Source organism: Mirounga leonina, unplaced genomic scaffold (assembly GCF_011800145.1).
Source record: "Mirounga leonina isolate KUSES-001 unplaced genomic scaffold, KU_Mleo_1.0 Mir_153, whole genome shotgun sequence".
NCBI classification, from domain to species: Eukaryota; Metazoa; Chordata; class Mammalia; order Carnivora; family Phocidae; genus Mirounga; species Mirounga leonina.
The window spans coordinates 11,018,977-11,163,155 of NW_023270387.1; the positions used below are offsets into that span (position 1 = coordinate 11,018,977).

The window sequence follows — 144,179 nt, forward strand, 5'->3', positions numbered from 1 at the left end:
ATTAATTTCAAAGTGAAAAATTGTAACTTTACAGTACGTAAAATCAATAGACACTGGTTTACCCCAGTGATTAGGTTAATATCAGCAGTTATAAGATCTTTTTTCATGAATGTTGTACCAAGAAGGACACATCACTTTTGGGGTATTCTTGACAAAAATGCATGACCTCAATCTAATTATGAGAAAATATTGGATAGAACAAAATTGAGGGACATTCTACAAAATAACTAATACTCTTGGAAAATGTCATGATTGGACTTGGTGGTGAAGATGGTGAAGTAGGAGGATCCTGAGCTCACCTCCTCCCACAGACACAGACACAAAAACTACAGGTATTAAAACGAATTCTGAAAATGACCTGAGGACTAGCAGAAAAGATCTTCCACAGCTAGTCAGAGAAAGAAGACCACATCTAAAAGGGTAGGAGGGGCAGAGCCATGGTTGGAAACCAAATCCCCAGTGTGACTAACCACAAATGGGAGAGATATCACAAGAACAGAAGAGAAGGGGATCAGAACCCGTACTGAGCATCCCCTGGCCCTGGAGACACCACTGGGAAGATGAATCTCCACAACATCTGGCTTTGAAATACAGTGGGACTTACCTACAGAAGCTTTAAAAATCAATGAGCCTTCATTCTTGGAGCTTCAGAAATTAGTGGGACTTAACTCTGGGAGAGCAAGAGCATGACAGGAAATGGAGTCCCCACCCTTAAAGAGCCAGCATGTGAAAAAAACTCCATGTGAGACATAACACAGAAGCAGCAGTTTAAAAAGTGTTTGGGGTATACAGGAAGGAGATTTACTGACTAATTTTAGGACATGTGCAAGAGGAACAGGGATCTGTAGGTGATTTCTCCAGGAACAAAAGAGCTGACAGGTGATTTTCTTGCCTTCTCCTAGGATGCTGGATGCTTGTGGGGAGCCAATGCTAACACTCTCCATCTACTTTGCTATCACCGTGTGCCCACTCCTAGGGTTCACTTGTGGACTGGCTTGCCTAATCCCCTCACCTTAGCAGGTACCCCTCCAAAGTGGCTGCTACCCCGTCATACCCAGCAGGCAGTCCTATCTGAGACTAGCACCCCTCAAAAGTGACTCCTGCCCTGGGGAGAGATGGAGATAATCCCACACACCAGCATGTTTTCAGTTCCTGCAGCCTTTCCTCTGAGCTGGCTGTGTGGGGAGCAAGCCCTGCCTTTCAGTGCACAGAAAACCATGCTGAGGGTTGGCTGCACCCACTAGCAAGCCCAAGGCAGCTACAGCCAGCCATCTCAGCAGCACTGGGAGTAAACCATGCCCAGTACACCCACCGCAGGTGAAATGGGTCATTGCAGCCAGTTGGGCTGAGTGTCAGCCTTACTCACTAGCATGCTCACAGCATTTAGGGTAAGCCACAACAAAAGAATGCATGCAGCCCGCAAGGAGCACCTGATTCTGCTTACAAAAGGGGATTGGCTATAGGGCAACATAGGACCTCTTCTACCAAGGCAACTACTTTCAAAACCAGGAGACACACCTGAGCTATCTAATACATAGAAACAAACACAGAGATTTAGACAAAATGAGGAGACAAAGAATGTGCCCAGGATGAAAGGACAAGACAAAAATCACAGAAAAAGAGCTAAATGAAATACAGATAAGCAATATGCCTGATAAAGAGTTCAAAGTAATGGTCACAGAGATACCACTGGACTTGACAAAATAGTGGATGACTCAAGTAAGAGCTTCAATAAAGAGATAGGTAAAAAACAGTTAAAGTTGAAGAATACAATGACTGAAATGAAAAATACTCTAGAGGAAATCAACAGCAGATGAGAGGATGCAGAACAGATAAGCAATTTGGAAAACAGTGGAACGGAAAGCAATCAAGCTGGATACCAAAAAGAAAAAATAATAAAGGAGAATAGGTTAATGGACCTCTGTGACATCATTAAGTATACTAACATTTACATTATAGGAATCCCAGAAGGAAAAGAGAGAGAACAGAAGAGAAAATTCATTTGAAGAGACAAGAGCTGAAGATTTCCTTCATCTGGGGAAGGGAACAGACATCCAGGTCCAAAACAGATGAACCCCCAACAAGATGAACCCAATGAGGTCCACACCAAAATATATAATAATTAAAATGACAAAAAGTAGTGATCAAGAGAAAATCTTAAAAGCAGCAAGAAAAAAAACAATTATACACAGGGAACCTCCATTAACCTATCAGCTAATTTTTCATAAGAAACTCTACAGGCCAGAAAAAAAGTGGCATGATATATTCCAAGTGCTGGGAGGAAAAAAACCTACAACCAAGATACCTATCAAGGTTATCATTTGAAATTGAAGGAGACATAAAGAATTTCCCAGACAGAGGTGACCAGCTGGCTCAGTCAGTAGAGCATGTGACTCTGGTCTCAAGGTTGTAAGTTCAAGTCCCACATTGGGTGTAGAGATTACTTAAAGATATCTTAAAAAAATAGAAATAGAATTTCCCAGACAAACAAACATTAAAAGAGTTCATCACCACTAAACATGCCTTATAAGAAATGTTAGAGGGAGTGTTTCAAGGGAAAGGAAAAGGCCACAGCTAGAAGTAAGGAAATTATGATAGAAAAAAGTTTCATAGGTAAAAGCAAACACGTAGTAAAGATAGATTAGTCACTAATAAAGCCAGTATAAAGGTTAAAAGAAAAAAGTAGTGAAATTAATTATATCTATAAAAATTAGTCAAGGGATACACAAAATAAAAAGATGTAAAATATGACATACATGAAACATGGGGGGGGAATAAAAATGTAGTGCTTTCATAAGGTATTTGAACTTAAATGACCATCAATTTAAGATAGACTGCTAAACACAAAGATATTAATATGAACCCCATGGTAACCACAAAACAAAAACCTATACTAGAGACACACAGACACACACACACACACACACACACAAAGAAAGAAAAAAGAAAAAGGAATTCGAGCACTAACACTAAAAACCATCAAACCACAGGGAAGATGGCTAGAAAGGAAGAATGAAACAGGAGAACAACAAAAATAAGCAGAAAACAATTAACAAAATGGCAACAAGTACATACCTAAAAATAAGTACTCTAAATGTAAATAAACTAAATGCTCCAATCAAAGGATATGGGATGATTGAATGGATTTAAAAAAAAACCAAAAAAACAAAAACATGACCCATTTATATGCTTCTACAAGAGACTCACCTCAGACCTGAAGACACATACAAAGTGAAAGTGAAGAGATGGAAAAAGATAATTTGTGCAAATCAAAGCAGGAAAAAAAAAAAAGCCAGGGTAGCAATACTTATATCAGACAATATAGACTTTAAAACAAAGATTGTGATTCAACACTCTTGCACAATTCACAGCACTCACCATAGCACATACCCTCCCAGTGTCTGCATGGAGCACTGGGTGTTATACGCAAACAATGAATCATGGAACACTACATCAAAAACTAATGATGTAATGTATGGTGATTAACATAATAATAATAATAAAAAACCCAAAGACCGTAACAAGACACAAAGAGGGCCTTACATAATGATATAATAAAGGAATCACTCCAACAAGAGGATATAACAATTCTAAATACCAATGCACCTAACACTAGAGCACCTATCTACATAAAGCAAATTTTAACAGACCTAAAAGAAGACATTGACAGTAATACGATAATAGTAGGGAAACTTAACACCCCACTTACATCAATGGATAGGTCATTCAGACAGATAATCAATAAGAAAACAATGGCTTTGAATTGCACATTAGACCAGATAGACTTAACAGATATATTCAGAACATTTCCATCCAAAAATAGCAGAATACAAATTCTTTGCAAGTGCACATGGAACATTCTCCAGGAGAGATCATATGTTAGGTCAAAAATGAGTCTCACTAAATTTAGGAAGATTAAAATTACATCAAGCATTTTCTTCTGGCCACAATATAAAACTAGAAATCAACTACAAAAACAACAACAAACAACAACAAAACAAAACTGGAAACAAGCAAATAAACAAACATGGAGGCAAACAACATGTTACTAAACAACTGATGGGTCAACAAAAAATCAAAGAGGATATTTTAAAAAAATGAAGACAGGTGGAAATGATAACAGTTCAAAATCTTTGAAACGCAACAGCAGCAGTTCTAAGAGGGAAGTTGAGAGCAATACAGGCCTATTACCAGAAAAATCTTAAGTAAACAAACAAACCTTCCAACTTCAGGAACTAGAAAAAGCAGAGCAAACAAAATCCAAAGTAAGTAGAATAAAGAAAATAATAAAGATTAAAGCAGAAGTAAATTAAATAGACACAAAAAAATTAGAAAATACCAATGAAACCAAGAGCTGCTTCTTTGAAAAGATAAACACAATTGATAAACACTTAGCCAGATTCATCAAGGAAAAAAAAGATACACGACACAAAGAAAATAAAAAATAGAAGAAGAGAAATAACAATGAATACCACATAAATACAAAGGATTATAAGAATACTATGAAAAATTATATACCAACAAATTGGAAACCTAGGGATACGGATGAATTTTGAGAAATGTAATCTTCCAAGACTGATTCAAGAAGAAATAGAAAATCTGAACTGAAAGATATCTAGTAACAAAATTGAATCAGTAATCAAAGACTCCCAAGAAACGGAAGTCCAGGACCAGATATCTTCACAGATGAATTCTACCAAACATTTAAAGAACTATTCTCTTGAATTATTCAAAAAAAAAAATAAAAGAGGAAGGAAAACTTCTAAATTCATTCTATAAGACCAGTATTACCCTGATACCATAGCCAAAGATCCTACCAAAAAAAGAAAACTACAGCCCGGTATTGCTGATGGACATAAATACAAAAATCCTCAAAAAATATTAGCAAATCAAATTGAACAATACATGAAAAGTATTAATCATGATAAAGTGGGATTTATTCCAGGGATGCAAGGATGGTTCAATATCTGCAAATCAATCAATATACACCACATTAACAGGAGGAAGGATAAGCCATGTGATCATCTCAATATGCAGAAAAGCACTTGACAGTATTCAACATCCATTCATGATAAAAGCTTTCAACAGAGTGGGTTTGGAGAGAACTCACCTCAACATACTAAAGGCCAAATATGAAAAACCCACAACTAACATCATATTCAATGGTGAAAAACTGAAAGCTTTTCTTCTAAGATGAGGACAAAGACAAGGATGTCCACTTTTGTCACTTTCATTCAACATAGTACTGGAAGTGTGAGCTTCAGCAATCAAACAAGAAAAAGAAATAAAGGTATCTAAATTGGTAAGGAAGAGGTAAACCGTCACTATTTGCAGATGATATATTATACATAGACTCCATCAAAAATGATTAAAATAAATGAATTCAGTAAAGTTATAATTTTGAGTTTCTTTTTGTATATGATGTAAGTAAGTGGTCCAGTTTCATTCTTTTGCATTAGTCGTCCATACAGCTACATCATTTATTGAATGTATTTATTGAAGAGATAGTCATTCCCTTATTGCATCTATTGCATATTCTTATCTTCATTGTCATAGATTAATTGATCATATAAGTGTGGGTTTATTACTGGGCTTTCTGTCCTGTTCTATTGATCTATGTGTCTGTTGTGCCAATACCATATTGTTTTTGACCACTAAAGTTTTGTAGTATATCTTGAAATCCAGGATTGTGATATATCCAGCTTTATTCCTCTCTCTCTAGATTGCTTTGGCTGTTAAGGGTCTTTTGGTAAATTTCAGGATTATTTGTTTTAGTGCTTAGAAAAATACTACTGGTATTTTGATAAGGATTCCCTTGAATCCAGTAGATTCCTTTGAATAGTATGGACATTTTAACAATATTAATTCTTCTAATCCATGAGAATTACTCTTAAAAGGAAACATATGCAGTAATCTCTTGGACATTGGCCTCAGCAACATTTTTATGGCTATATCTCCCCAGGCCAGAAAATGAAAGCAGAAATAAACTATTGGTACTACACCAAAATAAAGAGCTTTTGCATGGCAAAGGAAACAATAAAATGAAAAGGTAACCTACTGGATGGGAGGAGTTACTTGCAAATGATATATCTGAAAATGGATTAATATCCAAAATATATAAAGAACTTATATATAGCTCACCACCAAAAAAAAAAAAATAAATAATAATAAAAGAATGGGCAGAGGACCTGAGTAGACATTTTCCCGAAGACAACATACAGATGGCCAAAAGGAACATAAAAAATGCTCAACATTACTAATCATCAGGGAAATGCAAATGAAAATACAATGAAATATCACCTGACACCAGTTAGAATGGTTGTATCAAAAAGACAAGTAGTAACAAATGTTGGAGAGGATGCGGAGAAAAGAGAACACTTGTGCACCGTTAGTGGGAATGTAAATTGGTGTTATCTCTGTGGAAAAGACTATAAGGAGGTTCCTCAAAAAATTAAAAATAGAAATACTATTTAATCCAGTAATTCCACTGCTGGGTATTTACCCCACAAAATGAAAACACTAATTCAAAAACACATAGGGACCCTTATGTTTATTACAGCACTATTTATAATAGCCAGGATATGGAGGCAACCAGAGTGTCCATCAATAGATGAATGGATAAAGAACATGTGATGTGTTTATACACACACACACACACACACACACACTGGAATATTACTCAGCCATAAAAAGAAATGAGTTCTTGCCATTTGCATCAATGTGGATAAACATAGAGTGTACTACACTAAGTGAAATAAGTCAGAGAGACAAATAGGATTTCACTTACATGTGGAGTCTGAAAACCAAACCAAAACCAAACCAAACCAACCAACAAACCTTCAGAGAAACAGACTCATAAATACTGAGAACAAGCTGGTGGTTGCCAGAGGGGAATGGGTATGGGGAGACAGGTGAAATAAGTAAAGGAGATTAAGAAGTACACACTTATAGGTGTGAAGTATATAAGTCAAATAAAAAGTACAGCATAGGGAATATAGGCAATAATATTGTAATAACGTTGTATGGTTACTACACCTATTGTGGTGAGCACTGAGTAATGTACAGAATTGTTGAATCACTATGTTGTACACCTGAAACTAATATAACAGTGTATGTCAACTACAATTTAAAAAAAGATTCATGATCGTGAAAAACAGTGTAAAACTTTCAGAGTTTGGAAGAGATTAAGGAGATGATAATTAAATTCAATGTGGGATCACGGCTTGGGTTCTGGAACAGAAAAGGGACATTAGTGGAAAAAATGGTGAAATTCAAATAAAATCTGTAGTTTAGGTAATAGCCACTAATGTACCAATGTTAATTTCTTAATTTTGTACATTGTAAAATAATTATACAAGATGTTACTATGTGAATCTGGCTGAAGCATGTGTAAGAACACTCTATACTATTTTTGAAACTTTTCTATACTTATAAAATTATTTCAAATTAAAAAATTTAGGGGTGCTTGGATGGCTCAGTCAGTTAAGCATCTGCCTTTGGCTCAGGTTATGATCCTGGGGTCCGGGGATCGAGCCCCACATTGGGCTCCCTGCTCAGCGGGGAGTCTGCTTTGCCCTCTGCCCCTCACCCCGGCTCATGGCACTCTCTCTTTCTCTCGCAAATAAATTTGTTATAAAAATTTTTAAACTTTCTCAAATGGTGGAAATATTATATTTCTCCATGAAATGTTTCATTTTCCCTATATTGTCTACCAAATAATTTAGCAAGTAATTTATCATGTCCACACAGATTGGTGTTACCACTTCTATTGTTTCATGTTGCCATCTATACATGGTAGAGTTCTAGGCTCTTCATCTTGCTTGGTATGTTTTTCATCTATGAATGTTACACTGTTTTTATTTTTTTAAAGATTATTTATTTTAGAGAGAGAGGGAGAAAGAACATGGGAGGGATGGGGAAAGGGGAAGAAGGAGAGAGAGAATCTCAAGCGGACTTGGGGCTGAGTGTGGAGCCTGATGTGGGGCTTGACCCCACCACCCCGATATCATGACCTGAGCTGAAATCAAGAGTCGGATGCTTAACCGACAGAACCACCCAGGTGCCCTGGCTTTTTTTTTTTTTTTTAAACATGTCTTTGTATACCTTATTTTCTGGGGGTAAATCTACTTTTCATGCTCCAAATTTTCAAAATTAGCGAAAATTTTCTATCCACTGTACATTTCTGTTCACATGTTGTTAAGAACCAGTGTTCCTAGAGTGAGGTAGCAAGATGGAATACTAATGGGATGCTGGTTCCTTCATTTGATTCAACACCGGGTATGCCACAGAAGGAAGATGGTATATTCAGATATTAGTAAAAACTGTAAGAAATCCCTAGGAAGTCCAAGATAATTGGATTCTGATGTCCCTGATGGAGATTAGGGTTTAGGAAGAGGAAGCAAAGCCAGGGCAGGAGAAAGCTGGTAGTCAGGAACAGGGAAAAGATCGAGGCAAGCATTCTGGGTCCTTTTAATTTTCTTGCAATGTCCTGGTTAGAACACTGATTGCTACCTTGTGACTGTAGGGGAGAGAAGCAGGAGCACCAAGTTTCCATGCCCACCTGGAGGCACTGTAGTAGCATCCGGCACCGCTGGAGAAACCTGAGGGCAGGGAGGAGAAACCTGCAGGTGCAAATAAGGGAGTTAGTCCTCAGCTTTAACTCATATCCTATTGCTACCCATGGGGATGCTCCTGTCATTTTATTCGACAGTAATTTATTGTGTGGGATTTCTCCATGCCTTAGAACATGTTTAATATTCTCAACCCCTTGCCCAAAATGCTTTAGCGACAATGTCATTACAGCGGCCCCTGTATTCCCTTCACACATTTCCAAATACCATTTTTGGTTGAGAAGCTGTGGTTTAGAGGATTAGGTCCCAAGAGGATGACAGCTTTTGGGAAAAGCTGTGCTTTGGTGGAGGCATAGAAAAGTCACTTGAGATCAGTGTCACATTATGTGTGCGTGCCAAACTGGAAATTGTTGAGGAAAAATCAAAATAGGCTCTTAGCCCTAAAGAACCCTTCTAAAAATCTCTGTAAACTCACTACACCAAGGGCACAAGTTAGGGCTTGGCGTTTGGCTTATTCTCCTAGGGAGACATGACTGTTGACAGTAACAGATAATCCCAGGGAAATGTGGCATTACAGGAAAAATAATGAGACATCTGAAGGTACACCCACTATGTAAGAAAGGGAAAAAGTAATGGACCACATCGAGCAAGAATTAGCATTATCATATCATTAGAGAGAGAACAAGTGGAGATACTGATTGACTGGAAAGCAGAAAACAAGTAGTCATAAAAAAAGAACCAGTTGAAGCTTCTCAGTCTGAAATAAATAATGCCTGAAATAAATGATAGTCTGGTGCAAGAGTAGAATGCATAAAGAAGGCCAATTAAGAAACTGAAAGATCAGGTTAAGGAACTCTCCCAGAGATCATCAAGGAACAAAGAGTTGAAAGAATATGGAAAGACAAGTTAAAAGATATGGAGCAAAGGAATAAATAGGTCAACATCTGTAAGAATCCCAGGAAGGCAAGGTAAAATCCAAGTAAACCAGCAGACACTACATTACTTTCAAGTACATGTGAAAATAAAAAAATAGGCCACGTACTGGGTCACAAGGAAAACCTCAACAACTGTTAAATTCATTATTTAAATGTAAATCACAGTGAAATCACAAGATTTTGACAGTGAATTATAATGAGGTTCCCTTTATCAAATGATGTAGAATGTCACCAAGTTATACTGAGAGGGAAATTTATAACTGTAAATATAGCTATCAAATAGCAGTAAGAATTAAGACCAAATGAGCTAAATGTCCATGCCAGGAATAGTAAAGGAATAGTATAGTAAACTTGAAGTAAGGAAATCGTAAGTAAAATAGCAGATGTTAACAGGAGCTAAAACAAGGAAGTAATAACAGAATAAAAAGCTAATTCTTAGAACAAAACTAAAAAGTGTGCAACTTCCCAATAAATGTGATCAATAGAAAGGGAATATACAAATAATTTGAGGAATAAAAAAGGGTTTACTATAGCTGATACAAAGACTTTTGAAATCATGAGGATACTAAAATAACTATATCAATACATTTGCAAAGTGTGACACAGAAACTATTTTCAAAATATATGACAATAAAATTGATGGGAGAAGAAAAAAACTCAAAAAAGGTAATTATTCTATGCATAGTACCTTCCTTCGAAAGAATATGGCATAGTGGTGGGGCAGGGAGAGTAACTCCGACAGGAGAGAAAGCTGACAAAGATCCTCAGCCAGGTGACCAAGGCAACATCGAGAGTGACAAATCATACTGATAAGATGTACCCTTGATATACAGTGATAAAAATGACACTTCACCTCTGTAGTCTTCTCCAAACCCATAACTTCAACCTAACCATGAGAAAAATACCAGATAAATCCCAGTTGCTGAACATTTTATGTAAAATACCTGATCAGTACTCTTCAAAATCAAGTCATCAAAAACAAGTGAAGTCTGAAAAACTATTATAGCCAAAAGGAATTTAAAAAGACATGTCAGCTAAATGTAACGCAGGATCTTGGAACAGAAAAAGGGACATTAGATTAAAAACTAAAGAAATCTGAATATAGTTCTTAGTTAATAACCATGTATCAATATTGGCTCATTAATTATAACAATATACCATAGCAAGTGTGTTATCATAGTAACATATACTACCTATATATGTTTATACCATAATATAAATGTTTCATGATAATATGTTAATAATACAAGAATGCAAAAGTATTTGGGAACTCTACTATCTTCCCTATTTTTCTGTAAATCAAAAACTGTTCTAAAAAATTAAATTTATTAGGGGTGCCTGGGTGGCTCAGTCCATTAAGTGTCTGCCTTCAGCTTGGGTTATGATTTCAGGGTCCTGGGATTGAATCCCACATCAGGCTCCCTGCTCCACAGAGAGCCTGCTTCTTCCTCTCCTTCTGTCCCTCCCCCTGCTCATGCTCTCTTTCTCTCTCTCTCTCCCAAATAAAATCTTTAAAAAATTAAATTTATTAAAAAATTTAAAGTGTAATTATTAAAGAATATAAATTCATAATAAAAACCTCTCCAACCTGTACGACAAAGCACAAGTTTTACCTGATTTCTACTCTTTTTACCTATTTATATAAACTATTTAGAAATTAAAAAAAAAAGGCTGAGGGGTGCCTGGGTGGCTCAGTCGTTAAGCGTCTGCCTTCAGCGCAGGTCATGATCCCAGGGTCCTGGGATCGGGCCCCGCATCGGGCTCCCTGCTTGGCGGGAAGCCTGCTTCTCCTTCTCCCACTCCACCTGCTTGTGTTCCTGCTCTTGCTATCTCTTGTATTCCTGCTCTTGCTATCTCTCGCTCTGTCAAATAAATAAAATCTTTAAAAAAAAAAAAGGCTGAAAATTCCTCACACTATTTTGTGAGGAAAGTAAAGAAAGGAAAAATTAATTTTACCACAGGACAGAGCTGAATAATCCTAAATAGATGACTACTCAATTGAATTACCTAATATATGGGGGAAGAAAACCATCATGGCTTCATTTTGTCCCAGGAAGACAATGATGGACATCCATTGCATTTTGCCATGAGGGACCCAACTCAGAACTCCAGGGTTCATACGGAGCTTATTTTAAGCTGAAGACATTTGAGATTCAGTAGATGTGAATAGAAGCCTTCTTGGAACATCCCTTATCTGACGAAGAGCAGCAACTTCTGGGAAAGGAGGCTACCATAAATGCTGCTCTGGGAGTTTCATGGCCATGAAAATGACCAGTGGCATCTGCATAAACCAACTTTATCATAAACTTTCTTGTTCTTCTAAAAAACAGGTTGTCTTTCCTAAAGAAACCTATTTGTTCTTCCCCAAGAGCCTTTTCTCCCTCCTCCCTTTTCCCTAGTAAATTAGATGGATAAGCCTCCAACTTTAAACATTTAATAAGACAGCTACTTTTTTGTTGGCTCCCATATGCACTTATATAAGCCTTTTTCTCTTCATGCTACTCTGGCTTTTGTCAGTGTAATTCATAGGACTCCTGTGACTAAGCAGGAGGGAATAGAGGAACAGTTTTTCCTCCCTGACAACCACATTAACATTTAGATGAAGGAAATGTGATCCTTTCACTTGATGCTGAAAAATGTCAATAAAATGCAGGACTCATTTATAATTAAAAAATAAAACAATGTAAAAAGCTCTCAGTAAACTAGAAATAGAAACTTGATTAGTATAATAGAGGATATTTATTAAAATCCTACATCCAATACATTACGCTTACCTGTAAAATTTTAGAAGAATTTATACTAGTTAGGAAGAAATTAAAATTGTTTGTCACCACAACTTTTACTCAACATTTTACTGGAGTGTAGCAAAAGAAAGAAGACCTAAAAAGGAAAAAAAAAAAATGACAGAAGAGACAAAATGAGAAAATTGTCTATTTCATGATAACATAAAAGTCCACATAGATAAATCCACAAGTTATTAGAAGTAATAAGAAAGTTTGGTCAAATTGTTTGCTATAAGATTATGAGTTGAGTTTTGTCTCCCCAAAATTGACATTCACCTGGAATCTCAGATGGTGACCTTGTTTGGAAATAGGGTCTTTGCAGAGGTAGTTCATTAAGGATCTCAAGGTGAGATCATTCTCAGTTTAGGTGATGCCCCAAATTCAATGACTGATGTCTTCAAAAAAGACAAGAGGAAACAGAAAGGAGATCCTGTGAAGATGGAAGTAGAGATTGGAGTTAAGTTGCCACAAGCCAAGGAATGCCTGGGGTCACTAGAAGATAAGAGAGGCAAGCAAGGATTCTTCCCTAAAGTCTTCAGAGGGAACATGGCCTTTCTGACACCTTGACTTCAGACTCCTGGCTTCCAAAACTATGAGAGACTAAATTTAGGTTGTTTTAGCCACATTTTGTGGTACTTTGTTATGGTAGCCCTAGGAAATTAATCCACGTATAAAAATCAGTTGTATTCTTAAGCAGTAACAACGACCAATTGAAAATATATTAGTAAAAACTGTATTGAAAGTAACACATAAAATTAACACAAAATATAAAAGATTCTTAGGGACAACATTATAAAATGTTAAAGGACATAAAAGAAGGCAGGAATACATGGAATAGTATGTCATGTTTATCAGTAGGAAGGTTTAGAAAGATTGTAATTCTCCCCCAAATTCTATTAGACCTCTATAAGCTGATTCTAATTATTATATAGAAGAGCAACAAGGACAAAAATAAGTAACCAAATCTGCAGAAAAAGATAATAATAAAGGGCCTACCCTTTATTTTATATCAATTATAATAATATATATATTATTATATAATGATATATAATAAATATATCAATTTATTAAAAAGCAATTATAATTAAGACAGTGTGGCATTTGCACAGCTATAAACAAATTGACCACCATGATAGAATAAAAAGCCCATAAACCAACTTACCAAGAAAGTTTGATAAATAAGGTGTCATTGCAAATTGGTAGAAAGGATGCACAATTCATGAATGATTGCTCATACTGGGGGGAAAATACCATAAGATTCCTACACCACATTATGCAAATTCCAGGTAGGTTCATTACTAAATTGTGAAAAGTCAAACTTTAAAAATTTTAGGAGAGAAGGTAAAAGAACATATTTGTGACCTTGTAATATGAAATGACTTCTTAAAGACAAAAAAGAAAAAAACCCCACTAAAACAAACACAAACTAATGAATATTAATGTTTATATTAAAAAAATTTTTATTGTGCTTTGTTTTTAAATTTTTTTTTCTTACAAATTAAAGTTTTGTGGCAACCCTGTGGCAAGCAAGTTTATTAGTGCTGTTGTTTCAACAGCATTTGTTCACATTGTATCTCCTAGGTCACATTTTGGTAATTCTCCAATATTTTAAATGTTTTCATTATTACTATATTTGTTGTGATGATCTAAGATCAGTGATCTTTTTTAAGTTGTTGACATGTCTGGCATTCTTTTTTTCTATTTTTTATTGAAGTACAGTTAACATACAATGTTATATTAACTTCAAGTGTACAACATAGGGATTCAACAGTTCTATACATTACACTGTGCTCACCATGATAAGTGTAGTTACCATCTGTCACCATACAGCGTTATTACAACATTATTGACTATGGTGACTATGCTGTACTTATTCCCATGACTTATTTATAACTGGAAGTTTGCCACTTAATCCCCTTCACCTATTTCACCCATTCCCACAGTACCCTTCCCTTTGGGAACAAGTAGATTGTTCCATAAATTAGTCTCTGTTTTATGTTGTTTATTTTCCTTTTTATATTCCACATGTAAGTGAAACCACAGGGTGTCTTTCTCTGACTTATTTTACTTAGCATAATACCTTCATAGGCCCATCCAATGTTGTTGCAAATAGCAAGATCTCATTCTTTTTTATGACTAACATTCCATTGTGTGTATATGTAAATACAGGTATCTATCTACACACACACATATACAGTTTTTTTCTTATAACTGACATAGTTTCATACCATTGTGTTTGGAAAAGATGCTTGATAGGATTTCAATCTTCTTAAATTTATTGAAACTTGCTCTGTGGCCTGACTTGTGATCTATTCTGAAAAATGTTCCATGTGCACTTGAAAAAATTGTGTATTCTGCTCCTTTTGGATGAAATGTTCTGTATCTATCTGCTAAGTGATCTGGTCTGATGTGCTATTTAAAGCCACTGTTTTCTTACTGATTTTCTGTGTGTGTGATCTTTCCATTGATGTAAGTACTGTGTTAAATTTACTTACTAGTACTGTATCACTGTCAATTTCTCCCTTTATGTCTGCTAATATTTATGTATTTACGTGCTTCTATTTTGGGTACTCTGGTATTTACAATTGTTATATCTTGTTGGACTGATTCCTTTATAATTATGTAATGCCCTTTGATTTTGTTATAGCCTTTGTTTTAAAATTTATTTTGTCTAAGTATTGCAATTCCAGCTTTTTTCCCCCCACTTATATTTACATGGAATGTGTTTTCCATACCTTCACTTTGTTTGTCTGTGTCTTTAGGTGTGAAGTGAGTCTCTTGTAGGCAGCATATAGATGGGTCTTGTTTTTTTTTTTTTATCCATTCAGCTACCCTATTTCTTTAAATCTGAGCATTTAAACCATTTACATTTAAAGTAATTACTGATAGGTAATGTGATGACTTCCATTTTCTTAATTGTTTTCTGGTGGTTTATGTAGTTTTTTTCCTTTCTTGCTCTCTTCCTTCATGGTTTGATGGCTTTCTTCAATGCTATACTTGGATTCCCTTCTCTTTATCATGTATCTGTTATAGATTTTTGGTTCGTGGTTACCATGAAGTTGATACATAATATCCTAAATATATAGCAGTGTATATTAAATTCATGGTTGATTAATTTGTACACATTATAAAAACTACATTTTTACTCTCCGTGTTATATATATGATGTTGTATTTTATTTTATTTTATTTTTTATTTTTTTATTTTTAAAGATTTTATTTATTTGACAGAGAGAGAGATAGTGAGAGCAGGAACACAAGCAGGGGGAGTGGGAGAGTGAGAAGCAGGCTTCCTGCTGAGCAGGGAGCCCGATGTGGGACTCGATCCCAGGACCCTGGGATCATGACCTGAGCCGAAGGCAGATGCTTAACGACTGAGCCACCCAGGCGCCCATGATGTTGTATTTTATATATTTTTATTTTGTGAGTTCCTTAATTAGGTTTACTTTGCTACTTTGGTCTTTTAATCTGCTTTATGAGTGATTGATTTACTACCTTTATTGTAGGTTTACTTTAGCTCATGAGAGTGTTTTTCATAATTTTCTTACTTCTAGATCTGGCCTTTTATATTTTTAAGGCTAGCTTACTGGTGATGAACCTCTTTAACCTTTGTTTGTCTGGCAAATGTTTTTTTATCTCCTTCCATTCTGAACAATAATCTTGCCAGTTAGAGTATTCTTGATTGTAGGTTTTTTCTTTTTCAGCAGTATGAATAGATCACGGCACTTTCTTCTGGTATACAAAAAAAATTTTTTTTAAAGGTTTTATTTATTCATTTGAGAGAGAGAGAGAGAGAAAGAGTGCATGTGTGAGAGCACACAAGCAGGGAGAGCAGCCGAGGGAGAGGGAGAAACAGACTCCCCACTGAGCAGGGAGCCCGATGTGGGGCTCAATCCTAGGAACCGGAGATCATGACCCGAGCTGAAGGCAGATGCTCAACCAAAGAGCCACCCAGGCACCCTGGCATACAAAATTTCTGTTGAAAAATCAGCTCATAGCCTTACGGAGTTTCCCTAGTATATAACAATTTATTTTTCTCCTGTTGCTAAGATTCTCTCTTTATCTTTGAAATTTTAAATGTTAATGTGTGTTGGTGTGGACCTCCTAGGGTTCATCTTCTTTGGAGCTCTATGCTTCTTGGACCCAGATGTCTGTTTCTTTGCCAGGTGAGGGAAGTTGTCAGCTATTATTTCTTCAAGTAAGTTTTCTGCCCTTTCCTTGGTCTCTTCTTCTTGTGGGACCTTAAAATGCAAATGTTAGTATAGCTGATGTTGTCTCAGAGATCCCTTAACCTGTCATCAAATTTTTTTATCCTTTTTTCTTTTTGTTGTTCAGCTTGGGTGCTTTCCATTACCTTGTCTGGACCACTGATCTGCTCTTCCGCATCCTCTAATCTGCTAATGATTCCCTCTAGCATATTTTTCATTTATTTATTCAAATTTGATTTAATATTTTCTCTCTTTGTTGAAGTTCCCACTGAGTTCGTCCACTCTTGTCCTTATGACCATTACTTTGGATTGTTTTTCTGGTAGGTTGCTTGTCTCCATTTTGTTTAGTTCTTCTTCTGAGGTTTTGTCTTGTTCTTTCATTTGGAACATATTCCTCTGTCCCCTTTTTTTAAATTCCTGTGGTCCCCCTCCCCCCACCATGAGTTGGACAAAACAACTGCTTCTTCTAGATTTGAAGAAATGGCCTTATGCAAGAATATCCCCTGCATAGACTGTGTGTACCTGGTGGCTTGGCTGGCTGGCTGGGATTATAGACAGCACAGGTTGGGAGACCTGGGACATTCTACACTGGGGCTGCCATGGTCAGATGGCTGGAGCTAACATGGGTATGGCCTGGAAGGCCCAGGGGTCTCTGCACAGGAGGCACCTTTGTGGGATAGCTGAAGTGAAGCAGGCAGGGGCTGGGTAAGTCCTGGGATACTCCATGTAAGGGGCACACTGGCAGGGCAGCTGGAGCTAAAGCAAGTATGGACTGGGTGGCCCCAGTGTGCTCAACTCGGGGGGTGCCTGACAGAATGCCTGGAGCTCAAGTCAGCATGGACCAGGTGGTCCAGGGCCACTCTGTGTAGGTAGCCCCCTGGTGCGACAGCTGCAGCAGAGGTGTGTGGGGGCCAGAAGGTCTTGGGGAGCTCTGCACATGGGGGACTCTGGTGGGACAACTGTAGCTGAAGCATATACAGGCCTGGGGTGTTCCAAGGTGCTCTGCACCTGCGTTGCACTGGTGACATAGCTGGGGCTGTGGTGGCACTGTGCAGGGTGTCCTGGGGCATGTAGTGCTGGGGCTGCCTTCTGGGGTCTCCTTGGGGGATGGCTGAGGCTCGTGTGGGCTAGGGTCTTGGGGCTGGCTGAGATGGCAGACTTCCATCTGTACTGTCAAGGTGGAAGAGAAATGTAAGCAATGGCACTTGCCTGCCCCTCCAACCGTGAAGAGCATTCCAGCAGTTCCTCTGCAGCGGAATTAGAGGCTGGTTCCTTTATATTCTACTTGCTGTTTTTAGTTGTGGCTTTTTTTTTTTTTCTGGGTCCCAGGGCATCTGGGGCTGGTGTGGACTAGGGGCTGGGACTCACTGAAGGGACAGACCAGCTAGGGGCAGGCCTGCTTCTACGTGTGCTATTAAAGTGGAGCGGGAATGTAAACAGTGGTGCTCACCAGCACTTCCTACCCTTCCCCCACTGGGTGGAGAGTTTATTCTTTTATATTCTAGTTGCACATTTAAACCACAGCTTTTTTTCTGTACTCCAGGGCAGGGGAATCTGCTCCCGGTCCCTCAGTACTATCCCTCTCCACCACAGCTTGCAGCATCAGGGGGTGGGGTTCCATTGTTATCATGTCTTTCTCTCTCCTGCTTGTTCTCTATGTGGTCCCTCTATCCTTTGTTATGCAGAAGCTGTTCAGTCAGCCCTCAGTTCTTCTTCAGGAATAATTGCTCTATGTGTAAGTGTAGATTAAGTGTGTTCATGGAGGAGGTAAATTCAGGGTCTTGCGATGTTGCCATCTTGGACCCGATTAAAATTTTTAATTTCAATGCAACAAAAGATAATCTAAAACAAAGTAAAAATGCAAGGCATAAACTATATGTCCACTCAGTAAGGTCAAAGAATTTTTCCCAAAGCTCATTAAGAATGTTTTCCAAAGCAAAGAAGTAGACAATGGAACAGAGAAACAGCGAAAAGACATGAATAGTCAATTCATATAAGATGATACTTGAATGGTTAATATATGTGAAAAGATGCTCAACATTATTAGTTACCAAGTAAGTGAAAACTGAAATACAGTGACGGAGATATCACACTTACCATATATATCAAACCTAGAATTATAAAAATTATAATTTGACAAATATTTGACATAAAGGAGCATTTGTACACTGCTGATATAAGTGACAATTTTAGGAGAACAATTTGGGAACTTCTAGTAAAATTTCATATGTGCATAACCTTTGACCCCGTATTTATATCTATTGGTTAGTATTTCAGAGCAAAATCTCTCAATTTGCTAGGTTAAATGAAGATATCCTATGCTCTGCAAATAAGGACAGTTTGTGTCTTGTCAAGCTCTTATATTTTAAAATTTTTCTCACCTTTATGTTCTGGCCTGGGATGGCAGTGGTCATCCTTATCATTTCCATATCTTAAAAGAACTATTTCTAAATTTCCACTGTTAAGTAAAATGACTGCTGCAGAATTTTTGGCAGATAGTTTTTTGAAAAGATAAATGCTCTTTTCTATTTCTAGTTTTTTGAGAGTTTTTATCATAGATAGCTATTATAAAGAAACATAAATAACCTTATCAAATACTTCTGTGCATCTATGAAAATAAGCACTATTTTTTTTTTTAATAAAGAGCCTAAGATGAACCACATTTGGTCCCAAGGTCAAAATTACTTCACCTTATAAGGGAAATTTATCTTTTTTTTTTAAACCTGAATTATAAAAGTGAACTCTCATTAAGTAATGCAGTTACTATTAAATTCAATAGGAAAATATTTTAAATATTTTTAGCATCAAAATAACACACATTTTTACTATAATGATACCAAATACCATTAAAATAGACACAATTCCTTCAATAGTTAAAATTCATTTTGGGAATATAACCTGCCAAGGCATTTTTTCTATATTATATAGTAGTTTTTATCTTTTCTCATTAAGGAATTTTCTTTTTAAACTATTACACATCTTACCCTTAGGAATATGCTCACAAAGAGGTGTTATACATGATTCTCAATGTTTGTGCAATTCAAACTTTAAGGGGAAAAACGAAAATACAAGAAGAACTTGGTAGAAACAACAAGGCAAATTATACCACACTCGCTGCAAACATTGACAAATAAGGGGCACTGGGTCTGAGATTGTGAGTTCTGTAAACCAGCACATGCACCCTGAGAGGAAAGGCACAAATAGCACACCTGGAAAGGTGACTGCATAGAACTCACCTGTTGGCAAGGTGCCCTAAATTGAAAATAACCCTTGTAAAACCAACATGAGGCCACATACAGGGTTTTATTTAATATCCCTAATCAAGTTGGATTCTGATAACCTGAACAGTTACTTAACACAAGTAGAGGTATTTTATTTATCTCTATACTGATAGATTTGGCTAATGTTTCACTTAGGATTTCCATATGTATGTTAATAAGTTAAATAAGCCAGTAATTTTCTTTTATTGTACTGTCTTTATCAGCTTTGGTACAAGGTTTCATAGGATAAATTGCAGGCTTTTCCTCTGTTTTCTGAAACAACTTGTATAAGATAGGATAATCTCTTACATAAAAGTCTGATAACTGTCACTTGCAAAACCATCTATGTCTAGTGCTTGCTTAGAAGAAAATCTTTAATTATCATTTTTATTTTTGGATACTGGTTGGTCAGAAATACAGATGGCCCCTGAGACTTGCAAGTAGTATGTGATATGGGGGCTATCTTGTGGGGCAGGGCTTAACCTGTGGGGTCTGTGCTAACTCTGGACAATTAGTGATAGAACTGAATTGTTAGACACCTAGCTGGTATTGGAGAATAAATTGGTATGTGGGTAAATGACATACTTGGTGTCAGAATAAAACCATACACTCATTATTGCTTTTTGGTTCTCTAATTTATTGATTTTTTTTTCTGACTTGCTTATTGGGACTGTCTCCTCTGGTTTCTTAAGTTCAAGAGTTATCTAATTAAAACTTTTCCTTTTAAATGTATTCAAGGTAAATGTCTTTCTAAGTTTTGTTTAGATGTGTGTTACAAATTCTGACATATATCAATTTTGTTGTCATCTAAACTAAACTGTATTAACATCATACTTAACAGAGCAAGACAGAATGCATTCTAAGAGCAGGACGTCTAGGATATCTGTTCTTACTAACATTATACTTGAGATTTAGGAGCAAGGCTGAGAGAGATTCCGTTCAAGACACGCAAGGCCTGCTGAAGCTGTGGAAAGGGTAGGAAAGCTGAGCCATGTTACTTGGAGGCAGTCCAAGCCTTCATCATTGCAGTGGCCTGTCCAAATAAGGGGGCTGGTGAGACAGGGGAAGACTGAGAGAAATGCCTCCAAAGCACTTCAGGCTGCACTGATCTAGTGCACTGCAGTGCTCTCCAAAGGCTAGAGACAAGGCCCCTGGGTGTAGAGGATTCTACGAAGGTGCAATACTCCGAGAGTGAGACTAGAGAGCAAATAGAAATCCCCAGAGAGTCAAAGAAGCTAGCATCATGAACTAGAAACTTGGTGGCTGGTTTCTGAAGCATGAAGGGATCTGTGGAGTCTTGTGCATGATCAGATCCAAGCTCTATTGGAGAGAAAGCTCTGACCCTACCCTCAAAATTCTAAAGCCAGTGATGAACTGACAAGGTAAAGCTGTAACACAGCCCAGACACAGCTTAATATAGACTAAATTGACCCAATCCTGCATTCTGGTAACTTGACAGAAGGAGCATGCTCTTTTTAGGGACGGGGTAAATATTATTTACTTTGAAATCTACTATTTATTTATACAAAATATCTGACACAGAGTCAAAAATTACAAATCATATAAGGAAGACTCAAAGTCTGTTTGTTGGAATCAGTAGACAGATATTTTAACATAACCATGACAAAGATGTTAAAATCTAGTGGAAAAATTGGACAACATGAGTAGATATGGGAATATCAGCAGAGAGATAAAAATTACTAAAGATAACCAATTATTTTGATGGAACTTAGATGAAAATGTTAAAAATGAAAAAAATTGCAGACATGAAAATTTTATTGGAATTATAGCAGACTGGACTCAGAAGAATGACAGCAAACTTGAAGACAAGCCAATAGCAATTACACAAAATAAAAAAACAAAATAAGAAAGCAAAAAACTCCAAGGGAATATCTAAGATCTGTGAGGCAATATCGACTGGTCTAGTATACAAGTAACTAGAGGCCTAAAAAAAGAAGAGATAATGGGGCAGTAACTATATCTGGAGAAATAATGACTGAGAATTTTCCAAAACACAGATCTAAGAAGCTCGATGAACCCCAATGACAAAACAAAGACTTCTTCAACCAGGCATATCAGAATCAAACTGTTGAGAAGTGAAGATGAGAAATCTTTTAATAGCCCAAGAAAAAGACACACAACATAGAAAGCGTGTTAGGGTTCTCCTAAGAAATGCAACCTAAAATATATATGTATATATTATGTATTGTGGAATTTGTAGCAGAAATAGAAATAAAACTATATGATCACAGGGGCATAAAGGTAGTAGGGAGTAAATGGAATTACACTGCTGAATAGTTCCTACATTAATCATGAAGCAGTATATTGTTAGAAAATAGACTGTGATAAATTAAAGATTCACTTTATAAGCTCTAGAGCAGGGTGAGCAATTTATTTTTCAATAAAGAGCCAGATGGTATATATTCAAGGCTTTGCAGGCCTGAGTGTCTCTCTCACAAGTATTCGATTCTGCTGTTGTACTACAATGTGGACACAACCATGGACCATATGTAGGCATATGCTGGGCTGTGTTCCAATAAAATTTTATTTGAAAAAACAAGCTGTGGGCCATTTCTTGGCTTACAGACCATAGTTGCTATAGTTGAGTGACCACTGATAATAAAACAAAGAGGTATTACTAAAAATTCAATGAGCCATGCAAGGATTTGTGAACAAATGTTCATAGCAGCCTTATTCACAGTAAGTCCAAATTGGAGGAAACCTGAATGTCTGTTAACTGGAGGATGTGGCATATCTATGTAATGAAATAGTATTCAGCAATAAGAAGGAATGAACTACTTATATATACTAGGGTCTGGATGAACCTCAAAGCTACTATGCTCAGTGAAAGAAGGCAGACACAGGAGACTACTGTACTGCATGATTCCACTTGCAATACGAAAAAAATTTGAAATGTCTAGAAAAGGCAAAGCTATAGAGACGGAAACTACTGTAGTGGTTGCTGGGCTGGGGATGAGGATGAGATGGGAACGGTGATTAACAGCAAATGGGCATGAAAGGTCATCTTGGGGTGATGAGAACCTTCTAAAACTGATTTATGGTAATTGTTGTACACAGCCAGAAAAAAAAGTAGGTTGAAATGGAGGAGGTCTGAGGGCAGGAAGGCAGCTAGGAGGAAATAATTATAAGATTGCAAAAGAGGGACAGATCCAGGGGCCTTTTCTGACTGCACACTGCACAGTCTTTTGCCTTTGGGATAATGTTTACCAACCATTTTCCATGTTTTAAACATACTCCTCAGGGTTATGACACTCCTCTCAGTTACAACAAATCACTAAGGCAGGGTGTCTGGGGGTGGTGGGTGGATATATGCAGTTTGAAAGAGGGTTCAACTGTATACTTGGAATGGGTAGATTATATAATATGTGAAATATGCCACAATAAAGTAATATTTTAATAAGTCAATAAAGACTTCTGTTTCTACAGAATGTAGCAAGCGGCAAAAACCACACTATTCTTCTAACAATCAGGAAAAAAGCCAGATAATATACAATAGTGTAACTTCCCTGAGTAGAGAGCTCAAGTAGCAAGATATTCAAGTGATCTGAAGAACAAATAATCCAATTAAAAAATAGGCAGATGAGCAGCACCTGGGTGGCTCAATCGGTTGAGCATCCCACTCTTGGTTTTGGCTCAGTTCATGGTCTCATGGGTCATGAGATCCACCCCGCATCTGGCTACGCACTCAGCGGGGAGTCTGCTTGAGGATTCTCTCCCTCTGCCCCTCCCCCTACTCACGTGCACACACTCTCTCTCTAAAATAAATTAATCTTTATAAAAAGGGGACAGATGACTTGAATAGAAGACATAACAGTTGGCCAACAGATACTTGAAAAGATGCTCAACATCACTAATCAGCAGGGAAAGTCTATCAAAACCACAATGAAATATCACCTGATACCTGTCAGAATGGCTAGAATCAAAAAGACAAAAAATAAGTGTTGGAGAGGATGTGGAAAAAAAGGAGTCCTCATACTGTTGGTGGGAATAAAAACTTGCATAGCCACTGTGGAGAACAGTATGGAAGTTCTTCAAAACATTAAAAATAGAAATACCAGGGTGCTTAGGTAGCTCAGTTGGTTAAGCAGCAGACTCTTGATTTTGGCTCAGGTCATAATCTCAGGGTCCTAGGATTGAGCCCTGTGTCGGGCTCTGTGCTCAGCAGGGAGTCTGCTTGAGAATTTGCTCTCCCTCTCCTTCTGCCCCTCCCCCTGCTGTCTCTCTAAAATAAATAAATCTTAAAAAAATAGAAATACCATATGATCTAGTAACTGCACTACTGGGTATTTAGCCAAAGAAAACAAAATCACTAATTCAAAAAGATATATGCACCCCTATGATTATTGTAGTATTATTTACAATAGCCAAGTCGTGCAAGCAACCGAAGTGTCCATAAATAGACAAATGGATATGGAAGATGTGAAATCCCCAGAGAGTCAAAGAAGCTAGCATCATGAACTAGAAATTTGGTGGCTGGTTTCTGAAGCATGAAGGGATCTGTGGAGTCTTGTGCATGATCAGATCCAAGCTCTATTGGAGAGAAAGCTCTGACCCTACCCTCAAAATTCTAAAGCCAGTGATGAACTGACAAGGTAAAGCTGTAACAAAGCCCAGACACAGCTCAATATAGACTAAATTGACCCAATCCTGCATTCTGGTAACTTGACAGAAGGAGCATGCTCTTTTTAGGGAAGGGGTATATATTATTATTATTATTATTTTTTAAGGTTTTATTTATTTATTCGTGAGAGACAGAGCGAGAGAGAAAGGCAGAGGGAGAAGCAGGCTCCCAAGGAGCAGTGAGCCCGATGTGGGACTCGATCCCAGGACCCTGAGATTATGACCTGAGCCGAAGGCAGACGTTTAACCATCTGAGCCACCCAGGCGCCCCGGGGGTAAATATTATTTACTTCAAAATCTACTATTTGTTTATACAAAATCCAGATAATTATGTGAAATCTCTTGAATTTTTTATATTCTTAAAAATCTGGAGCACATAAAACAAGACTGTGAGATGCAAATTTGCAACCTCTGTGTAGGACTTCCCACAGCGCCTTGCACATTTTTAAGGGTTCTCATTAAATATTGGTTAGATAAATGGATTTTTGATAAAAGGATTTTCCATAAAGCATAAATACCAGTATTTACTGATTTTATAAGTTTCAAATTTATAAAAGTGGTTGGAGAAAGGATTTTAAAACTAACTTTCTTGTTTGGTATTTAACAATTTAAGATTAGAGATGCAAAGGAATCAAACATTACAAATGTATTATGTAGGCTGAACGAACCCCCAGGCAGAATTGTTCAAGAAGTGGTAGTCTTTTTGGTCAGCATACACTACTTTTATTTTTTCAGTAAGCTCAACAATCTTGTTATACAGGCAGTAAACCATCTAATTTTCCTCTTGATTCCTCTTCGGATGCCACTTTTTTTTTTTTCCTGACCGAGAAGACAGCTTTAAAAACATTTTACCCTTTGCTGCTTGTACTCCATATTGTATTCTCTTTTCTTTTTAGGACTGCCTTTACCCTGCTTTCTCCCCCACCTGCCTCTAGAAATCTTTCTTTCTTTTTTTTTTTTAAAAGATTTTCTTTATTTATTTGAGAGAGAGAATGAGAGACAGCATGAGAGGGAAGAGGGTCAGAGGGAGAAGCAGACCCCCCGCTGAGCAGGGAGCCTGATGCGGGACTCGATCCCGGGACTCCAGGATCATGACCTGAGCCGAAGGCAGTCACCCAACCAACTGAGCCACCCAGGCACCCCTCTAGAAAGCTTTCTTAAACACGGATGGCATCTACATTTGTGGGCTAGAAAGGAGCTCACCACAAAGTCTGAGTTCTAGTTAACCAAGAGACACAGACATACCTGGAAGGAGGGCATGCAAGGCAGAGAAAGAAGCAGGTACAAAGCATAAAGGTAGCAAAATCAAGTTATGTTTGGGGATGACTGTGGTACAGGGTGGCTAAGGAACATGTGAGGAGGCAGGAGATGAAGGTGGAAAGTTGGTGTTCACTATATAATCTGCACTTAGTACGGCCCCCAAGACTTCATCCCGGAACATTTCCAGACTGAAATGCCTCCTTCCCACAGAGACAAAGACATACCCAAAGCCCTTTGTGAGCTTTGGATGAAAGAGATTTAAGTTTAAATACATTCTCAGCAACATATGAGCTACTTGACCTTAGGAAAGTTATTTAAAAAGCTTTGGACCCCAGTTTCCTCATCTGTAAGATGGGAATCAAGTATGTTTATCTCAAAGAGGTATTGTGAGGACTTAATTACATGAAAGTGTTTTTAACATACTTAACACAGTACTCTGCATCTAAAAAGTTCTCAGTAAAAGGTAACTAGTAGTAATGACAGTTGTGTTCCAAAATACAAAATTACTTTCAGTTCTCTGAATGTACTACACTCATCCTCAACTGCATATTTTTATAGATGTTGTGACCTCCACCTGGAAGCTCTCTAAAGCCCTTCTCGGACTTTCCTCCCTCTACCTCTGATTGCTTTTTTATTTTAAATTTTAATTCCAGCATAGTTAGCATACAGTGTTAGATTTACCTCGGATTGCTTTTGATGGTTCTCTGCTTCAGCACAGAGACTGTTTAATCCAGCGTTCCCTTGGGGGATCCATAGATAAGAACTAAAGTGTGACCTTAGCTGGAAAAAAAGATTAAATTTTATTTTCACTAATATCTCACTAAAATTCAGCATTAAAATTTTTTTGAATAGATAATAGTGCCATAGTATTAGTGATATCTAACATTCAAATGATCAGAAATCACAACTATTTCGTATCATATCACAGTTGTTGCAGATATCATGAACCATTTACTCTTGTTACTACGTTGAAATTGTAGTTATTAGACCTAACAGTAGATATTTTTATGTAATGTGGTAAATAGAAGGGCATATAGGTCTACGTCAGATTTTGAAATACTTTGAAAACTGTAATTCGATATAAATGGTTTCCTTTGAAGTCCTACATATTTTAATTCATGCATTTAATAACATTTAATAACAGAAAAGGTTCAGAGATCATGAAAGGGTTCTATGGCACACACACACAAGAAGAAAGATTAAGAACCTCTGTCCTAGCACTTACTATAATATACTGTCCACTAATTTAGATAAATATACTGTTTTCAGTTAGAAATTAGTGTAGAGTCTCAAATTCACATTCTGAGCAAAACTTCTTAGTCTCATTTAATGCCATCATCTTCCTCCATCAAAAAGGAAGAAAGCACACAATTACTTACTTTTAGTTGTAGACAGTGTCCAATCAGCTCACTGAGCATGGGTTTTCTTTAAATTAGGGTCTTCTGGGGCTCCTGGGTGGCTCGGTGTCCAACTCTTGGTTTCAGCTCAGGTCATCAGCTCAGGGTCATGAGATCTAGCCCCACCTCAGCTCTGCTCAGCAGGGAGTCTGCTTGGAATCCTCTCTCTCCCTCCACCTCTGCCCCTTCTCCCACTCTCTCCCCCTCAAAATAAATAAATAAATTTAACAACAACAACAAAAAAAAAAACCCAGGATTTTCTTCTCTGGTTCAAGGGTCTTGCCTCCCTAAAACAGTTTTATATCCTTTACCATAAACCCCAGAGGACTTCAACTTCAGCCTAGGATGTATTTAGCCACAGGAACATTATTACTCCCACAGAAACAAGAAAAATCCAGATGATCTACAAAATGCTAACTGTTGCTTAATTTACCAGAAACTGGGGCCACAGACCAAACATCTAACTTAAAATCTAATGAAAGACTATTTCCAAGGACAAAAGGGACACAAACCTTGACTTTTGAGGGAACAATGAGTAACAAGAATTTAGTTACATTTAAAAAAAAAATCAATTGCTAAAGGCTGAGTGCGGGCTGAGTGTGTGAGTACAGAACTCTTAGGAGTGAAGACAGAGGGAACATTTGTACTTACTGACTGCTCTTCTCCTTGGATCTCCACAAAGCACTCACGAGAAAGACTGGTGTCCGTGCAGAAGACTGGACAAAGCCTCCTCAGTGGGGCAGGCCTGGAGGAGAGAGAAGCTCCTTGATGGGAAAGATGCAAAGCCTCTCCTGCATCCTCCCCCACTAAGAACTAAGGCCTTATGCCACTGGGAAAGGAACATGAACCCTAGCCTTTCTAGAGCACATAGGAAGGCAGACTGTAGCTGGGGAAATGGAGGAGAGATAAAACTGTGTGCTCCTGGGGGTGGGGGTAGGGCAGGAAACTGACCTGGACCCAGACCATTAGAGATTTCCTAATGCTGCAGGGAGGGAGGCAGGATCACTGAGAAATCCACTACACAACACCCCCCCCCCACCCCCCATCCAACCTAGGGACACAAAGTGTGCCTAAAACTGAGGCTGAGTCAGAACACCAGAGAATCCCACTCCTTCTCCAGCAGGGTAGAAAGCACCAAGTGCAAAGCAACAGCAGTCAACCACAAGAGAAGGAGCAAGGGCTTGAAGACTCATTGTAAGACATAGGGAAGGGACAACACTAAGAATGAAATAAAAAACATGGAGAAAAACCCTTTCTTGAAAGGATACCCACCCTAAATACCAGTAAGTCCAGAGAATTTTGAAGCTGATGGTGAACCCAAGGTCACCATAGCAACAACAAAAACCCAAACCCAGCTCAACTCCTGACTAAACTAAGTGAATCCCCCCTCCCCATCACATGCACTAATGGCCTAGAAGAAAGGGTATAACTTTTCTGTGCATAAATACTATTTATTTCAGTGTATACTGTTCTCAACTTTATGTTTGGCAATAAATAAAAAAATTATGAAACACACAAAATGAATAAGGAAAAATAATCCATGGTAAAGAGCAAGGCAAATAATAGAATCAGTCTTAGAGATGACCCAGATATTGAAACTATCAGACAGGGTCTGATATCTATGTCTCTGGTAGCTGTGATGGTTAATTTTTTTTTAAAGATATTATTTATTTATTTAACAAAGATAGCACAAGTAGGCAGAGTGGCAGGCAGAGGGAAAGGGGGAAGCAGGCCCTCTGCTGAGCAGGGAGCCCGATGCGGGGCTCGATCCCAGGACCCTGGGATCATGACCTGAGCCGAAGGCAGCCGCTTAACCAACCAAGCCACCCAGGCGCCCCTGTGATGGTTAATTTTAAGTGTCAACTTGACTGGGCTTAAAAATGCCCAAATAGCTGGTAAAATATTATTTGAGGGAATATCTAGGAGGGTCTTTCCAGAAGAGATTAATGATTACAAGTAGACTGAGTAAAGATCACCCTCACCCTCACCCCTCACCAGTGTAGATAGGTATCATCCTATCCATGGGGGCCAGAGAGAATACAAAGGTGAAGGTAGGGTGAATTTGGTCTCACTACTTAAAATGAGACACCTATTTTTTCTTGCCCCCAGATGTGTTTCCAGTCCTCAAGCCTTTGGACTCAGACATACACATACATACACATGAATATATATATATTTCTCCCAAGACTCAAGAAAATAAACAATCCAATTAGGGAGTGGGCAAAAGTTTATTCATTTCACCAAAGATAGCAAATGAACATATAAAAAGATGCTTAACATCACTGGACATTGGGGAAATAAAAATTAAATGAGTTATAATTAATAATAAAAATTAAAGTTATAATGAGATACTATGACACATCCATTAGAAGGTCTTAAAAAAACCAAAAACTACAGAATTCAGCAGTCACAGCATATAAAAATCAGTGTACAGAAATCTATTGCATTTCTATACATTAATAATGAAGCAGCAGAAAAAGAAATCAAGGAATTGATCCCATTTACAATTGCACCAAAACCAATGGGATACTTAGGAATAAACCTAACCAAAGAGTTGAAAGATCTGTACTCTGAAAACTATAGAACACTTATGAAAGAAATTGAAGAGGACACAAGAAATGGAAAAGCATTCCATGCTCATGGATTGGAAGAACAAGCATTGTTAAAATGTCTATACTACCCAGAGCAATCTATACACTTAATGCAATTCCAATCAAAATACCACCAGCATTTTTCACAGAGCTAGAACAATCCTAAAATTTGTATGGAACCACAAAGGACCCTGAATAGCCTAAGCAATCCTGAAAAGGAAACAAAACTGGAGGTATCATGATTCCTGATTTCAAGCTATAGTACAAAGCTGTCATCACCAAGACAGCACGGTACTGGCACAAAAACAGACATATAGATCAATGGAACAGAATAGAAAACCCAGAAAAGGACCCTCAACTCTATAGTCAATCCTTGACAAAGCAGAAGAGAATATTCAATGGAAAAAAGACAGTCTCTTCAACAAACGGTATTGGGAAGACTGGGCAGCGACATGCAAAAGAATGAAACTGGGCCACTTTCTTACACCATACACAAAAATAAATTTAAAATGAATGAAAGGCCTACATGTGTGACAGGAAATTATCAAAAACCTACAGGAGAACACAGGCAGCAACCTCTTTGACCTTGGCCACAGCAGCTTCTTACTAGACACTGGAGGCAAGGGAAACAAAAGCAAAAATGAACTATTGGGACTTCATCAAGATAAAAAGCTTCTGCACAGCAAACTAAAAGACAGCCCACAGAATGGGAGAAGATATTTGCAAATGACATATCTGATAAAGGGTTAGCATCCAAAATCTATAAAGAACTTCTCAAACTCGACACCCAAAAAACAAATAATCCAGTTAAGAAATGAGCAGAAGACATGAATAGAAACTTTTCCAAAGAAGACATCCAGATGTCTAACAGACACATGAAAAAATGCTCAACATTATCAGGGAAATACAAATCAAAACCACAATGAGATACCACTTCACACTGGTCAGAATGGCTAAAATTAACAATACAAGAAACAACAAGTGTTGGCGAGGATGCGGAGAAAGGGATCCCTCTTGCCCTGTTGGTGGGGATGTAAACTGGTGCAGCCACTCTGGAAAACAGTATGGAGGTTCCTCAAAAAGTTAAAAATAGAGCTACCCTACAATCCAGCAACTGCATTACTAGGTATTTACCCAAAGGATACAAAAACACAGATTTGAAGGGGTACATACACCCCAATGTTTATAGCAACATTATCAACAATAGCCAAACTATGGAGAAAGCACAAATGTCCATCGACTGATGAAGGATAAAGAAGATGCAAAAATGGTGCAGACTCTGTGGAAAAGAGGTTGGCAGTTTATATGTTAATATAATATTATAATGTTAATAATGTTAAAAGTAGACAGACTTATCATATTAATCAGCATGACCCCCACCACCCAAGAGAAATGAAAACTTATGTTCACACAAAAACCCATTCATGAATGTTTACAGAGGTTTTATTCAAAACTGCCAAAACTTGGAAATAACCCAAATGTTCTTAAACTGTGTAAACAAACCAGGATACACCCATAAAATGAAAAACTACCCAGTGAAAAGGAACCCACTACTGATAAACACACAACATGTACTGACCACAAAGGAACATGAGATGATGTCTTGGGTGATGGAACTATTCTACATCTAATTGTGGTAATGGTCACATTGTCAAAACTCAGAACTATATACGAAAAATGCTGAATTTTATTATCTATAAATTATACCTCAATAAACTGACTTAAAAAAAAAAAAAACCTGGACAGAGTGTCATTTTTCACATTTGCTGCCAGACTGTTCTGTAAACCACGAAGAAAAGGAGCTCCTTGAAGGTATAGATCCCTTAAAGGGACATACATATTAGTTTGTACACACTTAAACACATGGCATCGTATATTATCTTAGATACCCATTTTCCAATAAAAACAAAGTTTTATTATAGATATGTAAAATAGGTTTGCCATACCTTTCCCACTTTCTTTACAATAATGCTATTATCTTGGTACAATACAGAATATAACACCTATTTAAGATAAATTCAAAACATGTTGGTGATTCTTGAAAATATTTTCTCATCCAGTTACATGCTAAATAACTGGAAATGCTGATTCCCCCCACCCCAAAGCCCTTCAATTATAATGTTGGGGTTGTAAGCCTATTGCATCTTGATGATCTGTTAACAAAAAGGTATATCCTAAACGCATTCCAAGTTTAAAATAGTATGAGCATAGTTGATGATTTTAACCCCATTGGTAACCACACTTTACTGAGGGTTCTATCAGTACTCAATTTATCAGTTTTAGAAATGAAAGGGTGTGAAAAGTCTGAACATCTCAAAGCATGCAAAGAGACATGTAACTTTTAACATATTCTGACAACTTATCTGAATCCCACATAGTTAACATTTAGTGTGGTAGGACAGGACGTGGAGAGCCAGAACAGACTGCTAGACTCTGTGTAGGTGGGGGATAATTTGACAAGTTAAAAATAATTTAAAATCTGGAGTCAGAAAGGCAGAGTGTGTAGGTGGCAAACATGGAGATAAAGTCAGGGTCAGAGTCCAGGGACTCAAAGGAGAGCTGAGAATATCGAAGTTAGAGGCTTCCCCTTGGAACTGCTCCCTCCTACATAGCTTGACTCTAAATAAAGCTACCATTTATCCTAAGGAGACAATGCCTGAGGGCCTTTACCTGCACTAAAACCTGTGCCTTCATGACAAACTTCTGTGCAGGTATTATTATTCTCATTTTACTAGAGAAGAGATGGAGCTAGTCATAGGGTCAGGAAGTGAAAGTATCTCTTCTGATTCCAAGGTCTCTCTTTGTTCTATACTGTCCAGCATCTTAGGAAAAACCACCTAGCGCTTGGTTTTATTTGGCCCTCCTGCACATTTTCCAGATTTCCAAAGACTCATTCCCCATCTTCAAACAACCATGCCATTCTTCCCAGTGGCCCTACCTCCTTCGTTATGATTTGTGGCCTGCTGTAGACCTCAGAATTGGCCCCTTCTCATTAAGACCCTGACAGTTTCCTACACTTTGGTTCTTTTGAAACAAACACCTGTTCTCCCCAGTAAGGGGTTCATTCCTCTTTACAAGATCATCTCCTGATACACAGGGCATCTTCAGCTTTACAACATTCCTTTCTCGCCTGGAATCTGTGTCAGCGTTTGCTTTATAGTGAAAGTCCCACAGCTCCACAATTACCCTGCATTTGAGGATGGGGAAAATTCCCCCCCTAAAAATAATTCAATTGATGATGATCGAGATTTAAAATGTATACTCTCACATCAGTTCTGATTTGTTTTCAAATATTATCTATGGACTCTCAATCCAAAGAGAGTTTCCCACCCACCCCCAGATATGGCAACATGGTGTAACTGAAATTCACTGGACTGGTGGGTGAGAGAGCTGTCCTAAATTCATTGTTTAATCAGCTATGTAGTGTTTATAAAACCATAAAACCAATTTGACCTTGAGTTTCTTGATCTTAAAAATCAGTCACGTGATGTGATGAGCACTGGGTGTTATATGCAACTAATGAATCATTGAACACTACATCAGAAACTAATGATGTACTATATGTTGGCTAATTGGAATTAAATAAAAAAAATCAGGTGTAGTTTTTTTTTTTTTTTTAATTTTATTTTATTTTTATTTCAGAGAGAGAATGAGAGAGAGCACATGAGAGGGGGGAGGGGCAGAGGGAGAAGCAGACTCCCTGCCGAGCAGGGAGCCCGATGCGGGACTCGATCCTGGGACTCCAGGATCATGACCTGAGCCGAAGGCAGTCGCTTAACCAACTGAGCCACCCAGGCGCCCAAATCAGGTGTAGTTTTGACAAATAATTTTTAAAGAGGTCCTAGAGACCCTACTCTCACTCTAGATTGCTACTGTATGCAAGTTATAAACTCACAGTAACTGGAATTTCAGCTCATCGTGGAGAGCTCTCTTAGCGTATTCATGTTTTTCTGATATTTATAGTCTTTATGTGAGCTAAATTTTTTTTTTGTCATGATGGACAAAATTACCAAAGGAAAAACAAGCACCATCCCTCATTCATAATATACATACTTATATATAAAACACACCTAAAACACATCCCTACACATATCACACACCCATCCCATAGTGTAAACCCTGAGAAGGTTTTTTTTGTTTTTATTTTTGTTAATACAAGTGCCTGATTTAAGCTTTGATTGCTGAGACACCCACTTCAAAGATGGCTATCTCTAATATACACATTGCCAGCCACTCAACTAGATAAAGAACCAGGCCACCTTCCCCCACCAAGGCTTCTTTGTTTGAGATCTTTGTTGATTTCAATAACTGCTTGTTTGGGCCACTTGTTTTTTCTCTTCCCACACTGTAAATTCCCATTCCTACGTTTTAAATTCACCATTAAAGAATGAGTCTGTGAAACCCTAGGCCCCTACCCTCACCCCCAATAAAAGCAGAACCTCAGGTCCCATCTCTCCCCACTTCCCATGACCTGTGTGGCCCTGTATAATGTATACAGGTGTTCTGTATAATGTCCAGATTCTGTAAATAATAAGCCTTTACTTTTCAAGGTTTCTTTTTTTTTTTTTAATTTTTTTATTCTTATGTTAATCCCCTTACAACACTTGTGTTTTAAAGGACACCACTTAAAAAAATGAAACAACCACCCACAAAATGGGAGAAAATATTTGCCCCCATATATCTAATTAGGTACTTGTATCTAGACTATATAAAGAACTTTTACAACTCAATAATAAAAAGACAAATAACCCAATTTAAAATAGGACAGAAGAGATAAATAGACATTTCACCAAAGAGGATGTACAGAAGGCCAATCAGCACATAAAAAGATGTTCATTAGTCATTAGGGAAATGCAAATCAAAATCACAATGGGATACTATTTCATATCCACTAGACTAGCTATAAAGAAAAAGACAATAGCAAGTGTTGTCGAGGATGTGGAGAAATTGGATCCTCATACGTTGCTGGTAGAAATACCAAATGGTGCAATTGCTTTGGAAAACTGTCTTGCAACTCCTCAAAATGTTAAACATTGAGTTGCCATATGTCCAGAAATTCCACTCCTAGGGTATATACCCAAGAGAAAAGAAAGCATAGGTCTACACAAAAACATGTACATAAATGTTCATGGCAACAGTATTAGTAAGACCTCCAAAGGAGAAACAACCTCAATGTCCATCAACTGGTGGAAATATGTGGTCTATGTGTGTGGCGGTGGATTATAGCTCAGCAATATTAAAGAATAAAATTCATGTTGCCATTTGAATAAAACCTCAAAGACATTATGCTAAGTGAAAGAAAAAGACATAAAAGAGCATATATTGAATGATTACACCTATACAAAACATCCAGGAAAGGCCTAGAGACTGAAAGCAGATTAACAGTTGCCTGGGGTTGGAAGCCGGAATGAGAAAGATGGCAGAGGGACATGAGGGATCTTTTGGGGACAATGGAAATGTTCTAAAATTGATTTTTTTGTGATGGTTTCATAACTTGTACATTCATTACGAGTAGTGAACTGCATAATTAAACTGGTGAATTTTATGGTATGTATATTCTAACTCAACAAAGTTGTTAAAACAACAACAAAAAATTGTATCTGTGGGATATATACTCTAATAGTGGAATGCATGACATGTCGGGAACAAATTGAGGGAAAATCCATTCACTCTGCTTGAGGTGAGAGGACACTACCTATGGAATATGGAATGAAAACCATTCTTGGTTTCATCTATCCTACCCTCTTCTGTGGAATTCCTCCTGTTTCTGAGGACCATTCTCTTCTGCTAATATCCTTCACTGCCCTCCTTTGCCATTTGTCAATCTCTCTCTTACATTGTGAAAGAGTTTAGTATGGAGTTCCCGACCTTCCTCCCCATTCTCATTCTGTGAATTTTTAATATCTTCAAGGATGACACATCTAAGTCCTCATAGTTTCTTATCTGTCTTCAATCCAGTGGCCTTCCTCTTTATACCACTACACAAATCAGATCCATGGGCACATGTTACAACTTGTCATTAGCCATAATTTCTCTACCACTTCACTACTCCACTTAGTGAACACAACCCTCCTCTTCTTGCAACCCACTCACTTTTTTACTCTTACTAATCCAACAAGTTATTAGATGGTTTAGACCAGGGGTCGTCAGGTAACTTTTTCTGTCAAAGGCCAGAGAGTAAGAATTTTAGACTTGTGGATTAGAGGACCCCTGTCACAATTAACTCAACTCTGTTCCCTACTCTGTTGTTGTAGGTAAAAACGCAGCTATAGGCAATAAGTAAGCAAACGGGCATGGTGGTCTTCCCAGAAAAACTATTACAAAACAGGCCATGGACTAGATTTGGTCCATGGGACGTAGTTGGTGCTTTTCTCCCCTTAGCTTAGACACCAGGAAATTATTTTACTTTTCTGAGTCTCCCTTTTTCCATGTATGTAATGGGAATAATGCTTCCTACCTCTCCAAGTTTATAACTGTTCAGTGAGAAGATGAACAAAAAGTTCAATTGCAGTTGATGTCATGTAGTACTGACAAAATTCACGTGTTTTTTTTTTTTTAAAGATTTTATTTATTTATTTTGACAGAGAGAGAGAGAGAGCGAGAGAGGGAACACAAGCAGGGGGGAATGGAAGAGGGAGAAGCAGGCTTCCTGCGGAGCAGAGAGCCCGATGTGGGGCTCGATCCCAGGACCCTGGGATCATGACCTGAGCCGAAGGCAGACGCTTAACAACTGAGCCACCCAGGCACCCCAAAATTCACGTTTTTTAAAAAGGGTTTCTAGGGTTGCCTGAGTGGCTCAGTTGGTTAAGTGTCTGTCTTCAGCTCAGGTCATGATCTCAGGGTCCTGGGATCGAGCTCTATGTAGGGCTTCCTGCTCAGCAGGGAGGCTGCTTCTCCCTCTGCTTCTCTCCCCCCTGCCCCCACACCCTGCTAGTGCTGTCGCTCAAATAAATAAAATCTTTATGAAAATAATAAAAGGAGTTCTAATAAATACCTTCTCTCAGTGGAGTTCAGAATGAGTTTAGAAATTAGAAAAGAGTAGGCAAATGGAGAACCGCCTCTCAAAATTCACTGTTATGTGTAAGAAAGCAGAAATTGGAGAATGTGGAATGTCTATAGGCCAGTGGTGTTTCTAATACTGAATCCCAAAATCAGAGCAACTTACCTGACCTGCCTACGCAGCACTAGACCAAGCAGGCCTTCATGAACAGGAAGAAGCAGAGAAGATTGGGTGCCCTCTTAAAAATTATTAATGTTCTTCCAAATGGATGGAAATATCAGGAATGGGTTCCTAATGTTCTGCCTAGAACAAATGTTTGTTTTCTTCCGCCACTGTCCCCAGACTGGATAGTTAGATTCATGAAGTCAGAGCAACCTCTCCCACGAGGGGGCTGGCAACACACTCACACATTCTCATGGTTTCTGCCAATAGCCTTTCCCCGAGTTTAGCTCAAAGAGCTCCATAAACATATTCCAAAAGGAAAGAAGAATAAACCTAACCTCCAGGGGCGTATAGATATTGCTATAAAAAATCCCACTAGGAAATTAAAATTCTTCGGCGGTCTTTTATCCTAAAAAAGACAAGCAAACAGTGCATTTTCCCTATGGTTGAAATTTAGATTAACAAAAATGTCTAAAGTTACTTACAAATTAGACAGCTTTAACTACCCCCCCCACAACACACACAATCATTGAGTAAAATTAATAGGAAAATGTGCTTTGTAGTACATAACCCCCTTCCCCCCAAAATGCAGCCTCACTCTTCCCACCATCAGGCAAAATAACTTTGAGCAGCACAAGTCAGGACTGTGTTACTTCAACCAAAGATCAGCTCTCCATCATGTTTATTTCCTCTCATATTGGTCTCAAGGACTGTGGAGCCAAACCCTCCTTCCTGGGGGCTGCAGGCCCACACAGGTCAGGGGCCTGGGGCTCTAGCCTCACCTCAGTTGCTGAACCATGAGCTCAGACCAGTTTCGTGGCCCCCATCTAGGTCCCCGGCTCTTTGTTATAAGGGGGTGGTGGTGTCTGCCCTGACTAGTTCAACAACTGTTACAAAACCAAAGTGAGTTAATTATATATTTTAGGGGCACGAAGCACTTGTCTGTTTATTATGCAATTATCTATGTGGTCATGGTAATTACGTGAGTAGCTCACAGCACACATTTGTCATCAAGGATCTATGGAGCCAAATGTTTTCATTTTATTCCACATAGGAGAGAAGACTCCAGGATTTAGTTGAAGAATCCTGGACCTACTGTTATCATTGAGAGAAACATGCCTCCTAAGGGGTGGGGAAGGACAGTCTGGCAGGACCTATTCACAGGTCTCTCTTCCTCCCCAACCCCCCCCCCCCGCCAGTAAATTCCTTTAGAGATGATCTATCATGTCTCTGTGCCAATCTCCATCATGCCATGATCACAGTTCTGATATGCATAGTTATATGAATATGTGCCTGGAGGAATTGGCACAGATGAACACACACAAGTATGATATGTACACACATATATCATGTATATGAAAAACATGCATGCATATCTATATACATATTAATATCCAGATATCACTATAACTAGATCATCTAGATCTTTTTTTTTTTTAAAGATTTTATTTATTTGAGAGAGAGAGAATGAGAGAGATCACATGAGAGTAGGGAGGGTCAGAGGGAGAAGCAGACTCCCCGCAGAGCAGGGAGCCTGATGTGGGACTCGATCCAGGGACTCCAGGATCATGACCTGAGCCGAAGGCAGTCGCTTAACCGACTGAGCCACCCAGGCGCCCTCATCTAGATCTTCTTATACCTTTCTCCACACTTCTATATCTGTAGATATCCGCATGCCAAGCAAAGCAAATTTAGCATGGCCAGTGGAATATGATGGTAATAGGCCACTGAGTAGTGGCTGGACTGTCACCACATACCACCTTTAGTTGCAGTGATACTCATGTCCACAGAGTTTGCTCTTTTGGATTCTTCCCATCCTGCTACAGATGCAAGCTGCAATGGGATTTAGGCCTGTGACTCTCCACTTAGGGCCTGAGATTTAGGTTGTTGTTGGAGTGCTTAATGTATGCAGTTGTTTAGAGTAAGGGAAAGAATTTACCAAGAAAGCACGACAAATTTTGATAGACACTAGCCAAATCAAGTCTCGGTTGTCCAGGAACTATAGATAAGGGCTTCTGTTTTCCCTCTTCCCAGTTTTTCAAATACTACTCTCGCTACTGTGGAAGTGACCAATTCCACATGACAGCGAAACAAAGGCATGAGTGAAGGAAATGCATTCGGTATAAAAATATGTAAGGCCTCAGCCACAGGTGACAATGGGCTGTGACTGGATCTATTCTAATCTAAGACCGAAGAACTCCCTCCTGGCTCCTTTCTTCTGGCTCTTGTGGAGTGAGCAGGTGCGGGTCACGGAGGGGAGGGAGGCCTGTGACGCCAGCCAGCACACCATGGCCACAAATGGCATTTCAGCTTTGGATCCCTGAAGCTTATAGGGCAATTCCAATGCTGAAATAAAGACTGCTTGAACCCAAGCAACTCTGCATGGTTGTAACTCCTCTGAGAGAATAGGATAGAGAAGATGCTCATCCATACGTGTGGTACCCTCCAACGTTTATTTTCAGGTTTAATGGCAGAGACAGGAGAGAGAACCACAGACTGGTCAGTCTGTGCTTTTCAAATGGTGTGTTGCAACCCTTTAGGGAATAGTAAAATAATTTTATTTGGGCATGGAAAGTACTTTAAAAATGGAATAGAACAGACTGGGGTAACATAAAACAACTAAAAAATATCACAGTACATTGCATGCAGTTAGGATAAGTATTGTCTTACCAGACTTGTGCTTGTGTATATGCTCTGGAATGAGATTTGATAGGATTTTCTTACTGTGAGTCCCAAGCAAAAAAGTCTGAGAAACATTGCCATAATTTAGCTGCATTCCTTTGGGATTCTAGGTTTAAAAAACAAACTAAAATTCCAGCCATTCAACAATGGCCTTTTCTAAAGAATATGTCTTTGTCCCTCATGGCAATGTTTCTCAACTACTTCAACATGAGGAGATAAAAAACCTGGAGGTAGAAACAAGCTGCCTAAAAACCAAATAGGAGATTTAAAATGAAGCTTGACAAGGCAGGCAAGATCAGGGAGAGAAAGCACCAGGTAATACGTGTGTTTGTGTAACCCAGAGAAACTTAGACACTAGGATGCGTTGGAGGGGACCAGAAAAAAGTGTTTCTTAGGCTAAACAGTTGCTAAAACTTTGTTATACCCACTGAGTACTTGGTGAGAAAAAAGGCTCAGAGCTCTGATGTAACTCTAAACAGAAGAATTAACCTAAGAGTCAGGAGCCAGGAGTCCTTCAACCAGTTTGGTTCCTGGCTTCAGGAAGGACCATTGCATCTGATTTCTAGTAGAACATAAAATGGAACTTTCTCAAAATCCTGGAGATAGCAGCTATATAGAACATAAATAACCCTGTTCTGGAAAGTTCTGAGCAAAGTATGCAGAGCAATGTCATGTTTTTCTTTCTTTCGTTTTAAGATTTATTTATTTGAGAGAGTTAGAACACAAGCAGGGAGGAGAGGCAGAGGGAGAGGGAGAATCAGATCCCCGCCCACCCTTGCTAAGCAGGGAGCCAGATGGGCTCAATCCTAGGTCCCTGAGATCATGACCTGAGCCGAAGGTAGAGGCTTAACTGACTGAGCCACCCAGGTGCCCCAGCAGTGTTATGTTTATTTGAGTTAATGTGTGATTATTTCTCCTGTCCTCTATAGGATACTCATTTTGTTTCCAAATGCCATAGCTCGTAAATTACTGCTGATGTTACTATTTTTCTTAGTTGTCTGGGTCATTTACTTGGCTGCAAAAAAAAACAAAAAAACAAAAAAATGACACACACACACACAAAGGTAGGAATTGTTTCCTTTTTCAAAATTTCCAGGATGGTCATAGTGACTGTGGAAGCTCACCTTGATTATCAAGGCAGGAGCTAAAATTTAAAAACATGTCATCTTAGAAACTGATGTAAACAAGTATCTCTCTTTAGCATTAGTCCCTTTGACAATATATATGTGATTTTTCAGTGGCTGTCAACTCGGTAGTATTTGGCACTACTAACCATCTTGCCTAAAAATTCTTTCTGGAGGGAGAGGAAAGAAGGCGGAGGAGTAGGGGACCCTATGCCAACTGGTCCCCGGAATGGAGCTGGATATCTACCAGACCACTCTGAGCACCCACGAAACCAGCCTGAGATGTAAGAAGATCTGGATCTCTACAAACAGAATATCACAGGCAGTTGGTTCGGAGGTACAAAGCGGGGAGCTGTGATTCCGCGGGCAGATATCGGAGGATAAATGGCAGCGGGAGAGTGCCTGGACGTGGGGATCCTACACCGCTGGTGAGTGACAGCCTCGTGCGCTGCGGACGGGCACAGACTTGCAGACCAGTAGTGGCGGGGAAAGGACTCTAGGGCAGCCCCCCGGGGCGGGATCCCGGAGGGGCAGGGTCATGCAGGTGAACTGGGAGCAGCTGGCGGTTTTAGAAGCACAAAGGGTAGAGACGAGCCCCGACCTGGAGGCAGGACTGGGAGCACTGCAGAGGGGCGCATGACCCAGGACGCTGCAGTTTATAGCAGCACGGACAGAAACAGAGACAGTGTGGCCTGGAGAGCTCACTGAAGAACAGACTGCGGTCTCTCTGCTCTGAGGCAGAAGGTTGGAAACGGTCTCTTCTGCTCTGACTCGTGGAAGAGACGTGGAAAGCCACCAGGGAAAGCTACCAGAGAACAAAAGCCCCGGAAACTGATTCCCGCTGAGCCCATCCCCCACCACAGGGGGGCAGGGCAACTCCGCCCAAACAGGGTTGCCCGAGTAACACCGCGGCAGGCCCCTCCCGCAGAAGACAGACTGGAAAAACAAGAGGCCAGCAACCCTAAGGTCCCAAGAAAACAGGTGCATCTTGCTTGGGTTCTGGCCAATAATTTGGACTCTATACATTCCCTCAAACATCCATCAACAGAATGACTAGGAGGAGGAGCCCCCAAAATAGAAAAGACTCAGAGATCATGACTTATGCTGCAGATTTACAAATGGATGCAGATATAATCAAGATGTCGGAGATGGAATTCAGGCTAGCAACTGTGAAGACAATAGCTAGAATGGAGAAATCAATTAATGGCAACATAGAGTCTCTAAAGGCAGAAATGAAAGCTGAATTGGCAGAACTTAAAAATGCTATCAATGAGATCCAATCCAATCTAGATAATCTAACAGCTAGGGTAAGTGAGGCAGAAGAACGAATAAACAACCTGGGAGACAATATAATAGGTAAAAGGGAAAAGAGGAGGCCAGGGAAAAATAACTCAGAATCCATGAAAATAGAATCAGAGAAATAAGTGACACCATGAAGTGTTCCAATGTCAGAATAATTGGAATCCCGAAGGGAGTGGAGAGAGAGAGAGGACTAGAAGATGTATTTGAGCAAATCATAGCTGAGAACTTCCCTAATCTGGGGAATGAAACAAACATTCGCGTCCTAGAGGCAGAGAGGACCCCTCCCAAGATCAAGGAAAACAGGCCAACACCCAGCATGTATTAGTAAAACTCGCAAATCTTAGAACCAAGGAAACCATCTTAAGGGCAGTTAGGGGGAAGAGATTCCTTACGTACAGAGGGAGGAACATCAGAATAATGTCAGACCTATCCACAGGGACCTGGCAAGCCAGAAAGGCCTGGCAAGACATATTCAGGGTATTAAATGAGAAGAACATGCAGCCAAGAATACTTTATCTGGCAAGTCTGTCATTTAGAATGGATGGAGAGATGCAGAGCTTCCACGACCAGCAGAAACTGAAAGAATATGTGACCACTAAGCCAGCCCTGCAAGAAATATCAAGGGGGGTTCTATAAAAGGAGAAAAACCCCAAGAATGATATACAACGGAAATTTACAGGGACAATCTGTAAAAACAATGTCTTCCCAGGCAACATGACAATTAATTCATATCTTTCAATAATCACTCTCAACGTGAATGGCCTAAATACTCCCATAAAATGGCACAGGATTGCAGATTGGATAAAAAGACAGGACCCATCCATATGCTGCCTACAAGAGACTCATTTTGAACCTAAAGATACATCCAGACTGAAAGTGAAGGGATGGAGATCCATCTTCCATGCCAGCAGACCTCAAAAGAAAGCTGGGGTAGAAATTCTTATATCAGACAAATTAGATTTTAAACTAAAGTCTGTAATTAGAGACATAGAGGGACACTATATCATTCTTAAAGGGTCTATCCAACAAGAAGATCTAACAATTGTAAATATCTATGCCCCCAACATGGGAGCAGCCATCTACATAAGCCAACTGTTAACCAAAATAGTCATATTGATAACAATACATTAATTGTAGGAGACCTCAATACTCCACTCTCAGCAATGGACAGATCATCTAAGCAAAAAATCAACAATGAAACAAGAGCTTTGAATGACACACTGGACCAGATGGACCTCAAAGATATATACAGAACATTCCACCCTAAAACAACAGAATACTCATTCTTCTCGAGCGCACATTGAACTTTCTCCAGAACAGACCACATACTGGGTCACAAATCAAGTCTCAACCGATACCAAAAGATTGAGATTATTCCCTGTATATTATCAGACCACAATGCTTTAAAACTGGAACTCAATCACAAGAAAAAATTTGGCAGAAATTCAAACACTTGGAAGCTAAAGACCACTCTGCTCAAGAATGTTTGGGTCAACCAGGAAATCAAAGAAGAACTTAAGCAATTCATGGAAATCAATGAGAATGAAAACACATCGGTCCAAAACCTATGAGATACTGCAAAGGCAGTCCTAAGGGGAAACACATAGCCATCCAAGCCTCACTCAAAAAAATAGAAAAATCCTGAATTCACAAACTAACTCTACACCTTAAAGAACTAGAGAAAAAGCAAAAAACGATGCCTAAGCCACGCATTAGAAGAGAAATAATTAAAATTAGAGCAGAGATCAATGAATTAGAAACCAGAAACATAGTAGATCAGATCAACAAAATTAGAAGTTGGTTCTTTGAAAGAATTAATAAGATCGATAAACCACTGGCCAGACATATCCAAAAGAAAAGAGAAAGGACCCAAATTAATAAAATTATGAATGAAAGGGAAGAGATCACGACCAACACCAAGGAAATAGAAACAATTATTAGAAATTATTATCAACAACTATATGCCAATAAACTGAGCAATCTGGATGAAATGGAGGCCTTCCTGGAAACCTATAAGCTGCCAAGACTGAAACAGGAAGAAATTGACAACCTGAATAGGCCAATAACCAGTAACAAGATTGAAGCAGTGATCAAAAACCTCCCAAAAAACAAGAGTCCAGGGCCTGATGGATTCCCTGGGGAATTCTACCAAACATTCAGACGACATAATACCTATTATACTGAAGCTGTTTCACAAAATAGAAACAGAAGGAAAACTTCCAAACTCATTCTATGAGGCCAGCATTACCTTAATCCCCAAACCAGGCAAAGACCCCATCAAAAAGGAGAATTTCAGATCGATATCTCTGATGAATATGGATTCCAAAATCCTCAACAAAATCCTAGCTACTAGGATCCAGCAATACATTAAAAGGATCATCCACCATGACCAAGTGGGATTTATCCCCAGGATGCAAGGATGGTTCAACATTCGCAAATCAATCAATGTGACAGAACACATTAATAAGAGGAGGGAGAAGAACCATATGGTCCTCTCCATTGATGCAGAAAAAGCATTTGACAAAATACAACATCCTTTCCTGATTAAAACTCTCCAGAGTATAGGGATAGAGGGAACATTCCTCAAGTTCATAAAATCCATCTATGAAAAACCCACAGCGAATATCATCCTCAATGGGGAAAAGCTGAGAGCCTTTCCCTTAAGATCAGGAACACATCAAGGATGCCCACTCTTGCCACTATTGTTCAACATAGTACTAGAAGTCCTAGCAACAGCAATCAGACAACAAAAAGAAATAAAAAGTACTCAAATTGGCAAAGAAGAAGTCAAACTCTCTCTTTTCGCAGACGACATGATACTTTATGTGGAAAACCCAAAAGACTCCACCCCCAAATTACTAGAACTCATCCAGCAATTCAGTAATGTGGCAAGATACAAAATCAATGCACAGAAATCAGTTGCTTTCTTATACACTAACAACGCAACTGTTCAAAGAGAAATTAAAGAAACGATTCCATTTACAATAGCACCAAAAACCATCAGATACCTCAGAATAAACCTAACCAAAGAGGTAAAGGATCTATACTCTAGGAACTACAGAACACTCATGAAAGAAATTGAAGAAGACACAAAAAGATGGAAAAACATTCCATGCTCATCGATCGGAAGAATAAACATTGTTAAAATGTCTATGCTACCCGGGGCAATCTATACCTTCAATGCCATCCCAATCAAAATTCCAATGACATTTTTCAAAGTGCTGGGACAAACAATCCTAAAATTTGTATGGAATCAGAAGAGACCCTGAATTGCCAAGGAAATGTTGAGAAAGAAAAACAAAGCTGGGGGCATCATGTTGCCTGATTTCAAGCTATATTACAAAGCTGTGATCACCAAGACAGCATGGTACTGGCACAAAAACAGACATATAGACCAATGGAACAGAATAGAGAACCCAGATATGGACACTCAACTCTATGGTCAAATAATCTCTGATAAAGCAGGAAAAAACATGCAATGGAAAAAAGACAGTCTCTTCAATAAATGGTGCTGGGAAAATTGGACAGCCACATGCAGAAGAATGAAACTCAACCATTCTCTAACGCCATTCACAAAGATAAACTCAAAGTGGATCAAAGACCTCAATGTGAGACAGGAATCCATCAAAATCCTAGAGAAGAACATAGGCAGTAACCTCTTTGACATTGCCCACAGCAACTTCTTTCAAGATACATCTCCAAAAGCTAGTGAAACAAAAGCAAAAATGAACTTTTGGGACTTCATCAAGATAAAAAGCTTCTGCACAGCAAAGGAAACAGTCAACAAAACAAAGAGGCAACCCACAGAATGGGAGAAGATATTTGCAAATGACACTACAGATAAAGGGCTGGTATCCAAGATCTATAAAGAACTTCTCAAACTCAACACCCAAAAAACAAATAATCAAGTCAAAAAGTGGGCAGAAGATATGAAAAGACACTTCTCTGAAGAGGACATACAAATGGCTAACAGACCCATGAAAAAATGTTCATCATCATTAGCCATCAGGGAAATTCAAATCAAAACCACATTGAGATAGCACCTTACACCAGTTAGAATGGCAAAAATGGACAGGGAAAGAAACAACAAATGTTGGAGAGGTTGTGGAGAAAGGGGAACCCTCTTACACTGTTGGTGGGAATGCAAGTTCTTCAAAAATTTAAAAATAGAGCTACCCTATGACCCAGCAATTGCACTCCTGGGTATTTATCCCAAAGAAACAGATGTAGTGAAAAGGAGGGCCATATGCTCCCCAATGTTCATAGCAGCAATGTTTGCAATAGCCAAACTGTGGAAAGAGCCGAGATGCCCTTCAACAGATGAATGGATAAAGAAGATGTAATCTATATATACAATGGGATATTACTCAGCCATCAGAAAGAATGAATACCCAACTTTTACATCAATGTGGATGGGACTGGAGGAGATTATGCTAAGTGAAATAAGTCAAGCAGAGAAAGTCAATTATCATATGGTTTCACTTATTTGTGGAACATAAGGAATAGCATGGAGGACATTAGGAGAAGGAAGGGAAAGATGACAGGAGGGAAATCAGAGGGAGAGATGAATCATGAGAGACTATGGACTCTGAGAAACAGGGTTTTAGAGGGGACGGTAGTGGGGGGGATGGGTTAGCCCGGTGATGGGTATTAAGGAGGGCACGTATTGCGTGGACCACTGGGTGTTATACGAAAACAATGGATCGTGGATCACTACATGATAAACTAATGATGTATTGTATGGTGACTAACATAACATAATTTAAAAAAAAAATTCTTTCTGACATTGGCCTCTGAGACTCCAATCCATTGAAATCTGTTTCACCCTCTACCTTCTTCATAGGAGTCTTATTTGTTTTGCATAGTTTAGCCAGTTGATTTTTTAAAATTTTCCCTTTCTGCAGTCTCTCTTAACTGATCTTGCTTACACTTTCTCTTTCTCCCAACTGTGTAGTACAAAATTGATCTTTCAAAATTTCTGCTTTCATCATCTTTTTCTCCCAGTCCAAAATCTTTCACCAGTTGCTTTCACAGATGACAGCACCAGTGAGATCAAACTCCTTAGTTTAGCCATTCAAGACACTTCTAAATTTGAACACAACTTCTTTTAAAGGGGTATCTCTGACATTTTCTAATACAAACTTCCAGGTCTAAACAAAAAGGACAATAAAGGGTGTCTGGTTGGCTCAGCTGGTAGAGCATGCAATTCTTGATCTCAGGGTTTTAAACTCAAGTCCCATGTTGGGTATAGAGATTACTTTAAAAAAGAAAAGAAAAAGGACCATAAGTCTAGGACATTGAGACAAAGATGTGAACAGGTTAATAATAGAGCTCTCAGACCAGAGTGAGTTCTCTCTATAATAAATAACTGTGCTCTCTAGATTTTTCCCTCCAATCTTCTTCTCTTTCACACTTACACTTTTTAATTCACATGCTCAGGTCCCATCATCTACTACTAGCATTAGTGTTTCTTAAAGTGAGTTCTGGACATTCTATGAACCAGAACAATACCTATGTCTGTGCATTGTGCAAAATGCAGATTCCTGGGCCCTGCTCCTGAACTACTGAAAAGTAATCTCTGGGCTTGAGTTTAAGATTACAAAGTATTAACAAGCTCCCCTGCTATTATGCCTGCTAAAGTTTGAGAATCTCTGATGTAGCCTAAGAGCTGAAAACTCTTCTGTGCCCCGCTCTTGAGTATGTGCTGCTCATCAGTTATCTTCACTTCAGACTTCCACTAGAGTTGTAACCAAAGAAATGCACACTGAATTTATCATCTCTCTCTTACCACCCTTCTTGGCACAAACAAAATCAAATGAAAACAAATTCCCTGCTCTTTCTCCCATTTCTCCCATGTTGCCACAGCTCATTAGTCAACACAACCAAAACTCTCTCCACAAACAATCTGCCACTAAGCCTCATAAATTCTACCTCCTAAATATTTCTCAAATCGATCCTTTTTTTCTCCATCTCTATTGTCTTGATTTAGTTCAGTCCTTTGTCATTTCTCATCCCTGGTGTTGAAATAGTCTACTAATTAATTTCCCTGCCTCCAGTCTAAGCCTTCTCTCATCATTCATTCAAAAACATTTGTTGAATATAGATTGTGTGTCTGGCGCTGGACTAGGTATTAAGGATACAGAAATATAGGATGTCATCTTTGTGTTCAAGACTCTGAGATATTTCTAAAATGAAAATTGGATATGTTACCCTAACCACCTTCAGTGGCTCTTCATGTAGCATGGTAGGGTCCAAACTCCTTGGCACGGTGTTTCAGGTCCAGTTAATTAAAGGAATCAGAAACCCACTTAAGCTGGCCCAAGACATTCTTACAACAGCTGTTTCCTCTGGCTTCTCTTCCTCCAGGTTTTCACATAACTAACTCCCTTCTTCAAGTTTTTGTTCAAATGTCATCTTCTTTATTTAACACTAGAAACAGCCCCACTCTCATGTCTTACCATTTCCCTTACTCCATTTGCTTTCTTTGCAAGAATACTTTCCACTTTCTAAAGTATTGCATAATTTCTGTATTTATTATGTTCATTGACTGTCATCCATCTTCACCTACTAAAAGGTGACCTGCATAAGAGCAAGGATTGTTATCTGTATTTATTTGTTGGTATATCTCAAGTGCCTAGAACAGTGTCTGGCACATAGTAGGTGCTTAATAAATAACTGTCAGCTAACATAAGGCTGTCCAATGATCTAGGTAGGAAGTAATGGTGATTTAAAATAAGGTACTAACAATGAGGATGGAGAAAAGTCAGTTTGAGCTAGAATTGACAGAAATAGTGATTAACTGTGGTGATAAAGAGGTGGAGTTATAAGCAGGAATTATTTCAGGGATGTACAGATGCATTGCTGATGCATGCCATTCATTGAAGTATAGAACAGTAGGATAAATGGTTTTGGAAGAAAAAGATAAATTTAGATATGAACAGTCTATGTTTGAGGTGTTTTTAGGTTATCCAAATGGAGATGTTGCTTCAATAGACTGTTGAAGCCAAGAAAGACCTGGTTTTAAAAAATTGATTTAGGAAGACTCAGAATATAAATGGCAGTTCAAGTCACTGGAGTCTGTGACGGTTCCTTGGGTGAGCTATAGAGTGAGAAGAAAAAGTTGTTAATGATGTTGCCTGAAGGGACCAAAAAAGCACTGGTTAAAGAAGTGAGTGGTAGGAGAGAGTGAGCACAGGGATTGAAGAGAACTCATGAGAAGCTTAATTGGGTGGGGTTGGGGAATAAGTAGAAGTTAGGGTAGCAGTTAAAGGAAATAGGAGGCTCAAAAATATTTTTTTCCCCATATGAGAGATACTTGACTATAGTTAAATTCTTATGGAAAGAAACTAACAGAAACATCTAGGCAGTAGGAAAGAAAAGGTGTGGCTACATTTAAGCTGGGCAGAGTAACAGGAAGTTGGATTGCCATTTGACTACTCTTATGTATCTCTAAAGCTGAGAAGGTTAAGGAGCAAAGAGATCTAAGTCTCAAAGGAGTTGTCTCCATGGACATTGAGGTCTACCTGGAGGATGTCAGAGATTTTAATAATGGAAAAGACTATAAGCTAGATTCTTCAAAATCTTCAGTCAATGAGTAGAAGGCTTAGAAAGTCAGAGAAGAGGAGAATTATGTAGTAATAGGTGATATTTGGTCAGATAGATCATGGTGAACAAAAAAGCTTAGAGTCTTCTGAGAAAGACCCTACATATTAGGGTCAATAATACGAAACACATATTTGAAATATATATATATATATATATATATATACATATATATATATATACACACACACATATATATGCTTATATACATATATATGGTTATATATTCATTATATGTATTGTTTATATATAAATATATGTTTATATATTCATTATATATGTCCATTATTCATTACATATATATTTATCTCTAACATTTATTTGAAAAATGTTATTAAAAGATTGAGGCAATGAACTAAGAGTGAAATTGAGCGTTGACTGCTGACTCTAGCCCTGCTACTACTATTTTAAAGAGACTTTCCTCTTTATATGTCTAACTTTAAGGATTTGGCACAAAAATTCTTTGCTCTAGCTCATCTTTATGACTCATATGTTGTGTGGTTCCATTACATAATATTTTTGAAATGACAAAATCATAGGAATGGAGAACAGATAAATGGTTGGCAGGGGCTAAAGGGGTTAAGAAGGAATGGAGTGGGAGGAAAGTAAGAGTGGTAAGAAAGGAAATGTGAAGGAGATTTGTGGTGGTGGAAATGTTCTGTGTCTTGACTATATATATCAATGTCAGTATGCTGGTTGTGAGGGGATGATGACGTGAAGATATACCATGCAAGTATTAACCAAAATAATGCTAGTATGGATTTATAAATATCAGATGTAGATTTTAGAAAAAGAAAAGTCACCAGAAGTGAATAGGATCATTATACAATGATAAAAGGGTCAATTCACCCTATATTCTTAACTATAAATTTGTGTACAGCTGTCATGAGAGTTTCAAAATATATCAAAAGCACATATGAATGAAAAATGAAAGGACAAATCCAAAATTGGTAATAGCCAGTGACTTCTACAATGCTCTTAGTACTATAGTAGGTTGACTGGTATCCTCCAAAAAATATAGGTCTACCTAAAACCACTGAATGTAAGCTAGTTAGTAAAATACTCTTTGCAGATGTAATTAAGGATCTCAAGAGGAGATCATCCTGGATTAGGGTGGGCCCTAAGTTTTTTGTTATGTTTTATTTTTTAAAGATTTATTTATTTGAGAGATAGGAAACACATGTGAGAGAGAGCATGAGTAGTGGGGAGGGGCAGAGGGAGAGGGAGAAGCAGACTCCCCACTGAACAGGGAGCCCAATACAGGGCTCAATCCCAGGACACTGAGATCATGACCTGAGCCAGAGGCAGATGCTTAACCAACTGAGCCACCCAGGCACCCCTAGAGTGGACACTAAATTAATGACAAGTGCCCTTTTAAGAGAAGGGGAGACAACATACAGAGGGGATGATGATGTGAAGATAATGGCAAAGATTTAAATGACACATCTATACAAGTCAAGAATACCAAGGATTGCTAGCAGCCACTAGAAGTTAGAGAAGCATTGAATAGATTCTCCCTCAGAGCCTCCAGAGGAATCAACTGTTGACTCCTTGATTTGAGACTGTTGGCCTCCATAACTGTGAGAGAATAATGTTGTTTTAAGCCACCAAATTTGTGGTAATTTGTTATGGCAGGCAAGGAAACTAATAGTAAGCAAAAATATAAAAGAACTAAAGAATATAATCAATTAACTTGACCTGATTGACATTTAAAAATAGTTCACTCAACAACAGAATATACAGTTCTTTTCAATGCACATGAAACATTCACCAAGATAAAACATATTTTGAGTCGTAAGACAAACCTTAAATTTTAAAATAATTGAAATCAGGGCGCCTGGGTGGCTCAGTTGGTTAAGCGACTGCCTTCGGCTCAGGTCATGATCCTGGAGTCCTGGGATCGAGTCCCGCATCAGGCTCCCTGCTCGGCAGGGAGTCTGCTTCTCCCTCTGACCCTCCTCCCTCTCATGCTGTCTCTCATTCTCGCTCTCAAATAAATAAAAAATCTTTAAAAAATAAAAATTAAAAAAAATGAATAAAATAATTGAAATCATACAAAGTAAGCTCTTTGACCATAATGAAATTAATCTGGAAATACATAACAGAATAACTGGTAAATCTCCAAGCATTTGGAAATTAAATATCACACTTCTATGGATCAAAGCAACAGTCTCAAGGGATATTAGAAAACACTTTGAACTGAACAAAAATGGCAATATAACTTAATTTACAGAGGTAAAGCAGTGCTTAGAGTAAAATTTATAACATTAAGTGGTTATTCTAGAAAAGAAAAAAGGTATCAGTTCAAAACCTAATATTCCATCTTAAAAATCTAGAGAAAGCAAGAAGGAAATAAATAGTACAGTAGAAATTATTAAAATAGGAAAGAGAAACACAGTAGAGAAAAATCAATAGAACTAAAACTAGTTCTTTAAAATGATCAATAAAATTGATAAAATGTGAGCCTAACTTAAAAGGAAATAAAAAGACATAAATAACCAATATCAGGAGCGAAAGAAGGGATATTACTGAAGAAATCATGGACTTTAAATATGAGGGAAGAAGTTTGGGAAGATGGCAGAATAGGAGGATCCGGAGCTCACTTCGTCACATGGACACACCAAGATAACAGCCACATTAGTGCAACTAATGCTGAAAATGAACCAAAAGACCAGCAGAACAAAATTTTTGCAGTTAATTGTAGAGAGGAGGCCATATCCAAAAAGGTAGGAGGGGTGGAGACCAAACCCTGGTTGAAAACCAAACCCCCTGCTGGACTAACCACAAATGGGAGGGATACCACAAGTGTGGAGGAGAAGATCAGAGCCCACAACAGGTACTCCAGACATGGGATACCTACACTGGGAAGATGAGTCCCCATAACATTTTCACTTTGAAAACTAGTGGGGCTTAGCTTTGGGAATTTTTACCATCAGTAGGGCTTAATTCTGCATACTTTATTTTTTTGAAGATTTATTTATTTGACAGAGAGACACAGTGAAAGAGGGAACACAAGCAGGGGGAGTGGGAGAGGGAGAAGGAGACTCCCCGCTGAGCAGGGAGCCCGATGTGGGGCTCAATCCCAGGACCCTGGGATCATGACCTGAGCCAAAGGCAGATGCTTAACAACTGAGCCACCTAGGCATCCCCTGCATACTTTAAAACTCAGTAGGCTTAACTCTGGGAAAGGGTGATAGGAAATGGAGTCCCCACCCTTAAAGAGCCAGGATAATAAATAACCTGGCTGAGACACAGCATAGAAACAGCAGTTTAAAAAGCACCGGGGGTATATAAGATTTATTTACTAATATCAGAACAGGTTCTGGGGTGGGGCGGCAGAGATCTTTAGGAGACTTCTTCAAGAACAAAAGTGTTGGTGGGTGCTATTTCTCTCCTCTCCCATCCCCCAAGCCGACGTAGCAAGAATCAGAGCAAATACTTTCCACCTATTTTACTAGCACCATGGGCTCCATTTTCATGTTCTCTTGCAGATCCACTCCATCCAACCTGCCCCACTCTGCAGGCATTCCCTACAAAGTTCCTTCTCCTACACACCTTGCAAACAGTTCCAGCAGGGACCAGCAGCACTCTAAAGTGACTCCTGACCTGGGGAGAGGGGAATATAACCACACACATTAATGTGCCCATAGACCCAGCAGCTGAATCTCATACCTGGCAGCACAGAGAGAGTGCTCTGTCAATCAGTGCAATTGCAGCCATGCCAGAGGGACTAGGAGCAGGCATCTAGTCTGACTGCTGGCCCTGCCCACTGATAAAAGCCTCACTGGGGACAATGTAGGAAGAACACCCTGCAGGTTGGGGTGACTGCAGCCCCAGCAGATGGACTTAGAGTAGGCATCAGTTTGACTGCCACCCCTGCCCACCAAAGAAAGCTTCTCAAGGGGCAGAATAGGGAAAGTACCCTGCAATTCAGTGTGACTGCTGCCTTGGAAGACAGGCTGAGAGCAGGATCTTGTCTGACTGTAGACACCACCCAACTGTAAGTCCATGGAAGCCCCAGACAGGACTCTTAATAGCACAGGGACCAAACACTGCCCAGTGCATCCACAAAAGGCAAGTGGGCCATTGATGCCAACTGGACTGAAGACAAACCAGCTCAGCTGTAACAGTAGTGTGCATCCTACTCACATAGGAGATGCTCTTCAAGTGCCTGGTTCTGCTGAACAGGGGGCTTGTGTTATGGGGCACCACAGGACCTCTCTTTTTTTTATATATGTACAAGTATATTTTATTAGTTCTCTTCACGCAATATAGTCTGGTTGATACAACCATTTACTGAAATAATACTGTTCTCAACATAGTAGGCAAGTAGCATTCTTAGAATCATCTTTACTACATATATACTTAAACACATCTCTACCTATGCTTCTCTATTGCAGGCATTCTTAAACACTTTTCCACATGCATTGCAGATTTTGCAAAACTTCCATTAAATGATGTAATACTGTTCTCAACATAGCATGGAAGATGGAAGTATCATCTTTATTATAAGTGTTCTTAAACATATCTACATGCACTGCAGAATAGTAGTCATTTTTAGTCATTGAAATGACACTGTTCTCAACATGGCAAACAAGCATCAGCAGGACCTCAGCAGGTAAGAATGGATCAGCAATCTGGAAGACAGTAATAGAAAGCAACCAATCTGAACAGCAAAAAAGAAAAATGAATAAAAAATGAGAATAGGTTAAGGGAACACAGAACATAAGCATCATAACATCCTTACTATAGGAATCTCAGAAGGGAAAGAGAGAAGAGGGCAGAGAATGTATTTAAGGAAATAGCTGAAAACTTCCCTAATCTGGGGAAGGAAACAGACATCCAGATCCAGAAGCACAGACAACCCCAAACAAAACCCAAGGAGGCTGACACCAAAATAAAAAAAAATAATTGAAATGGCAAAAAGTAGTAATAAAAAGGGAATTTTAAAAGCAACAAGGTATAACAGTTACATATAAGGGAAATCCCATAAGGTTATTAGCTGATTTTGCAACAGAAACTTTAAAGCACTGAAAGGAAAAAAAATCTGCAACCAAGAATACTCCACCCAGAAAGATCATCATTCAGAATAGGAGAGATAAAGAATTTCCAGACAAAGTTAAAGGATTCATCACTAAACCAAACTTACAAGAAACATTAAAGGGAATTCTGTGAGTGGAAAGAAAAGACCATAATCAGGACTAAGAAAATTATGAAAAAAACTCACAGGTAAATGCAAACATATAATAAAAGTAGTAGATTAATCAGTTGTAAAACCAGTATGGAGTAAAAGCACAAAGCAGTAAAAACAATTATATTTACAAACATCAGTCAAGAGATTCATAAAAGAATATAAATTTTGACATCATATACATAAAACATGGAGGCAGGGAGAAAAGTTTAGTGCTTTTAGAATGAGTTCAAACTTATGAGACCATCTATTTAATATAGACTGATAGATGCATAAGATATTTTATATATGAACCTAAAGGTAACCATAAATCAAAATCCTATAATAGACACCCCAAAAATAAAGAAAAAGGAATCCAAGCATAACACTAAAGAAAGCTATCAGACCACAGGAGAATAGGGAAAGAGAAGAAAGGACAGAGAAGAACTACAAAAATGGTTATAAAACAAGAAAATGGCAATATGTATATACCTATCAATTGCTTTAAACATAAATGGCCTAAATGCTCCAATCAAAGGACATAGTGTGACCAAATGGATAACATTATTTACAATAGCCAAGATATGGAAGCTGCCCAAGTATTTTTTGGCTGATGGAGAAAGAGGTGGTATATATATTTAGGATGGAATATTACTCATGCATCAAAGGAATGAAATCTTGTCATTTGCAACAACATGGATGGACCTAGAGATATTATGCTATGTAAAATAAATCAGAAAAAGACAAATACCATATGATTTCACTTATATTTGGAATCTAAAAAACACAACAAAGGAACAAACAAAAACCAAACAGACTCATAAACAAAGTGATGGTTGCCTGTGAGGTGTGGTGGCAAGGAAACAGGCTAAATAGGAGAAGGAGATTAAGAGGCACAAACTCCCAGTTATAAAATAAGTCACGAGGATGAAAAGTACAGCATAGGGAATATCCTCAATTATATTTTAATAACTTTATATTGTTACAGATGGTAACTATACTTATCGTGGGAAGCATTTTGAAATGTATATAATTGTTGAATCACTATGTTGTATACTTCAGAAATTAACATAATATTGTATGTCAACTATACTTCAATTTCTAAAAACCCAGAACTTTCTTTTTTTAAAGGATTTTATTTATTTATTTGAGAGAGAGAGAGAGAATGAGCAGGGGCAGAGGCAGAGGGAGAGGGAGAAGCAGGGTCCCCACTGAGCCGGGAGCCCAGCACGGGGCTCAGTCTCAGGACCCTAGGATCATGACTGGAGCTGAAGGCAGATACTTAACCAACTGAGCCACATAGGCACCCCAAAACTCAGAACTTTCTTAATCCATTAAACAACATGCTCAGCAAATACACGGCAAACATCACAGTCAGTGGTTAAAAATTGAGTGTTTTCATAATAAGGCAAAGATGTCTACTTTTACCACTCCTATTCAACATCATACCAGAAGGGCTAGCCATTGCATGGAGAAAGAAAAAGAAATCAAGCACATGTAGGTCAGACATGAGATAAAACCCATCCTATTTGCAGAGGACAGGATTATCTATGTAGAGGATCCAAAGGAACCTACCAAATACTCTGAGAATATGAAATTTTATCGATTATAGTATATAGAAGGTCAACACACAAAATTCAGTTGCATTTCCATATATAGTATTTTTATCAAAGAAAATTTAGAAATGAAGGTAAAATAAATAATACCATCTACAAGAGGTTAAAAAATAAAATCCTGAGATAAAATTCTAAAAGACTAGATAAAATATAGTCTGAAAACTACAGAATGCTGATAAAAATTATAGATTTACATAAATGAAGAGACAAATCATATTTATGGATTGGAAGACTTCCATATAGTTAATATTTTAATTGTCTCCTAACTAATCTATAGACTTAAAACAATTTGAAACAAAATCCCCACAGGAAGCTTTGCTGATCTAGATAAACAGATTCCAAAATTTACATAGAAAAGTAAAGGAACTAGAAAACATAAAATAATTTTTAAAAAGAAGCAAATTGGAGGTCATACAAAATTTCAAGGCTTACTACAATAGTGCAGTATAGAATTAATGGAAGGATAAACACAAATATGAGAAGAAGAGAATAGAAAGTTCAGAAATGTAACCATATAAATATGGCTAATTGATATTTTTGCAAATGCAGAAGGGAGATTCAATGGAAAAATGATAGTTTTACAAGAAATGGTTAGAACAATCTGCCATCCATACAGTAAGAAAATGAATATCAATCTAAGCCTTATACCTTATATAAAAATTAACTTAAATGGATCATAGAGCTACATGTAAAATTTAAAACCAACAGAATTAAAAAAAAAAAAAAAAAACAGAAACAAACAGAATATCTTAATGACCTGTGCTTAGTCAGAGTTCTTAGATAGGATACTGAAAGCATAATCCATAAATTAAAAAAAAATATTAACTTGAACTTCATGAAGGTTAACACATTTTCCTTTGTGAAAGAGTGTTGAGAAAATGAAAAGACAAACTACAGACTAGGAGAAAATATTTGCCAATCACCCATTTAACCAATCACTTGTAACTAATATATAAGGAACTCTCAAAATTCAACAGTAAGAATGCAAACAATAAAAAATTGGGCAAAAAATTTGAACACATCCTTTGCCAAAGAGGATATATGGATGGAAAATAAAGGAATAAAAAAGATAATCAATATTATTTACCATTAAGGAAACACCAAATAAAACTCTGATGGGCTATCCCTATTAGAATGGCCAAAAAAACCCAAAATAAAACAAAACAAAAAACCACCAAACTCCCCCAAAAAACAAAAAACCCCCCAAAACTAAAGAAAATCCTGCAATATCAACTTCTTGTGAGAATGTGGAACTACTGAAACTTTCACTGCTAGTGAGAATGCCAAAAACTATACCCTGTCTGCAAAGAGTTTGGCAGGTCCTTATACAGTTAAATATACACTTTACCATATACTCTAGTAAATCTCATTCTTATATATGAATTGTAGAGCAGAGTCTCTCACTGTGGAATTATTGATGTTTTAGGCCAATAAATCTTTGCTTTGGTGGGGGGACTATCCTGTCCATTGTAAGATAATGTACTTTGACTCCTATCCGTTAAATGCCTAGCAATTCTTCCCTCCACAACACCAATCTTGCTTTAGTTGTGACAATCAAAAATGTTCTCCAGGCATTGCCAAAGTTTCCCTGAAGAACAAAATTAGCCCTGATTGTGAATCACTGCCATAGAGCAATGAGGACTTACATTCACACAAAACCTGTACATGAATGTTTATAGTAGCTGCATTCATAATTACCCCAAGCTGGATACAAGCAAATATTCTTCAATGAGTGAATGGGTTAAAAAAAAAAAAAAAACACCAAAAAAATGGTACATTCATACAATGGAGTACTGTCCAGCAATAAAAATAAATAAGTATTGAGACATACAACAATATGGACAAATCTCATGTGCATTATGCTGATGGAAAGATGCCAGTCTCAAAAGGTTACATACTGTATGATTCCATTTAAACTATAGTTATAGAGAATAGATCAGTGGTTGCCAAAGGTCAGAGGAGGAGGGACTGTAAATACAAAGAGCCAGTTTATCAGGATGATGGAACTGATCTGAATTGTGATTGTGCTTACACAAACCTAGACCCCATGTTAAAACTCATAGTCCTGTACAGATGCGCTTGGGTGGCTCAGTCGTTAAGCGTCTGCCTTCGGCTCAGGTCATGATCCCAGGGTCCTGGGATTGGGCCCCCCATTGGGCTCCTTGCTTGGCAGGGAGCCTGCTTCTCCCTCTCTCTCTGCCCCTTCCCCTGCTTATGCTCTCTGTCTGTCAAATGAATAAGTAAAATCTTAAAAAAAACAAAACCTCATAGAATTGTACACTAAGTAGTTAGTTTTATTGTATTTTAGTTAAAACAAGGGGCGCCTGGGTGGCTCAGTTGGTTAAGCGACTGCCTTTGGCTCAGGTCATGATCCTGGAGTCCCGGGATCGAGTCCCGCATCGGGCTCCCTGCTCGGCGGGGAGTCTGCTTCTCCCTCTGACCCTCCCCCCTCTCATTCCCTATCTCATTCTCTCTCTCTCAAATAAATAAATAAAATCTTAAAAAAAAACAAATACAGCATATATATCCCAGGTCTGTCCACACCAGCTTCTGCCTTATGTAAATTTGGTAAATCTAGTTAGGGTCAGGTTAGAAATGAAAATGAGAATATTGGAAACATGATAAAGGCATAGAGTCTGTACTTGGTCACTCAATATCATGTATTTCAATGACTCTTGCCTCTGACACTTCCTTTATTATTCCAACATCTTATACAAAATACCAAGGTATGCTTGAAATAAAAAGAGAAATTTTAGCCCCATTTCCAAAGAGATAATAGTTGGGGGGAATTAGGTTTTCATATTGGATTAAAAGTTAAAAAGGGGGAGAGGGTCCTATGGCAGCATAGGAAGACTGTGAACTCACCCCCTCCCACAGACACACTAAATTTATACCTACATATAGAGCCATTCCTCCTGAGGAACTGTATCAAACAGCTTTTGCACAACAAAGGATAGAGAGGCCACGTAGAGAACAGCAGGAGAGATGAAGACGGTTAGGTTGGTAACCTCTCTACCAACACTGAAAACTGGAGTTTGGAGGGATATCACTGAGGCCCCCATGCACAGATTCACCTGTCTTGGAGCCCAGAAAAAAAAAAAAATCCTTGTGGTTTAAAGGGCAAGTAGAGTATAAATGAAGAAAACCCTACAGTGTCCCTACAGTGCCCACCAAATATTGCTGGAACTCTCTGGGGTTGGTGGTAATGACAAACTCCATTGTTTACATTTCCTTTCCACCACAATAGCACAGGCAGAAGCAGAGTCCAGGTGTGCTAGTAGGCCTTCCACCTCCGAGAGCTCCAGGATTCTAGCCTACACCAGCTCCAGATTACTCCCTCGAGGCAGGGTCCCCACCTGCACTTGTCCCAGTGATAGCTGTCCTAGCAAGCATACACCAGCGCAGTGCACACTGAGAAAACCTCAGCCTGTGCCCTCTACAGCTCCAACCATATTGCCAATGTGGCCTGGGTACAAGGTACTCCAGTACACACCTGGCCCATGCCAGCTTCAGCTCCAGCCATCCCAGCAGGGACCCCAGGTGGAGTGCCCCAGCCAACTCTGGGCCATGCTTGCTTCACCTATGGCCATCCTGCCAAGGAACCTCCTGTACAGAACACCTCGGGACCACCCAGGCTGTGCTGATTTTAGCTCCAGCCATCCCACTATGGTGGCACCTGGGCACAGTGCCCCAGGACCCCCTGCTTGTGCCTGCTTCACCTCCAGCTGTTCCACCAAGGCAGCCCTGGCATGGAGTGCCCTGAGATCCACAGCTCATGCCTGCTACAGCTCCAGCCAAAGCCACCACGCCAGTCTACAAAGGAGACTACCACAGAAAAGCACAATTTTTCAAGACTGCAAGAGGTAGCTATTTCACATAATTCATAAAAGGAAAAAAGCATATAAAATTGAAATAAGGAGAAATAGGAATATACTCCAAATGAAAGAGCAAGACAAAAACTTCAGAAATGAACTTAACAAAATGAATATAAGTAATCTACCTGATAAAGAATTCAGTTATAGGGGTGCCTGGGTGGCTCAGTTGGTTAAGCAACTGCCTTCGGTTCAGGTCATGATCCTGGAGTGCTGGGATTGAGTCCCCCGCATCAGGCTCCCTGCTCGGCAGGGAATCTGCTTCATCCTCTGACCCTCCCTCCTCTCATGCTCTCTCTCTCTTTCTCTGTCTCTCTCAAATAAATAAAAATCTTTATTAAAAAAAATAAATTCAGTTATAATTATAAAGATGTTCACCAGACCTGAGCAAACAGTGGATGAACTACTGAGAACTTCAAAAGAAAATATTTTTTTAAAAAAAATAAGAACACAATAACTGAAATGAAAATTACACTAGAGAGAATAAACAAACCCATTAGAGGATGCAGAAATGACCAATTTGGAAGAAAGGGTAGTAGAAAGCACATATGCTGAACAGCAAAAAGAAAAAAAAAATTTTTTTTAAAGATTTTATTTATTTGACAGAGACTCAATGAGAGAGGGAACACAAGCAGGGGGAGTGGAAGAGGGAGAAGCAGGCTTCCTGCTGAGCAGGGAGCCCAATGCAGGGCTCGATCCCAGGACCCTGGGATCATGACCTGAGCTGAAGGCGGATGCTTAACAACTGAGCCACCCAGGCACCCCAAAGAAAAAATGGAGATAGGTTAAAAGATGTCTAGGGCAACATCAAGCGTACTAACATAGGCATTGTTCAGATTCCACAAGGAGAAAAGAGAAACGGGGCAGAAAATTATCTGAAAAAATTTTTTTGAAGAAATAATAGCTGAAAAGTGCCCTAACCTGGGGAAGGAAACATTCATATTTAGGAATCACAGAAAGCCCCAAATAAGATGAACCCAAGGAGGGCCACACCAAGACACATAATAATTAAAATGTCAACAATTCATGAGAAAGAGAACCTTTTTTTCCTTAAAGATTTTATTAATTTATTTGAGAGAGAGAGAGAGAAAGAGAGAGAGAACAAGCAGGAGGAACAGCAGAAGGAGAGTGAGAAGCAGGCTCCCTGCTAAGCATGGAGCCCAATGCAGGGCTCCATCCCAGGATGCTGAGATCATGACCTGAGCCGAAGGCAGATGCTTAACCAAGGAAGCCATCAAGCACCCTGAGAAAGAGAATTTTAAAAGCAGTAAGAGAAAACCAAGGAAAACCCTCATAAGGGTATCTGATGATTTTTCAGGAGAAATACTGCAGGCCAGGAAGGAGTGGCATGATATATTGAACATGCCAAAAGGAAAAAAAGCCATTAACCAAGAACACTGTACCCAGTAAGGTTGTAATTCAGAACTGAAGAAGAGAAAGTTTCTCAATCAAAAAAGGATTTCATCACCACTAAACTGGCCTTATAAGAAATTTTAAAGGAATTTATTTATGCAGAAAATAAAAGGCCATATTTAGAAGAAATTATAAAAGGAAAAATTTTCACTGATAAATGGTAACACACCATAAAGATAGTAGGTTGATCACTTATAAAATTTGAATGAAGGTTAAAAGACAAAAATGGTAATTCAGTTATATCTAAAAAATTAAGGGATTCACAAAATGAAAAAGATGTAAAATACAATATCATATACATAAAACATGGTGGGTGGGAGTAAAATTTAGTGCTTTTGGAATGTTTAAACTTAAGCAACCATCAACTTAATATAGACTGCTATATAGTTAGAATGTTATGTATGAACCTCGTGGTAACCATAAGCCAAAAACATGTGATACACCAAAAAATTAAAATTAAAAAATGATCAAAGCACAATAATAATAAAAATCATCAATTATAAAGGAAGAGAGCAGGAGAAGAAAGAAAGAATAGCCTTGGGAGGATGGTGGAGTGGGAGGATGCTGAGTTCACCTCATCACACAGATACACTGCCATAATGGCCATATCAATGCAACTAACTCAGAAAACCACCCAGAAGACTAGCAGAACAGTCAGCCCACAGTTAATTGTAGAGAGGCGGCCACATCAAAAAGGGTAGAAGGGGTGGAGATATCTGTGATCTGTGTGATTTATCATAAATGGGAGGGACACCACAAGCATGGAAAAATGAGAGAATAAGACCCCACACTAGGCACCCAGGCACAGGGCCCCACACCAGGAAGACAAATCCCCATAACATTTGGTTCTGAAAACCAGTGGTGCTTAACTTTGTGCATTTTTACAATCAGCAGGGTTTAACTCTGGGTACTTTTAAGAATCAACAGGCTTAGCTCTGGGAGAGCTGGAGGGCAATAGGGAACTGATTCCCTGCCCTTAAAGAGCCAGTGGAACAAATACCCTCACTGAAATAGAGCATAAAAGCAGCAGTTTGCAAATCACCTGGGGTGTACAAGAAGGAGATTTACTCATCTCAGGACTTGTCTCTTTCCCTTCCTCCCTTCCCTCCCTCCCTTCCCCCATCCCTCCCTTTCTCTTTCTCGTTCTTTCTTAAAAAAAAAAAAAAAAGCTGGTGGGTGCCATTTATCCACCACTACCCTCAGCCTAGATAGCCAAGCACTTGCAGGAACCAGAGCAAACACTCTCCACCTATCTTACTAGCACTGCACACCCCATCACCTGCATATTCTCCTAGGAATCTGTACCTGTCAAACCTGCCCCACTCTGCAGGCATTCCTCCGAAGTGCCTCCTGCCCCTACATACTGTATAAGAAGTCTTGGCAGACCAGCACCACTCTAAAGTGACTCCTGCGCTGAGGAGAGAAGATAACCATGTACACCAAAGTGCCCTCAGTCCCAGCAGCCAAAATTTATAGCTGGCAGCACAGAGAGAGTGCCCTTCCAATCAGTGCAACTGCAGCCATGTCAGAGGAATTGGGGGCAGGCATCTGTTCTGATTGCTGGTCCTGCCTACCAGTGAAAGAGTCACAGGGGACAAGGCAGGGAGGATGCTTTGCACTTCACTGCAACTGCAGCACTGGCAGATGAGCTGAAGACAGGCATCTTGTTTGACTGCTGATACCACTCAACTACAAGCCCAAAGCAGCCCCAGACTGGCCTCTGAACAGCACGGGGACCACACCCTTCCTGGTGTAGCCACAAAAGGCAAAGTGGGCCATTGCAGTCAACTGATCTGAAGGCAAACATGGATGAGCTACGATAGTAGGAAGAACACAACCCCCATGGGAGACACCACTCAAGTGCCTGGCTCTGGTGAACAGGGGGCATTGTACTACAGGATACTAAATGACCTCTTCTTCGTAAAGTCACTACTCTCAAGATCAAGAGATATGGCTGATTTTCCTAATACGTAGAAACAAACACAGAGAGAGGGAGACAGAAGATGAGGAGACAAAGGACTTTGTTCCAAATGAAAAGAGGACAAAACCACAACAAAAGAGCTAAATGAGCTATATGAAACAGAGATAAGCAAAAGAAGAAGAAAGAAAGAGGAAAATAAACAAAGATAAGCAATATGCCTGATAAAGAATTCAAAATAATGGTTATAAAGATACTGGGTGTGAGAAGAGAGTGGAGGATCTTGGTGAGACCATCAACAAAGAGATAGAAAATATATAAAGAACCAGTTAGAGATGAAGAACTCAATAACTGAAAAAAACATACTAGAGGGAATCAATAGCAGATTAGAGGAGGCAGAACATATCTGTGATCTGAACGATAGGGAACGTAAAACAACCAAGCCAAACACCAAAAAGAACAAAAAATAATAATCGCACCAAAAATAATTTAATAACTAGGAATAAACTTAACCAAAAGACCTTAACTCAAAACTATAAAACATGGGTGAAAGAAATTAAAGATGACAAACAAATGGAAAGATATTCCATACACATGGATTGGAAGAGCTAATATTGTTAGAATGTCCCTACTACCCAAAGCAATCTACAGATTTAATGTAATCCCTATTAAATTCCAACAACATCTATCACAGAACTAAAAATAATCCTAAAATTTGTATGAAACCACAAAAGACCTCAAATAACCAAAGCAATCTTGAGAAAGAAGAACTAAGCTGGAGGTATCAGAATCCCAGATTTTGAGATAAACTACAAATTTATAGTAATAAAAAATGTTATGGTACTGGTACAAAATAAACACAGATTAATGAAAAAGGATGAAGAGCCCAGAAATAAACCCACATTTATATGGTCAATTAATCTACAACAAAGAAGGCAAGAATATTCAATAGGGGAAAGACGGTCTTTTCAACAAATGGTGGTGGGAAAACTGGACAGCTATATGTGAAAGAATGAAAACAGACCACTCTTACACCATACAAAAATAAACTCAAAATGCATTAAAGACCTAAATGTGAAATTTAAAGCCATAAAACCCTAGAAGAAAGCATACAGAATAATTTCTCTGACATCAGCCAAAAAAAATTTTCTAGATATGTTTCCTCAGACAAGGGAAACAAAAGCAAAATTAAACTATTGGGACTACACAAGATTAAAAAGGTTTTGCACAGTGAAGGAAACCATCAACAAAAGGACAAGGCAATCTACTGGGAGGCAGAAAATATTTCCAAATGATATATCTAATAAGGGGTTAATATCTAAAATATATAAAGAACCTTTACAACCAACTCAACACCAAAAAAAAAACACAAAAAACAAAAAACCCAAATAACCCAATTTAAAAATGGGCAGAAGACCTGAATGGATGTTTTTCCAAAGACATCCACATGGTCAACAGACACATGAAAAGATGCTCAAAAATCACTCATCATCAGGCAAATGCAAATCAAAACCACGAGATATCACCTCATGCCTGTCAGAATGTCTGGAATAAAAAAACCACAAGAAATAAGTGTTGGTGAGGATGTGGAGAATAAAGAACACTTATGTGCTGTTGGGGGTGGGTGGGTGGGATGCAACTGCCACTATGCAACTGCCACTGGGAGTATGGGAGATAGCATGGAGTTTCCTCAAAAATTAAAAATAGAAATACCGTATAACTCAGTAATTTTACTCCTGGGTATTTACTCAGTGAAAATGAAAAACACTGATTCAAAAAGATATATTCAACCTTATGTTTATTGCACCCCTATCATTTATAATAGCCAAGATAAGGAAGCAACACAAGTGTCCATGGATAGGTGAATTAAGATGTGATACACACACACTACTCAGCCATAAAAAGAATGAGATATTGCCGTTTGCAACAACATGGATGGATCTAGAGTGTTATAATGCTAAGTGGCATAAGACAGAAAGACAAATATGATTTCACTCATATGTAAAATTTAAGGAAAAAAAGACAAAAAAAAAATACAGAGAATAAACTGGTGGTTGTCAGAAGAAAGGTGGGTGGCAGGATGAGTGAGATAAAGGGGATTGAGAGTATACTTATCTTGATGAGCACTGAGAAATGTACAGTATTGTTGAATCATATTATACATCTGAAACTAATATAACACTGTATGTTAATTATACTTCAGTAAAAAAGAACAGAATTTTAAAAACCAAGAAAACAATAAAATGGCAATAATACATACCTAAGAGTAATTATTTTAAGTGTAAATGGACTAAATTCTCTCATCAAAAGACACAGCATGACTAAATGGATAAAAACAAGTCCCATCTATATGCTGCCTACAAGAGAGTCACTTCAGACCTAAAGGCACATACAGACTAAAAGTGAAGGGTTGGAAAAAGACATTTCATGCAAATTAAAGCAAAAAAAACACAAAAACCCAAAAACCAAAAGAACAAAAAAACCCTGAGGGAGCAATACTTCTATCAGAAAATAATAGATTTAAAAAAAAGACTAAGTGATGAATCATTAAATTCTACTCCTGAAACCAATATTACACTATATGTTAACTAAGATTTAAATAAAAACTTGGAACATGAAAAAAAAAAAAAAGACTATAACAAGAGACAAGGGTATTACACAATGATAAAGGAAACAATCCCACAAGAGAATAAAACAATTTATAAATGTCCATGCACCGAATTTTAGAGCACCTAAATACATAAATACACACACTGGAATATTACTCAGGCATCAAAAAGAATGAAATCTTTTCCATTTGCAATGATGTGGATGGAGCTAGAGCATATTACGCTAAACAAAATAAGTCAGAAAGACAAATACCATATGACTTCACTCATATATGGAATTTAAGAAACAAAATAACGAACATGGGGTGGGGGAAGAGAGGCAAACCAAAAAACAGACTCAACTACAGCGAACAAACTATTACCAAAGGGAAGATGGGTATTAGGGAGGACACTTGTGATGATCACTGGGTGTTGTATATAAGTGATGATTCACTAAATTTTACACAAGAATCCAATGTTACATTGCATGCTAACTAACTGGAATTTAAATAAAAATTTGAAGAAAAAAGTTAAAATAGTTTATCACTAGTAAACCAGCCTTAAAAGAAATATTAGAGGAACTTTTGTAAATGGAAAAGAAGAGGCCATAAGTAGAAGAAAGAAATTATAAAAGGAAAGCAATTCACTGGTAGAAACAAACATTAAGTAGTAGATTAATCACTTATAAAGCTAGTATAAAGATTAAAAGACAAAGATAGTAAAATCAATTAGATCTAAGAAATTACATAAAGGGACTCAAAATAAAAAGATGTAAAATATGCCAGCATATGCATAAAACATGGAGGAAGGAGTAAAACTAAAGATTTTTTAGAATGTGTTCAAATTTAAGTGACCATTAACTTAATATGAACTGCTGTATACTTTGGATGTTATAAATAAACGTCATGGTAACTACAAACCAAAACCTAGGATATGCAAAAAATAAAGAGAAAGAAGCCAAGCATGACAGTATAAAAGGTCATCAATCACTAGGGAAGGGAGTGAGAGAAGAAAGGAAAAAAGAAGAATTATAAGAACAAATGGAAAACAATGAACAGCATGGCAATAAGTACAAAAATTACTTTAAATGTAAATAGACTAAATGCTTTAGTCAAAAGACATAGGGTAATGGAATGGATAGAAAAATATCAGACCCAACTATATGCAGCCTACAAGAGACTTACTTCAGACACCAGCTCTGAAATCACCACCAGGGACTTACAGGAGAAAAAGGAAGTTATGGAGGAGGCAAAGAATGGAAGAGATGCACCTGCTAAAGGGAACACTAATGAGGAAAATGGGGAACAGGAAGGCAACAATGAGATAAGTGAAGAAGAGAAAGAAGGGGGTGAGGAAGACGATGGAGATGAAGATGGGGAGGCTGAGGCAGCTAGGGGCAAAAGGGAGCTGAAGATGATGATGATGCTGCTGACACCAAGAAGCAGAAGACCGAGGAGGATAACTAGACAGCAAAAAAGAAAAAGTTAAACTTAACAACAACTTAACAACAAAAGGCCACCGTGACCTGTTCACCCTCCACTTCCTGTCTCAGAATCTAAATGTGGTCACCTTCTAGTAGAGTCCTGTCCTGCTACCCCACGTGGGCAGGGCCAACCACAGATGACACACGCTCTCCAACACCCAACGAGAACCACAATTTGCAACAGGGGAGAAAAAAAGAACCCAAACTTCTAAGGCCCTGCTTTTTTTCTTCAAAGGACTTTAAAAAGGAAAATGTGTATTTTTGTTTACATTTTATATTTTTGTACATATTGTTAGGGGTCAGCCATTTTTAATGATCTTGGATAACCAAACAGTTCTGTGTCCTACTTGTGGTGTGACCATGTTCATTATAATCTCAAAGGAGAGAAAAAAAAAAAACATGTAAAAATAGGAAAAAACAGCAACAAAAGTCTTATTCTGAGCATTCTAGGAAATTTTTTTGTGTTTGTACTTAGCTCTACTATAAGTAGTCAGTTTGTATGAGATGGTAAAAAAGGCCAAAGATAAAAAGTTTCTTTTTTTTTTTGTCGTCTATGGGAAGTTACTATTAATTAATTAATTAATTAATTTTTGGCCTGTTTGATGTATGTGTGAAACAATGTTATCTAACAGTAAACTGGAATTTGTTTTGTGGAGTTGTTCTAACAACAACAACATGGAGTAGCAATAGTAAGGGAACAGATTTTAACAGTAACAAGACACAAGAAGGGGCATTATATAATGGCAAAAGGATCAATCAACAAAGAGGATAAAACAATTCTAAGTATCTATGCACCCAACACTGGAGCATGTAAATACATAAAGCAAATACTAAGACATAAAGGAAGAAATGGACAGTAATACAATGATAGTAGGGGACTTTACACAGATATCAATGGAAAGATCATCCATACAGAAAAATTAATGAAGAAACTGTGTCTTTGAATGACAGATTAGACCAGATGGATTTAACAGACATACACAGAACATTCCATCCCCAAATGGCAAAATACACCTCCATTTGAAGTGCACATGCAACGTTCTCCAGGATAGATGTTAGGCAAAACAAAGTCTCAATATATGTAAGAAGGTTGAAATGATAACTAGCATTTTTTCCAACCACAATGGTATGAAACTAGAAACCAATCACAAGAAAAAAAAACTGGCAAACACAAACAGGTGGAGGCTGAACAACATGCTACTAAACAACCATTGGGTCAATGAAATCCAAGAGGAAATAAAATACATGAAAACATATAAAAATGAAAACACAGTGCTTCAAAATCTTTGGTACAAAGCAAAAGCAGTTCGGAGAGGGACATTTACAGCAATACAGACCTACCTCAAGAAATAAAAAAATTCAAATAAACCATCTAACCTTACATCTAAAGGAACTAGAAAAAGAAGAACAAAGCCCAAAGTTAGTAAAAGGAAGGAAATAAAAGATCAGAGTGGAAATAGAGTCTAAAAAAATCAATAGGAAAGATCAATGAAACCAAGGGATGGACTGTTGAAAAGAGAAACAAGATTGATAAAATTTTAGCCATTAAGAAAAAAAAAAAGATAGGACCCAAATAAAATCAGAAATGAAAGAGAAGTAACAACAAACACCACAGACATGCAAAGGATTAGAAGAGACTACTTGAGAAATCATATGCCAACAAAGTAGACAAGGTAGGAGAAATGGCTAAATTCCTCAAAACATGCAATCCTCCAAACCTGAGCCAGAAAGAAATACAAAAATCTAAAATCAATTATTAGTAATGAAATGGTGCCAATAATCAAAAACTCATATTGATTCCAGGACCAGATGAGTTCACAGATAAATTCTACCAAACATTTAAAAAAGAGTTAATATCTATTTTTCTCAAAGTATTCCAAAAAAATAGAAGAGAAAGGAAATCTTCCAAATACATTCTACAAGACCAGCATTTCCCTGATACTCAAACCAGACAAACACAATATAAAAAAAGAAAACTACAGGCCAGTATCTCTGATGAACAAGATACAAAAAATTCTCAACAAAATATTAGCAAACTGCATTCAACAATCACTATAAGGATCATTCACAGCTATCAAGTGGGATTCATTCTGGGGATGCAAGTGTGGTTCAATATCCACAGGTCAATCAACATGATACACCACATTAACAAAATGAAGGATAAAAATCTCATGATGATCTCAATAGATTCAGTAAAAGCATTTGATATAATTCAATATCCATTCATGATAAAAATTCTCAACAACAAAATGGGTTTAGAGAGAATATACCTCAACATAATAATGGCCATATATGACAAACCCCCAACTAACATCCTACTTAATGGTGAAAAACAGATGAGGAAGAGAACAAGGATGTCAACTTTTGGCACTTTCACTCAACACAGTAATAGAAGTTCTAGCCACAGCAAGCAGACAGGGAAAAGAAGTAGCAGGCATCCAAATTGGAATAGCAGAAGTAAAACTCATTATTTCCAGATGACATGATACTGTACATACAAAACCCTAAAGACTCGGTCAAATAAACTACTGGAAGTGATAAATGAATTCAGTGAAGTTGTGGGATACAAAATTAATATACAGAAATATGTTGCATTTCTATATACTACTAACAAAGTACCAGAAACAAATTATGAATCCCATTTATAAGTGCATGAAAAAGAATAAAATTATAGATACAAACTTAACCAAGGAGATGAAAGACCTACACTCTGCAAGCTATAAAACATTGATGGGAGAAATTAAAGAGGACACTAATGAAAAGATATTCCATGCTAAGGAATTGGAAAAATATTGTTAAAATATCTATACCACCCAAAGCAATCTATACTTTCAATGGAATCCCTATCAAAATATCAATAGCATTTTTTCACAGGACTAGATGAAATGATATTAAATTTGTATGGATCCACAAAAACCCTGAGTAGCCAAAGCAATCTTGAGCAAGAAGAATGAAGCCAGAGGTATCCCAACCCCAGACTTCAAGATATACTACATAGCTATAATAATCAAAACACTATAGTACTGAAAGAAAAATAGACCCATAGATCAATGGAACAGAATGAGACAGAAATAAACCCACACTTCTATGGTCAATTAATCTACAAAAATGGAGGCAAGGATATACACAAGGAGACAACAATCTCCAGTAAGTGGTGCAGGGGAACCTGGGCAGCTACATATTAGAGAAATGAAACTGGACCACTTTCTTACACCATACACAAAAATAAACTCAAAATGGATTAAGGACCTAAATGTGAAACCTAAAACCATAAAACTCCTAGAAGAAATCATAGGCAGTAATCTCTGACAGCAGCTTTAGCAACATTTTTCTGGCTATGTCTCCTCAGGCAAGGGCAAGAAAAGCAAAAATAAACTATCGGGACTACAACAACATAAAAAGCTTTTGTACAGCAAAGGAAACCATCAACAAAATGAAAAGGCAAGCTACTGAATGGGAGAGGATATTTGTAAATGATATATGCAATAAGGAGTTAACATCCAATATAGGTAAAATCATACAACTTCAACAACTCTCCCCGAACTAATCCAAATAAAAATGGGCAGACAATCTGAATAGACATTTTTCCAAAGAAGACATACAGATGGCCAACAGACACATGAAAAGATGTTCGACATCACTCATCATCAGGCAAATGCAAATCAAAACCACAATGAAATATCACCTTGCACTTGTCAAAATGGCTAGTACCAAAAGACAATGTGTTGGTGAGGATGTGGAGAAAAGGGAACTCTTGTGTATTCTTGGTGGAAAGGTAAATTGATGTAGCCACTATGGAAAACAGTATGGAGGCTCCTCAAAAAATTAAAAATGGAAATAGTATATGATTTAGCAATTCCACTACTGGGTTTTTACCCAAAGAAAACCCAGTTACACCCAAATACCCAGTGATTACCCAAAACATTTATTCAAAAATATATATGCACCCCAATGCTTAGTGTATTATTTACAATAACCAAGATATGGAAGCAACTTAAGTGTCCATCAATAAATTAATGAATAAAGATGTGTGTGTGTGTGTGTGTGTATACACACACAGTAGAATATCACTCAGACATTTTGAATGAAGTCTTGCCAGTCATTAAAACATGGAAGGACCTATAAGTTATTATGCTTAGTAAAATAAGCCAGACAAAGACAAATACCGTATGATTTTACTTATATATAGAATATAAAAAAACAAGTGAACAAACAAAACAAAAATACCCCAGAAATAGACACAAAATACAGAAAACTCGTGGTTTCCGGAGGGAGGAGTGTGAGGGATGAACAAAATGGGTGAAGGAGATTAAGACATACAAACTTCCAGTTATAAAATAAGTCATGAGGATGAATTGTTGAATCACTATGTTGTACAACTGAAATGTATAGTTCAACTATAATAAAAAGAAAAATCACTTATGAAATACTAAGGGATATTTGTACTAACCTTAAGAAATTATGTATTTGGATAAAATGACAGTTTGTGTTTATGTTTTTTATAAAAAATTGAGTATTCATCTCTTATAACTCATTCTGAAGTATTTGTAGATTAAAAATATGATTTTCTTTGAAATAATCCAGTAAGAGGTATATTGACAGGAAGTGGATAGCAATATAGATGAAATAGGATTGGTCATCATATGCCGACAAAATGGACAAAGTAGAAGAAATTGCTAAATTCCTCAAAACATACAATCCTCCAAACCTGAGTCAGAAAGAAATACAAAAATCTAAAATCAATTACTTATGAAATGGAATCAATAATTAAAAACTCATATTGATTCCAAGACCAGATGAGTTCACAGATAAATTCTACCAAACACTTAAAAAAGAGTTAAAACCTATTCTTCTCAAACTATCCCAAAAAAACAGAAGAGAAAGGAAAGCTTCTAAATACATTCAACAAGACTATCATTTCCCTGCTACCCAAACCAGGCAAACACACTACAAAAAAACAAAAACTACATGAACAAGATGCAAAAATTATCAAAATATCAACAAACTGCTTTCAACAATACAATAAAAGGATCATTCATGGTGATCAGGTGGAATTGATTCTGGGGACGCTGAAAGAGGTTTCTGAAGCTGAGTGATGGGTACATTGCAGAACGAAGTGGTGTTTACACTTCTCTCTGCTTCTGTATTTTTTTTTTTTTAAGATTTTATTTATTTATTTGACAGAGAGAGACACAGTGAGAGAAGGAATACAAGCAGGAGAAGTGGGAGAGGGAGAAGAAGGCTTCCCGCTGAGCAGGGAGCCTGATGCGGGGCTCCATCCCAGGACCTGGAATCATGACCTGAGCCAAAGGCAGACGCTTAACGACTGAGCCACCCAGGCGCCCCTCCGTATGCTTTTAATATCTGTAATAAAAAGTGAAAATATCTTAATGACAATATATTGCTAATGCACTTAATGGCACTAAATTGTACACTTAAAATAGTTGTAATGGTAAATTTTATGTCATGTATATTTTAACACAATAAAAAAAATGGGCCAAAGGAAAAACATTTTTAAAGATGATCTGGTGATTTGTTATTTATAAGGCTTATCTGGAATTAAATAGATGTATTCTATTATTTTGTTTCAACACGAATGTCTCATGTGTAAAGAACCCTGCTTTAACAATGAGGAAATGGAGCTTTGTCTAATGTATTATTACACAGGTAGTAAATGGTGATAGAATCAAGACTAAGTGTTTTTACTGGAGCATGTAATCATTATTGTGATCGTGTTGAAGGAAAAATCCTTATTTTCTTGGAATATCTGATGTCTTAAGTGGCCTATTCGGAATCCTTGGCAATCTCACTTACTAAGCTGGATTTCAGGTATGGCCATTGGCTAGTGGAAGAGATCCCAACTCTTCATCTTCAGAGTTTTTCCCCTCAGGCATTTAGGACCCAGTGTTAGGAAATGAGTCCTAAAGGCAAGAATTTTAACAGACTCAAGGACAATCATGTTAGCCCTGAGTAATCAGATGAACACTCTGCTCTGGAAGTTCCATGTTACAAATAAGTTACCATTCTTCTTGGAAAACACTAGCAAAAAGATATATGCACCCCTATGTTTATTGTAGTGTTATTTACAATAGCCAAGATATGGAGGCAACGCAACTGTCATCAATAGAAGGATAAGGAAGATGTGGGGTGTGGGTGTGTGTGCATGTATGTATATATGCACCGTAAGCAATGGTGTGTGTATATTATATAATGGAATATTACTCCATAACGCCATAATGCCATTTGCAATGGCTTGGATGAGCCTAGAAGGGATAATGCTAAATTAAATAAATCAGACAGAGACACATACCATATGGTTTCATTCATATGTGGAATTTAAGAAACAAAACAAACGAAGAGAGATAAAAGAGAAAAAATATGGACTTTTCAATATGGAGAATAAACTTGTGGTTGCCAGAGGGGAGATGGGTGAGGGGATGAGTGAAATAAAAAAAGATTAAGAGTAAACTAATGGTGATGAGCACTGAGTAATGTACAGAAATGTTAATTATGTTGCACACTTGAAACTAATATAACACTGTATGTTAAATATAGTTCAATTTAAAAAATAAGTTATAATCTTCAAAATCATCCGGAATGTCTTCATCACCTATTAGCCTAGACTTTTTTAAAGATTTTATTTATTTATTTATTTGAGGCATGGGGGAGGGGGAACACAGCAGGCAGAGGGAGAGGGAGAAGCAGGCTCCCCACTGAGCAAGGAGCCTGATGTGGGTCTCGATCCCAGAGCCCTGGGATCATGACCTGAGCTGAAGGTAGACACTTAACTGCCTGAGCCACCCAGGTGCCCCCAGACTTTTTTTTTTTTTTTAAAGATTTTATTTGAGAGAGAGAGAGAGCATGAGCAGGGGAGAGGGGCAGAGAGACAGAGGGAGAAGCAGGCTTCCCGCTGAGCAGGAAGCCCCATGCAGGGCTTGATCCCAGGACGCTGGGATCATGACTTGAGCCGAAGGCAGTCCTTTAACCGGCTGAGCCCCCAGGCGCCCCTAGCCTAGACTCTTTTTTAATTTGGTTATTACCTGGATCTTTCTAATGTAAGAACTTTAGGATATTTCTTATTACAAAAAGATCAGGGAGCAGCACTGCTTAGTTATAATCAGTGACAGCCTATGTCAGAAGCAAGGAAACTAAGATGGATGGCTGTCTTTATTAAGTTTGCTCCTCAGAGCTTCTCTGAGACCTTCAAATCTCAAAATATTTAGGTTAGGCTCTTTTTTGGACTCTAGTCACTTTCTTTACTCAAAAAATTGTTCTTAAAGGAAGGTCAGTGGTTCTGGACTTATGAACATGATTTACAGAAATATAGTGAAAATAACATTTTTCTGAAAAGAAAAATCCCCATGCCAAAGATAGATTTTCTTATCAAAAAAAAAAATATTTTTTCTCCTATCTGGTAGTCTCCTTCCAGTCTTTTGAGAATCAAATGTCATCAGCCCTGTATAGCCATTCTTTAAAGAAAAAAAAAAGCTATATTGATATATAATTTACCTACCACATAATTCACCCATTTAAAGTCTATAATTCAATGGTCTCTGGTACATTATTAATTATAAACATTGTGGGTATAGATAACATAAAACTTTTCTATTTTAACCACTGAAATGTACAAAGCAATGGCATTAATTATGTTTATAGTATTATGCAACCATCACCACTCTTTTTCCAAACCTTTTTCATCACTCCACATGGAAACACCATATTCATATATATTCATATATACAGATATATTCATGTATATTCAGCGTATATAGTTCATATATACTGAACTATAACTTCTATTCCATCCCCCACCCCCACGAAGCCATTCTTAACTGTCCCAGGCCAAATTCGCTACAGTATTTTAGGTACCCATGAAATTTTGCTTATGTATCTTTCACGTTATTTACTTTTTGTAGTAAGTTTACATGTTTGCTCCTTTCACTAGATTGGCTTTCCTGGGGATATAATCATATCAGCTGCAAATGATAATTGTGTGTCTTCCTTTCATAATTAATAATAATTAAAATTATTAAGATCAGTAAGAGGGCAGAGAGTATCTTTATCATAATAACCAGTAGAGTAGACCTTTCTATCCGCTTGGCTGAATCTAGGTATACAAAGGAATAAAAAGTCCAATCATAGAAATATTAAAATAAAATTAAATATTTAGAAATGAAAGTGTAGAGAAGAGTCTAAGATTAGAGGCAATAGAAATATGTCAAGAGGAATTCTTCAGGGCTTTAACTGCAAATATTAAATACTTCTAAAATGTCAAGCAATTAATCAAATATTTTCTGCAAAATTGAGAGACTGAATGTTAAGATGTTTGTTATATAAAGAACTGTCAACTCAGAAATTGACCTTGAACATTGACATCGAAATTAAAAAACGGACAAAGGAAATAGACCATTCAGAAGAAATATATTAGTAAAAAAAGTATTTGAGGGGAAATGCAGTTGAAATACTATTTTAAATTACTTTTATTTTAGTACAGTGTAAGTCTCCATTTTCATCTGTCAAATTTGCAAACATTTTTTAATAACATTTTATAATTTAACCAAAAATATTTAAATTGATGACAGACATCCAAGTACAACCTCAGTGAGCATGCAACCATTCATCAATCAGAAAATGGATTTTGTGGGCGCCTGGGTGGCTCAGTTGGTTAAGCCACTGCCTTCGGCTCAGGTCATGATCCTGGAGTCCCTGGATCGAGTCCCGCATCGGGCTCCCTCCTCGGCGGGGAGTCTGCTTCTCCCTCTGACCCTCCCCCCTCTCATGTGCTTTCTTTCTCTCATTCTCTCTCTCTCAAATAAATAAATAAAATCTTTAAAAAAAAAAAGAAAATGGATTTTGTGTGAATCTTTCTTTCAGGCAACTAATTAATAGCATATCATATAGGAGGTGTTACAGGATTTTTTTGGCATAACTAAATATCTTATTCCAGAAAAGTCTTTGATAACAATTATGAGAGGAAGTAGTATACCTGGACTTCAAGACTATGTGTGAATATTAAACAGCAATCAATTTCATTTATTTCTTAAATTCTACATGAGTGGAATTATGGTGTTTGTCATTCTCTGACTTCTTTCACTTAGCATTATACCCTCTAGGTCCACCTATGTTGTTGTAAATGGCAAGATCTCTTTTTCGTGGTGAAGTAATATCCCATTATATATATGTGTACAAACACACACACACATATATCCATAGATGAATGGATAAAGGTTATATACATACCACATCTTCTTTAGCCATTCATCTATGGATGGATACCTGAGTTACTTCCATATCTTAGCTATTGTAAAAAATGCTGCAACAAATAGAGGGATGCATATATCTTTTTGAATTATTGTTTTCATTTTCTTTTGTTAAAACCCAAAAATGGAAATACTGGACCATAGGGTAATTCTATTTTTAATTTTTTGCGGAAACTTGAACCTTCTTACACTGTTGGTGGGAATGCAAATTGGTGCAGCCAGTGTGGAAAACAGTATGGAGTTTCCTCAAAAAGTTAAAAATAGAACTACCCTATGATCCAGCAATTGCACTACTAGGTATTTACCCACAAAATACTGAGTCAAAGGGATACATGCATCTGATGTTTAAGGCAGCATTATCAGTAATAGCCAAATAATGGAAAGAGTCCATTTTGTTTTCCACAGTGGCTGTACCAATTTGCATCCCCACCAACAGTGATTGTGATTTTCATTTTAGCCATTCTGACAGGCGTAAGGGGTTATGTGGAATTTAAGAAACAAAGACAATGAAAAAAAGAGACAAAAACAAAAACAAAAAACCTTATGCTTAAATATAGAGAACTGGTGGTTTCCAGGAGGGAAGTAGGTAGGAGGATAGGTAAAACAGATAGAAGGGATTAAGAGTACACTTATTTTGATAAGCACAGAGAAATGTATAGAATTATTGAATCATTATATTGTACACCTGAAACTAACATATAACACTGTATGTTACATTTCAATAAAAATAATAAAGGCATTTTCAGTTAAAAAAAAAAAGCAGTCAACTTAAAAAGTAAAACAAAACAAAACAAAACAACCAAGCCGATTAACAAACAGGGGTAGGTTTCCAAGTCTGGCTTCACCCATGTCATTTTAGGCGATGGCTAAATGTACCTCTATGGGGCTTGGGAGACTCCTGAACAGATTTTATTTTATTTTTATTTTATTATTATTTTTTATTGTTACGTTAATCCCCATACATTACATCATTAGTTTTAGATGAAGTGTTCCATGATTCATTGTTTGTGCATAACACCCAGTGCTCCATGCAGAACGTGCCCTCCTCAATACCCATCACCAGGCTAACCCATCCTCCCACCCCCCTCCCCTCTAGAACCCTCAGTTTGTTTTTCAGAGTCCATCGTCTCTCATGGTTCGTCTACCCCTCCGATTTCTCCTGCTTCATTCTTCCCCTCCTGCTATCTCCTGAACAGATTTTAAATTGGTGATGACATTCTCTCCAGTTACCTTGTTGTCCAGGTGAATACAATGACATTGTCAGCTAAACCTATTTCATTTGATTAAATATGTTTCTGTATTATTAAGAGCGCTATATGTAACTCTTATTCTTTGTGTGTTGAGAAGCTGGAATGGTGTCTTGAACTAATATGTAGACCATGACCTGATGAACGAGGGGGCACAAGCCCACACACGTGGGGTCAGTGGGTAGTTCCCTCAGCACCCAAACTCCCACTTCAGGGAAATGAGACCCATAGGATCCTTTTGATTTAGTTTAGTTTCAATAAACATCACAAAATAATATATATTTTTTTATATAATTAATTTTAAGCCAATGACTTGCCCCCAAAAATCATCTGTTGGCAGCAGTGGGAGTCACATTTCATGGAAATTGATTCTTAGGATTCCAAATAATAATTTATACTGAAAACAAGCCATATTATTTGCTGATAATATATCCATAATATCCAAGTCTGGCTTCACCCATGTCATTTTAGGCGATGGCTAAATTACCTCTATGAGGCTTGGGAGACTCCTGAACAGATTTTATTTTATTTTATTATTTTTTTTTATTATAGTTTAATAATTTATACTGAAAACAAGCCATATTATTTGCTGATAATATATCCCTTGTCCCTCAATACTTCAGTTGTTTAGTTTGAGAAGCTCTACTCCCCTGAAGCAATAGAACATATTCAGAAAGTTCTTACGCCTTAAAGTACCACTGGATCCAGCAGTTTCACTAACAGAGACTGAGCTGAGAATAAAAGGAATCATGGACAAACTAGACCAGCTGATCCCACCCAGACCTTTCACCAACATGAGCCCCCCCACCAATGCTGCACCCAGCACAGCTGCCCTCTCCCCCCCCAGCCCAGACACCTACTGCAGGGGGTTCAGCTAGACATCCTGCTGGAGGGGAGGGATCACTTGGGATGCAGGAACGAATATGGCGGGGATCTCCTGAGGGTCAGGACAGCCCCGACGGCAGGTGCTTCAGGAAAGGTGACAAACTTCAACAGTGGCAGCTACCTTGTCAGCATCACTTTGTCCTGGGAAGGCTGGGTCTGTCTCTCCTGCTCATCCACCCCAGTGAAGGAATATAAGAGTTCTCTGGTGGGCAAGGAACCAAGACTATGACAGGGTGATATTCACAGGCCAGTTTGACAATAATACCTCCTGGGTCCTCTCTGAGTGTGGTCTGACCCTAAACTCAAGTGCTGAACTTTGCAAATACCTGGACTATTGAGACCAAGAAGCCTTCTACTGCATGAGGCCTCCATATGTTCCCCGCAAGGCCCTGACCCACAGGACCACCAGCAATGGAAGCATTTCCTATCTTAGGAAAGAAGAACGAAGTCTTTTCCACAGGCAAACAGGCCTTCACATACAATAATCGATACAAAGAGGGAGGCTTAGGTTTAAACCAACTCTGCCTAGAAACTTTTCCTAATCAAGTCTCTTAGGTCAATGAAGGTTGATTGGGTTATAAATTCATCCATTGCTCAGAGTCAGGTCAGCAGCTAGGGCCCCATAGAGGTCACCTCTACACTGTGGTTTTAAGGAGTATAACCAGTGATGCATTTTACATATGCTTATAGTTCTCCATGGTTTGTGGTATTTCTAGAGTTGGTAACTTTTTAGAGACCAGTATTTTCTATAACATATTCCATGGAACACCAATCTTACAGGATATTAATACATACTATGTATAAAAAAAAAAAAAAAAGGAGGGGCTGAATGGTATCATTCTTTAGTTACTTGACCCTGTACATTAACTAAATCACCAAACCCTATGAATTGTACCTCCCGTATAGCTTTCAATCTACTCTCCACACTGCACCCAGACTAATGTTTCCAAAATCTAGATGACTTTTACTTTTCCTTGCTTAAAACACTTTATATGATCTCATTGCTCTAAGGATGAAATCCAGACTCATTAATGTTTACAAGGACTTGCCCAGCTCAGAAGCCTGTTGTCTCACCCTTATGCTGCCTTGCTCTGTCAGGCAAACTCAACTTTTATTTCACAAACAGACCATGCTGTCTCTCAACTCTGGCACTTTACAAGCCTTGGTTTAAATGTCATTTCTTCCATGTTAGGGTAAAGTGCTAGTCCCATATTCTTCCAGTACATTCTGTTTTTTCCCCCCAATGATAACACTCATTATACTACTAAATTTCAAACATTTTTTAATCTTCTGAGCTCTGTGAGGCAAAAACTATTTTTTTCAACATTTCCTTATTCAACTTATCAATAGTTAAGACTTTCTACATTCCAGGCATAGTTCTAGCTGTTTGGAATTCAACATTCTAGTGGGATAAAAAGACAACAAACAGGTATGTAACAAAGTTACCAGAATAAAGAATTTTAATATAATGGTGAATGCTATTTTTTCTTTTTCTCTCTTTTTCTTTTTCTTTTTTTTTTTTTTAGAGAGAGGGAGGAAGAGAGTATGTGCATGTAGGGGTAGGAGGGAGGGCCCTAGGGAGGGAGAAAGAGAATCTTAAGCAGACTCCACACTCAGCATGGAGCCTGACACGGGGCTCAACCTCACCACCCTGAGATCATGAACTGATCTGAAATTGAGAGTCAGACACTTAACTGACTGAGTCACCCAGGCACCCCTGATGATTGCTATTTTAAAAGAGGCCAGGTAAGGTCTGTCTGGAATACCAACCTGAGAATGGGACATTTGAATAGCACCTTGTATGAAGTGAGGAAGTGAGCCAAGTGAATTTTCGGGGAAATACCATTCCTAAGAGAGGGTATATGAACTGAGGCAAGAGCATGCTGGAATGTTCCAGGAACTGTGAAGGGAACCAGTGAGGCTGACATGCAATGAATGAGGGAGAGAGAAGGTCAGAGGAATAGGCATTGTTTAGGGGCCATCTATATATGATAGGAAGCCATTGAGGGCCACCATTTTGTCTCCTAGCCTAGTGTGATGTCTACCACCTGGAAGATTCTCAACTGTTGAATGGAAAAATAAGTGAAATACAATCTGGGAAAATAAACAGGTTTATTTACAGCGCCTTTTCATTCACTGTAGTATCCATCCCTTCAAGTGGGGATAGAATGCAGAACTTCACAATTATTTGACCATGGAACGGTTATTTAATGGATCATTTTAAGAGATTTTGGTTCCATAGTTTGGTAATTGCTGCTATAGAGAGGCCTTGTTTTTGTGATGTGGGTTCAGAAAAGCAAGTAGGATAACATAGTATCCTGGAAAGTCAAATTCAAATCCATTTATACATTATGATGATACAAGGGCAGGGCACAGGGCAAAACTGACCTTACATCTGTGTAAGATTTCCCTTTCACCCCTATGTCACCTTAACTTCTTTGTTTTCCTGATCAAGGTATGGAATAATCCCTTTATCCTATGGCTCAGACAGAAGAGGCTGGACTTTTAAAAAAAATATATTTTACTAATAACTAAAGGAGACCTAATCATGGAGACATAGAGGCCTTACCATTTTGAAGGCCATGTTTTAACTCTATGGGAAGAGTACCCAGGCTGATTCCATTTTTTCCCTGTTGGCCACATATGGCTCCCTCTTGAGATGGTCATCATTGCAGCCTGGATTTGGGGACCTCTCCTTACACACTTTCCTGACTCTTCATAGAAAATCCTAAATTCCTGGGCTGGCACACTGCATGTATGTTGGGTCCAATTATGCTTCTAAAGTGGGCTATATTTATGACGATAATATGCCTGACCCTGTTTTACTTTCTAATAGACACATTTGCTTCTGGATTCCCTGCTTTATTCAAACTGTCCAGTTTTTTCTCCCACTGCATGTAAGTAGAGATATAAGTTTCCTCACAGGTGATTTAGTGTGTACACAAGAAATGGTTGGCTTCATAGTTAATTCCATATCCAGGAACTCTTGCAGATCATTCTATCATTAAATTCTAAGCCCCATTCTGAGGCCCAAGTTAGGTTCTATGACCTCATTCCTTCCCACAGTCCAAGGACTGAGCCTGTTTCTTTTTCATTTGTTAACATAGTAAACACATTTTCTCACTAGTATTCTCTCTCTCAAGCCTGGCTACCTCCTCAATTAGATGCTACCTCCTCAAATACTTCCTCAAAGTTAAAAATTTTTTTTTTAATTTTAAGGGTTTTATTGATAATCATGGTGGGAAAATAAACCAGCGGTTGCCATATAGGAAGACTTCATACAGGAAACACAGTTGATAAATCTTTCAGTTTCTATCATGGTCTATTACAGATCCCCTTCTGAAATGTAATACATACACACACACACACATGCTTAATACTAAGACCAGACACGTTGAAATGAATGCCTTTCTATACCATGATTACCTATTTTTAATGTCCCAACGTTTGGCTTTGATATTCAAATTTACAAGGCAGCCAGGTATTGGTCTTTTTTGTCAACTTCAACCTTACCTGGGATAGATATGGGAGAATGTTTCAAATTTCAGAAGTTCAAGTTCCCCACTGAGACAAATTTTAACCTTGTGCCAAAGAGAGGTCTGATAAGATCCTCAATAAAAACACTATTATGCTCATTTCACATATGTGGAAATTTAAGCACAGACATACTAAATAGCTTGGCCAAAGTAAGTTACACCGAGCAAGTGGCAGAGTTGGAACTGGAATCCCAATCTACTTTATTCTCAAGTAAAGGGGATATAGCACTGTCCCCATGACTCCACCACTCCACCTAGCTGTCACTGTCCAGACATCTTGGTCCCTGACTTCGGCAGTCCTCTGGTGCCCTCAATGAGAGGAGTATTATTCTCACTTGAGGGGAAAAAAAAAAAAAATCAATCCTTTCTCTGGCTCTGGAAGCCCTTCCTTTCCCTAGATGGATTTTATGTTGATGGAATGAATTCAGTTGACCAGATATAGTCACCATCTTAATTGGTAAGACCCATATCTTGAGGTGAAGCTCACAGTGCTAGACAATTAAAACATTATAATGAATAAATGACCTAAGTCCTACTCACAAGGATGATAAAGTACAGAAAATAGCCTCTGCGGGTCTTGTGAAGGTAGAGTTCATGAAGAGGAGGCTGGAGAAGTGAACGCTCATAGGAGGTTGTAAGCCAGAGAAGGAGCTTGGTCCTAATACTGTAGGTTGATAATGGAAAGTCATGGAAGTATTTTGTCTAGGGGGAATAAAATGGGCAGCACAGAGAATGTTTTTAGGTGGGATAAACTAAAGGAGCAGGAATATAGTAATTTAGGGCAAGGGTCTCAAAGTAATATCCTTGGATCAGCAGCCTCAGCTTCACTTGAAAGTTTGTTAGAAATCCAAATTCTTGGACCTCAGCCCAGAACTATTTTTTTCCAGCTTTTTTGAGGTATAATTGACCAATAAAATTATACACATTAAGGTATACAGTATATTTTGATATATATATACATTGTAAAATGGGTACCATAATCAAGCTGAATAATATATCCATCTCCTCACATAGTCAGCATTTTTGTGTTTTTTAATTTTTTTTTTTATTTTTAAGTAATCTCTACACCTAACATGGGGCTCAAACTTACAATCCTGAGATCAAGAGTTGCATGCTCTACCAACTGAGCCAGCCAGGTGCCCCTGAGTGTTGTAAGAACACTTAAGATCTGCTTTCTCAGCCAATTTCAAGCCTACAGTACATTAGCTAGAGTTACCAGGCTGTACATTAGATCCCAGAGCTTAGTCATCTTATAACTGTAAGTTTATATCCCTTAACCAACATCTCCCCATTTTCCCCTCCCCTAAACTCCTGATAACCACCATTCTATGAATGCAGAACCCTAGGTGGGGTTTGATCTCATGACCCTGAGATCACCACCTGAGCCAACACTTAACCGACTGTGCCACTCAGGTGTCCCCACCATTCTGTTTCCATGAGTTTGACTTGTTTACATTTCACATATAAGTGAAATCATGCAGTATTTGTCTTTCTGTATCTGGCTCATCTAAATCTGTATCTGGCTTGTTTCCACTTAGCATAATGTCCTCCAGGCTCATCCACGTTATTGCAAATGACAGGATTTCTTTTTTCTTTTTTTTTTTTTTAAGGCTGAATAATATTTCATTGTACATATAAACCATATTTTCTTTATTCATTCATCTATCAATGGACATTTAGGTTGTTTCCATATCATGGCTATTGTGAATTAATGATGCTTTGAATATGGGGGGGCTAGAGATAGCTCTTCAAGTGCCCCAGAACTATTGAATCAGACACTCTGGGGATGAAGTTCAGCAATCTCAGTTGTAATAAGCTCTCCAGATAATTCTGATGTACACTCAAGTTTGAGAAGTACTGGCCTAGGAAAATGTTGATGAAGGCCTGAATTACCACAGGCGGTAAAGACAGAAAGGCTGGCTTGCAGTAGAAAATCATTTAGAAGATAAAAACTAAAGACATGTTGGATTAGTTGCAAATGTCTCTTTCTGGATCTTTGGATCCCTGCTATTACCAGGAGAACAGTTTTCCAGAATCTTGACCCATTTACTTTCTCAGAATATCTTAAATATATCAAGGTAAAGAAGAAAAAAACATTTGCAGAGAGTTAAGAGTGGCTTAATCTCTCTCTCCATCCCTTGTTAGCACCTCATGCCCCACCTCACATCCCCCTGCTAGTGATTTTTACTTTAATATCTGAGCAGATATCAGGCTAATTTATCTTCCCATTTTCTGTTGAAATGATGAAGAACTTTACCTCCATTGAGATTTTACCATGTAACAGTAAGTCTATTGTGCTGTTGCTTGCTGTGTTCACAATTTATCCATCTAAAAGATATTCTTACTTTGAGAAATTCACATTAACCACTTTCATCTTTCATTTCTTGGGGCAAAGAGTACCAGTCATCTTGGGTTTTACAGGAAGGACTTTATTCTTAGAAATTATTTTCATATCAATTTTAACCAATTTTCACCTTGAATCAGATCTAAAAGTCTAAGTAACTCTTAATTTCAGCTGCCTACTCTCAAAATGTACAGGTTATTTTTATTTAAACTTAAGATTTATTCCTGAAAATCCAATGATTGAGTAATGTGAAAATGTCTCAGATAAGCTACTGAGTTAGAAAGTTTCTTTGGTGGTTTCTCAGATATGTTTCAGCCAAACCATCTTGATTAAAGTTCTACAAACTAGCAATTTCTGTGGATATTTTCAACTTTATCACAGGAAATTCAGTGGTCAATACAAAGCCATCTCACTCATAAAAGCGATGTTTCTGCTATACTGGAATTAAAGTGAATTTCAGAAAAAGCAAATGACTTTCATTATAACAATCAATGGTGTATCCATTTACCTATTGCCCCTTTCTCATGTATTCAGCAAATGTTTACTGAGGACCTACTGTATGCAAAGAACTTTGCAAAATCCTGTGGAGAACATATAAATCAATCATGAACCCACTGAAAGCCCACAGTCTATGGAAAAGACAGCCCTTCTCTCTACCATGGCAGCCATCATCCATGCCCAAATTTTACACCGAAGAAAGTTCTTAGACTCAAGACAACTTGAGTCCTCTTAACACTTCTATGGTTTCCCTATTTCCTGGACCACAATTTCTAGAAGATAATGCCAGATTATTATTTTTTGAGCCATTTATAAACCTGATATAACAATATGCATGAATTTAAGTTCCTAAACTTATATCACAAGTCCCAACAATGCAGGTAGATGACAAAAAAGATATAGTTGCTTAAGTAGAAAAACATATAAATGACCTGATTCTTGACAGAGGAAAGATAAGTATATTAGGATCCTGAGCTCATCTCATCCCATGGACACAATGAGGCAACAACTATATGTACTGCAACTGACTCCAAAAACCATCTGAAGACTGGCAGAAGAGATCTTCCACAGCTAGTTGTAGAGAGATCACATCAGAAAGGGTAGGAGGGGTGCAGATGCAGTTGGAAACCAAACCCCTGGCATAACTGACCACAAATGGGAAGGACGTCACAAGCACAGAGGAACAAAAGAATCAGACTCCATACTGGGCATCCCTGGTCTTGGAGACCTGCACTGGGAAGACCAGTCCCTGTAGTATCAGGCTTTGAAAATCAGCAGGATTTAACTCCAGGAGAGCCAGAGGGCAATAGGAAATGGAATCCCATCCCTTAAAGAGCTAGCCACTAGATAACTCAGCCAGAGACATAGTACAGAGCAGCAGTTTGAGAAGTGTCTGGGATATATGTGCAAGAGATTTATTATTAATTTCAGGATGTGTGCTGGGGTGGGGCAGGAGCTTTCTATAGGAATGAAAGTGCTGGTAGGTGCCATTTTTCTTACCCTCCCCCAGCCTACAGAGCCAAATGCTCACCAGAGCCAGCATTCCCCTGCAGACCTGTCTCACCCAATCCACTTGCCCCAGGAGGCACCCCTCCAAAGCACCTTGTTACAGTCAGTGGGCAGCCCCTCATGCACTGAAGAGGGTGGACACTAAGCCCACACACTAGCATCCCACAGTTCCTGCAGCTGGGCCTATCAGTTGCCTGTGTAGAGAATGAGCCCTGCTCTTTGATGCTCCCACAGCTGTCACAGTGGCTAAAAGCAGACAGGTGGGCTGAGGGCTGGTCCCACTCACCAGTGGGTCTGTAGCTGAGTCTTCTAGCAGCATAAGGAGCACACCTGGCCCACCAGTGCTCCCACAATAAACAAAGTGGGTCATTACAGTAATTTGGGCTGAGGACCAACTTAACTCACCAGCATTCCTATAGCAATTATGGCTCACCCATAACAGGATGACACAGGGGAACACAGGGGAAACCCATGGGGGGCCTGGCTCTGGTGACCAAAGGAGATTATGCTACAGTGCACCATAGAAATTCCTCTATATAAAGCCACTACTTCCAAGACCAGGAGACATAGCTGACCTACCTGATACATAGGGGAAAAAAAAAAAAAAACTACACAGAAAGTAAACAAAATGAAGAAATAGAGGAAAATGTTCCAAATGAAGAATTAGAAAGAAAAAAAAAATCACATAAAAAGAGAGAAATGAAACAAAGGTAAGCAATATGCCTGATAAAGAGTTCAAAGTAACGGTCATAAAAATACTCACTGGACTTGAAGGAAGAGTTGATAAACTCAGTAAGAACTTCAACAAAGAGGTAGAAAATATAAGTAACCAATCAGAAGCTAAAGAATACATAGCTGAAATAAGATATACAGCAGAGGGAATCAACAGCAAGTTAGAGGATGCAGAATGGATCACTGGTGCAAAGCAACCATGTTGAACAGCAAAATACATACATGCATACATACTTTGAGACCTGTGACATCAACAAGCATAATAACATTCACATTATAGGGATCCCAAGGGAGGGGGGAGAGAGAGAAAGAGAGAGAGAGAGAGAAAGGGAGCAGAAAACTTAAATAACAACTTAAAACTTCCCTAATCTGGGGGAAGGTAACAGACATCTGGATTCAAAACAGATGAGCCTCAAACAAGATGAACCCAAGGAGGTCCATACCAAGACACATAACAATTTAAAAAGCAAAAATCAAAGATAAAGACAGAATCTTAAAAGCAGCAGGAGAAAAGAAGCTGGTAATGTACAAGAGAAATCCCAGAAGGCTATGAGCTGATTTTTCAACAGAAACTTTGCAGGCCCAAAGAGAATGGCATGACATATTCAAAGTGCTGAAAGGAAGAAATGTACAACAAAGAATACTCTGCCCTGCAAGATTCAGGATTAAAAGGAGAGAGAAAGAGTTTTCCAGACAAAAAAATAGCTTAAGGAGTTCGTCATCACTAAACTGGCCTTTCAAGAAATGTTAAGGGGAATTTTTTAAATGGAAAGAAAAGGCCATAACTAAAAGAAAATTATGAAAGGAAAAAAATTCATTGGTAAAAGCAAACAGTAAATGTAGAATAATTATTTATAAAGCTAGTATGGAGATTAAAACATAAAAGTAGTAAAATCAATTATATCTACAAAAGCTAATCAAGGGATACAAAAAGTAAAAAAGATGTAAAACGACATCATATACATAAAACGTGGAGGGAACAGTAAAGTTGTAGTGCTTTTAGAATGTGCTTAAATTTAAGTAATCATCAACTTTTTTTTTTAGTAACCATAAACTTAATATAGATTGCTACACACATAGGATATTATATATGAACCCTGTGGTAATCATAAATCAAAAACTTATTGATACACAAAAAATGAGAAAGTAATCCAAGCATAACACTAAAGAAAGCTATCAAAACACGTGAGCAAGAAAGCAACAGAACTACAAAAACAAAAAAATACCCAGTAAAATGTCTATATATATATATACACACACACACCTATCAATAGTTACTCTAAGTGTAAATTGTCTAAATGCCCCAACTAAAAGATATAGTATGACAGTCATTAAAACAACAACAACAAAAAAACCCAAGATCCATCTATATGCTGCCTACATGAGACTCCCTTCAGACCTAAAGACATATACAGACTGAAGCTGTAAGGGCTGGAAAAAGATATTCCATGCAAATGGAAGCAAAAAGATAAAAAAAGAAAAAGCTGTGGTAACACTACTTATATCAGACAAAATAGACTTGAAAACTGTAGCCAGAGATAAAGAAGGGTATTACATGATGATAAAAGGATTACTCTAACAAAAGGATGTAACAACTGTAAATATCTATGCACCTAATGTAGGATCACCTAAATCCATAAAATGAAAATTAACAGATGGAGAAATTGACCATAACAATACTAGATGGGGACTTTGACGCCCCCCCCCCCCCCCCCCGCCGCCCTTACATCAGTGGATATAGAATTCAGACAGAAAATTCAAGAAAGAAACAGGGGCTTTGAATGATACGTTAGACCAGATAGACTTAACAGATATATACAGGACATTTTATCCATAAACAGAAGAATGTGTATTCCTTTCAAATGTGCATGGAACATTCTACAGATCACATGTTAGGCCATAAAACAAGTTTCAATAAATTTAAGATTGAAATCATATCGAGCATTTTTTCTGATGAAAGTTATGAAATGAGAAATCAGTTACAAGAAGAAAATGCAAAAATGCAAACACGTAGAGGCTAAACAATGTGCTGCTAAATAACCAATGGGCTAATGAAGAAATCAAAGAAATAAAATACCTGCAGAAAAATGAAAATGGAAACAGCGGTCCCAAATCTTTGAGACACAACAAAAGCAGTTCTATGAAGAAAGTTTATAGCAATACAGGCCTAGCTCATAAAATAAAAATCTAAAACAATCTAACCTTATACCTAAAGGAACTAAAAAAAAAAGGGGGGGGGGGAGGCAAAGCCCAAAATCAGTAAAGAAACAAAATGATAAAGATCACAGTGTAAGTTAAATAGAGATTAAAAAAACAATAGATAAGATCAATGTAATTAGAGCAGATTCTTTGAAAAGATAAATAAAATCGATAAACTTTTAGCCAGATTCATCAGGAACAAGAGAGGACTCAAATAAAATAAAAATGAAAGGGAAAAATAACAACCAATACCACAGATACAAAAAGGATTATGAGAATACTATTAAAAATTGTATGTGAACAAATTGGACAACCTAGAAATAATGGATAAATTCCTGGAAACGTAATATTTCAAAACTGAATTACAGAGAAATAGAGAACTCAAGTAGACTACTAGTAACAAAATTGAATTGGTAATCAAAAAACTCTCAATTAACAAAAGTCCAGGACCAAATGGTTTCACAGGTGAATTCTACCAAACACTTAAAGAAGAGCTAATACCTACTCTTCTCAAACTATTCCAAAAAATAGAAGAGGAAAGAAAACTTCCAAACTCCTTCTACATGTCCGGCATTACCATGATACCAAAACCAGATAAAGACACTATGAAAAAAGAAAACTATAGGCTAATATCCCTGATGAATACAGATGCAAAAATTCTCAATATTAGCAAACCAAATTCAACAATTTTAAAAACTTCTCTTGTGTAGCTGTCCAGTTTTCCCAATACCATTTATTGAAGAGATTATCTTTTCCCCATTGTATATTCTTGCCTCCTCTGTCATAGATTAATTGACCATACAGGTGTGGGTTTATTTCTGTGTCTCTATCCCGTTGTACTGATCTACATATCTGTTTCTGTGTCAGCAGCATACTGCTTTGATTACTACCGCTTTCTAGGATATCTTGAAATCTGGGATTGTGATACCTGCAGTTTCCGGTCTTCTTTCTCCAGACAGCTTTGGCTATTCAGGGTCTTTGGTGCTCCATACAAATTTTAGGATTATTTGTTCTAGTTCTGTGAAAAATGCTACTGGAAGTCTGATAGGGATTGCATTAAATCTGTAAATTGTTTGTGGGTAATATGGACCTTTTATTCTAATCACGCGCATGGAATACTGTTCCACTTGTTGGTGTCATCTTCAATTCTTTAGTCAATGTTTTACAGGTTTCAGAGTACAGGCCTCTCACCTCCTTGGTTAAGTTTATTTCCAGGTATTTTATTTTTTGGTACAATTTTAAATGGGATGGTTTTCTTAATTTCTCTTTCAGCTACTTCATTATGAAATCAGACCATTTTCTTATACCATACACAAAAATAAACTAAAAATGGATTACAAACCTAAATGTGAGCCCTGAAACCATAAAACTCCTGGAAGAAAACAGGCAGTAATCTCTTTGACAGAAGCCTTAGCATCATTTTTCTAGATAGGTCTCTTCAGACAAGGAAAACAAAAGAAAAAATAAACTAGTGAGAGTGCACTAAAATAAAAAGCTTCAGGAAAGAAAAACCAACAAAATGAGCAGGTAACCTACTTAATGGGAGAAGATATTTGCAAATGATAGATCTCCTAAGGGGTTAATATGCAGAATATATAATGAACTCCTACAACTCAACACCAAAAAAACCAATCTGATTAAAAAATGGGCAGAGGACCTGAACAGACATTTTTCCAAAAAAAGACATACAGAGGGCCAACAGACACATGAAAAGATGCCCAACATCACTGATTATCAGGCAAATGAAAACCACCACCACAACGCGATATCACCTTACACCTGTCAGGATGGCTCTAATCAAAAAGACAAGAAATAACAAGTGTTGGTGAGGATGTAGAAAAAAAGAAACCCTTGTGCACTGTTGGTGGGAAACTGGGGCATCTACTGTGGAAAACAGTATGGATGTTCCTTGAAAAATTAAAAATACAATTACCATATGATCCAGTAATTCCACTACTGGGTATTTACCCCCCCAAAAATAAAAACACTAATTTGAAAAGATATATGCACCCCTATGCTTATTGCAGCATTATTTATCATAGCCAAATTATGGAGGCAACCCAAGTGTCCATGATAGATGAATGGATAAAGATGATGCGGTATATAAATACAATGGGATATTACCCAGGCATTAAAAAAAAAAAAAAAGAATGAGATCTTGCTATTTGCAACAACATGGATGGACCTAGAGCATTACTCCAAGTGAAATAAGTCTGAGAAAGATAAATACCATATGATCTCTCTTATATGTGTAACCCAAGAAACAAAACAAATGAACAAGGAAACTAACAAAAACAGAAACACACCCATAAGTACAGAAAACAAACTGATGGTTGCTGGAGGGAAGAAAGTAAGGGGATGGTCAAAAAGTGGGAGGAGAGTGGGAGGTACAGGCTTCCAGTTAAGGAATAAGCAAACCATTAGCATGAAAGGTACAGCATAGGGAATAGAGTCAATGGTATTTTGCATCGTGACAGTTGGTGGCTATTACTCGTGGTGGGCACAGATGAACATATAGTTGTCCGATCACTACGTTATGCGTGTGAAACTAATGTAGCATTGTGTCAACTGTACTTAAGTAACAAACAATAAAATAAAATGTTTTGCTATGATCAAGTGGGATTTATTCTGGGGATGCAGGAATTGCTCAATATTTGCAAATCAGTATTATGCATCACATTAAGACGAGGAAGGATAAAAACCATATGATTATCTTAATAGATGCAGAAAAAGCACTTGACAAAATTCAACATACATTCATGATAAAAACCCTCAAGGTAGGTTTAGAGGGTACTACTTCAACATAAAATGGTCATATAGGACAAACCCACAGTTCACATCATACTCAATGGTGAAAAGCTGAGCTTTTCCTCTAAGATCAGGAAAAAGACAAAGATGTCCACTCTCACCACCTTTATTTAACATAGTACTAGAAGTCCTAGCCACAGTCATCAGACAACAAAAAGAAATAAAAGGCATCCAAACTGATAACAAAGAAGTAAAACTATCACTATTTGCAGATGACATGATACTGCATATAGAAAACCCTAAAGACTTCACCAAAAAACTATTAGAAATAAATGAATTTAGTAAAGTCTCAGGATATAAAATTTACAGAAATTGGCTGCATTTCTATACACTAATAATGAAGCATCAGAAAGAGAAATTAAGAATCCATTGACAATTTTACCAAAAAGAATAAAATACCTAGGGATAAACTTAACCAAGGAAATGAAAGAAGTATACTCTGAAAAGTACTGTAGGACATCGATAAAAGAAACTGAAGATTTCACAAACAAATGAACAGATAGTCCATGCTCATGGATTGGAAGAATATTGTTAAGATGTCCATATTACCCCAAACAATCTACAGATTCAAAGCAAGCCCTACCAAAATAGTATCTTTTTTTTTTTTTTACAGAACTAGAATAATTCTAAAATTTGTATGTAGCACAAAAGACCCTGAATAGTCAAAGCAATCTTGAGAAGTAAGACCAAAGCTGCAGGTATCACAATCCTAGATTTCAAGATACACTCCAAAGCTATGGTAATCAAAACAGTCTGGCATAGATCAATGGAACAGGATAGAGAGCCCAAAAATAAATCCACACTTATATAATTAATCTATGACAAAGGAAATAAAAATATATAATGGGGAAAAGGTAGTGTCTTCAGTAACTGATACTGGGAAAACTGAAGAGCTACATGAAAAAGAATGAAATTGGACCATTTCTCACTTCATTCACAAAAATAAACTCAAATTGGATTAGAGACCTTTATGAAACCATAAAACTCCTAGAAGAAAACAGGCAGTCATCTCTTGAAATCAGCCTTAACATTTTTTTAGATGTCTCCCTAGGCAAGGGAAACAAAAGCAAAAATAAAGTATTGGGACTACACCAAAGTAAAAAGCCTTTGCAAACTGAAAGAAACTATCAACGAGATTAAAAGGCAGCCTACTGAATGGTAGAAAAATATTTGCAAATGATATTTTAAGGGACTAATATCTAAAATATAGAAATAACATTTACAATTCAACACCAAAAAAACAATTCCATTAAAAAATCAGAAGACCTGAATAGACATTTTTTCCAAAGAAGACATACATAGATGGCCATCAGACACATGAAAAGATGCTAAATATCACTAATCAGGGAAATGCATATCAAAACTACAGTGAGGTCACCTTACACCTGTCAGAATGACTAGAATCAAAAAGACAAGAAATAACAAGTGTTGGTGAGGATGTGGATGAAAGAGAACACTCGTGCATTGTTTGTGGGAATGTAAATTGGTGCATTCGCTGGTGGAAAAAAGTATGGAGGTTCCACAAAAAATTGCTGTGATGAGCACTGGGTGTTCTATGTAAGTGATGAATCACTAAATCTACTCCTAAACCCAATATTATACTACACACTAACTAATTCAAGTTTAAATAAAAACTTAAAAAAAACAGAAATACCATGTAATTCAATAATTTCAGTACTGGGTATTTATGCAGAGAAAATGAAAACACTAATTCAAAAAGATATATACACCCCTATGTTTATTGCAGCATTATTTACAATAGCCAAGATATGGAAGCAACCTAAATGTCCATCAGTAGATGAATGGGAAAAAAAAATATGTGGTATATATAAATACAATGGAATATTAGTCAGCCATAAAAAGAATTAGATCTTACCATTTGCAACAATATGGATAGGCCTGGAGGGTATTATGTTAAGTGAGATAAGTCAGACAGAGAAAGACAAATACCGTATGATTTCTCTTGTGTGGAATCTAAACAAAGCAAAACGAAAACAGAAAACCAGAAACAGACTCATAAGTAGAGAGAACAAAGTGTTGGTTGCCAGAAGGGTATAGGGCTAGAAAGATGGATGAAATAGGTGAAGGGGATTAAGATGTACAAACTTGCAGTTATAAAATAAATAAGTCACAGAGATGAAAAGTACATCATAGGGAATGCAGTCAATAATACTGTAATAATGTATGGTGACAGATGGTGACTATAGTTATCGCAGTGAACACTAAGTATTGCGTAGAACTGTGGAATCACTATGTTGTACACATGAAACTAATATAACATTTTATATCAACTATACTTCAATAGTAATTCTTTTTAAACGACCTGAGTCTTAGGTGGGTGAAAGCTTGATATGAATCAATGAATAAACTTAGGCTAATTTCATAGTAGAGTATTAAGAATAAAGAGGTCTTGGGGCGCCTGGGGTGGCTCAGTCCTTAAGCGTCTGCCTTCAGCTCAGGTCATGATCCCAGGGTCCTGGGATCGAGCCCCGCATCGGGCTCCCTGCTCCGTGGGAAGCCTGCTTCTCCCTCTCCCGCTCCCCCTGCTTATGTTCCCTCTCTCGCTGTGTCTCTGTCAAATAAATAAATATCTTAAAAAAAAAAAAAGAATAAAGAGGTCTTCCCTTTTTTGGCACTAATCAGACCACAATGATAATATTATGTTCAGCTTGGGCACAACAATGAAATGTTTAACCTAAGAACCTGATTCTGGTATACTCAAAATAAACAATGTGGGACATCATTTCAGAAACATGTTCAAAATTTCTTCATGGATAAATAGAGTTTGAGGAGAAGATCTACAACTTAACAAGGTCATGTTATTGGTACAATATTTAGCTGGGCTACTGAATCCTGCTATTTCATACCCATACATTTCCTCCTGATTTGGCTAACTGTTGAGTAGCTTTGGGGACAAGGTAAAAACTGAGGAAGATATTGCAAATGCACAAGAAAAATTATCCCCACTCTAGGATAAACTATTCATTAGTGAGACTATTCAACAGTGAGTTTTTAAGTCATCCCTTTAACATGATCTTGTTAAATATTTATGGAAGAGAGGAGGGTATAAATTGAGAAGGATGGAGGGAAAAGAGGAAAAGGGAATAAATGAAGAATTTGTTTCAGATATAATTTGTGGTAATAATGATTTACTGTGGGTGTTTTTATTACCAGAGTGAGAACACAGAAAAAAAAAAAAGGTCAGATTGGAATGAAGACTCCTTTCCCCAGTGGTTATACTGTAAAAAGAAGGTGGATTATAGCATTTTGTAACTAGATCAAATTAAATGCAAAATATAAATGACTGCTTGAAGAGAAAACTTCCCTACCTCATGGGAGATTCAACACTGCAACAGTGAATTTATTACTTACAAAAAGTGGTGAAAAGTATGTATTTTTATTTTGAAATTACAGTTGGCTTCTGAGGTTGTTTTTATAATAATTATACTTCTTTCCTGATGCTGGTTTTACTTTTTTAAAAATTTGTCAAACATTTGGATTTGGGCTTTTAATAAAGTTAAATTTTATTTTTTTCATTCACAAATATTAGCATTTTTCTTCCTCTTCCTATATCTTAATAAAAAGTTTAAAAGCTGTGTTAAGATTTTATTTTTTTAAGATTTATTTGAGAGAGAGAGAGACAGAAACAGAGCATGAGCAGGGGGGAGGAGGCAGAGGGAGAGGAAGGAGCAGATTCCCCACTGAGCAGAGAGCCCAACATGGGGCTCAATCCCAGGACCCGGAGATCATGACCTGAGCTGAAGGCACACGCTTAACTGACTGAGCCACCCAGGTGCCCCCCAAAATTGTGTTAAGATTTTAATATATCTGATATAGTTTTCTTCCCAAAGGCAATAATGCTCTTACAGTTAGAAATTCTCTTGGTTAGAATTTTACAAATGTGTGCATTTTAAAATTATGATTATTTTCCTTTTGTTAAAAAGATTTATTGGTTTGCTTTCCATCAGCTTTAAAATATTTTGATCATCATGGAACTGGGGTCTTCAACATATGGTAAGCATTGAAAACTCCAGGCATTGAAAACTAGCAGAAGCACCCTCAGCCACAACCTTATTAAAGGGAAGGTAAATGGCATAAATATGGTCACACTAATGGAAGACACATGGCAAATCTTGAAATAGAATTGGGGCACTTTGGGGCACCTGGGTGGCTCAGTTGGTTAAGCGTCTGACTCTTGGTTTTGGCTCAGGTCATGATCTTGGAGGGTCATGAGATGGAGCCCTGTGGCGCTTAGCATGGAGTCTGCTTGAGGATTGTCCCTCCCTCTGCCTCTCCCCCTCTTGTGCTCTTGGGTGTGCATGCTCACTCTCAGATAAATAAATCTTAAGGAAAAAAAAAAAAAGAATTGGGGCACTTACCTTTTGACCTTAAATACTGATCATCATGATTAAGTTAAATTAAAAAATGGTAACAGAAACATGAATGCTTTCTACAATGTTTGGTTTTGAAACTAAAAGGAAATTATCAAGATAATGTCTCTACCATTTCTAAGTATCAGTTTGAGGACTTTACACTGTTACTCAAAAGCACCAAGGAAAAGCTTACTAACTTGCATTTTCCTGTAGTTTAGCTTTGCTAAATTCTTTTTGGCACTAGAAATGTTCACCTGTGGTTTTAAGGAAGCCAGACATGTGAAAGATTTTGTGTATGAAATGAGCCTTCTATTCAGTGTATGAGGTTAAAGCAAGCTCAAATCATATGACAAAGTATAATTAACACTGATATTTGTTAAATTTGCAGTAGAGCTGAAAAAAGGACATTGTGATGGAATTTCATCTTTAACGTTTTATGATCTTAAACTTGCTTCTTGTCTTTTTGTGGGTTTAAGAGCCTGTTGACTTGTAAAGAATTTGTTGCCTCTTATGAGGTTGCTGACTTGTTCTCTTGTGAAATTTCTTGCACATCTGAATATTGTGGAAGAAACAAAACTAACCATGAGGGGGAAAAAAACATGTATGTTTCGTGATGCTGAAAGATGTATTTTGATTCAGTGGAAAGACATGATCATCCACTTATTACCAAAAATCTGTTTTCAGTGACAGATGAAAACTATATATCCCAAGGGAAATTGATCTGGTGGCCAGATAGAATGACACAGCCATTGTCATTACCCTTGGCCAGCACTTTAGATCCTTTTCTGTTACGATTTTCCTCATAGGACCATCAATGTTCAAAAGGTCATTGAACGTCTACTCTTGAAAAGCCCAGAGACAAAGGTGACCCCTAAAACTGAAAATACCAGGGGAATATATCTGAACACAGAGATGTTTAGTGATTTCCATGGCTATATTCAAAATTTTATGAGGGATATTTCTGTGGGTCTCAATGTGGGTATTATTGATGCCTGGGACGTGATTATTGCATATGGCACTAATAATGCCCATCCACCTGATTATGTGATTGGAAATTGGATTACCATGTTCTTAAACTATATTGCTAGAGGAAAAAATACAGAAAAACCAGTACTAGCCGTTGTCTATAATGACCTAACTTACATTATAAGGACAGTTAAATGCAATCCAAGTATGAAGAAATGAAATTTAAAAAATATAGTAAAATATACATAACAAAGTTACCATTTAAACCATTTTTAAGTGTACAATTCAGTGGCTGTGCAATTCAGATATATTCACAATATTGTGCAACCATCATGATTTATCCCCAGAACCTTTCATCATCCCAAACAGAAACTCTATATCCACAAACTAACTCCTCATTCTCCCTTACCCCCAGCACCTGGCAACCACCATTCTACTGTCTCTATAAATTAGACTATCCTAAGTAGCTCATACAAGTGGAGTTATACAGTATTTGTCTTTTGTATCCACTTATCTCATTCAATATAATGTCCTCAAGGTTTATCCATGTTGTGGCATGTGTCAGAATTTTTTTTTAAGACTGAGTAACATTTCCTTCTATGTACAAATCACATTTTGTTTATCCATCATCTTTTGATGGACATCATCTGTTGATGGATATTCCACTTTTTGGTAATTGTGAATAATGCTGCAATGAAGAGGAATCCAAACTTGAAGGAATGTCTCCAGTGCTGAGTGTGGTGACAGAATAGCAAATCATCATTCATAATTTAATTGAAAGAAATGCCTGGCCCAGAAATGAACAATTTTTTAAAAAGATCTTATTTATTTATTTGACAGAGAGAGACGTAGCAAGAGAGGGAACACAAGCAGGGGGAGTGGGAGAGGGAGGAGCAGGCTCCCCGCTGAGCAGAGAGCCCGATGTGGGACTCGATCCCAGGACCCTGGGATCATGACCTGAGCCGAAGGCAGACGCTTAACGACTGAGCCACCCAGGCACCCTGGATAGCCTAAATAATTTAAGTTTAGAGAAAAGGTGATCTGTAGGAGAAAACTTGGTGGAATCATAAAAGAAGTCTTCTTGCTTAAGAAAATTATTTGGAATTTGGTACCAGTTGTCCTTTGGATCCCAGTAAGAGTCAGAGATCACAGTCAAAAATGCACAAGTGCATTGAGAGAAACTAAGTATTAGGTCAAGATACAGATCCTGAAACACTGATTCTTGTAGACCCTAAAAGTATGAGGTGAGATCCCCTGCAGAGAACCTGAAATGACTTTATGAACTTTGTCTCTAAATATTCCTTTCAGCATGAAAGTATGCACTCTTCCCATTAACATGTTCAAGGTCTTAAGAGTGGAACTGTTGTTACTCCAGGATGACTCCTTTGTTTGGAATGTGTTTCATAGTGAGAGGAAGTGATTATACATATTATACTGTGTGTGTATATATATACACACACACACACATACACACACACTATAGTAATATAGTATATTACTATACTATTATAGTATAGATTTAGTGCCATGGCCACGTTCAGGTTAGGACTGAGCTCCTCTCAACAAGGGAACACACAGTAGAAAGCTCTTTCTTGTATCAAGTTACCCACTAGTTCTAATCCTTTTTAGAGCAAACTTTTTAAGATTTTTTTTTTTTTTAAGTAATCTCTATACCCAACATGGGGCTTGGACTCCCAACCCCAAGATCAAGAGTCACATGCCCTACTGAATGAGCCAGCCAGGTGCCCCTAAACGAAACTTTCAAAATAAATCTATTCTTCCAGCTATTGTACTTCATGTACCTGCTTACATGAGTTAGCATTTCCCTGCCAAGGCCACTTCAAATTCCTTCATCCTAGTTCTAATAGGACAAAGTGTCTACTTTATTTATCATGGCTCTTCTCTGAATACACTGAAGTTTGTCTATGTTGCTCTACAACATGCCTTCCACCCCATCTCACACACCCCAATGTAAATGTGATCAATTAGTATAAAATAATGATAATCTATCACTTCTCTTGTTCTAGACCTGCACTGTGCAACATCATAGCCATGAGTCACATGTGACTGTTTAATTAAAAATTAGCTCCTTGGTTGCAATAATCACATTTCAAGTGTTCAATAGACACATGTGCCTAGTGGCACTGTACTGACAGCACAATATTTGCTTGCATTGCCTCCGGAGAATATTTTTTTTTTTAAGTTTTGTTGTAGTATTTGGATGTGTTTTTTAAAAATAAGCCAGTGATATTTTATTAATTTTATGGTGAGTAAAAGAATTCATCAAATGTTAAGTGTCAAACTCCTAACTTTTAAGATAGTTACTTCCAGCTCAGTCTTTAAAAAAAAAAAAAAATCCTGCTATCTACATATTTTATAATGTTTTGGGCTTAAAGTGGTAGTTTCAGGTTATTGCAGACATTGACTATATTGCGAATATGTAAGACTTGAGTAAGCCAATTGAAATGGTAAAAAGGTTCTTTACTGGTATTATCAGGCCTCTTTCAAAAACCCATGTATGCACAATAGAATGAAACTAGAAATCATTAGCATGAGGAAAACAGAAAAATTCTCAAATATATGGAAATTAATGTGCTCATAAGGTCAAAGAAGAAATAAAATTTAGAAAATATTTGGAGACAAGTGAAAATAAAAACAAAATATCAAAACTTCTGGGATGCAGCAAAAGTGCTACAAAAGGGAAGTTTATGACCAATTATATGCCAACAAATTGGACAACCCTAAAGAAATGGATAAATTCCTAGAAACATGTAACCTACCTAGACTGACTCATGAAGAATGAATAAATCTGAAAAAAATATAACTACATTTAATACAAGGAGATTGAAGCAGTAATCAAAAACCTCCCAACAAAGAAAATCCCAGCACCAGATGGCTTCACTGGAGAATTCTACCAAACATTTAAAGAATAATTAACATCAGTCCTTCCCAAACTCTTACAAAGAATAGGAGGGAACACTTCCTAACACATTCTGTGAGGCCAGCATTACTTCAATACAAAAAACAGACAAAGACACAAAAAGAAAACTATAGACCAATATCCCCCCTGATGAATGTTGATGCAAAGATCTTAAACAGGATACTAACAAAGTAAATTCATCAGCACATTGAAAGGATTGTACATTGTGACCAAGTGGAATTTATATCTAGAAACAAGGATAGTTCAGCATATTAAAATCAATGTAACGCACTACACTGACAAAATGTCAAAAGCCACATCATCTTAATACAGGAAAAAAAATTGACAAAATTCTATGTCCTTTTATGAGAAAAACATTCAACAAACTAGGAATAGAAGGAAACTACCTCAAAATAATAAAAGCCGTATATCAAAAGCCTACAACTAACAAAATTCAATAAAGAAAGACTGAGAGCTTTTCCTCTAAGATCAGGAACAAAACAAGGGCTTGTAGCACAATTCAACATAGTACTGGAAGTTCTATACAGAGCAATTAAATGAGAAAAAGAAATAAGGGATATACAAATTGGAAGAGAATTAAAATTATGTTTGCAGATGACATGATCTTATATTTAGAAAATCCTAAGGATTCCACAGCAGAATTGTTAGAACTAGTAAATTTAGCATATTTGCAGGACACAAAATCAACATCTGGAAATTAATTGCATTTCTATACCTAACAATGACCAATTTGAAAAGAAAATTAAGAAAAAAATCCCATTTGCTACAGCATTGAAAAGAATAAAATACTTTGGAATAAACTTAACCAAGGAGGTGAAAGACTTGTACACTGAAAAATATAAAACATTGCTAAAAGAAACTGAAGAAGATACAAATAAATGGAAAGACATCCCATAGTTGTGGACTGGAAGACTTAATATTGTTAAAATGTTCATATTACCCAAGGCAATCTACAAATGCAATCCTTACCAAAGTTCCAGGGGCTTTTTTTTTTTTCCAGAAATAGAAAAAAATCCTAAAATTTATATGGAATCTCAAGGGACCCTGAATAACCATAACAAACTTGAAATAGAAGAACAAAGTTAGAGGACTCAGATTGCCTGATTTCAAAATGATATTACAAAGCAACAGTAAATATGGTGATATGATGGGAGCATAAAAAAGATATATAGACCAATGGAACAGAATACAAGACCCAAAAATAAACTCTTGCATATATGGCAAAATGATTTTCAACAAGGGTGCCAAGCCTACAAATAGGGAAAGGATGGTCTTTTCAACAAATGGTACCGAAAAACTGGATATTCACATGCAAAAGAATTAGGTTGGACCCTTACCTTACACCAAATACAAAAGCTAACTCAAAATGGACTAAGGCCTAAATAAAATGCCTAAAACTATTCAAACCCTAGAAGAAAATATAGGGAAAAAAATCTTAGAACATTAGGTCTGGCAAGGATTTCTTTGATAGGACACCAAAAGCACAGAACAAAAGAAAAAAAAAATGGGACTACACCAAATTTAAAAACTTCTGCATGTCAAAGGAATCAACAGCATGAAGAGACAACCCACAGAATGGGAGAAAATAATTGCAAATCATATATCTGATAAAACGTTAATATCTAGAATACATAGGGAAATGTCATAACTCAATAACAATAAATATCTAATTAAACATTGGTCAAAGGACTTAGACATTTCTGCAAAAAAGACCTACAAATGGCCAATGTACACATGAAAAGATGCTCAACAGCACTCATCTTCAGGCAAATGAAAATCACCACCACAATGAGCTATCACCTTACACCTGTCAAAATGGCTAGCACCAAAAAAAGAAATAGTAAGTGTTGGTGAGGATATGGAGAAAAAAGAAACCTCAGTGCACTGTTGGTGGGAAAGTAAATTGATGCAGACACTATAGAAAGCAGTATGGAATTTCCTCAAAAAATTTAAAAAAAGTAGAAATACCCTATGATCCAGTAATTCCACTCTGGGTATTTAAGCCAAGGAAAATAAAAACAGTATATCAAAAAGATATATGCACCCCTATGTTTATTGCAGCTTTTTAATAGCCAAGATATAGGAAGCAACATGTAGGTGCTGATAGATAAATGGAAAAAGAAGATGTGATACACACACACACACACACTCACACACACACCATGGAATATTACTCAGCCATAAAAAAGAATGAGATCTTGCCATTTGCAACAACATGGGTGGGCCTAGAGAGTAATATGCTAAATAATTCAGACAAAGACAAATACCATATGATTTCACTTATATGTGAAGTCTAAAAAACAAAACAAAACAAAAATAAAAAGCAGAATCACACCCTTAAGTACAGAGAACAAACATGGTTGTCTGAGAGGAGGGAGATGGGGGATGGGCAAAATGAGTGAAAAGTAGTGGGAGATACAGGCTTCCAGTTTTGGAATGAGTAATTTATGGGAATAAAAGGTACAGCAGAGGGAATATAGTCAAAGGTACTGTAATAGCGTTGTATGGTGACAGATGGCAGCTACACTTGTGGTGAGCATAGCTTGTAGACTTGTCAAACTACAATTCACGCACCTGAAACTAATATTTATGTCAACTATACTTCAATAAAAGTTAACACACACACACACACACACACAATGAGATATCACCTCACACATCAAGATGACCACTATCCTAAGAACAGGGGAAAAAAAAAAAAAAAGAACAGAAAATAACGAGTATTGGTGAGAATGTGGAGAAGTTGGAACTCAAGATGTAAACTGGGGCAACTATTATGGAAAACTATATGGGGGCTCCTCAAAGAGTTAAAAATAGAATTACCATATAACCCAACAATTCTACTTCTGGGTATATGAAAGAACTGAAATCAGGTTTCCAAAGAGATAATATGCACTCTTATGTTCACTGCAGCATTATTCATGATAGTCAAGATATGGCAACAACCCAATGTCCACCAATACATGAACAGGTAAAGAAAACATGGTATATACATACAATGGAATACAATATAGTCTTTAAAAAGGAGACTGTCACATGCTACCATATGGATAAATGTTGAAGACATTATACTAAGCAAAATAAGCCAGTTAATAAAAGACAAATATTGTATGATTCCACTCATATGAAGTTTCTAAAGTAGTCACAATCATAAAAACAAAGTAGAAAGGCAAATATCAAATGTTGAGGGGAAGGGGGATTACTGTTTAGTGGGTATAGTTTTAGTGTTGCAAGATGAAAGTTCTAGAGATCTATTGCCCACCAATGGGAATATACTTAATGCTACTGAATTGTACATTTAAAAATGGTTAAGATGGTAAATTTCATGTTATGTGTTTTTTTACCACACAAATTCCTGATATAGGTTCTTTTCCTTTCATAGCAAATAAACTTTAATGTGGAAATCAAGAGCATTTCATTTCTTTGCCCAACCTGCTGAAATGAAATAGTCTCAGTTGTTCAGTAACCGATCATGACTTGAATTCCTTATTTTCTTCCATAATGAATCAACATTAGGAAGCACATTGCTCAAAAACTGTTCTGTTAATAAAACAGCAAGTGAATGGTCTTCAGGCATAAGTCATGCTGCACACACAGCTCTTGTTCCAGTAGGAGAAATCCCAATGCTCCTATCCATCCTACACCATAGTTCACAAAATAACATACATGAACATTCTTCCTCTTAAGTATGAATTTTCAATGAAAAACCAGAAGCAAAAAATTAAGAGCTTCAATCTTATAAATGTGCACAGATGCCAATAACTCATAGTCTACCTTATCAATCACTTTAACCTACTACGAAGCAAAATGTGTTCTAGTACACACCTTTCAATTCACACTGTATGTTATTGACATAATATTTGTACAGCATTTTCATTTGATGAAAGAATTTTACCAACAGTTCCTTCTGATTTAGCACTAACTGTGTTTGTCATTAACTCATGATTGGGCTAACCCATCCCCTCACCCCCTTCCCCTCTAGCCCGGTGATGGGTATTAAAGAGGGCACGTTCTGCATGGAGCACTGGGTGTTATACGAAAACAATGAATCATGGAACACTACATCAAAAACTAATGATGCACTGTATGGTGACTAACCTAATAAAATTAAACTTAAAAAAAAAACCTCATGCTTGGCTTTATAAACTTATCAGTGGTTTGACTTACACATTTTCTCGCTATGAGGTATGCAATGCTGAGTGATAGCTTGGTAATTCTAGCATTTCCTTTGACTTTATTGATAGAATTCATCCAATTTGTACTGGAAGGCAATATTTTGTTCTTGCTCTAGAGAAAAGCAGATTGCTTTAGCAGAGAGGGGACTGTGTTTTGTATGACAAGTATAAAAATCTTTGATGGCTTTGACTTCTGTGTTAGAATTTTTTTTTTTTTTACAGGTGATATAAATCCACCTCAAACTACCTAATGAGGGATGGGAAGGAATGTATTGACTCATATAACTGGAAAATGCAGAGAAGGCAGAAAAGTCGAGGGATGTTGCATCCAGGTGCTGAAAGTACAATGTTAGTTCTCTGTCTCCCCTTGCCACCTTTTGGCCCTGTGTTTCTATGTTGGTTTAATTTTCAGGTAGGATCTTTACATGTGACAGCTGAAAAAGGTTACATGTCCTTGTGACTTGTAATCCCAGACGATTAGAACCTTCTCCTAGTGTCTATATATAGATAAAAACCAGAAGATTCTGGTTCTCCCAGTTTGAGTTACATGTCCATGTTGGAACCAGTGCCAGTGGCCAGGGGGACAAATGATCTAGATTATCAAGCCTAGACCATATGCCCACTCTTGTGGCCAGAGTCTACTGGCAGAAGTGAAGGAAATACAGACATCAAATATTTTTCTTCTACTGCATATTTGACAAAATCTCATAAAAAATAGTACTCAAAGGACAAATAGATTACTGATGCCATAAAATTTAATTATGAGAGATTCATGGCTTTATTGCCTTTTTATACTTTTATTTAATTGTATAAAATCACCATATTCACAGATATTTGAAAAGAAGTCCTTCACTTTGTTTAAAAAATTACTTTGAGTTGAAGTATTTATGTTACTAATTTTATCTCTACATTTCCTTTCAATAATCTACTCTTAAGCCTTTGTTCTGTAGTGAGCATATAAAATTAAATAGAGGCCAATAGAATGTTTATTTAACACATACAAAACACTGTAATAATGTAAAAAACAATGTTCACAAAGACCAAACTGTTAACTGAGTATCAGTCAAAAAGGACTTCTAGGGAAGATGGTGGAGTATTAGGATCCTGGGCTTACCTAGTCCCCATAGATACAACTAGGTAAGAGCCACATCAGGGGAAATGATCTGAAGACTGGCACAGCAGACTCTAAACAGCAAAATGGCTTCATCAAAGAAAAGTGGCTACTTCAAAGTGGGTAGGGAAGGGTGGAGACACCATCAGGAGACAAATGGACCTGCAGGACTATCCATGGGAGGGAGGAATGCCCCAGGTGCAGAGAGGAGAGAGGAACAGACCCATGCCAGGTACCCCGGCGTGAGGGACTCACACTGGAAAGACAAATTCCCATAATATTTGGCTTTGGAAACCAGAGGGGCAATCAGTGGGGATTAACACCTGGAATATTGAAAATCAGCAGGCTGGGCTCTGGGAGAGCGGGAGACTATAGGGAAGTGAGTCTCTGTCTTTAAAAAGACAGGACAACAAATAGCCCAGCTGAGATACAGCACAGAAGTAGCAGTTTGAAAAATGTCTGGAGTATACTGGAAGATTTAATAATCCCAGCACATGTGCTAGAGAGGCAGGGATCTTTGGGAGACTTCTCCAAGAACAAAGGAGCTGGTAAATGTTATTTGTCTCTCTCACCCCCCAGCCTGGATACACAGACACCCATGGGAGCAAGCACGGTACCAACCCTCTCCACCTAGCTTGCTAATAGCCTGCCCCACCCCTGTGTGATTCTGCAGAAATGCCCCCTCTGACCCAGCCAGCCTTGGCAGGTTTCCCAGGCAGCTACAAATCCCCTCCCGGAGTGGACCTGCACAGACCTTACTGCCACCATGTCCCCCACCCCTGTGTTCTCCTGCAGACACATCCTCCAACATGCCCTCGGCAGGAGTCCCTCCAAAGCAAAGCCACAAGCCTGGCAGTGTGTGAGCAGCCCTGATAGGGGCCAGCACCACTCCGAAGTGACTCCTGCCCCAGGGAGAGGGGAAGATAACCATACATACCTGTCTGACTGGAGCCCCAGCAGTGGGTTGGAGGCAGACATCTTGTCTGGCCACAAGCCCTGCCCATCAGTGAAAGTTTCTCAGGGGATGACACAGGGAGAGCACCCTGTGGCTCAGTGTCTCTGCAGCTCTGGCCAATGCGTGCTCTGACTCCACTCAGATCCAAGGTGGCCTCAGACTGACCCATTAACAACACAGGGACAAAACCCTGCACACAACAAGCAAAGAGAGCCATTATAGATGACTGTACTAAAGGCAAATGCAGCTCAGTCACAACAGCAGGGCACACAGAAGACATCCATGAAGTGCCAGGTTCTGGTGAAGAAGAGATCAAGAGAAGAAAGGGACAGAGAAGAAATACAAAATCACCATAAAGTAACAAAATGGCAACAAGTATATACCTTTCAATAATTTTGATATGTAAATCGACCAACTACTCCAATCAAAAGACATAGGTTGAAAGAATGAATAAAAAAGCAAGATCCATCTATGTGCTGCCTACAAGAGACTCATTTTAGACCTAAAGACACATGCAGATTGAAAGTGAAGGGAGGGAAAAGCATTTATGAAAATGGAAGGGTAGGAATACTAACATTGTACAAAGTAGACTTTAAGAGACAAGGCAGGACACTACATAATCATAAAGGGAATAATCCAACAAGAATATATAACAATTATAATATTTATGTACCCAACCTGGGAATAGCCATACATATAGCAGCGAATAACAAAGATAAAGGAAGTAACTGATAGTAATACGATAATAGCAGGGGACTTTAACACCCCACTTATATCAATGGATAGATCATCTAAACAGAAAACCAACAAGGAAAATGGGCTTTAAGTGACACATTGGACCAGATGGACTTAACAGATATATTCAGAACATTCCATCCTAAAACAGCAGAATCCACATTCTTTTCAAGTGCACATGGAACATTCTCCAGAATAGATCACATATTAGGCCACAAAACAAATCTCAACAAATTAAAAAAAATTGAAGTCATACCATGCATCTTTTCTGACCACAATGCTATTAAACTAGAAATCAACTGCAAGAAAAAATCTGGAAAGAGCACAAACACATGGAGGTTAAATAACATGCTACTCAACAATGAACAGGTCAGCCAAGAAATCAAAGAGAGGAAAAACAAAACAAAACAAAACAAAACACATGGAGACTAATAAAAATGAAAACACAATGGTCCAAAATCTTTGGGCTTCACCAAAAGCTGCTCTAAGAGGAAAGATTATAGCAATACAGGCCTATGTCAAGAAGTAAAAAAAACTAAAACAACCTAACCTTACACCTAAAGGAGCTAGAAAAAGAAGATCAAACTAAGCCAAATGCCAGTAGAAAGAGGGGAATAATAAAGATTAGAGCAGAAACAAAGGAAATAGAAACTAAAAAAACAAAAACAAAGACAAAAACAACAACAACATTAGATAAGATCAGTGAAACCAGGAACTGGTTCTTTGAAAAATATCAACAAAATTGTTAAACTTTTAGCCAGACTCAAAGAAAGAAAAGGAAGAAAGGGAAGAAAGGGAAGAAAAAGAGAAGAAAGAGAAGAAGAAAAAGAGAAGAAAAGGACTCAAACAAAATCAGAAGAAAAATAACCATCACTACAGAAATATAAAGGATTACAGAGAATATCATGAAAAACTATATGCCAATTATTTGAACAACCTAGAAGAAATGGATAAATTCCTAGAAACATAGAACCTCCCAAAATTGAATTACGAAGGAATAGAAAATTTGAACAGACTGATTACAAGCAATGAAATTGAATCAGTAATTTTAAAAATTCCCAAGAAACAAAAGTCCAGGACCAGATGGCTTCACAGGTGAATTCTACCAAACATATAAAGAAGAGTTAACAGTTATTCTTCTGGAACTATTCCAAAAGAGAGAAGAGGAAGGAAAGCTTCCAAATTCATTCTATGAGGCCAGCATTACTCTGAAACAAAAATCAGATAAAGGCTTAAAACAAACAACAACAGCAGCAACAACAACAACGGGGAGAGAGAGAGAGAGAGAGAACTACAGGCCAGTATCTGATGAACATAGGTGCAAAAATCTTCAACAAAATAGTAGCAAACCAAACCCAGCAATACATTAAAAAATCATTCACCATGATCAAGTGGGATTTATTCCTGGGATGCAAGAGTGCTTCAATATTTGCAAATCGATCAATGTGATACATCACATGAACAAGAGAAAGGATAAAAAGCATATGATTCCTGAGATTAAGGATTCCTCATATCAGTGAGATCATATGATACATGTCTTCCTCTGATTGACTTATTTCACTTAGCATAATACCCTCTAGTTCATTATATGTTAAAAAAAAAAAAAAGAAGAAGAAGATAGTAGAAAGGGAAAAATGAAGGGGGGAGAATCAGAGGGGAAGACGAACCATGAGAGACTCTGGACTCTGAGAAACAAACTGAGGGTTCTAGAGGAGAGGGAGGTGGGGGGATGGGTTAGCCTGGTGATGGGTATTAAAGAGGGCACGTTCTGCATGGAGCACTGGGTGTTATGCACAAACAATGAATCATGGATCACTACATCAAAAACTAATGATGTAATGTATGGTGATTAACATTAATTTTTTTAAAAAGCATACGATTACTTCAATAGATGCAGAAAAAGCATTTGACAAAGTACAACACCCACTCATGATAAAACTCTCTGCAAAGTTGGTTTAGAGGGAACGTACCTCAACATAATAAAGGCCATATATGAAAAACCCACAGCTAACATCATCCTCAGTAGTGAAAACTGAGAGCTTTTCCCCTAAGATCGGAAACAAGACAAGGATGTCCACTCTCACCACTTCTATTCAACACAGTACTGAAAGTCCTAGCCACAGCAATCAGACAAGGAAAAGAAATAAAGAGCATCCAAATTCATAAGGAAGAATAAAACTTTCACTATATGCAGATGACATGATACTATATAGAGAGACCCCGAAAGACCACCAAAAAACTACTAGAACTGATAAATTCAGTAAGGTCACAGGATACAAAAAAAAATCCATCTACAGAAATCCGTTGCATTTTTTTTTTAATTTTTTTTAAAGATTTTATTTATTTATTTATTCAAGAGAGAGAGAATGAGAGAGAGAGAATGTACATGAGAGAGAGAAGGGTCAGAGGGAGAAGCAGACTCGCCACTGAGCAGGGAGCCCGATGTGGGACTCGATCCCGGGACTCCAGGATCATGACCTGAGCTGAAGGCAGTCACTTCACCAACTGAGCCACCCAGGCATCCCAATCTGTTGCATTTTCTATACACTAATGATGAAGTAGCAGAAAGAGAAATTAAGAAAACAGTCCCGTTTACAATTGCACCAAAATAATGAAATACCTAGGAATAAACTGAACCAAGAGGATGAAAAACCTGTACTCTGAAAACTGTAAGACATTTATGAGAGAAATTAAGGATGACACAAACAAATGGAAAGATATTCCATGCTCATGGATTGGGATAACAATTGCTCTTAAAATGTTCATACCAGCCAAAGCAATCTACAGATTTAATACAATGCAATTTAATACAGATTTGATGCAATTTAATGCATCAAAACACCAACAGCATTTTTCACTGAACTAGAACAAATAATCCTAACACTTGTATGGAACCACAAAAGACCCCCAACAGCCAAAGCAATCTCAAGAAAGAACAAATTTGGAGGTATCACAATCCTAGATTTCAAGATCTACTACAAAGCTGTAATAATCAAAACAGTATGGTACTGGCACAAAAATAGACACACAGATAAATAGAAATATACCCACAATTAAATGGTCAATTAATCTTCAACAGAGACAAAAATATGCAATGGGAGAAAGTCTCTTCAACAAATGGTATTGAAAAAACTGGACAGCTACATGCAAAAGAATGTAACTGGACCACTTTCTAACACCATACACAACAATAAACTCAAAATGAATAAAGGCCTAAATGTGAGACCTGAAACCTTAAAGAGACCTTTCCAGAAAAAAAGCACAGGCAGTAATTTCTCTGACATGGGCTGTAGTAACATCTTTCTAAATAGGTCTCCTGAGAAAAGAGAAATCAAAGCAATAATAAACTATTGGGACTACATCAAAAGAAAAAGCTTCTGCACAGCAAAGGAAACAACTAAAAGACAACTTACTGAATGGGAGAAGATATATGCAAATGACCTATCCAGTAAAAGGATAAATGTGTAGTGTGCGTATGTGTGTCTGTGTGAATATGCATGTGTATATGTATATGCATACCTATAAGTGCATATATGCATGTATATGTATGTGTATATATACATATATGTATATAGGTCCCCAAACTATAAAGAACTTATAACACCAAAAAAAACAAATAATCAATTAAAAATGAGTAGAAGAGGGCGCCTGGGTGGCTCAGTTGGTTAAGCGACTGCCTTCGGCTCAGGTCATGATTCTGGAGTCCCTGGATCGAGGCCCGCATCGGGCTCCCTGCTCTGCAGGGAGTCTGCTCCTCCCTCTGACCCTCCCCCCTCTCATGCTCTCTGTCTCTCATTCTCTCTCTCTGAAATAAATAAATAAAATCTTAAAAAAAAAAAAAAGATATTAAAAAAAAAAATGAGTAGAAGACATGAAGAAACATTTCTCCAAAGATGACATACATATAGATGGCCAATGGAACACACAAAAAAGATGCTCAACATCAGTAATCACCAGGGAAGTAATCACCAGGGAACATCAGTAATCACCAGTAATTCACAATATCTATTGTGAAACCACAATAGATATTACCTCATACCTTTCAGAATGGCTAAAATCAAAACCACAAGAAATAACAAGTGTTGGCAAGGTTGTGGAGAAAAAGGGACCCTCATGCACAGTTGGTGGAACCCGCACTGGTGCAGTCAGTGTGGAAAACAGTACGAAGTTTCCTCAAAAAATTAAAAATAGAATTACAAAATGATCCAGTTGTTTCACTACTGAGTATTTACCCAAAGAATACAAAAACACTAATTCAAAAAGAGATATGTACCCCTATGTTTATTGTAGTATTATTTACAATAGCCAACTTAAGCATCCATCAATAGATGAAGACGTGATACATATACAAATATGCAGCCATAAAGAGGAATAAGGCCATTTGCAACAACATGGATGGACCTAGAGGGTATTATGCTAAACAAAGTAAGTCAGAGAAAGACAAATACCATATGATTTCACTCATATGTGGACTTGAAGAAAACAAGCGAACAAAGAAAAAAGGGGAAACAAAAAACCAGACTCTTAAATATGAGGAATAAACTGGCAATTGCCAGATGGGCGGTGGGTGGGGGATGGGTGAAATAGGTGAAGGGGTTAAGAGTACACTTATCATGAGCACTGAGTAATATATGGAATTACTGAATCACTGTATTATACACCTGAGTCTAATAGAACACTGTATATTAACTCTACTGGAATTAAAATAAAATCTAAAGAAAGATCAACTGACTAAACCAACCTTATGATTCATGCACCATCTTTGAGAAAGCAATTTTTTATTAAGAATATAGAGAAGCTTTGGGAAAATCATAATTTTGCCGAACAATTATATAAATTCTTTCATGGCTTTAGTCCTTTGTATTCAATAAGACTTCACAAAAACAAAACAAAACGAAACAAAACAAAAAACCAGGTAATAGAAACCCACCTCAAAATAGCCTAAGGAGAGTGTGAAGGAATGTATTTCGCTTCACACTTATGAAATACACAAAATGTTTAAGTGGTTTCCTTTGAGAACTACCCAAACATCTCCTGACCACTTAGAAACTACTGCAGGCCACACTCAGAGAACCAATGCCTTCGCCTATGAGGGCACTTTCAGGGTCAGCTCCCCCCAGGAGCCTGGATATCACAGGTACCTGTGAAGGCTTTAGAAGACATGGATTGCCAGATCTAACTTTTTTTTTTTTTAATTTTTTTAATTCTTATGTTAATCCCCTTATCATTACAACATTAGTTTTAGATGAAGTGTTCCATGATTCATTGTTTGTGCACAACACCCAGTGCTCCATGCAGAATGTGCCCTCCTAAATACCCACCACCAGGCTAACCCATCCTCCCACCCCCCTCCCCTCTAGAGCCCTGTTTGTTTTTCAGAGTCCATCGTCTCTCATGGTTCGTCTACCCCTCCGATTTCCCCCGCTTCATTCTTCCCCTCCCGCTGCCAGATTTAACTTTTGACCAACCAAATAAAACTTTTCCTGAGTAGCGCTCAGGAATCTGTATTTTTTAAATAGTCTTCCGATGTAATTCGACTACATCCATCCTGGCAATCTGGCAACAGGATCAACTTTAGAATGATACCCTAAGGTATCCTCTTTCTACCACGTTCCCCAAGGTGAAACAGTTTATTATGTATGTATATTTGCCCTGTCTATCCCTCCTCAGTGCTCATCTAAACCTGTTGCCTGCCTGAGTTCTCACCACAGGACCCTGTGGGAAGTAGAGAGAAGCAAATCCCAAGAAAGGTAATTCACAATCCTCATGGAAACTTTGTCAGCAGGTTGGACAAGGAAAAGCAGCTTCAGTGGGGCCTGACAACAGGCAGCTTGTCCCTCCTCTCCCCCACTCTGGATCCAGTGAAAGTAGGTCTCTAGGCCTTCTTTTCTGCTCCACTTCATGAAGAAAAAAGAGGGTGGAATCAGGCACTCACGGAAGTTCACTCCATTTCCTACATATTAGTTATCCCAGGAAGAAGGGAGCCATGGTAGATGGAATAAAAATGCTCTGGAATATAGGTATGTTTCTTGTATACTTTATTCATCTCTGTCTTAATTATCTAGATCATAGGTCTAGAATATGTACTTTCTGCAAAGTGGGATGTAAGCAGAGAAATAACCATTTTAACTATTCGCTATGAATAGCACTTATTTGTGAGCATATAATTGAGAAGGTAAGCAGAGGCCTATGCAGTGGTAAAGCAGAGAAAGTTCAAAGCTGCCCCAGTTATCCTAAGCAATTCAGCTCGGACCCCAAGCTGCATATCCCACTAAGCCAAATAAAAGCTCTGGGATTAAAAAGATCTGCTCTACTCAGAAGGCAGTTTGGTATGAGGCTAATGTCTTTAGGGGGTAGGCAGGTGGTGTTTTCAGTGTTTCATACTCTAAGCAGATGATGGCAGTACTCCTTCCAATCACAAAAAACCCTTTCTCTAAGAATAATTGAAACAAATAGGTTTGGCATTTCTATAGAACAGATGCTAGTTTATAGCAGGGGTTGGCAGACTGATGGGTATCAGCCAAATCCAGCCTGTAGCCTGTTTTTATATTACCTGCAAGGAAAGAATGGTTTTTACCTTTTTAAAGGTTTGTAAAAATAAAACAAAGAATATATGGCCAACAAAGCATAAGGTATTTATCATGTGGCCCTTTATAGAAAAATTTGCTGACCTTTGGTTTAGAGTTCTTTTAGACTGGCATACCTGGATATTCCTGGCTGCCTTCCTCTTAACCTAACTCTCCCTGGCTCCATCACGCAGACCAGCTAAGAGTCATTTCTAACCTAGGTCACACGCCTGTTCTCCATTTAACAGATCCCACTGGTGTGCAGGTAAGCGTTCAACAACAAGCAACCTGGACAAAAAATGCCCTGATTTGTAGCATCTGCCACTTTCTGTGGTGTGAGTACTCCCCTCCATGGCTGGTTTCAAACTACAAACGGGGGATCACTGACTATGGACTTGGAGGAGATGCACGTAATCAGATCTCGCCAGATCGCCTGAGTGGACGCCAGCCAACCCTGAAGGCATGAGGCCTCTGCTGGAGTGGAAAGAGCATCATCCCCTAGGTTAAACGTCCTTAAATTCAAATGTAATCTTCACTACTTAACTAGTTGGATGACCTTCAAAAAGCCACTTAACTTCAGTGAGCTTGTTTTCTCATTTGCAAGTTTGAAATAAGGCCACCTGCTTCTCAGTGAGAAGGATTTGGGAAGAGTAAGAATAGGTACCAGTAAATACACCACACACTGGGGCATACCTTCCCTTGTTTCTCTCCCGTGGCCTGGTGACTCAGTAGGCGTTTCTCATTCCCTCCTCCATCTTCGGAACAGCTCTCTCTTCCAGGACTGGTTGTGGGTCTAGTGGGTCCTCTTCTGGGTCTGTTGTGGAGATAAGAGTCACGAGAATTGTTTGGGCCCCCGGAAATTTTGAGGTCTGAGAGAGTTGGCTGGGGACTTCAGAAAAGGACAAACTTAAAAGCTTGGGTGGGTTATCCTGAGTAAACCTAAGGTGAAAATGTTCACTAGATTCCACTTTAAGGGAAGAGTTCTAGTCTTATTTTTCTATCTACAATGCCCAGTATAATTGTGTTGGATATAGGAAGCATTCAATATATAACCACTGGATGAAAGAACCATGAGAGACTATGGACTCTGAGAAACAAACTGAGGGTTCTAGAGGGGAGGGAGGTGGGGGGATGGGTTAGCCTGGTGATGGGTATTAAAGAGGGCATGTATTGAATGGAGCCCTGGGTGTTATATGCAAACAATGAATCATAGATCACTACATCAAAAACGATGTAATGTATGGTGATTAACATAAAATAAAATTAAAAAAAAGAATGAATGATGAATGTATTTGCCAATAAAAGAATACAATCATAATGAAATAGTGATTAAGAAACTAAGCTCTGAACAGCCTGGTTTTGAATCCCAGCTTTGTCCCATACTAGCGCCACATCCTTGGACAAGTTAGTTAACCTCTCTGTACCTCAGCTGCACCATCTGTGAAATGGATACTAAGAGTATCTACTTGCTAGGATTAATCTAAAGTACTTAGTGAAATAACTCTGGAACAATGTAAGTGCTCAGTGTAAGCTGTTACTATCTTTATCATCAAAGTCAACATTAAGAACCAACACTTGCTGATACATACGATGTGATGCGTTAGGTTGTTTAGCCTGTTGTTCAGATCATCATTTCAAGGAAAGGAAGTATGCCACCATAAGAATAGTTCCACTCTAATGCATCAAGACGCCTAATTTTAATAAACCAAATTCAGTGTAGCCAAATACTTCTATCCTTCTGTTCCCTCATGCTCATCAGATTAAAGGAACAAAGACTGCAGTGAAATCAAACCAAGCCTGAATTTTAGTAGCAAAAGATTCTAAGTCCCTATGGCCCACTCTTGACTGAGCAGTTCTCTACTTCACAGACATGTCCACTCCTACTCCATCTATGTAACCATGCTCAATTCTTAGGTTGCAGATCTTTTGTAAGACCTATGCAAGATAATGGTTGTGAAATAGTAAGTTTTGAGGCAAAAATTTTTTTTTGGTCAATTTTATCCTTTTTGGAGGTGGTGGGATGGGGTAGCATTCAACTTTTAGCCTTTATTGTGGCATATTAGCTAACGTCTGAACGCTCTCAAATCATTGTCAGTTTTTACCCCACCCCTGAACTTAATCTCATTCCCTGTGCTTCATCCAAATATTTTACTACTTTATTCACTAATATTTATTACTAAATTTATTATGGGAAATTTGCTGTTCAATCCTACAATTAAACTTTGGTTTTATAATTGAGTAACCAGATTTAGATTCTGGCTTAAATTTTGGCTTTCTTTTGAGTTGAGCTGTAACTTGAGTAATAACTGTCATCATAAAATACTATGCTGTGCCAGTCTCAGCCTATCAATTGAACCAATGTTGTGGTTGGATAACCTTGCGGTTATGAATGCAGGACACCCTTGAGCAATAACCATGAGGAAACTTTGAAAAAAATAAAGGTCTTACTGATATAAGGTCTGAAAATTACACACACCTGGGGCCACACAGCAAGATTATGAGGAGAGAGAGTGTACCTATGAACCTAGGGTTCTGCTTTTATTGGGGTTGAGGGTGGAGGCTTAGGATTTTGCAGGCTCACTCTTTATTGATGAATTTTAAGCATAAGAGCAGGAATTTAAAGTGTGAGAAGAAAAAAAATAAAACTGGTGAAATCAGCTAAGATCTCTAAAACAAAGGAGCCTCAGTTGGGGGAGGTGGCCTGCCTCTTTAACTAGCCCTGTGGCTGGTGATATGCTTATTTATTTGGTAGCCCCTCTCCAAGTGGGTGTGAGGCAATCAAAGCTTGCCAGGCACTTGTACTATGTAAAAGAAAAGCCAACTAACACTACAAATACCTAGTGTTTTTGTTTTTTAATTCCAGTTAACATATAGTGTATTATTAGCTTCAGGGGTAGAATTCAGTGATTCATCAGTTGCACACAACACCCAGTGCTCATCACATCTAGTGTCCTCCTTAATGCCCATCCCCCCAGCCACCTCCCCTCCAGCAACCCTCTAATTCCCTGTTGTCAAGAGAGTACAAATACCTCGTGTTTTTAATCACTTTGGCTTAGGGGAATTGCCCTGTTCCATTAGCAAAACAGTAGACAGTATTCTGGGGAATATAGCAGAATTCCTTAAATTTTTATCGCCTAAAAATAGAAAAATCCTTATTGATGTAATTAATAAACATTACAGAAGACACGGAAGGCCCTTTCAAAATTAAGGAAGGACTCTGGAGTCAGCCATGGAGTTAAAGGACAAGGTAAGGAATAGCTCAGAGGTCCACAGGGGAAGGGAGGGAAACGGAATGGGAAGAAATCAGAGAGGGAGATAAACCATGAGAGATTCTGGACTCCTGGGAACCAAACAGGGTTACAGAAGGGAGTGGGTAACAGAGTGATGGGTATTAAGGAGGGTACCTGTGGTGATGAGCACTAGGTGTTATACACAACAAATGAATCGTTGAACACTATATCAAAAACTAATGATGTACTATATGCTGGCTAATTGAACATAATAAAAAAATAAAAATAAGATAATAAAGGGCAAGGTAACTCTCAGAAGCAGGACTTCTGGTCGGGGTGTGGGTGATGGAGGGGCATGGTGACAGCTATGCACATTCCTAAACACTTTTAGAAGAACCAAGTGGGTCTGTCTCGGTCTCTTCTCTTCCCTTTATTTGGAAGGATATCTGGATTAGGTGTAAATGTCAAAATGTAGCCTAAAAACAACTGCATCAAAATTTCATGTACATTGTAAAAACCGTCCTGAGGTTATTTGTGTTTGCTCTTTGATTTACTTCTATCCAACTCTTTCCCAACCCTGCAATGTCTGACATTTCTTAGTTTCTTCCTAGTCTTCTACCTTCAATATCACATACTTTTCTTTTACCTTGGAAGATAATTCTGAGTTCACCGCCTCTATTTTTTCAGGCTTCTGGCAGTCATGAATAAAAGTTTCATAGGTAATGCTTAATTCTTTTTTATAAAAATAAAAGTGGAGTTTTTCTTCTCTGAAAAGGAACTCAAGGGGGCTCTCACCGGTCAAATATGGGAGTCTGCACACTGAAAAGAACTACAATTGTTTGAGATACATTGAATATATAAAATTCTTTAAGATCATGGGGAGGGGAGAGAAAGAGGGATAGAGAGGAAATCTCATTTATCATCATTGGAGGTAGCTAGTATAGAGTTACTTTACTTTAAAAATTGAGAATTAAGGCAAAATAATTCATCTTGCTTTTCTTGTGTAAATTGTATTTCACGGAAACCAAAGAGATGAAAGGATCTGATGAAGGAACGTTCTTAACAGAATTGTTCCAGCTAATAAATGTAGAATTAGAAAATCACCAGGTTTTAAGCTCCTAATGCATTTATGTAGGTAATAGTCATTAGTATATTCTAAAGTAATTGAAGATACTCACGAGGTGCCCAAATGTCACCCCACGAGTGACTTTCTGGCTGTCAGAGAAAGTACATCTAAACAATTGGGAATGCAGCCTGCCACCACCTAAACCCCCTACACATTGCTAAAAGTGGGACAATCCATCACCATATGCCTTCTGATGTGATACAGTGGGAAGAATTTTTGTCCAGAATGTTGACCAGAATCTAATAGTATCTCCAGACCTAATTTCTAGGTTGTAAGAAACCTATAATAAAGGAGCAAATAAAGGAACACTATGAGGAAACAATAAGAAAACCCAGAGGCTGTAGGGAGAAAAAGGAGCCCTCATATACTATTGGTGGGAATATAAATTGGTGCAACAACTGTGGAAAACAGTACAGAAATTCCTCCAAAAATTAGTAGAAATGCCATATGATTCAGTAAGTTCACTACCAGGCATTTACCCCAAGAAAATGAAAACACCACTTTGAAAAGCTATGTATCCTTACGTCTATTGCAGTATTACTTACAATAGTCAAGATAGAAGCAATGTAAGTGTCCACTGATAAATGAATAAAAAAGATGGGTGTGTACACACACACACAATAAACTATTACTTGGCCATAAAAAAGAATGAAATTTTGGCATTTGCAACAACATGGATTGACCTAGAGGATATTAAGCTAAGTGAAATAAGACTGAGAAAGAAATACTTTATGATTTCATGCATATGTGGAATTTAAAAAAAAAATAAAAAAAGAATAAACATAAAGCAGACTCAGGCCTATAAATACACAGAACTGATGGTTGCCAGAGGGGAGGGTGGGGTTTCCAGATATGGAATGAATAAGTCACAAGAATAAAAAGCACAACATATGAGTGAAATAAGTCAAACAGAGAAAAACATGTATCATATGATCTCACTGATATGAGGAATTCTTAATTGCAGGAAACAAACTGAGGGTTGCTGGAGTGGGGGGTGGGGTGGGAGGGATGGGGTGACTGGGTGATAGACACTGGGGAGGGTATGTGCTCTGGTAAGCGCTGTGAATTGTGCAAGACTGTTGACTCTCAGATCTGTACCTCTGAAACAAATAATGCATTATATGTTAAGAAAAAAAAAAAAAGAAGAAGAAGGTAGCGGGAGGGGAAGAACGAAGCGGGGGAAATCGGAGGGGTAGACGAACCATGAGAGACGATGGACTCTGAAAAACAAACTGAGGGTTCTAGAGGGGAGAGGGGTGGGAGGATGGGTTAGCCTGGTGGTGGGTATTGAGGAGGGCACATTCTGCATGGAGCACTGGGTGTTATGCACAAACAATGAATCATGGAACACTTCATCTAGAACTAATGATGTAATGTATGGGGATTAACATAAGAATTTAAAAAAAAAGCACAACATAAGGAACATATTCATTGATACTGAAATTGCATTATATGGTGACAGATGGCAGCTACACTTGTGAGCACAGCCTAACGTATAAATTTGTTCAATCACTGTTGTACACCTGGAACTAATGTAACACTGTGCACCAACTATACTCAAATAAAAACAAGAAAAATCCAGATAATGGGATATTCTGCAGAACAATTGCCTGTTTTTAACAAGTCAAGGTCAAGAAAAAAAAAAGGGGGGGGGGAGTTGTTTTAGATAACAAAACAACCTGGTGGTTGCCAGGGGCTGGGGGAAGGAAAAATGGGGAGTTGCACATGGATATAAAGTTTGTTATGCAAGATGAGTAAGTTCTAGAGATCTGCTATACGACATTGTGTCTATAACAAACAATACTGTATCATGCACCTAAACTGTAGAGAGTAGGTCAAGTTAAGTGTCCTCACCACACACACACAAAAACTAAATAAAAGCAAAGGGCACAAGGAAACTTCGAAGTGATGGACGGATTTACTACCTTGATTGTGACAATGGTTTCATGGGTGTATGCATACGTCCAAACTCAAAATGTATAAATGAAATATGCCCAGTGTATCAATTATACCTCAGTAAAACTTTTTAAAGAGAATTTTGAAAGAGGTAGAATATCCAATTACTGGGATGTGTGATAATTTATTGGACCCTGGTTTGATAAAAGAGGTTTTGGGGACCATTGGGGAATTTTGCATATGAATAGGGTATTAGATGAACTTAAGGCATTATTGTAAATCTTCTTAGAAATGATAAAGGACATTGTCCTTATGTAAGAAATGCCATTTTTTTTTAAAAAGAGGCATACGTATATATTGGGAGGTAAAATGTCATTTGTCTGACATTTACTTTAAAATACTTCAGCCAACACAAAACAAAATAGATAGAGAAATATATTAAAATGTTATTCATTGTTAAAACCAGATAATAAGTATCTGAGGATTCATTATATTATTCCATTCTACCCACTTATAGAAATGTTTAAAAAATGTTCAAAATAAAAAGTGAAAAAGAATGAGTGCCCAGAATTCCTGTGGTACAGGGAAATGGAAGAGGTCACATCCATCATTGCTACTTTTCTCTGGGTCAGCTGAAATCCATAATAAGGGTATAAATCTGGTAGAATTTCCAATGAAACTGCTGTGATTATAGTTACTTATAATCATTAGTGTAGCTGGAATGTTCAGGTTTCAGGAATCTCTGACAAAACTGAAGGTCACAAATAGTTTCTTTTTTTAATTCTTAAATAAGAATTTATATGTTAAAGCAAGCCCAAGTACAATTGAATGGTATGACATAGAAAATGCTTTACCCTGCTCAGTCCCTCCAAAGAGGGAACCATTTCTGGCTTTTAGGTCATCAGGGAGTTATAACATGGATTAAAGTTAATACTTCTGCTTATTGATCACATGGACATTAGAATCCACTAAGTCGCCATTGGGAAAGAGGAGAAATCTGGATTACTTCCAGCTTCTCTCCACCACGGTGAAACGTGTTCCTTATATTGTTCCTTTTAGGGCTTCTGTTCATCTTTTTGTTACTTTAGATAATAAACTCTTGAACAATGCAGTGGTTGGGGCCACTGACCCTCCCCCACATAGTTGAAAATCCATGTAGAACTTTTTATTCCCCCAACACTTTAATAGTCTGTTGACTGGAAGCCTTACCAATAACAGTTAACACATATGTCATGTGTATTATATAATGTATTCTCATAATAAAGTGAGCTAGAGAAAGGAAAAGTTAAGAAAATCATAAGAGAAAATACATTTACGGTACTGTGCTGTATTTATAGGAAAAAAAATCCATGTATAAGTGGACCCACACAGTACAAACCCATGTTGTTCAAGGGTCAACTGTACATTTCATGTCCGATTGCCTGTAGTCAGCGCTTTCCTGCCAGTTAGTGAGATAAATGGTAATCCTCCACTACTATTTCATCCTTCCTTTGACCTCCCTCCCTGGCCCCTCAAAAAATGACAATAGTTTTAAAGAATGAATAACAATTTAGGAAACAAGGAAGAAGACTAATAGCAGATGAGAAATATTGAAAATTTCCAAAAATTAGACCACAGTGTTGGATCAGGGGGTACGGGGAAGCAGTGGCTTAGTGTGGCAGAAGCCTGGGTGCCACGGACCCCTGGAGGGTGGGTGAGCTGTCTGGTTGTGACTTTGTTCTTTTCCACAGTTCTCAGGGTGGACTGTTGCCCATTTTGTTGTTACTATAGGTCTCTGTTAGGAATCAGAGATAGCAGTGACTATCGGACCATTGGACCCATACACGCAAGGAAAGTTTAGAAGAGTAACAGAGTCTTCACCTCCCCAGGCTTGGTGGAAGGTCTGCAGAAGCAACTGCCACCAGCCCTGTGCTTCTGGTGGCTGTGGTGGTGGGGGACCCAAAGCAAGAAGGTCTTGTGTCTTTTCTAAAGCAGTTTCCTGGCCTCATTCCTCTGTTGGGAACTGCTCAAGGTAAGTGGGGTCTAAGGCGGGAGTCCACGATGCCCAGCGTTGGGCCCTAGCTCTCTAATGCCATCCCCACCACCCCTCCCAGGTCCTGCTAGAAGCTTTATACTTCTCATCAGTACACAGGCTGCACCCCAGTAAAGATGACAAACTGGGAGGAAGCCCTGCTGTGATCACTGTTAAGCCAGACTGTGCCTTGTCTGACCCCAACAAGGCGAAGGAGGAACCTTCAAGATCAAGAGTTTGCCCAAGATGCTGAAGATGAGTTAGGCCATGGGTGGCCAGAGTCCACTCTCATTTCCCCTCCTCCTAGGCAAGGTACAGGTCTTCTTAGAGGTCCATTCCTTTCTCAAAAACTTCAAATGTTCTACATTCCTGAACATGTAAGGTTCTCTAGCTGGTGATCAGAGCCCCACAGACCATGTCCCAATTCCCCTCCATCACAGTGACACCTACCACTTCCAAAGAGTTGCTCAGTCCCATTCTCACACTGTTCCTTCCCTAAAGCCCAGTTCAGGTCTCTTGTGCTGGGACTTGTAGGTCCATGGACATACATACTGTTTTTACTCATATTACTGATGGCTGAGTAATATTCCATTGTATATATGAACCACATCTTCTTTATTCATTTATCTGTTGAAAGACATCTCAGCTCCTTCCACAGTTTGGCTGTTGTGGACATTGGAATACAATTTTTTTTTTTTAAACCTTTCAGCAGGATTTGAGAGTCTCTCCTCCTTGAAACCCAGTCTCTTCAGTAAGTGATGCTGAGAAAATTGCACTGCCACATGTCTTATACCATACATAAAATAAACTCAAAATGGATGAAAGACCTAAGTGTGAGACAAGAATCCATCAGAATCCTAGAGGAGAACACAGACGGTAACCTCTTCACCTCAGATGCAGCAACTTCTCTCAAGACACGTCTCTAAAGGCAAGGGAAACAAAAGCAAAAATGAACTATTGGGACTTCATCAAGATAAAAAGCTTCGGTTTCATTCTTCTGCATGTGACTGTCCAATTTTCCCAATACCATTTGTTGAAGAGACGGTCTTTTTTCTACTGGACATTCTTTCCTGCTTTGTCGAAGATTAATTGACCATAGAGTTGAGGGTCCATTTCTGGGCTCTCTATTCTGTTCCACTGATCTATGTGTCTGTTTTTGTGCCAGTACCATACTGTCTTGATGATGACAGCTTTGTAATAGAGCTTAAAGTCCGGAATTGTGATGCTGCCAGCTTTGCTTTTCTTTTTCAACATTCCTCTGGCTATTCAGGGTCTTTTCTGGTTCCACACAAATTTTAGGATTATTTGTTCCATTTCTTTGAAACTGGACCACTTCCTTACACCACACACAAAAATAGACTCCAAATGGTGAAAGACCTCAATGTGAGATAGGAGTCTGTCAAAATCCTAAAGGAGAATACAGGCAGCAACCTCTTCGACCTCAGCCGCAGCAACTTCTTCCTAGAAACATCACCAAAGGCAAGGGAAGCAAGGGCAAAAATGAACTACTGGGACTTCATCAAGGTAAAAAGCTTTTGCACAGCAAAAGAAACAATCAACAAAACCAAAGACAACCAACAGAATGGGAGAAGATATTTGCAAATGACATATCAGATAAAGGGCTAGTATCCAAAATCTGTAAAGAACTTCTTAAACTCAGCACCCAAAGAACAAATGATCCAATCAAGAAATAGGCAGAAGACATGAACAGACATTTTTCCAAAGAAGACATCCAAATGGCCAACAGACACCTGAAAAAGTGCTCAACATCGCTCGGCATCAGGGAAATCCAAATCAAAACCTCAATGAGATACCACCTCACACCAGTCAGAATGGCTAAAATTAACAAGTCAGGAAACGACAGATGTTGGCGGGGATGCAGAGAAAGGGGAACCCTCCTACACTGTTGGTGGGAACGCAAGCTGGTGCAGCCACTCTGGAAAACAGTATGGAGGTTCCTCAAAAAGTTGAAAATAGAGCTACCCTATAATCCAGCAATTGCACTACTGGGTATTTACCCCAAAGACACAAATGTAGGGATCCGAAGGGGTATGTGCACCCTGATGTTTATAGCAGCGATGTCCACAATAGCCAAACTGTGGAAAGAGCCAAGATGTTCTTCAACAGATGAATGGATAAAGAATACACACACACACACACACACAATGGAATATTATGCAGCCATCAAAAGGAATGAGATCTTGCCATTTGCAACGACGTGGATGGAACTGGAGGGTATTATGCTGAGCAAAATAAGTCAATCAGAGAAAGACATGTATCATATGACCTCACTGATATGAGGAATTCTTAATCTCAGGAAACAAACTGAGGGTTGCTGGAGTGGTGGGGGGTGGGAGGGATGGGGTGGCTGGTGATGGACATTGGGGAGGGTATGTGCTATGGTGAGTGCTGTGAATTGTGTAAGACTGATGAATCACAGACCTGTACCTCTGAAACAAATAATACATTATAAGTTAAAAAAAAAAGAAGAAGAAGATAGCAGGAAGGGAAGAATGAAGGGGGGGAATTTGGAGGGGGAGACGAACCATGAGAGTCTGTGGACTCTGAAAAACAAATTGAGGTTTCTAGAGGGGAGGGGTTTGGGAGGATGCGTTAGCCTGGTGATGGGTATTAAAGAGGGCACGTTCTGCATGGAGCACTGGGTGTTATACACAAACAATGAATCATGGAACACTACATCAAAAACTAATGATGTAATGTATGATGATTAACATAATAATAATAAAAAAAGATAAAAATCTTCTGCACAGCAAAGGAAACAGTCAACAAAACGAAAAGGCAACCTATGGAATGGGAGAAGATATTTGCAAATGACATAACAGATAAAGGGTTGGTATCCAAGATCTGTAAAGAACTTATCAAACTCAACACCCAAAAAACAAATAATCCAGTCAAGAAATGGGCAGAAGACATGAAGCCATAAATTTTTTTTTTTTTTAAGATTTTATTTATTCATTTGAGACACAGAGAGAGAGAGAGCATGAGCAGTGGGAGAGGCAGAAAGCAGGCTTCCTGCCGAGCCAGGAGCCCGACGTGGGGCTCGATCCCAGGACCCCAGGATCATGACCTGAGCCGAAGGCAGACGCCCAGCCATCTGAGCCACCCAGGCACCCCGAAGCCATAAAACTCTTAAAAGAAAACATAGGCAGGAAGCTCTTTGACATCCATCTTAGCAGTTTTTTTTCCCCCCCAGGTTAATCCCCTCAGGCAAGGGCAACAAAAGGAAAAACAATTGAAACTACATCAAACTAGAAAGATTTTGCAGAGTGAAAGAAACCATTAACAAAATGGAAAGGCAACCTACTGAAAGGGAGAAGATATTTACAAATGATATATCCAATAAGGGGTTAGTATCCAAAATATACAGTTGATCTTTGAACAACATGGGTTTGAATTGCACAAGTCCACTTATACATGGATTTTTATAATGCATACCGTACTCTGTTTTTCTTATGATTTTCTTAATAACATTTCCTTTTCTCTAGTTTATTGTAGGAATACAGTATATAATACACATTCAAAATATGTTAACTGACTGTTACTGGTAAGGCTTACAGTAAACAGTAAGCTGTTAGTAAAGTTTTGGAGGGAACAAGAAGTCATATGCAGATTTGACTGTGTGGAGGGTTGGGGCCCCTACCCCCCACATTGCTCAAAGATAAACTGTATAAAGAAATCCTACAACTCAACACCAAAAAAAAAAAAAAAAACAAACAAGCTGATTAAAGAATGGGCAGAGGACTTGAATAGACATTTTTCCAAGAAGACATATAGTCAACAAATGAAAAGATGCTCAACAGCACTAATAATCAGTAAAATGCAAATCAAAACCACAGTGAGATCAGCAAAATGCAGTAAAATAATCAGCAAAACGCAAATCCAAACCACACCTTTCAGAATGGCTAGTATCAAAATGACAAGAAATGTTTTGGCGAAGATATGGAGTGAAGGGAACCCTCATGAACTCTTGGCAGGAATATACATTGGTATAGCCACTATGGAAAACAGTATGGAGGTTTCTCAAAAAGTTAAAAACAGGGCGCCTGGGTGGCTCAGTTGGTTAAGCGACTGCCTTTGGCTCAGGTCATGATCCTGGAGTCTCAGGATCGAGTCCTGCATCGGGCTTCCTGCTCAGCAGGGAGTCTGCTTCTCCTTCTGACCCTCCCCCCTCTCATGTGCTCTCTCTTTCTCATTCTCCCTCTCAAATAAATAAATAAAATCTTAAAAAAAAAAAAAGTTAAAAACAAAACTACCATACAATCCATAAATTCTACTCCTAGGTATTTATCCCAAGAAAATGAAAACAGTAATTTAAAAAGAAATATGCACCCCTATGTTCATTGTAATATTATTTACAATAGCCAAGATATGGAATCAACTCAAGTTTTCATCGATAAATGGTAAGATAAAGAAGATGTGGTATATATAGTCAAAGAAATATTACTCAGCCATAAAAAAATCTTACCATTTGCAAAAATATGGATGGATTTAGAGGGCATTATGCTAAGCGAAGTAAGTCAGAGAAAGACAAATGTTGTGTGATTCCACTTATATGTGAAATCTTAAAAAAAAAAAAAAGAACAAAATAGAAACAGACTCAAATGCAGAGAACTGACAAAGGGAAGGGAGATGGGAAGATGGGTGAAATAGGTAAAAGGAGATTAAGAGATATAAACTTTCATTTATAAGTCACAGGATGTATAGGGAATATAGTTCAATAATATTGTAATAACTTTCTATGCTGGCTGACAGATAATAACTTGACTTACTACAGTGATCGTTTTGTAATATATGTAAATGTTGACTTGCTATTTTTTACACCTGAAGCAAATATAATATGGTATGTCAACCATATTTGAATTAAACAAAAAATAGATTAGAAGGAAAGTGGAAAGAAAAAAATTGCTTTTAATCTTTTCTTTATACACTTGGCCAATTCTTATTCTCACATTTACCGGCAAGGCTTCTATTTAAGCTATTTTTCCTGTACAGTTTAGTGAGTTCTATTTGACACTATTTATGTGGGTGCTACTACAGGAACTTGTGAAGAGACACCCAGAGCCTTTTTCAGAGGGGACAACATCAGTTCTAGATGTCAGTGTTCTGGGCAGTGGGGAAAGGAACCTTTAGAGAATAGAAGTGTTTCTTCCAAAGAGACAGTGAAACCATGGCCTGCATAAAGACAAAAGCTAACTTGGAGGTTTACTCCAAGCCACGCCCTTGAGCTGTTGTCCTGCTTTCTTGCCTAACGTTCTATCCTCAGAAGGATGCACAGCCCCCAACATGCTATGAAAGAGATGAGCAGAGATGCATGTAGGTAGTGCTGGACCACACCCTATTCTCAGCTGGTGAGGACATCTCTATCAGTCCAAGGCAAAACAGCAGAGAAAAACCAATGCAGTACCTTACATAGAGGGTATACAATTTAACAAAGGATTTTTGAGATTTCTAATTGATAGGGAAGTGTGTCGTGGTTTTTAAAATGTCTACTTGGCAAACAATAAATTTGAAAGCCGGGTTTCAAACAAAATTGTGAGCCAAAAAAGAACAAAAGGAAGTTGCAGGATAGAAATCATATAAAACTATGTATATAAAGTTTTAAAACTGATTAAGACAGTACCTATATGGGGGCACCTGGGTGGCTCAGTAGGTTAAGCGGCTGCCTTCGGCTCAGGTCATGATCCCAGGGTCCTGGGATCAAGCCCCGCATCGGGCTCCCTGCTCAATGGAGAGCCTGCTTCTCCCTCTCCCTCTGCCTGCCACTCTGCCTACTTGTGCTATCTCTCTATCAAATAAATAAAATCTTAAAAAAAAAAAAGACAGTACCTATATGTATATGGTTGCATACCTATGTGGTCAAATTCTATCATCACAGGAATGATGAACATCAAATTTTGCGGATGGCTCTGGTAGTGGGAGAGAAGAGTAGCTGGGCTGGAGATGGTATGCAAGGAGATTTATTCTTATTTTTTAAACTGGGCAATGAATACATGGTGTTCAATCCATTATTCCCTAACCTTTACAGAAGGTTGTTGTTTTTTTTTAATTTTATTATGTTAGTCACCATACAATACACCATTAGTTTTTGATGTGGTGATCCACGATCCATTGTTTTCGTATAACACCAGTGCTCCATGCAGTACGTGCCCTCCTTAATACCCATCACCGGGCTAACCCATCCCCCGCCAAAACCCTGTTTGTTTCTCAGAGTCCATAGTTTCTCATGGTTCATCTCTCCCTCTGATTCCCCCCGCCCTTCATTTTTCCCTTCCTTCTCCTAATGTCCTCCATGCTATTCCTTATGTTCCACAAATAAGTGAAACCATATGATAATTGATCTTAAGGGCGGTTAGGGGAAAGAGATTCCTTACGTACAGAGGGAAGAACATCAGGTTTTTAATTTACTGAAAAACTGCAAGGAGAAAAGGAAAGAAAGAGGTTCAGAAAGAAGGGAGGGAGGGAGAGAGAGGAAGGCATGTAAGACAGGAGAGAGGAAGGGAAGGATTACTGATTTTGAAATCCCAAGTGTGGAAAGCATAGAATTTTAAAAGTGCTATAAAAAAACAGTAATAAATGATACATTTGGGCAAGAAGAGAGAAAAACTCAAGGTTACACCATATGGCAAAATTCTGTGGGGCATTCAGAAGGAAAGATCCTCAGGATGGGATTTATATTTGTGTGCAGTTATGAATTCCTCTGAGCATGCACCAGCTGTATCCCCAAATGTGAGTTATCTTTATAAGGAGATGACTTTTCATGAAACAACACATTTACCTAATATAGGGAGCGAGCAAACACTTCCTAGCTTTACAAAGTTTTGGCGGGGGGGGGGGGGTTCACAAAAATGATCCAAGCAACAAGTACAGACGTCAATATAGAAAATAATGTAGGTTTTTCCTCCAAATGTAAAATATATACCCTGAGTCTTATGATAGGTAGATATCATAGGGAAGTTCATGCCAAATCACAAGCAATAGGACACCCCTTGGTGCTCACCCTCCTCACTAGATCTTTTGTGCTCAGAAACTTCTGGCTGACATTCCAAATTTTCCCCAGCTGTTATTTCTTTATAGCTCAGCATTTATCAACAATGCTTTCTATAGAGGGGGAAAATTAGAAACTAAGAACCTTCCTAAATTTCCTCTTAAAAAAAAAAAAATCAAATGTCAAACTGGTTGGGGAGAACAATAGCAATAATTATATCCTATAGGTGAAAACTAGGATTATCTCCCTGCAGTTCAAGGAGAAGTAAAACACTCAAGGTCATGTGAAGGATAAACTCATATCTGTATGGATTCTTAACCCAGATCCTACCTACAACACCATACTGTCTCCCTTGCAACCAATGAAAGCCCACACCCCAATTAGATTCTCCTCCCTGACCCAAGTGAACTGTGGAGTGGAAGGCTCTTTCCCCTTATCCCACCAGATTGAGGCCACTGAGCATCAACATATGGACATTGAGCACATTACACTCACCTCCCCTGTAATGAACCATGTTATAGCCAACGGTGTGTCAACACTAACTTTCAAGAGTAATGGTTACTCTTGGCATTCTTTTTCCACCACACTTTTCCTACCACTTGACCAGTCCTTTGCCACACACAGACCTTTGAAGCTCAACTATTCCTTGGCCACACCAAATGAAGACAGTTTACCCTACTGCCATATTTTAAGTGACTGTGAACCTCTGACTAGCTCAAGCAAGAACTGTATAATGCTTCATTACACTTCCTCCTCCCTCTCCCACCAAAAAGAGGTCCTAGTGATTGCTCATCATCCCCGAAAGGGTGCTTCCTGTATGCCTGTGAATCAGTCCATTGGCCATATTTTTTTGCACTCCTCTCTGCTTTGCTTTTATGCCTGATCAAGCAATGCCTGCAAAGCTACTTGAAGGAATATCCCTGTGGCTTCCATGGCTTTATTTTACCCTGTAGGTAACATTGCCTTCTGACACTGTTGTCTCCTAATGCTAACCAAGCTAGTGATGCTCAGGGTGCCATGACAGGGCTAGATTTCAGGTAGACGTCAGTTTAGAATACTCTTAAACTCTATGCTACACTTTTACCCTGGAATCATGTAGTACACTGCCCGTCCACACAAAGAATACGGAGGTGTAGCTCAGCGGGCCACAGTCCCTACTGTAGGTTATTAAATCATACAATCCTAGACCGTAAAGGCGATGGCAAAGATTTAGGTTCACCTTGTAGGAAGTGCCAAATTCCTGTTTTACGTCAGTGGTTTTCAAAACGTAACATGGATCAGAATCACCGGAGAGGCTTGTTAAATCACAAGTATTTCTTGAAGTGTGTATCCATTGACAACAAGTGCTCTTAGTTTATTTTATCTGAATAGGCTTTATTTATATATCAAAAGAACAAAGTTTTTTTTTTTTTTAAACTATGCAACCTGTATTTGCCTTTGAAATCTTAATTGCCACTTTGGTTGAATGGATAACCAAGAATCATTTCACAGTGACCCATGATCCGATTTGATCAAATGTTTTTAGTATTTTGACATTTATAACAACTTCTCCAAATCAAATTTTGAAGTAAAAAAATGTTCATTTATTTAGACTTATTTGATCTATTAAGTTGCATGGGAAACATCATGAAATAAAATATTTAACCTTTCAGATCATATTTCTGGGAGATATAGGACCTTAAAATAAGTAATTCAGAAATTATAGGAAATTCCCCCAAATCTGACATGTCCTAGTATAGTACTGTCAGTCATAATTGTAGCTATTATCTTAAGATATTATCACAAAAATAATCAAACATGTCAATTGCATCATTTCATTGTACATATGTGAACTCTCACCAGATCTTTAATCGTGGCTATTTTTAAGACTTGTCATTCATAAGCGGTTATTCTATTCTGACGCTTTTGCAAAAGTATTCCTGCAAAAGAGCTTCATCTCTAAGGGGATTCATGGGAAGAGCTCTAGCAAGTACAGGTTTCCAATAACTTAAGATCATACCACTAAACTGGATAAGAATTTCTAAAACTGTAATGAAAAATTGATTCATAAAGCTGCTAACCCAAGATAAAGCAAAACAAGAATTACAGGGGACTAAATGAAGTGAAGAAGAGGATTATAATTATGTTGCTGGTTCTTTAGTGTTTTGTTCTCCAGACTCCAAAGACTCCCTTTTCTTTCACACTTTTTAAAAAAATTGTTTTAAGTTTTTATTTAAGTAATCTCTACACCCAATGTAGGGTTCGAACTCATAACCCCAAGATCAAGTGTTGTATGCTCTTCTGACTGAGCCAGCTAGGTGCCCCTCTTTCCTCTTTTAAACTATAATTTACAGCAATTTGGTGAAGTATATATATATTTTTAAAGATTTATTTGACAGAGAGAGAGCGAGCTGGAAAGCAAGCAGGGGGAGGGGAGAGGGAGAAGCCGGCTTCCCGGAGAGCAGGGAGCCTGATGCGGGGCTTGAACCCAGGACCCTGGGATCATGACCTGAGCCAAAGGCAGATGCTCAATGACCGAGCCACCCAGGCACCCCTTGGTGAAGTGTATTTTTGCAACAAAGGTGGAAACATTTAGCTTTTCTCTTTACCTGATCCCTCCAAAATTCAGAAACTTATTTAAGATTTTATTTGAGAGTGAGCATTAGTGAGGGGAAGGGGCAGGGGGAGAGGGAGAGGCAGACTCCACGCTAAGCAAGGAGTGCAACTTGGGGCTCGATCCCAGGACCCCAGGATCATGACCTGAGCCGAAGGCAGATGCTCAACTGACTGAACCACCCAGGCACCCCCAGAAACTTAATACCCTTTTTTTTTTTCATGACAAGGTATATATTTCTGTGAGTTTATAATAAGAATCAGTTCTCCTTGTAATAGGACACAGTTGGACAAGTCTGGAGCTTGGTTTATTAGCCTAGAGAGACTCTAAAGGCATAATCTGAGATTCCTTATTACCAAACAGTTTTAAAGAGTTAAGCTTGACTTTTGGAGCCAATAAAGCCCCATGGATATTATTCAAAGCTTTGACTGAAGTGTCCTGCTTGAGAATATGCATAGATTACTAGTTTTACCACAATTCTGTAAATAATCAAAGCAGTTCAATAAGACTAAGTCTTCTTTGGGCGCCTGGGTGGCTCAGTCGGTTAAGCGACTGCCTTCGGCTCAGGTCATGATCCTGGAGTCCCGGGATCGAGTCCCGCATCGGGCTCCCTGCTCGGCGGGGAGTCTGCTTCTGCCTCTGACCCTCCCCACTCTCATGCTCTCTCTATCTCATTCTCTGTCTCAAATAAATAAATAAAATCTTAAAAAAAAAAAAAAAAGACTAAGTCTTCTTTTACAATCAAATTAGTTTCACCATAAACATTTAATAAAAATGACTTAAAAAGTTGTTTCAGTAGAATATGATGGATCCATTATGGTGTATCCATTATCCGATTCCAGTTCTGTTAATCATCTTCGAGGTGTCACCTACTTGTAAATTTCAGAAAAACCACCACCACCACCACAGATGACATATGGACAACCTTCACACCTGTTGCTGTATGGGGCCACTCAAGAAAAAGCAACAGGATACTTGATGACAAAGACCATCACACTGCAATCCAGGAAAATCCATCAGACTGAAACTGCCAGGCTCATTGCACCATTTGGAGGTGCTTCCAACTCAAATCTAGAAATCTTCCCAACTGAATGTGCTCTAAATTTAGAAACTGAATTTATAATTTGCTGGAACTATGAACGCTTGTTTTCTTTTGTTCCTGTAGAAATGCTTCATGTTACCGGATTGCTCAAGTCATAGAGAAGCTTAATTCAGGTGGAAGCTCCCTTGCAACACTGCCTTCTGAAATAAAACATCCTCATGGCCTTTTCCTGAATGTTCATGAGAATAGGTGTTTGCTAATACATCATGTTTTGTCTTTGTAAATAACTTAAAAATTTGAAACCCAACTACACATAATCCAGTACAATTGTAGACTGTATTAGAAAGGTAAGACCCGATTCTGGTAATAACCCATTTGAATTATTGAGCTGTTTAAGTCTTGATTCCTGGGGATCTCCACTCTGGGCAATTTTTCAAATCCTTGGCTATTCTCCTAAAGTCCTCATATTAACTTATCTAGTACAGTATATACTCTCAAGGGTTTTAAATGCCTGTCGGCTGGCACTCACAGACCAAAGGGTATCCATTGAGATTAGGCACCTGGATGAAATCAACAATAACCACATAAATGGTAAGGACCACGGCTACATGGCCCTCCAGCCCAGTGAATCAACTGCTGGAAACATTGCCTATGTGATTTTTCAGCCTGACTACATCAGTGGTGGTCATTGAGAATAATGCTCTCCTGGTTGGTCATATTCTCAGCACGCAAGAGAAGGATCAAAAGAATGGGAACTGTTAAAAAATCAGAAACAAGTGGAGACCAGCCCTGAAAATTCCCCAAGCAGACCAAACCAATTTAGTCATACAAGCAAAACTTAATTTAGCTTGTTTTGCAAGACGAACTTGACCTGGGTCATTTCTTATTCATGCCTCTGGAAATCATCAGCAAAACGAGCTGTTCCCCATGGCTGATAGGGAGTAACCACTGACCATTTCTCAATCCGTGAAAAAAATTGTAATATTCTAAGCAATCACAGTGAAAGATAAGCAGTCATTATCTCCTTACCATATAACCTGCTTTATAACTATATATCCCTGAGCCTCATTCCATGTTTGGTTTGAGTGCTCTGGGTTTGCAAACTGACTTTTTGTTGGCGTACGCACAAACTTTTTACCGATTACTACTTCAGTGATTCACTGTTCTTCCACGGGCTATTTCTGAACTTTTGACAGATTCCAATTCTGTACACATTAGACATTCTGATATTGTCCTTGAGGCTTGATTCATCTAAAATTTTTAAAAAATTGAATAATTTCTATCAATTTATCTTTAAGTTCACAGACTCACTTATCTTCATTTCTCTGTTGAGTACATCCAGTGACTTTTTAAACAAATCTTTCTTCTAAAACTTACAATTTTAAAATTAGTGTACTTCTCTGCTGACATTTCCTGTTTTTGTGGATTGCAAGCACATTTTTAGGTCATTGAGAATAGTTTAAAAATCTAATTCCACTATCAGAGTCATCTTGGTGTTGGTGTTCATACAGTGTTCTTGCTCCTGAAAACATCACATTTTCCTGTTTTGTCTGTCTCTCTCTCTCTCTCATAAATTGAGAAATCCAGGATTGAATCCTAGGTATTGTAAATACTACCAAGTCTCTTGATGTGAAGACTGTGTACACTTTTATGTTTTTCTGATGAATACTGTATTTTTTGTTTTTATTGTTTCAGCATTCAGTTGACCTAGTTGGACTCCAACTACAAACCTTGTTCCTTGAGAAGCAGCTCAAGTATCAGTCCAGTTCTTTATCCTTTACTAAGCGGGTTGGAATCTACCCTGCACATGCATGGTCTGGGAACATGCCAGGGATTGGGTTAAAGATTGTACACAGCATTTGGGGCTCCCCAGCTCTCATTTCTAGGATTTTCTTCTCTCTTTCCAGTGGCTAGCTTTTCTGGCTCAAGTCAGAACAATGAAGATTTGCTGTAGTTTTATATGCCCTGCACAGTGCAGACTAGGATTTCCCTTAGGCTCAAAGCTGTGAAAACAGGAAACACACCCAATACATTCTCTTTTTCCAAATGTCAACCCCTCTCCAGAATCGGCCTAGTTTTAGTTTCTCTCCTGCTCCTTTGGAAAGTTCCCTCCACCTCAGATCTTATAGTCATTCGTGGAAGGATTAGTCCCATAGAAGCTTACTTACCTATACTAGAAATAGAACTCCAACCAGTCTTAAGGGTTAATTGGCTTCAAGTTAACACACTCCTTACTTGCTGACCTAAGTCCCTTGATCCATCATAGCAGCAGACTCTGGCCTTGAGGAAGAGAAGGACCAGAACCTCCCCAGGCCGCAGAGACCAGCAAGTCTATTTGAAGACACCTTGGCTTTCTGGTTAGCCCAGCAAATTTTTGGCAAAATATTTTTCTTTTTCAGGTCCCACAAATGACTTTACTAACCCTCTTTGTGTATCTGTAGACCTTGCCTTCCTCTGCAGAGAGAAGAGTCCTCCAGCACATCACAAATAGGAACTGGACCCCCTCGTAGGACCCCCAAGCACTGGGATAATGTCTGTAGCTGACACCACGGAGTGATGACTAACCACCCTAAACCCCTTTTAAAACCCATGGGCCAGGCAGAAACCTGGGAGATGGCTTTTGGACCAGAGTCTGCCTTCTTCCCAGGTGGCTGGTCTCCTGAATAAAGCTCAAATTCCTTTCCAGTCAAAACTTTTCCCTTGAGTATCGGCCTTTCTTGGTCTTTTGAGCAGTGGGCAGCCAAACTTCGGGTAACAGAACCTTCTCTAGTAATTTGAAAGATATATACCGTATGCCTCTTTCTGGTAGTAATTTTTTTTTATGATTTTATTTATTTGGGAGAGAGAGCATGAGCAGGGGAAGGGTAAAGGGAGAGGGAAAAAGCAGGCTTCCCACTGAGCAGGGAGCCCAGCTCCGGGCTCAATCCCAGGATGCTAGGATCATGACCCCAGCTGAAGGCAGACGCTTAACCGACTGAGCCACCCACACGCCCCAGTATACACCTTTAATTTTTATTTAGCCACTAATATCTAGAGTTAATCAGTATCTATAGCTTACCAAAACCAAAACCAACACACCAAGAAGCTTAGTAGAATTTATTTCTATCTGCTTTCTTTGCCGTCATCTGTATATTGAGATCATCTGGGACTCAGATTATGCACGCTTTTCCATTTAGGCTTCTTCAGCACCTTTGTTTGCCCTTGCTTCTTATGACCAGTTTTTTCCCCTATTGGAGTATGTACACTCTGATAATTCTGTCAGAGTATGAAGATGGTAACCTTTCGATTTAGTTTTAATTTTTTTTTTTAAAGATTTTATTTATTTATTTGAGAGAGAGAGAATGAGAGAGAGCACATGAGAGGGGGGAGGGTCAGAGGGAGAAGCGGACTCCCTGCCGAGCAGGGAGCCCGATGCGGGACTCGATCCTGGGACTCCAGGATCATGACCTGAGCCGAAGGCAGTCGCTTAACCAACTGAGCCACCCAGGCGCCCCTAGTTTTAATTTTTAATCAATATATGTACATAGATTAATGGCACATTTCATGACAAACTTAAAATGAATAAGAGCGAGCACCCTCATCCTTCTCATTCAAGTTCTGTTTTTTAAGTCTATTGGCTATTTTTGATATTTTCGTTTTAGACATTATTCATCAGCTTTTTAGGAAGATTAGCATTTATTTCTTATCCTACTCCCCTCCCCTATATACACACACATCTTTTCCCTTCTCTTCCTCTCAAAAGACCACAATTTTAATTACTCAGGATTTTAGATTACTAGGCGTATTTGTTTCCTATCACTGCTGTACCAGCATCCCACAAACTAGTAGCTTCAATGGATATAAATTTATTGCCTTACATTCTGTAGGTCAGAAGTAAAAGGCAGTCTTGCTGGGCTGGAGTCAAGGTGCTAACGATACTCGTTCCTTCTGGAAGCTTTGGAGGAGAACCGGTTACCTTGTGTTTTCCAGTTTCTAGAGACCATCTGCACGCCTTGTGGTGTTCCCTCCTCTCTCCATCTTTCACCCAGCCAGGTAACATCTTCCTGTCTCTCTCGGACTCTCTAAACCTTTACTTCCAGATCCCCTTCTCTCTCCCTAACCCTCCTGCCTCTCTCTCTCTCTCTCTCTCTCTCTCATAAGGAATTTTGTGATTACATTGGGCTCACCTGGATAATCTCCCAGCTTAAGATCCCTAATTTAATCACATCTACAAGTCTATGTAAGTCAATGTATTCACAGGTTCCAGGGATTTGGGTGTGGACATCTGGAGGAGGGGGTAGACCTCACTCTGCCTACCACACTAGGATCAGATCAATATTTCTCATAGATGGATCACATGGGATACTATGATGATGTTTTCATTCCTTATACAATTTTTGTTGGTGTTGACAATAATCTTTTGTTGTTTGCTTAATTGTCTGTGAACATACACAAATTCTTTTCTATATTCTGTATTAGATTAATGAGTCTTCTTAATATGTCAAACACACTGGGTAAACTATTAGTTCCTGTGATGGTTAATTTTATGTGTCAATTTGGCTAAGCCACAGTACACAGATATATGGTCAAATACTATTCTAGATATTTCTGTGAAAAATTTTTTTTACGAGATTAACATTTAAATCAGCAGACTTTGATTAAAGCAGATTGCCCTCCATAATGTGTGGGGGTCTCGTCCAATTAGTTGACAGTCTTAATAAATAAAGACTGACTTTTACCAAAGAAGCAAAAATTCTCCCAGCTGACTGTCTTTGAACTGAGATTGCACTTCTTTCCTGGGTCTCCGGCCTCACTGCCTACCTTGCAGAGTTTGGATGTTCCAAGCCTCAATCTCATGAGCCAATTTCTTAAAGTAAACCAATCTATCTCTGTCCCTCCCCCCTTCCCCCTCCTCTCCCTCTCTCTGTCTCAGGATATATATACCTTCTGGTGGTTCTGTTTCTCTGAAAAGCCCTGGCTAACACAGACTTTGGTACCAAGAGTGGTTCTAGAGAAACAAAATTTTAAGGACAAGCTTTCTGAATTTGTTCTCCGTTTTCTGGAATTGGTTCTCTGATCTGATTAGACTTAAAGATGCTAATGACTCTATTTCCAGGAATAAAGAACGGTGTCCTTATACGGAGAGGAAATCAGGACACAGGAAGGTATAGTGGAAAAGTCATTTGCAGAGCCAGGGAGAAGACAGCCATCTACAAGCCAAGGAGAGAGGCCTCAGAAGAAACCAACTCTGCCAACACTTTGATCTGGGATTTCTAGCCTCCAGAATTGTGAAAAAATAAATCTTTGTTGTATGAGCCAGCCATCAGTTAGCTCTTTCCAACAGTTCCTCATACAATTCCTTAGTTCCTCATTTTTTAACCTGTTCTTATTTAATTGATGTAATATTCTGTCTTATCCTTCTGAGGATATTACCTTGACTTAAAGAATGGCTCTGTTTAGGGGCGCCAGGGTGGCTCAGTCCATTAGCAGGGGACTCTTGATTATGGCCCAGGTCATGATCTCCAGGTCCAGGTATCGAGCCCGGTCGAGCCCTGCATCCTGCTCTGTGCTCAGCTTCAGGCTTCTCTCTCTCCCACTGTCCCTCCCCCCCCCCTCACTCGCAAATAAATAAATAAATAAAACTTTAAAACAAAAAAGAATGGTTCTCATGAGAGACAATGGACTCTGAAAAACAAACTGAGGGTTCTAGAGGGGAGGGGGGTGGGAGGATGTGTTAGCCTGGTGATGGGTATTAAGAGGGCACGTTCTGCATGGAGCACTGGGTATTATGCACAAACAATGAATCATGGAACACTACATCTAAAACTAATGATGTAATGTATGGGGATTAACATAACAATAAAAAAATTGAAAAAAAAAAGAATGGCTCTGTGTTCTGCTGTTTTCTTCAGTGTCCTACCTGTTGTTGAGTTCAGTCGGGTTTTTGGTTTTTGTTTTTGTTTTTGTTTTGTTTTTGTTATGAATTTCCACTATGTTAGGTGCTTTTTGCTGCCTACTCATCCTCTACAAGAGTTTCCTTATTCGATTTCAGTGGATGCTGTTTTCCGGGGGGGAACAATCTTGCCTCAAGTGATTGTGGGTACTGGACAAATAGCATATACTTTACGCAGGTGATAATAGCTATTTTGAGGGGCATAGGTTTCCTGTTTCTGGGTGCTACAAGTCACCTGGTACATTGCCCTTCCTCTTTTGCCCAGGCACCCAGATTCATGGTTTTAACCCGGAGGTTAGTGTCTTGTTGGCTGGTCCAAGTGAACATAGATTGTCATTGTCCTATGGGATCAACTCACCAGGACATCCAAAATATCTTTCCTCTTCTTTTTTAAAAAAGATTTTATTTTATTTAGTTGAGATAGAGAGCAAGAGCCTGAGCATGAGCAGATTCCCTGCTGAGCAGGGAGCCCGACATGAGGCTCGATCCCAGGACCTTGAGACGGAGCCACCCAGGCACGCCAACCAAAATATCTTTCTTTAATGACTTAGCAGATGTCTTCCTTCCTGACTCTCTGCTCCTCCATCTTTCACCTGAAGTGCTTTCAGAGTCACTGTTGCCTTCTCTAACCGTCCACTCACATGTTTTGAACAACAGTGTCTTGTGTTTAATCTAATCTTATGTGTATCATCTGTCTTTTGTGGATTCTTCACATCCCTGGTATATATTTTTGTTTTTCACTACCTTTATGAATTTATTCCTTTCAACAACATCTTTTATGCTATATCTAAGGATTTCGGTCAGGAAGTAGAGACAGGAGTTTATGTTCAATCCATTGTCTAATTTTTATTTGTTTTGTATGCTATGCAGTAGTTTAAATAGCACCAGAATTAGGATTTTAGATCTTAACAGAAATTATCTTAAAAAAGGAACCCCTCTGGGCCTGTGTTCATGGTAGAGTTTTGGCTACCTATAATAATTATCCTATGAATATTAGACTTTCTGGGTTTTCTTTATCTTGGTCAATTTCGATCATTTGAATTTTGTTTGAAAACCCATCCTTTTACCATGAGAGACGACGGACTCTGAAAACAAACTGAGGGTTCTAGAGGGGAGGGGGGTGGGGGGATGGGAGGGCACATTCTGCATGGAGCACTGGGTGTTATACGCAAACAATGAATCATGGAAAACTACATCAAAAACTAATGATGTGATGTATGGTGATTAACATAACAGTAAAAAATTTTAAAAAACATCCTTTTATACAGCTCTTCTAATCTGATACAAATTTGGCATAGTAAATTCTTAGGACTTTCGAACTCTTCTATGTATCTATACGTATGTCTTCCAAATACTGCTTATTTGTGTAATGATTGATCAACTTTTAGGGCAAAGAGAATTCATCTTGTTTCCTCCACAGCGTGTGAGCATAGTACTTAATATATTTGTTCAGTTTTCCTTTTTATTTTACTTATTAGAGAGAGAGAGAGGAGGGGCAGAGGGGAGACAGAGTCCCAAGTAGACGCCATGCCCAGTGCAGGGCCCGACATGGGGCTCGATCTCATGACCCTGAGATCATGACCCGAGCCGAAATACGGAGTCAGATGCTTAACCAACTGAACCACCCATGCGTCCCTTTTTAGTTTTCTTTTTCATCTCTTTCAAAGTGTTCGTTGTACCAGCACTGCTCATGGTTCATGACTTTTGCCAACACCAGGTGTGTGGCTAATAACTCACATTTCTATACACTAATCATCTTTAAATCTATGGTTATTAATAAGAGGCGATGAAAGTTAACACGACCTCCAATTTACTCAGTTTCACAATTACATCATCTCCTGAACATGTTATTTGTAACCCGGAGGCTTGGTAAGTTTGGCAGGCTCTCCACCCCTTCTCCTGGGTACACATTCTGGGAAAAATAAGCACACGTCCCTGTATGACTCAGTGGTCACTTCTCTGAAGTCTAGCAGGGAGTTATTAGTAACCTTTGCACATCTCTTCCTTCTGTGTGTTTCGGAACATTTTTTTTTTTTTTTTTTTGGCATTTCTGAAAGCATCGTTTAGTTTTACTTTTTCAGAACAATCTAGAAAAGAGCTCAATTCTATATTTCTAAGAATATAAAGATTTCTCTTTTTTGCCTCTGCTGTTGGGATCTTTCAAAAGCCACTTCTTATAAGTGGTTTGCTTCTATCACTGTATTTTTACAGAAGAATTTCTTATATCTTATGAAAATTTTTCTTCCTCTCTCGTAAGCCCGGTTTGTAGCCCAAATCTATAACTTTCTAGCCCTGTGAATGTAGGCAAACCCTCTTAGCTCCTCTGACCATAGTTTCCTGTTAGAAAATTGGAGGAGTTGAAATTGTATCCATATAATGAATGCACATGGTTTATTTTGGCAAGTAGGGATCAATAAACAGGAGGTGTTGCTATAGGTCATGGTCATCATAACTGTTGCCATTTATGGGCCAACTGCTTTCCTCCAGTATGGGGCAACAACTCCAGCATCAACCTGTAGGAGCTCTTGGGAGCATTGCCTACAACAGGAAAGTAACCATAGCACCCTGTCTTAGAGGCCTTTGTTACAAGGTATCTGTCTCCGCGTATTTGCTTTTTAGCTAAGCAGCCCTGGGTGGGCACCGCCTGTGCCTGTCTGTGGTGTTCCTGGAAAGCGTGCTTCTAAAACCTGCTTATTCCCTTCTCTCTCTGCAAGTGATAACCCTCCAACCTCTGAGTGCTAGCAATTTGCAAGGTATTGATTTACCCGACTCCTGCACTGCCTCCTAGAACACGGACACGCATTGTAAAACTTGTTTCTTCCTTTATACAATTGGATTTCTTTTATTTTCTATGTTCTTGACAATAGTCCAGTTTCGATCCTTGCCCCAGAATTTTAGTGCTGTGTTTTCCTTTTCCACCAGGTCTTTTAGCACTGATAGCAGCTAATGCCCTAAACTCATCTCTGATGGTATCGGTAATATCCCAACCCCATCTCCGCTGACATCGGTTAATGCCCCAACCCATCTTCACCAACACCAGCTAATGTCTCAAATCCCTCTCCACGTGGACTGGGTGGAGATGAGTTTGGGACATTAGCTGACATCATTGCCAAAAGAAATGTTTAAAAAACAAACAGAGCAATACATTTTTGCAGCAAAAATCAAAATGATAATAATAAAGAATAAAAATAAAATTAAAACATTAAATTATAAATATAAAAGGCAACACTTCTTGGGCACTGAAAATGTGCAATGGCCCAGCTAAACTCTTTTCTTGGGTTATGCTGTCACCCTGCCAAACAGTCCTTGAGGTAGTTTCTACAATTATCCCTGTTTTATGGATGAGAAAACAGAGACCTGAAAGGAATCAATCACTAACTCATGATCACACTCATCTGTTGAGCAGGCGCATCCTAGACACAAGTTTGGGTTTGAGGGGCTCTAATAAATTACACTCCTATGCTCCCCTCTTGAATTCTAAGCCAATTGAGAGAAACAAAACCATCAGAAGGATGGAGATCAAAAGTTTGGTCTTTCACTGATATAAAAGTTGGACTGGAGCAAGTGGTTCTGCAGTGACAACTCCTACTTCCTACTTCTCAGTGACCCTCAGTTTAGATCATGGGGAAGTCTGGTTCTGCAGGGCAGACACACCTAACCAGCTGGCTGCCCTAGATCCCTCCATCCTGCTAGAGGGATGGTAGAGTAGAGAGCAAATCCCTGCATACTGTTTTTTATTACTAATGGAAGCTGGATTGGAGGACGTGATTTGAATGAGCCAAATGACTTTCTGTGCCAAACCTCATAACCAGGCCGACTCAGCCACCAGGGTCTCGCCACTAAGTAAGCCGCAGTTGTGGGCAGGCACGAGAAGCCCCGGACCCTGACACCATATTCCTCTGGCTCTGGCTCCCCGGCTTCCTTGATGTCATTGTTCTTGTTCGTTTCTTCCTTAGAACTCAAGCAGTTGGGATATGTCTGAGCTGAGGCTTGGGGTTTCCCCTCTTTAGGCCAGTTGTCTAAAGCTCAGGCGTGGATGTTTTCTCACTTCTGTTTGCTTCAGCTGTTGCGCTGAGGCTGGAGAGAAAGGACAGAGTGCTCTCTGTCACTCTGGGAACAGTCTAAGTGAGATTTGAACCTTAAATTACAACGAAGGTGCCCATTCCCTCGGTATCAATAGTTGCCAGGTTAACACTGGCACGCAGAAGAATCACCTGATACTGTTGTAACAAAGAACAGAGTCTTAGGCCTGCCCACTCCACGCCCCCCACCCTCTCTAGCTCCCTACACTCCCACACGTATAGCAGAAGAGAGCTTCAGGATCCGTTTGCCTTGTTTGGGATGGCCCCCTCCCACGCCAATTATGGCGCGAATTCTTGAACGAAGCCATCCTCCCAGTTGTCCAAAGCACAGCTCTAGGGTGACTGACAGCTATCTCTGATATTTACGTGGATCTGACCAATTCCAAGAGGCCACCTTTGTTGTCCCTGGTCAGCCGGCTCACTATGGTGTTGGCCCACCCCAAGGTGACTGATTTATTTGGGGCTCTCAAGACTGAGCTTTGGCACTCTTTGAGGCATGCAAATGGGTCATCTGCTTGGCCTCAGGAGTAGTTTTTGCAATGAATATTCAAGCACTTTAAATAAAAAGTATTTTAGGCAGCAGTCTTCCTTTCTTCAGTATTTAAACAAACCTTATCTTTTTAATCTTGCAAATGTGTCCTAATGGAATACAAAGAGTTGACATTGAGTTCAGGGATTTATCTGGCAAGGCTTTACGCTATTGTACTTGACATTTGCTTAGCTCAAGTAATCATGGACCAACACCTAAGCTCAACCTTGAAGGTTCTCAGATTTAGATTTACTGGTAAGTTATGCATGTTGTGATGCTTCCTAGCTGCGTAATCTTAGCTCTATGCCTCAGTTCCTTATCCATAAAATGGGAATTATGGTAGTATTTACCATAGTATTTGATCATGGAAGCATGATCAAAATAGTATCAGCAAACTGGAGAGGTAAGGGAGTAATCAGAAGAGATAAGATTTGGGGCGCCCGGATGGCTCAGTCTGTTGAGCTTATGACTCTTAATTTTGACTGGGGTCAAATAATATGATCTCAGGGTCATATCTCAGGGCTGTGAGATGGAGCCCTGAGTGGGTCCTCACCTCTAGCCCTGCCTCCAGCCCCAGGGCTCAGCAGAGACTGCTTGAGATTCTTTCCTTCTGCCCCCCACTCCTGCATGCATGCGCTTTCTCTCTCTTTCTCGCTCTCTCTCTCAAATAATAAATAAATAAATCTTAAAAATAAATAGATAAGACTTTTTTAAAAAATGAAGAGCTCACTTGGAGGTTTAAAACCTATTTATTTTATGCAGAGTTTTAGAATTTACAAAACTTTCAACTTTCCTATACTTTATCAATTTGATAATA

The 144,179-nt window shown here is 38.3% G+C and overlaps 2 pseudogenes; both read left to right on the forward strand.

Moving 5' to 3' along the window:
- The first annotated feature begins 38,479 nt into the window (after nt 1-38,479).
- Nucleotides 38,480-97,651, forward strand: LOC118013480 (annotated as a pseudogene).
- On the forward strand, nt 67,222-67,559 carry LOC118013466 (annotated as a pseudogene).
- Nucleotides 97,652-144,179: the final 46,528 nt, after the last annotated feature.